This window comes from Myxocyprinus asiaticus, chromosome 49, assembly GCF_019703515.2.
Source record: "Myxocyprinus asiaticus isolate MX2 ecotype Aquarium Trade chromosome 49, UBuf_Myxa_2, whole genome shotgun sequence".
NCBI classification, from domain to species: domain Eukaryota; kingdom Metazoa; phylum Chordata; class Actinopteri; order Cypriniformes; family Catostomidae; genus Myxocyprinus; species Myxocyprinus asiaticus.
The window spans coordinates 13,752,057-13,881,611 of NC_059392.1; the positions used below are offsets into that span (position 1 = coordinate 13,752,057).

Sequence of the window (129,555 nt, forward strand, 5' to 3'; positions counted from 1 at the left end):
TATCTGCATTTTTAAAAACTTTCTACAGTAAACAAATACAGTTAGTCGTGACCCCACTCCACTGTGCTTAACACATGGATGAAATCAAAACAATAAATTAAGCTTAACCAGTGATGTACATTTAAACGTAGAATTAAAAGATACATAGAAAGAAGTCCACAGAAAAAGCCTGCACAATTAAAAAACAAAGGTTGAAACTCAGTATTAAGTGAGATTCCTCTCTGATTTAGTGTCTCATGACATAATTAAGTACTGGTCAAGAAATATGAAAACTGTACACACCAAACAAAGCAAACAAGAGGAATATATTCTTTTCTGAACATTTTTCTTGTTTGCTTGTTTTTATATGAAATCATTGCTTTGCAATTTAATGCATCACAGTTATCTCCCACATGACCACACGAATGTAAACACCTCTTATTTCTTTTCAACTGTATAACATTAATACTTTATATATATGTACTTTTTTATTTTACATATCGTAATTCACATCAGCATGGTTAGCTAGCTTGGAAATGAAATAAGGCAAGACTCACATGACTGTGACATCAAATTATTAATACTGATAGTTAAGGTTGGTTCTTTCTTTTTATTTTTTTTCTTCGTTTTTGTTCTCTGCAGGCTTTGGTCTTGTTTTGACCGAGGCACTATTCCTTCATTTTGCCTCTGAGAATGTATTTTGTTCTTGAAACCCATGTACTTTCTCCCATAAGACTGCAAAAATCTGCAAACATTTTACAATAAAATGAAAAGTAAAATTCTGCGCCTATGAATGAAAATGTAATGAGGAAACCGATCTTTTTCTTTTTTACTTTTGGAAGGAAGATGTTGGTGATACATAGCCTCAGAATGACAAAGAAGAAGAAATGGCTGCCAATTTTAACAACAGATGTACTTAATTTTTTGGTGAGGGGTTGGAATAAAGTCTTTGTGTGTGGCACAGAAGCGGGCACCGGCTGGTTGTCCTTTACGAATCTGGCTCTGGCCCAGTTTGTGTGCCTTAAAACAGAGGTGGGGGGGGGCTTATGGCGGGTTCACATGGCCAGGCCCTAATGGAAAGACTGGGTCAGTGCTGGCAAACCAGTATAAGTCTTGAAAGAGAGCCCTCCAATTTAAACCCTCCAATTTAAGTCTGAGTGTAAATTGGACCTGTCAATCACAAGGTCAGCTGCACACAGAACGAATAACGACTGATAGTCATGGTTCGACGATACTATGACAAATCAGTGGCCTAGAGGTCATTATAACACTATTGGTTTGGTTAATTTCTTAATCAGAAATGTATCTGCCCTTTGAGCCAAACCCTTACTTTTAGGTTTTACCATCCCCTCTCTTTTACATCCAAACCAAAGAGCCAGCACGAACTGTCCGACGCACCGCAAGCCCACGCAGTCAGCGTGCATCTCACGTATGCACGATTCATTGTTCAAAGGCTGTGTCTGGTGATGACGCTGGACTGAGGTGGTGCTAGGAGCAGTGTGTGCGATGTGTTGAGACGGAAGGGTTGCGGCCATGTCGCCGCTGGTCCTCAGGCACGTTTGGCGTGCAGCATCTCTATAAGTAGATTGTTACAGGGCACGTCACCATTCAGGTGTTTGTAGTACAGATACTCCTCCGCCTGCAGGCTGATGGCCCGGATCTCTGGCAACCGCAGCAACAGCTGGCCGAACTTGTCCATCTGCTGGGGGTAGTTGCACATGACGTAGTCCAGCAATGCGGCATTGACCTGTTCTTGGACGCTCTCCACCAGGTGGAAGTTCTCTAGGTTTTTCACATCTAAGATGAGATGAAGAACAAAAAAAAATATGGTTATTAAAGTGTGCAATTTCTGGGACCAGAGTGGAATCAAATGGAATTACATAAAATAATGACGGCTTTTTAACAGGTTTCCTAAACACTCCCGCCATCTTCAATTGCTCCATCAAACAGATAGTCCCGTTCCAAACTCATGCCATTGATTGAGCCAGTGGCTTTTTTGGTCCACTCAAACAAACAGAGAAATGATTCGAAAGCATCACAGAGCCAGTAGCTGGGTTTCCATCTAAATGTTTAGCATTTTTTAAGAGCATTTCTAAAAATTCAACTGAAGAAAATACAAATCGTAATGCATTTCCATCCATCTTGAGGAAGCCGCCTTGTCATGATGGAGCAGCTGAATGACCTCCTTGCTTTGGGGAGAGTTTTATTTGCAGGACTGGAGGAATTGTACCTTGTTTTATTTAATGATGCCTGGAGACGCCGCAGAACAAGTGTAATATCTGATATAATGAGGGCTGAAATGCCTTTGCATGTGACTTGGGAGTGCCCACACTCAAATCTGTTCTGGTGAATAGTGAGGACCCACTTTAAAGACCAGCTGTGGGTTAAACATTTACGCATATCAAGAGCTATGTTCGAAGAATTACCAAGGTCTGTCCTTTTGTTGGGCCAGTCACATCAAGCCATTGCACACTCATAAAACATGCACAAATGGTCAAAACAAGCCATCGTTTTGCGAATAAAGTGTTTCTATCACCTTAATGCACATTTTATCTAATGCGCATTTTAAGCGAATTAATCGAGAGTTTATTCACATATCATGTGTTTCCATTCAGGATTTCTTATGTGCAATTTCAAAATGCGTTTAAAAATAGTTGGATGGAAACCCAGCAAGTGTTTACACTTTTCGGCAGAGTTGGATAGTAATGGACGATTACGTAATCAGATAACAAAAATCAACTTGTAATTAGACTGCATTACATTTAAAAAAATATGTGTAGTCATATTACAGTTGGATTACTTTTATGGATTACATAAGGATTACATTAGTCTTGACAAATGGGGAGAATAACTGAACATATTTTAACATAGTTGACATGTACTACGGTGACAGGCTATACTACATCTAAAACAATGGAAAATCTGTTATCATTATTATGGATTTTATGACCTCAGATTAAAAGAGACATGACATTTTTTTTTTGTATTTTAACCCTAAAAAGGGTAAGCATGTACCTCTGAAAATTAACACATTAGGGCCCAAATAATACATTTCCATTCATTTTTTCTAGAATATTGCCTTTATTTTAAAATGTATAGCTTGTAGAAATCATGAAAATAACATTGAAAAGATCGGAGTGTTTGCCACGAGGTCAGCTGCCTTCTCAAAAAATGCTGCCTTTTTACTTTTAGATAAGTCGATGCCAGATTTAATATACAAAGTCACATGTCCTCAGTATTTGCAGGGACCCCCTTTTCAGTATTTTTCACAAAAATTTCAACAACTCTTTGCTCCTCTCCTCAGCCTCTTAAATGTTTATATCCCCCAGGATACAAAAACCTTTTTAGGGTTACAAAGGCAAAAAAATTGTCAAAAGACATGAAACACTCAAGCTACTATTTTTTAGTGCATGCTCAAAATCTCTGGAGATTTTGACCAAAAAATAATTAATTTGGGGAAAATGAATCTCCTGGGACGTAAAATAAGCAGAGACCTCAAATGCTTTTTCATTTCTCATCAGAGAGCAACAATTTGACCTGTAATTTTTCATGCTCCAAATTAGATTCTCACATTTTCCTTGTCATGTCTTCAATTTATGACACGCTAACAGAAATCTTGCAAGCTGAACATGTTCCTGAGTTCCAGATGAGGGTGTGGATGGTTGTATGGCTGCAGGAACTGATAATGATTCCCTGGCATGTGGCTCTATTTAATCAGGTTTGAGGGGCCACCTCATGTGATCTTTTATTTATCCGTTTGACCTGGGGTTGAACGGGAGCATGGTCATCCCACTCTAGTCCATGCTGGGGTCCATGTGCAACTCCAAACAATTGTGAAAAAGCACTTGGACCCACCAGCCATATCTAATGAGCCAGCTGACACTTTGCTGCCCACTCTCTTTTCCCTTAAAAATAATCGGTACTGCCTCAACCGACAGAAAGAGGCAAGAGGAAGGGGGAAGTGACACCTTCAGCATGTAATGAGGTCTATAGAACAAGCTGTGTGTCCTTCATGGTGCTAGTGAGGATGTTTGACCCCTTGGTGACACCAGCAGGCGCAATCAGGACAAGGAAAGGGGAGGGATTTAACAGAAGATGACCAAGTACAAATCTCTAGCTCCACTCCAGATATTTAAGCCCTTGTGAAAATAAGCAAACAAGAAATGCAGTCCTCAGACCTGTCAGTCAAGACCACTTGGTAAGGAAACTTAGACAGTGCATCCCATGTCACCTGTTAGGATTGTGGCATTCCTTTGTGTTCTGCCGTCTCGTAATGCAGTGCTTTGTTTTTGACTAGGTTAATATGATAAAATGTACACTCACTGAAACTTTATTTGGAACACTATGGTCCTAATAAAGTGCCCGACGTGGTCTTCTGCTGTTGTAGCCCATCCGCCTCAAGGTTCAACGTGTTGTGCATTCTGAGATGCTATTGTGCTCACTACAAATGTACAGAGTGGTTATCTGAGTTACTGTAGCCTTTTTGTCAGCTACTTTTTGTCGAACCAGTCTGGCCATTCTCCGTTGACCTCTCACATCAACAAGGAGTTTCCATCCACAGAACTGCCGCTCACTGGATATTTTTTTGTTTTTGCAAAAATTCTGAGTAAACTCTAGAGACTGTTGTAAGTAAAAATCCCATTAGATTAGCAGTTACAGAAATACTCAGCCCATCTGGCACCAACAGACATGCCACGGTCGAAATCACCGAGATCACATTTTTTCCCATTCTGATGATTGATGTGAACATTAACTGAAGCTCCTGACCCATATCTGGATGCTGCCACATGATTGGCTGATTAGATAATCGCATGAATAAGTAGGTGTACATGTTTTGCTAATAAGGTGTTCAGTTAATGTATGTTACCGTTAGTGATTTGTGAATGAATCGTTCTTTTGAACCCATTCTTTTGAATTATTTGGTCGAACCATTCGCAAAGTCTTTGTAGAAATTGGGAATAAATATTAAATATTGGAAAAAATTTATATGAATTATTAACTTTATTGTCAAAATTAGGATTACTATTGTTAATGTTCCCAAGAGTATATTTAGCAACAATGTTGGAACAACAAACAACATAGCTTTGAAACAGCCCTCTGAATTAACCAGTTCGCTAAAATAAATTGGACTTCCCACTGCTAATTACTATGGTTTCTTGCTCACAATTTCTACGAGAGAACTGAGATTTGTTGTAGCTCAGTCTTTCTCTGATTAATTATAGAAAGATTATTAAAAAAGTTTTAATTGCTAATTATTATGGGGCTGCTTTTGAACATAAAAAACTGAAGCATGGGGGGGTGTTAAAAGAGTCAGCTGATCGATGACAATGGCTTTATATCTTCCGCCCCAAGCAAGAGAGGCATGTTGCGAGGAGAGAATTAATGTGTCTGTTTAATTTAACCACAACAAGAAAAGCTTAATCATGCCCTGCTGACAGAGAGCGAAATAGCAAGAAAAAGAAAACATATATAAGCATCCAGTCAGGTTGAAGCATCGCATGGTAAGCACTCTTATCTTCTATCTCAACATTTAGCCACTGTGGGACTAATTATCAACTTTTTCTCTTTTTTCATGAAACATCCTTAGTGTGCACTAGGGTTGGGATGGAGCCTGCCTCTAAACCCTTAGGTCCTAAGGAATACATTGTTCATTTGACTAGCGCTCATGCTAGACGACCCAACATATCCACTCACAGACACCCCCACCATCCCTCGCATTCTGATATGCTGGGATGGTTTTTAATTAGAAAGGATTTTCTAAGTGAAAAAGATCATTCCATGAGAAATTTATGCCGGCAATCCCCCAAAGCCCTCGTGAGATGTAGATTCATTAGTATACTGACATATTTTCACAATGCACAAATATAATGCGTGTTGTGTCTGTATAGTGAAACCTTTATTCGAAAGATGTGTAGCCACCGTTACGATGTTAAACTGCTCGCTACAGTAATGGCATATTGATTTCAATTTGTTGTTATGCATACTGCAAATGAAGATACACGAGGGTATGGAATTTCACCTCTAATAGTTTAGTCAATGAGCAGTTAAATCATAACACAAAATTTGAAAGGCAAATTATGAATCCATTGACATTTCTAGCTGGCTAATGTCACTGGAATAAATGACTTCCTCTCAGAGTCTAATAAAAAACAAACATTGTTTAAAAGCAGGGCAATTAAACGTGCGACTGAGCAGCGCTGTCAGGTGACATTGTGTATGGGTTGCATGTTCATAAGAATTTATTACTCCTTTGGAGCAAAGTATGTACACAACTCCATGAGTACAGCCACAGCATTTCAAAGGGTAAAACATCTGCTATCCTGCCCTGAACACCCCCTCCCTATACATTTACTGCATGCTGTAATCATTAAGTCAATCAAGCATGTCAAAATTTAATCTTTATTCATCATTAACTTCACTTCTAACATCACACCAATCAGGAAATGGGGCGGTGCTGCGGCAGCCCATGAATTTCGATGACCTCAGACGGAGGGCATGTTGGCGGAGGCCTGTTTTCCCTTCTGATCCGGCCCCTGAAATGCCACTCATGGCCAAGGTCCGCTAGGTCACCATTGATAATATTTACCTACTGAATAAATGGTGACTTGAAAGTGTTTTTCTTTTGTTTAAGTGGGTTAGAATGTATTTTAGCATGTATTCAGATATTTTTTGTGATTTTGGTAGATTTCTGAATTTTTTTCAGTTTTGGAATTTTTGCCAAATCAATAAACTATAAGCATAAAAGGAATAGTTCACCCAAAAATTCTGTAGTCATTTTCTCATCCTCAGAAGAAGGCCATTTAAGCTTGGAACAACATGACCCGTCATTCAAGTTTGGAACAACATGACCCATACAATAAAATCTAGAGGAAAAAAATCACACTAGCCGCAAACTTGCCACAAATATGCCACTCATTATTTTCACATGCAAATGAGCTTGTAATTCGCCGCAAATGTTCTCTTCAACGGTAGTGGTAAACCAGCAGCAACTTTGGTAACAATGGACAATTTACTTTACTGTAGGTTTGCCGCAAAGCTCTGTTGCATGTGAAAATGAACAGTGCCGAATTTGTAGCAAGTTTGAACTCGATTTTTGTAAGGGGAGGGTGAGTAAATGGTGACAGAACAATCATTTGTGGGTGAACTATCCCTTTGAGATGAGATGTCGTCTGTCCGAGCAAACTTTGAACAATTTGTCTCATTCCCCCTTTTTTTCCTTCTGATTATGTTGCATATAAATGACTCATCACTTGTTTCTTCAAGGGTTGTTCTTCCTGTCTAAGCCACGAAAAACCTGAAGGGATGTTAGGGCTCAATCTTATTGTCAACTCCCTGGTCAACTCCAACCATTATGAAAGAGAATTAAGCAGGACTGGTACAGTTGGGGATATATTAAGTCAGATGTAAGCCCGTCGTTGTGGTGCTAAGCAGGTAGAAGAGACGTCCTGGTCACTCAAGGATAGTTTTGACACCGCGCACTCAACGTGGTGAGGGATGGCTTAAAACGCCTTAGGTGTGATGAAATAAACACGAGAAGCTTGGGCAAACATTTCTTGTTACAAATGCTAGCTGAAAGGCACTCTGTGTGCTCTTAAGGTGAGGGGAAATATATTTACATCTACTTATTTTTTGCCGCAATCACTGTCGAGAACTAGCAGGTTTGGGCTGAACTGACTATAATGATCGTGCTTAAATTCTTTCATTGTACGATATGCACAAGGCAGTTTTTGTAATCACTAAAATGGCTTTATCTACAGTGTGCAGTGTTTATGGTGTCAGTCATCAGTATAGTATCTGTTGTCCTTTACTACCTTGCAGGTTTAACTTTTTTTTGCTGTAAAATGTGATCTACTGTACCAGCAGCGTCCTCCATTTGACTGGATTCTCACCTGGACATTAGGGTTAGGCATTTGAACAAACTTTAAGTAATTGGCATGTTACTCGTCCCTAAACTCATCCTGCTAATTGAGAAGAGGTGCGTTATTACAGTAAAGCACTAAAAAATACCACAGCACTGTGGTGGCTTTTGCACAGGCAAGCATCACCCACGCTTTCTTTATAAAATGTAAACCTGCTATCTTATTAAACTCTTGCTAATATATTACATTTATTACATGTATCTACAAAATAACAAACCAAAGAAACAATTAGAAAGGCTTATTAAAAGAAAAAGTGGGGGGAAAGCACCTGGCCTGGATGACTTGTAATGGGAGCAGAGGGGAAATCCTGAACTTTGGTTTATTTATGACATATGCTAAGTGGAGATCTCATTAGTACTTTAAACATTAAAGCTAATATATTCTGCGTTTATATATTTGTTAAATGTTGGATAAATTCTGGAAAAAGAGCTTCTTGCTCATTTTCAGAAGCGTCCAGAAAATGTTGTTATTGCTAAACAGCCATAATGGTGTCCATCCTTTTCCTCTCACGATCTGCCTTCAAGAATCTTTTAAGAATCTTTATTTGTACTCAACATGCCCTTGTGTCAGTTGATTACATGCGCAGGAATGGGGTGGTGTGCTCTTCTTGTTTATAATAAAGTGACAGAAAATCATTCAGGGGTCAAGTATCCCCCCAAAACTCTACCTGTGGTCCAGATCCTGCCCATAGTGGAAAACCACACACCTAATGAGGTCATTAAAGCCAAGCTTCCATCAATATCTATCCCTTTTCACTCTACCCCCTTTTTGACAAATTTGAATTAATAATTCAGCACAGTGCCTGGGGATGTATATTTTCTGAGTGAAGGACAGTTAACCCATAGCATGATTTTTCCAGCTTATACTTGCCCCGGACACACACACTTTTCATTTGGACTTTTTAAATTTCTTGTATCCTTGGTTGATGTAAGCGTATTTTATGTTTTTTTGCATAAATGTAGAATTAGAGTAGAGTAGAACTGCATGTGCATCTTTTATCCCGTTATCTCCCTCTACTCTTTCATATCTTGCTGAAGCTGCTTCAATACGAGAGGCAGTGTAAATTCTCACTTAATTAATTCTGCCACATTAGAAGCTGTGGGCTCCTTTACCTCGAGGGTAAGGAGCCCACTGTCAAACTGTCAAAGTTAGGCTAATTTGTGGAGCTTTAGCTTAAATACTGGCAAGATGGATAAAAGTGAGAAAATAACATCATAACTAGGATGTGATACATTCAGAGGACTTTCTGTGCTTTACATTTTGCAAATATAGCTTTTGTGGAAAAATAACCACTAATAAGCACATGACTTGAGTTGTATAGCTGAACTGGATGCAATATAATGTTATTACATCCCATTAATTGAATAAGACCTTGAATAAACCATCATAAACCAACAGTCCAATAAAAAAAAGATCATTATGATATTCTCATTAACGCAATGTGGAAAAAAAGGTATATTATTTAAAGTGTAAACAATTCGTACATTACAGTAGTACTCCCTTGGTACTGCCTTTCATATTTGCTGATTTTAATAAAAAATATTATTGTACAACAGCATCTTGTTTTTAGATAATACAGTAAAAATAAATTACTGCGTTACGGTAATGGAAATCATCTTTGAAAACAATGGGAACAGTAAAAGTGAAATGACCGGACGCATTAAGGTAATGAGAATTGGAGGGTAAAATTGTCCTGAAAATAATGCTACAATATAACAAATCTTAATGGTCCTAAATGTAGGCTTCATTTTCTTTATGCAAAATATTATTTGGGGTTAAATATGATGTAAGGTTTCACCCAAAAAGGTTCGGTGTGCTTTCTTTCTCGAAGTTGCATTAGACCAGCCAATCAGAATAGTGCTTATTGCATCAAGAAAGCGTTTAATGGTGTGCCTTATGACTAAATGATTATGAACGAGTCATGAACCCCACACAGTTCAACATCAAGACAGTCTCCAAGCATGGCAATAACCAGGAATAGACAACACCTCACTCCACCACTCTTCCCAACATTCCCAGTGTTGACAGACAACACACGGCTCTTGCTGGGTCTCACACCATAAGTGTCTCTTAGTGACCTAACGCCTCTCCTCCCATTCTTTTTAAACCTTCTTTCCCCATTTGGGGTGAGCGAGACGATTGTTTAGATTAATTCTAATTTCTATATTTGTCCCTGAAGTGTGACCCTCCCACACCATCCCTTGTTCCTCACACTTGCCAGGACTGTGCAGGTTTACGTTACAGAAGACTGATGATGGGGTGTTTTTTCCAATGAGAAATCAGTGCAGGCATTCCTCGGCTTTGTTACAATGAAGGGGGGAGAAAGGAGATGTGGATGAAAAGGAGAACAAGAGACAGGCTGCAGCACCTGTTGAATCATTTGTGCCGTCACGTTTAACTGCTGGCTCTGGTTACAGTGGCCTGTTTTTAGTGCCAAAATGGCATAGCTGCTCTCTTATGGCCCGCAGATGAGCACTGGGCACACTCTTTGTGATACTGTTGCTTTGACAGATGTTTGATTTTTATTATATCCAACATAGAAAACTATAAAGGCTTTGTTTCTCAGAACATAAAATTTTTAGAACTTACAATATAGTCTATTTTAATATAAAAGTAAATTTGTAACAATTAACTTGAAGAAGGCTGCATGTATAATGCTTTCGTAATACCTTATAATACAGCTTATAATCAGTTGTATGTTCTCCTAAATAATCGTAACCAGGGTACGAAATTTACTTTTTTGCCCACTAGCCAAAGTGGCCTAATTTTCCCAGCCATTTTTATTTTTTCACCAGCCACTTTGATTTTTAATATATATATATATATATATATACACACTCACTGATCACTTTATAAGGAACACTATGGTCCTAATAAAGTGCCAGACATTGTCTTCTGCTGTTGTAGCCCATCCGCCTCAAGGTATATATATATGTGTATATACACACACACACACACAAATCTGAAAAAACAGAAGCAGAACTATTTGCAGGGGAAAGGTGCATGTCTGCTCAGCTGTGTAGTGTGTGTTTGACCTGCTGAGTGCCCATGGGGGCTGAAAAATGGTGCTGTGTTTTCCTTCTAGTATGACTGGGTCACTTTTATAGATGTCCATGGCACAGAACTCTTTTTATGGGATCGATTGAGAAATGACAGGCTGGGGCGAGGGGAGTTTATGTTATATCTTGTGTAATGCCCTTTTCTGTGTTTGTGTGCAATGTTTAAATAAGACCTGGTGGCTCCCTGATCAATAGACACATCCTACTGCGGCCGCAGCTCGTGTTTTCTCTGGCAGACCAGGCAATCACTCACCAGAGAAAGGTCCTGGGCTAGTCTGCAGACTTTATAAGATATTATTGTATGCCCTAAGAAGTTCTGGTTTTAATTGCCACTGAATAAAGTAGCATCTGCAGCTATGATGCACCCATGGTGCGATATTAGCACGGTTGCATGCTAGGATACGAGCTATGATAACATTAAGGGGATGCTAGAGAGACCTTTGGTCACGTAAGAGCTGAAGAAAAGAAGAAATTCTGAGATATGCACAAACAACAACAACAACAAGTCCCCTTTACAATGCGTAAAAATGCAAAGCACGGTTGTGGTGAGGGTGAATAATGATCTTCAGCCCATTGATTGGAAAAACAAAGCCTGTATATGTTTGTCCCGGATGGACTGCAAGTCTCATAAATCTTTAAGTGTGATCTGTTTTTGCCATGGCTCCTTTTTAGACCTTTCTTTTCAAATGCATCCCTTTCGATTCAAGTGATAGACCAAAACAGCAAGCTATTATTATTTAATAGTGTGTTAACTCATTATACTTTGAAATTAATTGGTATTGCATGTTAAAGCTGAAAGTATAGCTATACCTTTTGGATCAGTAGGTACCAACTACGAAGGAGCGAAATTAAATGCAAAATTCCTGAACATTAAGGGTATTGATAGCTCTTCTTAACAGTGAATCTTGTAGCATTGCTGGGCAGATTTGACAAAAATGGCACCCAAGTGCTCTGTTGTAGGGCAACTATCTGCAAAAACAGACAGAGAGAAGTCAGAACTCATATGATTGATATTTCCAGTGCAGATATCACTTAGGAAACACCTGACATGAGTAAGGCATGTTCTGGGCCCGGCCTGCCTCCTAAGTATTGTACCGTGTGCCAGCCAGCATGTTATGCAGCCAGTAATAAAAGTTGGTCATTGATTTTCTGTAGTTGCTTGTAACAGTTAATGTTAATGCATCAATAGCTAAAGGAAAGCACAAGGTTTAATAGGAGGCTGAGAATGTGGAAATATGGGAGGGTTGGGTGTTAAATCACAAAATCTATCCCCCAGATCGATAAGACAGTTACAGCAAGTGTCCCTCTGCTTTCCTAATGTTTTATAATAAACTGACAGCTTGTAATAAGGGTCTGGCAGAGGAAGAGAGGAACCCAAAGGGACGAAAGCAAGAGTTGTGAGATGGAGCGAGAGAAGGAGAACAAGCATAAAGCTCACTGTATTCTCAATCACTTCATTCAGGGCTTTTGTCAAAGGAAAACCAGCCGTTCTAGTTCCTACCAATTTAACAAAACAAAGAAAGTTTGAAAATGTTTTTCTGGAAGTGGGGAAATTTTCGACCAAACTTTTAAAAACACATTATGGTTAAAATTTTAGTGCCAGATTTAATAATATTCTGAAAACAGAATTTGAATGCCTGCCATTTAATTATGCTGAATTTCACTGATTTTACCCAAAATTTGTTCAGAAAATAACCACCCCCTTTAAGGGATAGGTCACCTAAAAAGAAAGTTTCTCATCATTTACTCACCATCATGTTGTTCCGAGCCCAAATTTTTTCTTTATTTTTTCTTTTTCTTTTGTGGAACACAAATGGAGATGTAAGGCAGCATGAAAGTCTCAGTCACTGTTCAGTTCCATTGCATTTTATTATTTTATTTTTTCTATCGACTGAAAGTTTTTTTAATGGCTGATGCGATATCTAGAGAGCAGGGTGGCCGATAAGCCGATATAATGCCTATGTATATATATATATAAAATATATTATGACACAATTTAATATGATAGTAAATGACTTTTACATTAAATTGCAAATAATTAAAACTTTTATTTAGCATATTTATAAAAAATTTTACAGAAAAACTTTTACCTCTATAAAATAGAAAATACATCTTAAAAAATAAGATTCTTGTGCATCCATGGTTTCCAAAACATATCGGTGAAATGGAAAAATTTATCGTTCGATGCCAATAATTTTAAAATACCAAATATACATCAGGCAGATATGTTGGCCTCAGCTATATATCATTCGAATATATGATATAGAAGCTTGACGCAGCGCTATGAAAACAACAGAACGTACAGTAGGTGTCTCGAGAAGTGTCTTCTTTTTTAACTTGACTCAGTGTCTAAAAAACATGGTGCTCCTGTGTGAGAAGATGAAAAAAAAAAAGTAGTGAGACACGATGGTCAAAGATGTCCGTCTAATGCATGTTTACATAAAATAACAACTGAAAAACAGTGAGGACGGATGCAAAAATGTGGTGTGAACAGCCCCTTACATGTTTGGAAGAACACAAGGGGTAAGTAAATAATGACATAATTTTTTATTTTTAAGTAAACTATCCCTTTAACGGTGATAGTCATACTTTTTGTGTTGTTTGCATTACATCAAACATATGAGAAGCAAATTTAAGCATCGCAGAGTTGAAAACATCACAGCGAAATTTCAATCCATCAATAATACACCCAAATAGTTTTAATCTCGCCTTTATCAAGAGTAAATCCACAGATGTAGATTCCAGTGCCTATAGAACACTTGTCCACATGACTTATCTGAAGTGTTTTTAGGCACACAAAAGCTAATGGCTAATGAGCACCAATCACACATAAAATTGTTTGGAATTTAAAGCTAATCATAAAGTAATGTGTAGTAACAGATAAAGAACAAAAAGAATGATAAACCGATGAGATAACAGCAGATTGCAGCAATGACACACAAGCAAAGTGTCGAAATCAGAGAGGAATGGCTGGAATTCCGCGAAATTGCTGAATGCATGACAAAACCTAGTAGTGCTTAAGGCAAAGTGCAGTTCATCCTTTCACTCCCCTTTAAATGCAAGAGCCCGCTGTGTTGCTCTGTGTAGACAGATGTGGCAGATATCAGCGGCTTTTAAAGCCTGATAAAGTCTGAAAGCCTCTTAAGGCCCCTAATGAGGGTGCCGTTTCAAAGAGAGCCTCTCTCCGATGTGGCAGGAGTGAAGCTTTTGATTTCTGTCACGTGGAATGAAAGGACAGTGGGCAAAAGAAATAACCCTTAAATATTAGGGTCATTGCACCGGCCCTCTGCCTCCTCTACTTCAGATTTGTAAAATATCGGAGCACTCAGGATTGATTAGAAGGTTTTTCACCTTTGAGTGAAATCTAAATTAACGTATTTGGTGACAACAAGGAATGTTTATGGGAAGGGAGCGTGTTAAATTTGATGCACTGAGTGGTCAGATCGGGAAAGGGCTGTCACAAATCATTGAAAATAAATATTTGATTTTTTTCTTCATCCACAAATTCTACATGTGCTTCTACAGCTTCGCCGTCAATCTTTTTTTCATATGACAACAATTGTCTCATTTTACAAGAATTATCTGAGACAAAGTGGATACTTAAACAAAGAGAACTGAGCTATGAAAGAGAAACCTCTGAGCAATAAAATCTTCATTTTGGCATGCTGGTTTTTCAAAGGGTGGCTGCACACACATGCACTTGCTTTATATGTGTATTGATCAGGCTCAGGCCTCACATCTTCCACATGACTTACAACCTGTCAGTGCCAAACTGCATAGCTCACAAGAAAAACCTGCCCCCATTATCTTGCATTTAATTAAGACATAGCTGCAGTTTTATGCACCATTATTTGGCCCCAGCCAGGGGTCTCCAAGGCATAAATATTGAACCGTCCCAGCCCTCGAATGTTAATCAATCCCAACCGACTTCCAAATTATTTGGTCTGTTTCAGGAAATGAATATTTGCACCTGTTATGAGACCTTTCCGCATGCATTACTGATCTCTCCTCTCTTTGCACAAGGGTAGACTTATTGATTTAGATCAAGAAAACAACACAGGCCATCTTAATTAGAGCCTATCTATGTGGGAACATCCTTTTTTGCTTCTTTAAAGGAAGGGAAAAGAGAAAAGGACTCTCTTTTTGAATGCATGCCATGACTTTATGATGTGTTGTTCAGAGGTGTTTGCCAGAGATCCCCAGAGCCCAGCCTTAGGCACCTGAGAGTCAAAAGAGCTTGTTGCTTGTGGGGTTTTTTTGGTTGTCTAGAGTGCTAAACATGTAGTGCTGCCGTTTGTTAGTCACTTACAGAACTGGACTGGTGCAGTTTTCCATTCAAAGCAAAAGTGGGTTCATGAAGGCAAGCTACTACACTATCCTCTTTTGTGCACAAAGCACACTCTGGACATATTTGACAATTTCATTGTTTACCCACCACTTCTAGGGAGATATTATTGCTTCTCAAATAGCCACGCCTTAAAGGGTTAGTTAACCCAAAAGTGAAAATTCTCTCATCATTTACTAACCCTCATGCCATCCCAGGTGTTTATGACTTTATTTCTTCAGCAGAACACATTTGAAGAAAAATAGAAAAAATATCTTTGCTCAGTAGGTCATTAAAATGCAAGTGGATGGTGATCCGACCTTTGAAGCTCCAAAGAGAGCAGACAGTCAGCATAAATGTCATCCACACGACTCGGCTGGTTAAATGAATGTCATCTAAAGCAAAACGATGGCTTTTGGTGTGAAAAAGATCAATATTTAAGTACTTTTTAACTATAAATCATCACTTCCAGTCGGCTGCAGTATGAGCGTGTGACGTAATCGTGTTGGCACGTTTGTGTGTGAACAGACACGTGCAACACACCCAGAAGAGCAGCACTGTTTACAACTGAGTACAGAAGCTTCTTTGGTTTTGGTTTAGATCTGTATTTGTATCTGTTTTGGGTATTTGTGTGCTTATCCTGGATGTCTAAACCGAGAGAAAAACAAGAGATTACGTCCACCCTATCGTGAATGCGCATAATGCTGTTAACCGGAAGCGATGATTTATAGTTAAATATTTATATTTTTCGCACCAAAAGCGATTGTTTTGCTTTAGAAGACATTCATTTAACCAGTGGAGTCGTATGGATGACATTTATGCTGACTGTCTGTGATTTGTAAAGCTTCAAAGGTCAGATCACCATCCAAGTGCATTTTAAGAACCTACTGAGCTAAGATATTTTTCTACTTTTCTTTAAATGTGTTCTGATCAAGAAAGAAAGTCATACACCCCTGGAATGGCATGAGGGTGAGTAAATGATGAAAGAATTTTCATTTTGAACCCCTGGTTTTTACCATTGCTGTGCATTTTGTTCATTTTCACTGCTTGAGTTCTTTATAGATAAATCGGTAGAGTACTATAAAATTATTATTTTTTTGACGGTAAGGTTTATGGTTGGGGTATGGGTTAGGGTGTAAAGTTAATAAAATATGAATTCCTGTAGACTGTTTAACATCAATTACAACTAAAAATACAACTCACTTTTAGCACCTCTCTCTGGACGTTTCAACCTGAAACTGAAGCTCACATGTGCCAATATGTTAAACAACACTTCCAGCTTCAGTCACTGGGTAGTGGGTGAAGTGCTCTGAATTTCGGTAAGCACAGACCAATTTCAGCAGCAAAACTTTTGACCTACTGTTGCTCAATTCACAGTGTGATCAGTCTGACTAGAGTGAGACGCAATTTCTTGACTAACTTAACTGCTCAGTTACTGCTCTACATTTCTTGCAGACGTCTCTGGCAGCAGAAATATGATTGCGTGACTCCTGAAATGTTTGCCAACGTTTCAGTCGTCTTCACCCTCCTCCCTCCAACAAGAACATTGTTCATCCTTCACCGCCTCTTATGCTGTTGAGGAAATCAATGCCCTGGCTGTAATTATTTAAACACTGATAAAGCCTTCAGCTCCAGCTAGAGCCCAAACATCTATTCAATACATGAAGACTGACAGCACGAAAGATAGAGACGCTTCGGCTGCGGAAAAGCATGAGAAGTGACTGGTTAACTGCAATCGGTCCTCTTGACAAGCCGGAGGAATCGAGGAGACAAGTGACTGCTCCTGGGTCAACTCATGTCTGTCCTCCTCTTTATTGACACTTAGCTTTACAAAGAGCCCCACTGGGCTCCCCGACAGTGACAAATAGCGATGGTTTGTGCATGCTGATAGAGAACGAACACTAACTTAGAGCAGTGGGGAGTGGAAAAACATGTCAGACTGGGTAAATGCGACTTTGATTTCCGTTAAATGGCTTCATTTGTAAATTCAATCCAGAAACTGTGCTTAAAGTGTTTAAGAGGGCTGGTCCAGTGGATTGGATGTTATGGAGGCCAGACAGGCACACAGTATATTGAGCTTGTTTGTGTGTGGCCTTGAGTTTACCAGCACATTTACCTGCTTATCTGTTTCTGTTTTGGGGTTTATTCAAATTGAGCTGCCTCTGCAAAAAACAGGCTCCATAAACAGTTGTTTGCAGTGGAATCGTATAGTGTAGAGACAGAAATATGTTGAGCAGGGGGCCTGGGCAGCTCAGCGAGTACTGACGCTGACTACCACCCCTGGAGTCGCGAGTTCGAAATGCGCGTATTGACGGTCTCAGACGTGGAGGCAACTGAGATTTGTCCTCCGCCACCCGGATTGAGGCGAGTCACTACATCACCACGAGGACTTAGAGCGCATTGGGAATTGGACATTCCATATTGGGGAGAAAAGGGGGAAAAAAATAAAGAAATATGTTCAGCATGAAAAAAAGGTTAACATCTTCAACATTGATGTGTTGTACAGTCATATTCTACTTATTATGTCTTTACGTAATACACCTGAGTTTCATCCCATTAAACAAACGTACCTGGTTGAGATATCTGTGAAAGCACTTATCGCCTGGTAAGCATTGTGTTCTTCTCTAAGAACATACAAACATCTGGTAAACATCTTAAAAGAGCTAATTAAAATGTAAAATACTAAGGCCCAAAACATACTCTACACAAGTATGTGACAGCAAGCGCATCTAGCAATGGAAGCTCGGTTGCACGTGTCATTGTATTTCAAAATGCATTAGAATGCAATTCATAAAGCAACACAAGTATTGCATTCTCATCATTGCCACAAGGGCAACATACATTGTGGCATTAGTTTAAACTGTTTTCTTCTACGATCAGCATTTGTTTTCAGGTAAGCTACAGATGGAAGAAAATCTTGATGAGCAAGTTAGAGCTTAAATTTATTTTTTAAAACTAGCTACCTGAATAATTAAATAGTTTAATGGCAAAAACATCTGAAGGTAATCCCCTTGAGCACAGAGGATTGTTACCGCCACAGTAATGCAGAAACACACATGTACAATGGGACTGTGTGCTTGCAAAACATTGGCTATAGAGCATGTTTACGGCTTTAATCGTTGCCAAAACACTGTAGCAATGTATTGCAGATGAGCAAAAGCTCTATGAATTACATCTAGATAAAAATGCACAAAATCACCTTGGTGACGTACGCATGTTATATCTTGTAAAAATGTCTTGTGGCTAAAACCTCATATTTGCCTTTGTGGAAAAATGCACTCTGTGAATGAAGGATTGAGATATTCCTGTAGTTTTTACAAGGCAATATGGGATTTTCATACTTCATTTAATTAAAATCTGACAGGCTCCTTAATACAGGAAAAGTGTATACATATCTCAAAGAGTATGCTCACTTATACATAGAACACCTTTCAACCACCACCCACAGGATACTATTAATCGTAGCTACCTTTGATCTTTAGGCTTAGTTCTCTTAGTGTCATGGTCTCTCTGGGTTGGCACACAACATGGGTGGGGTTAGCTGCTAGCACGGGGCAGTAACTGGGTCCATACACTCCCCTCAGGTGAGAGTTTTATTATGGATGATGTTTTTGCCAAATTATTTACACACACCCCCCCCCCCCAAACCTCTACCATGGCAAAACACCTCCGCCATGCAAACCCGATCAACATAAACATAAACTTCGCAAGGCTGAGTGATCTGGGTGGGAGTTTCATGTATTCTGAGCGCTGGTCTTTGGTGTAGGTAAGATGTGGAAAACCTTTTCAAGGTGTGGCTAGGGAACTGACATAGATGCTCACACCCGACTCTGTGTTTTCTAGTAGTTCAGGGACGTGGCAAATGGAAAAGTTGCCACTGAAAGCACACACGCCGTATACACATCAAATTCTGTCTCTTCTAATATCTGGATCCACAAGACAGAACAATCGCAACTGATATGATGATAATTTCGATGTGGACGGTGGAAATCAATATTCCAGAATGTTCTTGTGGGCCCAACAGACGCCCAGTGCTAGTCTTTCATGGTGGCAACCTGCGTCTTTTGTGAATTGGTTGCAAGAGCTTCCTTGACCTCAGAGGTTTTATCGGTTTATGATTTTGAGCGATGTAACGTGATCACTTCAATGTAAATATCGGGCTAGCAAGTAGAAGGTTATTGACAGTTGTAAAAGCAAAACAGGATCCATTCACCACATACATTTATTAAACCAATGGTGCAAGATTTTACATTTGTGTGAGCTTCGTTTCAATGAATCTTTGACCTTGATTGTGTACATGTGCAAGTTATAGCAGGAATATTTGTGGCTTAGTAACTCTCAAGTGCTATTTACATGTACCATGTAATGATTTAACCAACATAGTCTCATGACAACTCGCAAAATCGTAAGATATCGTACAACTTGGCTCATACTGAAAGATCTGATTTTTATTCCCATAGAGACCAACCAATCAACAAACAGAATTTCAAATCGATACAATACAGGCATCAAATTTTAGCTAGCCTCCCAACCAACACTTTATTTTTAGAAAGAAAACGTCTGTGAGAACATTTTGTTACTTATTCCATGTTTATTTATTCAAATGAAAATGACTGATGTATGTCATTAACCTGAAATACACTTCCCTTGTCTCATTCCAAACCCAAATGTTTTCTTTCTTCCATGGTACAAAAGTTTGGGGTTAGTCTTGATGTTTAGGTTTGGGTTAGGGATTAAATTTAGGAAAATCATAATAACATAATTCGTTGGTTTTTTATTTTCTCCATAGGAGTAAAATTTGTGTGTTTTTGTACGATCCAACTCGTCCGACTTCTTTTAATTTTTCCATCTTGTACTATTATTACGACTTGTCATGTGACCAGGTTGGATTTACCAGATACAGCATGACAAAAATCCACTAAGATGACCATTATAACATGCTACTGTTGCTTGTTAAATATCCATGCCAACTAATGAGATCTGTTTTAATATATTGCACTTTAATTTTGATTTAAAAGACTAGTTCTCTCAAAAATTTAAATTCTGATCATTTAAATATGCCGCGTCAAGACTATTGACGTCAAATGTCACTGGCTCTTGCGGAACTCTCGACTGATTGTCACTGACACCAAACATGGTGCAACAAATCCTGACATGCCATGTTTGATTGTACGCAAACGCAAATGAGATTTGAAAGCCATGGTAGAGGCGAGAATTTTTAGAGAATATCAAACTAATATAGCAAACAAGTCATATTCCTCAAAACTACTCTTTTTGCTTTCCACTGAAAAAGTCATATGGAAAGCAAGTTATACAGGTTAAAAATGATGTGAGGTCCATAATTTTTCACACATAATTTTTGGGTGAACAACTCCTTTAACAAACAACCACATTTGGGTTGGACTGAGTATGGTTGTAGAGATTTGGGTTGTTGGTTAAGGCTGCAGTTTAACGCTGTACTTAGAACAGTTTTGCTGTTTCCTACAGTGTTTAACAGTTGGTTTTGAAGAGAAAAGGCTGTTCTGATAGAGTCAGGCAAGACAAGGTATCCGGGTGAGACGGTGGCATTCATAATTATGGTCTTATCGTACAGGGAAAGTGAATAGCGTCTCCTGGCTTATCCCAAGGTCCCTCAAGAACCTTGGGAGCCTGCAAGTGAGATTTGGATAATGCATAGAGGCCATTGCCCACTTCTCTCTTCCCCTCCATCCCTTTCTCTAAACTCACCCAAGCTGAACAGCACCAGGAACTTGAGGCAGACAAACTCCCTCTGGTCCAGCTGGAGAGAACGCAGTTTGCTTACCAGCTCCTGCGCGTGACTCAGGAGGTTGTTGAGTGTGGCCCCGGCTTGGGAGGCAATTAGGGTATAATCCACCTGAAGAAAAGGGGGCGAGAGTACAGACACACATAGGTGATAAGACATTACAACAAGCAACATGGCACATCTATAAAAATTCGAAACAATCTCTGGTACATAAAGTGGCTTTTAAAATTCAAGAGTCCACTTATGAAAACATCAATTTTGCTAATTTCATATAGCTTTTTATTATATTGCCAGCATAACAGTTTGAGTGAAAAGTTGTAAAATTTTAAGAATCAGACATTGAAAAAACAATATTGATCATCCACTATCGATCTGAATATTGGGGGGATGCGCTTCCTCGATGTCTATAGGGGTTACGGCCCTGCTCAGTACTATTACATTTCAACATGTACACAAACATGAACTTCATATGGAGGAAACATTATTCAGTCTCATTTACATTTTACACATTTACATGATATTCACAAAGGGATTAATTATTTGTATTTATTTTTTACATTTTGGATATTTTATTAATTTTTCTATTCATTTCTTTGGGCATGGATCATCAACAGAAACACTATCAATTCCTGAATTTATTTTTGAGAAGATGTCAGACCGATGTGGTCCACTCCGATATGTTTGGAGCCGAAAATATTTCATTAAAAAAGAGTATTAGTTTTAGGGGATGTTTTAGAAAAAGTTTCAGCCTTCGTTGTTCATTGAAAAGTCTATTTCTTGAATCAGGTTCACTTCAGTTTAAAACTTCAGCCAAACTACAGTAGACTGCACTTAACACAACCTTTCTATCTACATCAAGCAAATAACCAGCTCTGGCAGCTCTCTTTCCCTAGCATAACTGAGCTGTTCTCTGCACAGCAGGGACAGTGCGCCGGGCTGAGGTCTGAATGATAATCAGAAACATACCGAACCGGGAAGAGCTGCATGTTTCTCCATCCCTGGTGCCCAGACCCTCGGACCCTAGCGCCCTGCACCAGACAAGGGAGGAGGAGGAGTGGAGAGAGGAGCGAGTGAGTGGAGGCCCCTGGAGGTCCCCCAGGCTAGCGGGCAGAACCCTGCGCGGGACCCCCGTGGCTCTCTCCTCCTCTTTCAGGTGCACTTAATATCTGCAGAAGCAGCAAATTTGTCTTGGAGGCAAGTCCTTAGCTGCCACTCACCGTAAGCAGTCCATATAAAATTTTTATATTTATTGACAATTCATTACCATAATTGACTGCGCCAGGGTTTCTGGAAGAAGGTAGACGACGGACCTCCTAAGCATAAGGAGAGCTCCCTTTGAGGTGGATTTGCAATTAAAAACGTGGGCGGATTGGAATTTATTTATTGTGTAAATATGATGAGTGGAATTTTTTTAAGTCCTGGCTGTAGATTTGCAAATTCTTCACCGCCGTAATTCATGGGTGGGATTTAACAAACTGCCCATGTGCCCCAAGTAGCAACCTGTTCTTAGTGCTATGGGCTCACATATTTGCACTTTATAAATGTTTCATTCATAATATAGGGGAAGAAATTAATATAAGCATACATATATTAATTTTGAGAAATATAAACATTTAAATATTTAAAAAATTATATAATTTATCATTACTAATATAAAACGATCATACTATTGTATTTATACAAATATAATAATAATATAAAATAATTCAAATATATTAATAATAATGTAAACTTTAATACATTTTATTATAATTTCAAATATATTGGCTCTTGATAATTCAGGGCAAAAGAATACCAAAATGTAGCATAAAAAAGAAAAATATTTGGTCAAAATATTTAAATTTGAAGTAAAATGTGTTCATCAGGATTTAAAAGATTTCAAAAAATTCTTTCTCTGCTTGAATATGCCTAATTTTTGCATACTGAGATAGAACCTACTAAATACAGTAACTGTCAGCAAACAGTCTGTAGGAATGTCATTCTGACATTGCAATGATCAGTGAACACTTGATCTTGACAAAAGACTAAGCACTGTATACATTTGATTTTGATTATGCTGATTCTTGAAGGCCTGGAACCTTCAGTGTGAGAGAGACAGATAGACATAGGGGGGAAAAGCTGTGATTTAAGGAGTGGGAGGGGGAAATGTGGGTCTGTGACATTGGAAATCCACCCATGCAGTGTCATGTGTCACAGTGCTTTGCTGCCATTCAAACTCAGATTGAGAAGCAATGATTCATGTCCTCAAACAAGACAACAGACGAGGCGAGCAGTTCAGTTGACTTTCACTGAGAGCCCTTAAAGTCATACTGGATTGGAACAGCATGAGGCTAAATAAACAATAACATAATTTTATTTTTTGGGGGGTGAGCTATACCTTTAAAGTACTTGCAAATCAAAAACACAGAAAACAAAATTATCTATCTGATTATATGTGCTATTAGACACTACATATTTAGACTCAGAGGCAATCTAAAGTTATATTCATCTGAATGATAATATTCTTTTATTAATTTTCATTTACATTTTGGAAATAATTGTGGAAATAAATACAGAGCATTCATTTGTTGGTGTGTTGTGTGGTCGGGCTGTCAGTGGTCTGCTCTGGAGTAATAGGGTGTAATGAACTGTGTGAGTCTTTGCCTTCTCTCTCCCCAAAGGCTTTTTCAGCACCAGCTGTTCATTAGGCAAAATATGCAAACAAGTTCTGGCCCACCTCCACCCCGCCCCCAACCCTCCTCCAGACGTCACTAATCAAACATAGTGCGCTATACAGAGCGGTTACAATCCAGTCTGCGATAATCAAAGATAGAGATTCAATGGCACAGTGAACCCTCAAAGATCTCCAGATGTGACACCTGAAATTATATTGCTCACAAGTTACTTTTTATGGAGTTTTCAGTTATGTATCAGCTGTTTCTCCTTAAATAACAAATTAGACAAGATGTGGTAAAAGTATATAGTTCTAAGATAAATATGGATAGCATAGTGCAAATAAATTGGTTTGGGGTGAATTTGATGAGAAATGTGTGATTTTGTATAAAATCTTTGAATTTTGACTGCAGACTTTGGTATCTTGACAAATGTGTGGATAGTTTGAGACATTGTTTATATCTCCTCTGAAACTGTAGAGGAAACTTGGGAGATTACTAGTGTACTTTTGTTTTCAGGAGAAACATCTGAGAAGTATGGATCCCCTTAGATGACAGGGAGGGGATTTATTTTTTGAAATAGTTTTGCATTCTCTCACAAAAAGTGTTGCATTCTCTTGCAATTATTTTTGGTTCCATCATGATTATTTTGGGTTCCTTAGCAATAGTTTTGCATTGTTGCAATTGCTTTATCCATTACTTACAGAAATGTTGCAAGCTGGATTCGAACTTGCATTGCTCACGTAAGCACTAAGGCTCACTATGTCAGATCATGTGGGCTAACCACTAGGCCATAGCTCTGAAAAGGCATATTTATGTCATATTCATCATAGAGTACGTTAATATGCACACCAATATGCAAATAACTACCAAAAATCAGTTTATTCTAAAAATTCGACAACGCAAGGAAACTGCCTTTACATGAGACTTTAAATTATCGGGTTATTCGCTGCTTTTCACATTAAAAATGTAAACAGTCATGTGCACAACAGTTCCACACACTGGATAAGCCGGGAAGAATGCCAGTAAAGGTGTTCACATGCAACACGAAATCGGCAATGAGCAATCTACCGGTGTCCATCGTTTTTTGCTTAACTGTTTATAATCTTACCCCAACAAAGGGAAAATGTTCAAGGCTTTTACATGATCACACACATTGTCGGCTTATCAAGCATTATTGTGTAAGAACGTGCATGTACTGTAAACACGCTAATATTTATCGCTTACTACCCATAATTTACTTTTGTTATATAGATCGAATAGAAAAATGTTTGAAAAGTTTTGAATGAGTACCTATGTTTGATCTGTTACTACTGTTGGAGATCACTTTGTTGTGAGCAGGAGAGGGTGGATGGAAAACACAGAATTAAAATTTAAACACATGTCTTACTGACAGGCGGACAGAAGCATATTTATTTATAAGCAGTTTAAACCTTTTCTCGAAGTGTGCATGTGTTTGTGCATGCGGTGGAGCCGAAGACAGAATTAAAGGTCCTCGTGTGCGGAGAGACTCAACAGAGCCTGAGGCGTCCATCCAGTGCTGGTCCTCCGAGACAAGAAAGGTAAATCATACATATCTTCTGCTTTCCCTCCCTGTCTGTCTCTCTCTGTCTCTCTCCCTTCTCATATCCCGTCTTCACCATGTTGACTCATGCATGCTTAACCAACCATTTTATTTATTCGTTCACCACACACTTGATAAGACGTGCACAATTGATTATTCTGGCCACATTAGTTTATACCTAAGCGTAATCTATTTTTAATGTAGTGGCCGGGGCAGTCGATAGCACTTTAAAGGATGTTGATCCACACTGGCAAAAAAGCCTGATGAGATCTATGGGGAGGGTCTGACGTAGCCAGACGGTTTACAGGAGCGGAGTTGTTGCGACCACTCACCTGTTGCCCTGTGACTAGGAGGATGGAGTTCTCTTTGGCATGCATCACCTGCCGGAAAACATGGTCCAGGATGAGGAGTTCACTCCAACAGTTCTGAAGAAGCTTCATTTGGTCGTCAACCTGCAAAGAGGCCAACGAATGCAAAGTTAGATGGATGAACAAAATATGTAAGATGATTGTTGTTGTTTTTTATTCAGCTAGAACGTTTTTTTTGTTGTTGTTGTTGTTATATTAAATAATTCAGACTAATTTCATCAGTTTCACTGAGTTTGCTCTGTGCACTGTGAGTTTGTAATCAGTAATACGTCATTTTAAAATGTTATGTTTTTTTTATTTATTTTTGTATTACACATTTTATTTCATTTATTTCAGCATTGGCATTTCCTTCACAATTGCATGGATGCCCTGCAGTTCCATCACAGACCCTTATGGTTTTGCAACCCCCTGATTGGGAAACATTGAGCTAGAAGTTAAAAAAGTTGTCAAATAGCTGGATATGTTCAAAACCTCAAACCACAAACAAGTGGACAGTCATTTGTGTTTATTACCAAAACAAATAATTTTGAATTGACTTTTCCTTAAAAAAAAAAAAAAAAGCAAAAATCTGGGTTACAGTGAGGCACTTACAATGGATGTGAACGGGGCCAATCCGTAAACATTAAAATGCTCACTGTTTCAAAAGAATAGCCACAAAACTTAAAAAATATGTGTGTTAACATGAATTAAGTATGATAAAATAACCTACTAACCTTTTCTGTGTAAATTTCTATGCAATTTTACAACTTCATTGCCAAGAAGACAACGCTGTAAACCCACAGCCTCGCCACTGGCAGGTCTGATAAGTCTTGACGAATGTAACTCATACAACCAGAATGAAACCTATATTGGTCTCTAGGTCACAAGAGGTCATTCTCATGTGAACTTTGCCAAACCCCAGCACATGTCACCATTTCTCACTGTTGCTAATGAATCTGTTTGTTTAGTGGCTTCATTTATCCCCTATGATTAAGTAGCATATTCAGCGTCGCAACTACCCCAGCTATTGCTGCTGAGAGCACGGACATTGATGTGCTTTTGCCCGGGGGCTGAACTGCTCCAACAACGTTTTCATTGTCACACACTTAGGTTCTCATGGCTCTCTCCGTCAATTATTAAACTGAGACGCAAAGGTACGTGAAAAGAGCTCTTTGAGTTAAATGCCGCAAAGAATGAGGAAAAGTAAAGAAAATGAGTCCCTGTCCAACTATTCTTTAAACCTGTGAAATGCTTCTTCAAACCTGTGAAATTTTTCAATGTGAACAATGTGAAAAACTACATATAAAACAGTTTTGACTCTCAGTTTACCCATGTGAAAAGTTTACGCAAGGGTTATGAAAATACAGAAATGTAATCATTATGATGAAAGAAAAATCCAAATCTTTGAAGAAACTCCTGTGAGAGAGTGAGGGGGTTAAGGACATGAAAATAAGACTTGCGGTTTCAAGGCAGAGATAACTTGAATGAAACGCCTCGTATTACCTTGGGAGGCTCCATCAATATCTTTTTCCAATTGTTTTGACTGCTCACAACTGATTGTTTTGACTGCTCACAACTCTAGATTTTGCTTCTTTCAGCTATAACAAATACAACAGAATCAGTTGAGTCAATGTATTTCCAGAAGTGGCAATCAAAAAGCCCAGAATATCTACAGACTTTGAAGTGTTTCTATTTTTTTTTTTCAAAATGCATGACTTATACCAACTGTATTACTGTACAATTTCCACTGTATACCCTGATTTCTAATACAAATTCTTGGAATACAAGAGGAAAGATTTTTAAGAAACAGCCCAAGAACCAGATTTATGCATTATGCATTTGGCATTGTTAAAACATCTTGGCATTTCTCCATATTTGTGCTTCATAAGGACAAATCTCTGCCAAGCAAGTCAAACATGCTTGCACTATAAAGGAACCTGTCATTTCGTCTGATTTCTGACAAGCGTTCTCATCAAAGGCTTTTTGCCCGCTGAGCCTCTGGTGCCTGACGTGTTTTGGTCATCAAACAGACGAGGGTGCCATGAGTCAAAGCAGGGGAAGACACAGCAGGCCAGGGCCGATGCCAGAGACACGTCCAATGGGCAGAGAAGGCATCTCTGACCTTTTAAAGTGTGTCATTACTTTTGTTTCCATGTCAGCTGGCTTCCCTTTACACTGTCACAGCTGTATGTAACTGGGCACTGATGTGCGCTTACAACAAGCAAGCTCAGTAATTTTAAACAACTGTGTGTAATGTCTTTACAGTGGTTATCAAATACGAATTTTTTTTTGCTTTTATTAGGCATCAGTCATGAATCACGAGCTGAATAATTGTCAGTGGAAATTACTTGTAAAATTTAATTCAACAATTTACATAAGAATGGTTTTACGAACAATTTACACAGAAAGTAGCATCTTTGTTTTTTAAATATACAATGGCTTTCGAATATGAACAAAGTTTGCATTTATTGGGCTTCATTCATGAAGCACGAACAGATTGTAAAAGTCAATTAAAAGTCGATTGTAAAATTAAATTAACAATTTATGCAAGAATGGCTTTACAAAAATGTACACAAAGTAAAATAGCATCTTCATTATTTCAATATACAATGGCTTTCAAATATCAATCAAGTTTACGTTTATTGGGCCTCATTCATGTAACGAGCAAAAAAAAAATATTTGTAAATCGTTCATAAAATTGAGCACCAGTTTACACGAGAATGACTTTACGAACAATTTACACAAAGTAGCATCTTCGTTGTTTCAATATACGGTGACTTTCAAATACAAATAAAGTTTGCATTTGTTGGGCTTAATTCATGTAACACGAACAGAACAAATTTCTTTGTAAATCGTTCATAAAATGTGAAATTAACAATTATACAAGTATGGCTTTACAAACAATTTACACAGAAAGTAGCATCTTCGTTACTTCAATATACAATGGCTTTCAAATACGAATAAAGTTTGTATTTATTGGGTCTCATTCATGTAACACGAGCAAAATGAATTTCTTTGTAAATTGTTCGTAAAATTTAAATCAACAATTTACGCAAGAATGGCTTTGCGAACAATTTACACAGAAAGTAGCATCTTCGATATTTCAATATACAGTGGCTTTCATTTAGGAATAAAGTCTGTGTTTATTGGGACTCATTCATGTAACACGAGTAGAACAAATTAATTTCTAAATAGTTTGTAAATGTGAAATTAGGCCTTATTTATTCAAATGCAAGCGGAATTAATTTCTGTGGAATCGTATGCAAAATTGAATTGAATGCGGGAATTTACATAAAAATGTTTTTTCTAACAATCTACACAAAGTAGTGTCTTTGTTATCTCACTATTAAGGCATTCAAATTCATCCTTAAATTTGCGTTCATTGGGCCTTATTTTATTCATGAAACGAGCGGTTTGAATGCCAACAATTTACGTATTGTAAGAATTGTTTTATGAACAACTTACTCAAAGGTGTGTATTTGTTGTTTCAGCATACAGTTAGGGCTGAAAAGATTAAAAATAGTTGACAAAAATGTTCCTTGTCGAATAGTCATTTGATGTCATTTAATGTAACATAAGATCATACAAAACTAATGATGGCGCAATAGGAGCACCGCAGCTCGCGCCTGACTGAGGAAAGAAAGAAAACGCATGTCCAGATGCACTCTAAACTTTCCAAACAGCTTCAGGTGATGTAGATCGCAAAGTATGAGGAAATTATAATGCAAAAATACAAAATAAGTAAGTACAGAAGCACTGTCATCGTGAAATAAAGCAGAGCCAGATCTGGAATTCCACTTAAGCAAAACATGCATGTCAGAACATCTAAAAAGCAAACAGCCTGCCATTATATCTTTAATGCATCCTTTAATAAAGTTCAAATTATAAGGAAAGGGGTCATAAATAAACTCCGAAAATGGCATTTCTCTGTGCAGTCAGCTCCACTTCTATGAGTCGTGTGAAGGGGGAGAGATTGAAACTGCACCTGGCTGAGGCACACTATAGCACGGGGACGCTCGTCCCTCGTACGCGTTTGCTGCAGCTAGGTTATAACGTGATGCTTGCGACATACTGAATCATAATATACTGTATGTGTCACAGTGTGTATCTTATTGTGAAGAAAATCGCTGATATGCAGCTCTGTTAAGAAGAGAGAGTTTGTTTTTGTGTGTTAAAGATAGATAGAAGTGAACAGAAAGGTGAGAGAGTGTAGTTTTTGCCCATTATACACTGCAACAAAATATGTTTTTGATTAGACTTTTTAGGCTTGTTTTTCAAAAATAATATCTGAAAATCCTTTAAAACAACGTACATTTAATTTAGGAGCTATGCTGCAGAAGAAAAAATTGTTATTGGAGAATGTTGAATACAATATTTAATATTTAAATATTTTAAAATATCTAAAATTAGCTTATTAAAACGATACATTTACCTGAGAAGCAACATTTATATTTAGACTTGCTTTTAGAGAATATATCTTGTATACGAGTATATTTTTTCTTTACTGCACTGGCAGAAATATGAACGAGTGAAAAATACACTTGTATACAAAATACACTTATATTCAAGTTACATTCTCTGAAAGCAAATCTAAATATCTAATATGTTGATTCACAAGTAAATGTATAGTATTTTAAGGATTTTTAGATAATTTAAATGGAAAACAAGAAAAAAACTCTTGATTACAACAGGATTTGTTTTTTGCTTTGAATTTTTTACTGAATTAAACTTTTAATTTCAGTGAATGTCATTTAGAGGTATTTTTAAAATATGATTTTGTCCTCTTTATTGTTAGTAAGCAAGTTTAATACAACCTTTTAAGTCGAGGCACAAGCTGAATAGTCGATCAAGAGCTAATGATTCATCGTTGCAATAATCGCCAAATAGTACAATAATCACTAAAATAATTATAATAATTAGATTAGTCGATTATGAAAATAATCATTAGTTGCAGCCCTACATACAGTGGCTATAAAATATGAACAAAAGTTTGTGTTCTTTGGGCCTTATTTACGAAACAAGGGCAGAACGATTTTCTGTGTTAATCGTTCGTTAAATTTAATTGAATGTGGCCATTTACGTAAGAATGGTTTTACGAACAATTTACATGGAAAATAACATATTTGTTGTTTCAGTGTACAGTGACTATTAAATATGAACTACATTTTAATTTATTGGGCCTTATGATGTTCTGAACAATCTGATATTATAAATATCGGTGTAAATCTTTCATAAAAGTAAATTGAATGCAACAATTTTCATAAGAATGTTTTTATGGACAATTTTCACAGAAAGTAACGTGTTTGTTGTCACTATATAGGCAAGATCAAAATCGTCTGAAAAATTGTGTTCACTGGGCCTTATTCATGAAATTCAAATATGAATTTCTGCGTAAATTGTACGTAAAATATACAACTGAGTGGATTAATGAATGATTTATTCAGAAAAATTATACCCTTCATGAAACCAATTCAATTCCTTTACGGTCATTCAGGCACTGCTAGATCAATGTACCGATCAATTGCTGAGCCCTCTGCACTGCTCCTAAAAAAGACCCAAAGACAAACCCCTGTCTGTGTCAACAGCACTTTGAACAGTATTAAGGAGATTGGCGAAAGAACATACCATGATAATTTGCAAAGAATTCCAGCCAATTTTTTTCATTAAATGTAAATGATGTGCAAATATGTCTCATTGCATATCCAAAAGTAATGTTTATTCATAATCGCCCAAAAGGATTGACCAGTGATAATAGAATATACTCCAAATTGCCAAATATAAGCTTTTTTTTTATCCCACATGGTTTTGGTAGAGTGCCACAAGCATTGTTAAGCCGCACAGTAACAAGCTTACTCAGCTGGAACTGCTTTTAATAAGTATTTTTTGTGTGTGTTTTTGAAGTGCCATAATGAACAGATTAATAGAATCTCCTTGAGTGCCCATTAATGAACAGAATAATTTATTTACATCTGAAGGCAGACTCCGAGTATGTGGTCCAGAATCACATTTGCATAAATACAAGGAAGGATAAAAAAAAAGAAATGAGGGGAAAAAAGGAAATAAATCCCATCCGAAATCTTTTGACCTTTTGGATGTGGATCAGTGTGGCTGGTTGGGAAACTGTAGGTGAGGTTTGAAGTACACATCAATGGTGCTGTCAGGCAGTGGGCTTTAAGATGTCTTCAGTGGACCATCTGTTCATGTGCTGGTATGCACAATTCCGCTGTCTTCCCTTCTGTTGGTCCATTTTGACCATGTTTTATTGGGAACTACATTAAGCTTACTAATTTTTATAAAAAATTATATGAGATAAAGGGGAGAAATACATTTGCATTTTACCACAAGGTTTTCATTAGAAATCCTATATTCACTGTGCAATTTTACATGGAAAATCAACAGCTTCATCCAAAAGCTGAAAAATGTAGCTTTCAGAGGCTTTATATGCAGTTATGATGTAAATAAGTTGCATTTCGAACTGTTCTGAGACCAGTACAGACAGACAGAACACTGGAGGTTAAGTCATTCACTAAACAGGGAGCAAGGGAGAATCCTATAACTCTCTATCCAGCTAAGAATATTCACACTCTAAAATCCAACCAAAAGTTCAGTTTCAGGCTGCAGATGATGTTTGGACCACTCAACATGTTTGGCAGACATGGGACAATTGTAATCAGTACTTAGATTCAGAATTTATAAGGTATAATTATATTTTAACATGGTTGGCAGTGATTCTGGCAATTACTTTGAATTAATTATGCTAATTTCTGATGTAATGTTTGTAACGTCTCAAAAACATTAACATGTCCCACCAAAGGACAGGTCAACTTTCCAGAACTATTTCAAGTCAAGTACCCATTCATAGAGTGATATTAATATGTAATTTTGATAATCCGACAATAGATTCCCTACACTAATACAGCCTATTTGGAAAGCTATAAATGTACAGTTAAACTCAAGGGAGAGCATCTAAGCGTCCCAGAATCCCCAGAGGAAGTGCTAACAATCTGTGCTGAGGTGTCACATTCTGCCTTCCTCTTCAGATGTCCCGTGGGAGCTGGTCTAATGTGCTCTGGATGCACGAGACTGGAAGGCCTGGCTTATTTGGCCTCGCTTTTCCCCAATCTTGTGGAAATCTCCTGGCTTGTTTGTCATGGCAGGGCCTCTGTTTGCTCTCCTGCTCTGTGCTGCCACATCTCTGATAAGCATGCTGGGACTTTGAGCAGGTGGCCAACAGCCGCTGCGGGCGCATTGCTTCATACCTGTGCTCCTCTGAGAGAGCTGCCTGTCATCTCTCTCTCTCTCTCTCTCTCTCGCTCTCTCTCTCTCTGGACTTATTTTTGAGTTAGATGTTGTTTCATATGGGTTATAGCTTAGAGAAAGACGTGGTATTGGGGAGAGTGTGTTGTGGGAGTTTAACAATGTACAGTGTTGTTATTAGCCTATATATTTAATACGTACACCAGTCTAAGGGAGGCTGAAGGTAGTTCAAATGAATTCACAGCAATGAAATCTATTCATGCCGTAATCTTGTCCCAGTGATTTTGTTACGCCCCTGTCCATGGGACACATAGATTATGTATGCTTTCACAGTATTCCTGACAGCAATGTAAATTGAGACATCATAAAATATCTTTGGGAAAACATTTGCATTCCTTGTACAAGCTATATCTGAGCAGACCTCACGGTATTCTCTCTTTGAGCTTCTGTGCGAGGGGGGGATAAACAGATGCCCATAATTCATGTGTTAGTGTGCAGGTGAGCAGGTTTGGGACTCGTCCAAGGCTAGCAAGCGGACACGGAGCAACTCGGCAGAGTGGCTGGCTGTTAAGACAGGGTTAGGGGAGGTGTATGATCGATTGAGAAGAGGAATGGAGATTGATCAGTTCCCACTGTGACCACATTAACACTCTCCCGAGTGTGAATCTTGACATGTGAAATACTCAGGGTTTGATTGCTCCAAATGAAGCGTGGTTACTCCAAAAGGGGGTTGCGCCAACTCCAAAAGGGGACGTCACTTCCACTCACTGTTAAGGTTAGGGAAAGAGTTAGGTTAGGGGCTCCCTATATCTTCAGTGGCAATTTGGAGCTCATGCCCCTTTTTGGAGCTATGCCTGCAGCTATACTTCTCCCATACAAACCCAAAAATTGAAATTGAAACATCCTCAAGTCTCTATTTGACTTTGTAATATTTGTATATATATTAGAATATTTCTAAGGAATATACAACGTGGCCAAATACTCAGCTAGGAAACTACTGTAATTAATAAAGCAATAAGCCATGAGAGGCCATGTGTTACATTGATTTTACCCCGGGTAAGGGGTGTTCTGAGGCATGACACGAAACGGAACCTCCTTAACATCAATGTTCAATAAATATATATTAAGAATAATAATAATCTTAAAGAAATTAATATTATTCAGTGGCCTAACCATAGATTGTATATGACTGCCAAACAACATAGCAATTTGTCGCTTTATTACAGAATGCACAGTCGTCGATGTGCATTACATTTTACAACAGCTTTGAATATGGCTCATCCAATCAGAATTTAAAAGTTAGACAGAATTCAAAAGTCAGAACTATCTGATTTACAATAAAGCAATAAGCCACTAGCTGCAGTGTGTTACAGTGATTTTACTATGGTTAAGAGGTGTTTTTGTTGTTGAAACTTAAAGTTTTTCTAAAACAGCAGCAACAACAATATGATAAAAGATACCAATGTTCAATAAATAATTATTTACAATCACAATAAACTAGAGCTGTCAAAGTTAAGTCATTAACTCATGCAATTAATTAATTAATTACAGTTATTAAAGCGTAAGGGCAGAAACTTTGCGATGCATATGCCCGGAGTCATTACACTGATGCACACACCACAAAACACACACACAACAGTCGTGTCAGTGAACAAATGATGGGGAAAGGACCTCTTAATGCTATCTGTTGTACAAAACAAGCCCAGATGGGACTTGAGATATAAATCAAGTACTTTACAACCTCTGTAATGCGCAATATAATTACCACAGAAGCACGTCAAGTCTTAACTATCATAAAAATGCAGAACAAGATGTTTTTTGCAAGCGCTTTTCATGTGGAGCTCAAAGCGGCGCTTGATGCTGGTGTTGACGCCCTGACGCGAACCGTGAATATGGCTTTACAATTGCTGTAGCAAAGCAGATAGCCACAGTCTGTTGAGAATAAGAGTTTAAGATTTAATGCCCATTGCAATGAAAATCCAACCTACGTGGGGACTAGTTCTTTTAATTAGTCAAACTCCCAATTAGACTTTGGGAAATGTTTAATGAAACTTGAATTGGTGCTTTTTTAGTGCGTTTCTATCTTTATACTGTGGAAGGCTTTATTTGGAAAATGTTTATAAAGCATTATATTGTTACATATTGTTTTGCAAAAGTGCATTCTGACAGGAAAATTTGTAAAATTTCAGCATTTTCAAAATCTGCGATTAATCACGATTAACTGTGAAAAATTATGATTAATCACGATTACAAATTTTAATCGGCTGACAGCAGTACAATAAACTAAATAAGCTGTTTTACCAACAGGAAATCGACTTGTTGCTACCGAAAGTTCATGTACCCTGAAATCAACCCCATTCATCTAAATTACAGAAAAGCGTAATCCCACATCAGACATTTCTGCATCAATTCAAGCATGAAACATTTCCCTCTAATGCTTCTGATAGCAGGTTGCGCGAGCAGTATCAGAGACACATGTTCTGGTCCTGTGGGAACCAGGAAGTAATCATGATAACAGAAACAATGGTGAACACGATTCAGAGGTTGCATTTTTGCTGAAAATTTTTACTTATACCCCACTGCTGGTTAGGTTTTGGGTTGAGGTTTGGGTTAGGGAGTAGTGTTAAAAAATATACATTCCTGTTCACTGCATTACATAATTTACAACTTAAAATACTACTCGCTTTTGGCACCCCTCTGTGGACATTTCAATCAGAAATTGGAGCTCATATGTGCCCATATATTCAACAACACTGAAGGGCAGTGGCTGAAATGTTGGCAAACACAGTCTGATTTCAGCAGCAAAACTTTCGACCTACTGATGCCGAATTCACAGAGTGATCTGTCTGGTTAAAGAACTTAGCACATTAATATATAATTCAATTGATGTGCTGTCACAGTTATATAAATATCAGATATTTTACAATGGCTTTGAGTGTGTCTCAGCTAATCAGAATTTAGAACTGGAACTGTTTGCTTAAACATTTTCTCACACTGTTCATGATTATCTTATGATGATTATGCTGCCTCTCCTACAAATCACACTCTTGACTGATTATATTAATACATTCATGAGCATTAAAGTGAGGGCCTATCATAAAGTCTAATTTAGCAGAGAATCAAATACAATAAAACTGTAAGACTATTTTTTTTTTTTGTCTGCATGCTTAGCAAAACTCTAATAAGCCTCTTGAGCAACACCAAAATCCAGAGAGAATGGAATGATGAAATTAGGTTATGAGAAAAAAAGAAAACAAAAAGCTTTCTTTTCTTTACTGAACCTTGGGACATTTATCAGTACACCTCAAGTCCATCTGAGCTCAAAACAACAGTTTCAAATAAAAAGGGGTGGAAAAAGAGAGTAAAAACAAGACTATTCCAGTGGATCAGAGGGCTTAAAGCTAAGAAGCTATCAACTAATTATAAAAAACACAGAGCAGACCTGATCAATTATTCAGCTGAACATTAGTCTCCTAATATACATGAAGTCATGGGAGGGAAAGCGCTCTGAAGTACCACACACTATGCTACTTTACCCCCAACCCCCTGTCTGCAGCTCAGTGAGAAAATAATGCTCTCCAAATCCACAATGAGTTCTATATGGCGTTTCAAGCCGGAATCAATTGACGTTCTCAATTTGCAAGGTACACACACACATTGTGTTTAGAATGATCGCTGCATTTTTATTTGATTTTACTCCCCCCATGCCGTATTTTCCTCTCAATTCTACAATTTAAGGCCGTCTTATTGGCGACAGCTGTCAATATTTATGGCTTTTGTGTGACACTCTGACAGACAACAGGAAATTAGTCTTGATTGGCTCTGTTGGGAAATGGTTTCAGGTAGACTCCTGTATTATTTAGCTGGAAGAAGCAGTCGCCTACCAGAGTGGCTTTATGCGTGCGAGTCTGTCTGTTCTTGTCCTTAATAGTACTAACGCATCCCCATTAGTAACAACATCATGCCTCGACATCATCTGTTCTTACTGAGGCAGAAAAGACCTGATCTCTCAAATAACATTTAGATTCAGGTGGTTCATTCATTTTAAGTACAGGACCCCATTTAAAGTAGCTTTTAGAGTATTTATGTACCAATGCGTTTCACGGCACTAAAGGAGTAACTCTGTATTCATTTAAATATCATAGGAGTAATGAAATAAATTAACAGTATAATATGTGAGGGATAATGCACAGTCTGTTGGTCATTATGGGTCATTGACATATAAGGTTGTCGGAGGCAATAAAAATTAGATTTTTTTAAAACACGTGTCAAGTTAGAAATGTTATATTTGCGTTCAATTTGGTTTCATACATTTTTGAAAAACATTTATAGTATTTTCTATAATACTATACATTTATAGTATAATAAATAAAAAATAAGAATGATTTAATGACTTTATACATTTAATGTGGTGTAACTATCAAGTAAAAGGTATTAAATACTTTTATTGCACCTTGAATACATAACTTTCTGAGTGTACAAAAATTCTAGGTTCAATACAAGGTAAGCTCAATCAACAGCATTTGTGGCATAATATTGATTACCACAAAAATTATTTCAACTCTTCCCTCCTTTTCTTTAAAAAAAAGCAAAAATCTGGGTTCCAGTGATGCATTCACAATGAAAAAGAATGAATTCTAGCCAATACGTAAATGTTAAAATACTCACTGTATTAAAAGAATAGCCACAAGACGTAATCAATATGCATGTTAACATGATTTTAGTGTGATAAAATCACTCACTATTCTTTTCTGTGTAAATTCATATCCAATTTTACAACTCTGTTGCCATGACAAGGTAACGGCGTAAACCCTGTAAAAATTATGATTAAAAAAACTTGTTCAAATAATACACAAGTTTAACAGAAGAATAAATGTGCGCATTTATAAAATTATAAACTTCACATTTCTGCCTTCAAACCCTCCAAAGACTGGCCCCATTAATTTCCATTGTAAGTGCATTTCCATCTGTAACCCTTGATTTTTTCTTTTCTTTTTTTTAAGAAAAGGAGAGACAAGTCAGAATTATTTTTTGCGTTTATCAAAATCATGCCACAAATGCTGCCGATTGAGCTTTACTTGTACTCAACCCGGAATATTCCTTTAATCATTAATTTCAAAAAAGTTTTCAAAAAATTTTCATGGGAATTTTTATTTTATTTTACAAATATATATATATATATATATATATAAATAATTAGGCAAAAATCTGTTTGTTTTTGTTTGTCAGAGGACAATGAAATGGCAACCTACACTTTGGTTACACCACATGACTTTGATTTGGTAGACAAAAGTTTATATATATTAAATAGTTTTACTTCTTTTTTATTTCTTTTTTTTTTATATACATAAAAATAAAAGATTATTCTGGGTACTCATGCCAAAAATAAATAAATAATAAAAAAAAAATCAATAATTTCCGCTGTTAATGAGACTTTTTTTTTTTACTGTCTCTGGACGGTTACACCACATGACATTTTTTACTTGAAGCCCCAGAAAAAATGGCAAAATGACTTTGAACTCAGTAACTGAAAACATGTTCATCATAGAAGAGGTGTATTAATGTAATTGTTTTGTGTAAATTGCACTTTTGATGTATTATTGAATAACAAACAAAAAATAAGCATCACATCATTGATCCTTATTGCAAAATAAGGTCAGGTCTTTTATTTTGTGAAAATGGATGGCTGACTGTACATTATCCTACTTAATTCATGGCTGCTAACAAAGTAAATAACTAAATGTACATGAAATATTGAAGTTGAAATTATTTTATTATGTGAAAAGAGAGCATGGAGTGATATTTGAAACACAAAACTAACACAGCTATGAAGGAAATTGGTTGTCTGGGACAATGGTAAATTATACAGTTTAAAGGGTCATTATAAAAAAATATTGGACTGCAGAATACGTGATTGACGAATCAGAATCAAGTATTCCAGAGTAAAAAAAAAAATTTATATAAAGTTGACTGTAGGACGTTTTTATTTTTATTTGCAAGCTTAATATGCAGAAGAATCAAACTAACATAGAACTGAAGAAAAAAAAATGCAATACAAAAAGAATACATTTCAATAAATAGATCATCATATAGTTCATTTTCGTTGAGATGACATTTTGCCATGGTAAAAGTCACCTTTTGTAATAATCAGAGACTGATTATGACTCTGAGTTTGAGCCAAAGACTTTGTAATGTGTCACATTGGTATTAAGTCTAACAAAAAGACAGTGTATAACACTGGATGGATCTCATGCCAAAATGTCTCACGCGTCCAGCTGCAGACCACCCTCCTTTATTAAGCCTTACAATATGAGTTTTTAACAGGTAAAGAAAGAATTCAAAGTCCACTGCCTGCTCACACAATTTCAGAGACGCATTACGTCCCTGCCGTCTAGCACGACCTGCCATTTTTGGCATTACACCACTGTAACACAATGCTCTCGAGTTTTAAAACCTCTGTCAACATGTCAGTTACTTGTCCTGCCTCGAGTGTTCGTCTGGTGTGAATTTGAAATATTTTCCTCTACTATAGTTCAGAAATCGTGAAAACTTTCTTTTCATCTTCGTCAGGAGGTCAAGATTAAGAAAGAATGTTATTACAAAAACTTTTCTAAAAGTTATGATCACTGTAACGTAATGTGTTTGGAAACGTTTAAAAGTGGCAGGTACTGCCAATGTCTGAGATTTAACCTACATTGAAGCAGAAATTTTAAATATAAGCAAGTTTAATGAACAGGTGGCTTTGTCTTCTTGACGCCTTGGCGAACATTTCTTCCTAACTGCGTATAATGTTATCCAGCTGAATTGCACATGCCATTCATCGGGAACAAATCCACTCACACAGTACAGTTAAATATAAGTGTAAGCCTAGCCTGCATGCTCCCTGTCTTTCTGACCACAGTCCTTATCTATTGTCTTCGGGACCTTTCAGCACATCCAGAATAGACAGCTGTAAATAAGAAGCAAAAATAGATGTCCAAGACAACTGTTGACAGAAAGTAAGGCTGCAAGGCATTAGAAACCTCAACCCTGTGCTGATTACTACAAGTTAATTAAACACTGAAGGACAGAACAACAGCAGATCTGAATGGGGGGAAAAAATATACAAGTTCAACGAGTTGAAAGTGAACATGCACATAAAAGTTTAACTTTTAGATGGCACTTGCATTTTATGGATTTGTTTCTAAGCCCATTAAGTAAAACAGGTGCAAAATTACAGCTGCTTTGCAAATGTAATTTACAAGGTGTACAGGGGTTGAAGAGAATATGTGTAGAGAGGAAAAGGCTAAAACCTGACTGATATTTGTGACGCTTGATGTCAATGATTTTAGTCAAATGTGGTAGCGTTACGCTGAATACCATTAAAGGAATATTCAGGGTTCAATACTAGTTACACTCAATCAACAAAAAGTACAAATGTACAACGTTTTAAATAATACACAAGATTTAACAGAAGTGATTTATAAAATTATAAGCTTCACATTGCTGTCCTCCAAAAATTGGCCCCATTCACTTCCATTGTAAGTGCCTCACTGTCACCTCGATTTTTGCTTTTTTGAAATTATTTTTGGTGGTAATCAACATTATGCCACAAATGCTGTCGATTAAACCCGGAATATTCCTTTAAACCCAAGAGAAAAACCTATATACATTACATTCAGTAAGCGCTTCCAAAGTGACTTTGCATTCAAGATAAACCTTTTTTTAATAGTTTGTGGGTTCCTTGGGAATACAACTCATGTTCTTGGTTTTATTAGTTCTGTGCTATAGAAAACACTTTTTTTCCTGTTTTAATGGCATTTACAGCAACTGTACAATCTGAGATAAACCACAAATTTAAAGAAACTGTTCATCTGAACAATTTTGGTATTGTTGCACTTAAAATACAAGGTTGATATTAAAGTTCTTGTACAAAATGCGGCTTCTGTTAAAAGTCACTATTTGCTCTTACTGTATGAGGGAATATGTGCAGGTGTTTTTTCTTTTCAACTAAAACGTAAGGGGTGAAATGCTGATTGAGTTGATTTGTGAGCTTGTTTGTCGTTAAATCAGCCTCTTCGGTGCAGTTTGTCTGCTGTCGGCTTGGGTCTTATTGGGGTGTTTTGGGCTGGTTCGTAGCGTCACTCTACATCCTGGTTTTAACAAGCAACCAGTGCAGCCAATAAAAAAGGCTTTTACCTTAATCACCACAAGATAATATCAAACATTTGTCCCCTTCTGGAGAGCAAAGTGCTTACAAATGCTCAAGCCACTGAAAAGATAAGAAAAAGAAAATACATTTCTATATTTCTCTTTCTTTTTTCCCATTTCAAAGTGCAGGATGGAGGAATGGAAGAAGCGGTATGAGTCCATCAGCTCTTGGGCAGGAACTAGAAGTTCATGACAGGCTTTTATCCCTCATCAAAGCAACAAGTGGATGAACAGACTCTTCTCCGACTGCTTCAACCCCTCCCTGGGGTCGCCCACAGGCCCTAAGGGGAGTTTGGACCCTAAATCTCTCCTTTTAACAAGTGTACGCACTTCCTTCCTCCGCCCGGTACAGTCTCAGGGGTACAGGATGCATTTTTTAGGGCGAAAAAAAGAGAGAGACTGTCTTAAGAGTACCACAATGTTGATTACCACAAAAAATATTTCAACTCGTCCCTCGTTTAACTAAAAGAAACAAAAACCGCAGTTACAGTAAGGCACTTACTGTGGAAGTGAATGGACCCAGTCCATAAACATAAACAAGATTTAAACATTATTTGTGTAAACATGATTTCATCAATCAATTATTTTTTGGTGGTAATTAACATTATGCCACGAATGCTGTCGACTGAGCTTAACTTGTATTGAACCCGGAAAATTCCTTTAAATGCAACTTCTTAAATGCAAAGTACTGTTTATTCTCTGTTTCTGATTTTTATGGGAAATGTTCAATACTTTTGGACGGAAGTTTTTCATACCTGTCTGTTATTGAGGTATCATCAATTTCAGATTTACCCATCCCTAAATGATATGTAAAACAAAACGAACTGGTTGGTTGCTTTACATGTCGATCAGACTAAGTAGGTGGTTCTTGACCACAATCAGCAACAAAGTGGACCAAACTAAACTCTAGACAAAAGTCTGGCAACATCAAATAATAAGCCTATAATTGCAAACAACCTTTATAATGATTTAACATCGGTCTTGACTGCATATAAATTAGTAACAACCATTTTCTCTCGGAAACCTACTCCCAATCTACCTTAAATATACAGTACATGTTATTGTTAATTTTTATAGTATCTTTGGAGAACTAAAAACTGGTCTTCGAAGCTGCAATATTTATGATATGCCAAAACACCACATTCTTTCAGAATTCATGACAAGATACAGCATTTTTTGTCCATTTGTGCATTATTTATGAGTGAAAAGAGGCCTTTGTGGATGTTCTCCTGCTGCCCATCTCTCCTGATCAAACAGATATTGTTACCACAGAAATAGCAGCCTTAAAAAAAAAAGTAGCCTGCCAAAAGACCTGCCCACAACCAAGTGTAGAGACAAGAGAATATGAGAGGTCAATGAGAGAGACAGAGAGAGAAAATATGTACAGGAGCAGGCCTAACAAAAACTCACACGCTATCTCCAATTGTGGCTGCCGCCCAGGCAGGGGATATCATCTATCAGTGGACAAATGCAGGGATGAGAATTCTGCGTCTCAAATGAAATAATATATCTTTGAAAGCCTATGCCTGCACCAGGCCCAAAGCCCATATATCAAGTCTGAGCGGCTGGTGGATCCGGTCCAGGGGCCATTAACCTCCCACCTGTTTCCCCCCCTGTCCTTCACCACGCACCCCTGCCCTTGGTGCCACTTCTGGGGCTTGTCTGGCCCCCCTTACCCCACCCCCCATATCCACCCTCCCCTCTGTGACAATAACCCCTCTCCACCCCCCCCAACGCCAAACGGCAATGTAAAACGACGCACAGTCCAGGCTGAATAATTCAAATTCAGTGGACCAGGGACACAGTTACAAATCTCTGCCCGAGTGCCACGGCCCTGCTCCTGCCGAGGCTGTTTGTCAGGAAGTCTACAGGCTTGACCTCAGGCAGTCGGTGAGTCGCAGGGAGGGCGGAAGGAGATGCTGTGATCGGTCTGGTAGTATATGTGGAGATTTAATATATTGGGGAGGGGGGGGCGGGGGTATAAATCGTGCACAAGTTCACAGATCACAACCGCAATGCCAGAAACCTGGGCCGCTGGAAATTACAGTCTCTGACTTGCACTTCTAAAATTGGACAAACAAAAAAAAAAAAAAAATGTTGCATGGGACAAAATATATTAATGGAGGGTGAAATTATTCACGTGAAAGCCAATAGAAAATTATTTTACATAATTTATATACATATACATTAGAGCTGTCGAAATTAACGATTAATTGTTTCTGTCTCTTCATGTAATCCCAGACTGACTCGATGTTCAGTGGGGGGGGGGGGGGGGTGTCTTTGGGGGCAATGCCATCTGTTGCAGGGCTCCCTGTTCTTCTATTCTATTTGCAAATGGAATGTTTGTGAGTCTAAAATTTAGTGTCTTTAATTATTTCCTAATGACACAATAAAGCTGAAGATATAAAAAACCATCTTAAGACAAATGTTTGTGTGAAACATCTTATGTGCCTAAGCCTTTTGCACAGTACTGTATACATAATGCAGGCTATGTTTGGAATGGAGTAAAAACATAATGCTTACTGAATACTGTGCAGTAAACACTTCATACTGCATACCATTTAAAAAAAATAATATATGAAAAAGTATGCATGATGCAACGATAGTCGTTTTGAACAGTAGTACACTACATTGTTTCATGTTCAGTTCAGTAAGTGCCATCCACTTATAATCTGGGCATTTTTAATCCATTTCTGGATAAAATGTATTGACTTTTGGCTGTCCAATCAAATACTGGGCCATGTTGAAAATCACGGTTTATTTTGCTTCATTCATTCCACTGAAAATGGAAGGTCAAGTCGAGCAGTATCTGACACAGTGCGCTCTACTGTATACTGATTTCGGCAAGTGTAGTAGATCATACAGGTATTTTAAGTACTGTATACCTACTGTGTAGTATGCATACTATATACTACAGAAAGAGTAGTAGTAAGAGTAGTATGGTACTTTGTTATTCCAAAGAATTTTGTAATTGTGCCTTATTTTGTAATTGCAAGCAGCATATGACCAGTGCAAAAAAAGAAAAGGAAACAAAATTAATGTTTAAACTAAGGCTGTCAGTTGATTAAATGTTGTAATCTAAATAATTACATGACATGCCAATTAATTAATCTAATTGATCATAATTATTCACTGAAAATGGCCCCCAAATAAATATAATTCAATATAATTAATTCATAATAACTCAAATAATTATACATATAATATATTGTATATACTGTAATATTACAATTCAGATTAAAATATATTGCATTATTGCGGCAGATGAGTAAAGCATTGATTAGACAATACAAAAAGGGGCATTTGAAATCAATATACTTGTTTCTTTTATTCCCATATCATTGAACAAGCCTACAGTCCACAGCAATCCATTTCAAAATTTAGTTCGGCAATCTGTCCTGTTCTCTCAGGTGATGTGAGTTGACTGTTCCCTGTGATGTGGCTTGTAAAAACACAAAGATGCAAGTAATTTGTTTGTATTTCTTTTATAATTAATTGCATTAAATTAAGGTGTTAAATTGACAGCCCTAGTTTAAATACTTTTTATCATTATTATAAAGTCACCACGGTTTTAACCAAGGTTAAATAAAAATAATAATTCAAATACAGAAAATGCCCAGTCCAGTCAGACATCCTGTAGTCTCAATGAATGGTCACCATCTAGCTCTTCTCTATACTCCATTCATTGTAACATTGAAAGTGACATAGGGAGTCAGAGTTCAATGGGCAGCCACAGCAACCCAGCACTTCCCCTATATCCTCTCCTCGCTCCTCATACAGCTGCTTTTTCAATAAGCATAAGACTCACGGCTGGGTGCTGGTTGGAGAACAAGGCCCAAATACAGTGGTGCTTTACTTAATGGCAGGCCTGGTATTGTCATTCAATTCACTGTAGAGAGAAAGAGAAAAAAGAGGGGGAACAAACGTGCTTAACAGTCCCCGAGCAGCCGTGAAAGAATAAAAATAAATATTGGCGCCACATGTCAGGGTATTGTAAGTTTTGCACTGTTGACTTTTATCAGCTCAGAGGACTAAATTTTAGGCAGTACATTTGGGTTTGGTTTGTGGCACAATATCAGCAGTGATTAAGTTTTCCCAAGTACATTGTGATAGGGATAGAAAAGACATGCAATCCTCACAAGAACTGTAAATGCTGCGGTGAATCTGTGCAGTTTAATGCCATTGTGTGTTGAGGAAAGCTAAATGCACGCATCCTATCCGTTAAACAATGGCTTGTAGTTCACAATGAAATGGTGAGCTCTCTATGGACGTGAATCACCCTCCATGTTATGGGCCGGGCAGCTAGCAACAGAGCCAGGGGAAGAGAAGCACGCACACCAGGTCCATACCAGCTAATATTGTCCATACAAACACTGGGAAGCTTGCATCTGTTTCCGCACCCCCCCCCACCCATACATGACAAACCAGCTGTACAGGGATGCTACTGGCACGCACCTTTACACACACAAACGCAAAGACAAACACGCGATGATGCACATGGCTAGATGAAATATATAGCATTTTAAAACACATACGCTAACACACTTTTGACAAAACATGTCGAAAAAGACATACAAAAACAAACCTAGGCCACGCATGTAAATAAATAGCTTTAAATTGCCTTCTATATATTATGCAATCTCTATTTAATAAAGGAAATATGTATGAATGTAAGGGGAGTCTATTCACTGCATGCATTTACTGCATTTCAATTCCATTAAATCTGAATATATAGCTCTTGTCTTGATATTCCTCCTTTATCTGAGCACTTGATTGATGAAGCTTGTTTAAACCACAACATTATACGGGATAAACCTCCATCAACACCACAAAGCTCAGTATGTAACAATAACTATACAAGTGTTCGCTAATTAGTGTCAGGAGTGGGTTCAGAGTTTCTAGTGCTATGTTTTTTTTGTTTGTGTTTTTTGCGTTAGTGCTCCACTGCGCGATTTACGGAGAGCACATGAGAGTTTAGCTAATTACAACTTCACTGCCGCGCTTTGTCCGCTAATGTCAAATTCGACAGCTACGCCCTTGTCTCTAACAACTATTGTGTAAAACAATTAGCCAGGGCGAGAAATAGTCATAACATCAAGGGGAAGCTACTCCACTATGGCAAAAGGTGAAGTGCAAACACAATTAGAGGTAATACAGACAGCAATTAGCCATACACAACTGCTAATCCATGCTAAAGTGGGAATAGAATGCTTGAGCTAAAGAGCGCGAGAATGAATAATAAAGCTCTATAGGTAGGAGCACAGGGAAGAGTGTAACCATTCGGCTTTATAACAAAAGCATTCAAACTAAATTAAAACCACAAAAATGAAGCACCTTGCAGCTGCATATGTGTCGTACAAAGCTACCCACATGCATACAAAACTGCCCCCGGTTTATGTCTGAATCTCTTCTTTTTAAAAACAATACTGTTTAAATGAAAAAACACGTCCTGTGAAAAGGCAAAGACACCTGGAGATAAGGTTTATGAAAACAAATGCATCTGTCTGAAAACAGTTGACAGCAAAAACACTTCGGCCTATTGTTCTCTGGAAGCTATGACAGCATTTTTTTTTTTCATATGATCAACTATTCGATCTGTATTTTTATTTCTTCTTTTTTACTTAGCTGTCACCGATTGTTGTAAAATCACAATAGGTGTGAATGAAGTCATAGACGTCACTGACTCTTTACTTTGGCTTCAAACGCATCCCAGTATCAAAACTTTCAAAGCAGATGTCGACAGAAACATGGACATCTATCACAAGAATCAAAGCTTAGAACAAGTAGTGCCATAGTATTAGTATTATAAGTAAAAAATTTAGAGGCACTGTTTGCCTTGATTCACAATATATATTTCACATTCAAAACTGTACATTGCTCAAAATAAATGCAGTACTAGTACTTCCCATGAGCTATTGAATGCAATGAGAGGAAAACAATAAGGTGCCAGTGGTTCTGAGAGCACAAAATGAATGATTTGAATCTAGTGCTGTCGGATTTCCCAGTGGCATATCAAAACATGTCATGTGGAGGTAAAATACAGCATGCTCATGACCAAAATCTTTCACGAATGCAGACATGCACGAGTTACTAAAACCTTAGTCTTCTCAATCCCATCAATATTTCTGTCAGGTAGATATGTATTGTGAAAAAACGGTTACAACAACTGAAAATAAAAAATTGAAGAATCCAGACAGGCCTCTTCAGCTAGTGTAGTAAACTGTCAATTATAGATCACTGCGTATCAATAAATCATCTGAAATACATAACATACACAATGTATTTTTCAGGCCATCCCAAAAGTCTTCACAAATAGCCTTGATATTGAGACTCTGCCATTATTTATGGAAACCTATGAAGTAATTAGCTGTCCAGTCAAAAGGCAACATTTGTTTCATTCATATTAATAGTCCAACTAGTGTAATGTTATGTTGCGCATTCCTACTTACACTGATGGTTCCAAGTGAGTTGCGCTAGACATAAGCTAAACTACGTTTTCAAAACTTCACCAACATATTCTCATTTTAAGCAGACTTGATAAGTATGAACCATATACTCACTGAACTCCTGTATTGTTTTAGTTAAAAACTTTTGTTAAGGTAAAATAAGTTGAGGTTATTCTGAATCTTGGGATAACAGGCATCTGTTCTATGATGCACAAAGTTATGCTGATTCAACTCCTTTCAACAAAATGTTCATAAGCTGTTTTCACACTTCATTCAATTGCTTGATCTGAACCCAAGTTCGGAAAACAGCTTTCACACCAACAAAACGAAAACCAACTCTGACATCAAAAAGACTCTGATCCGGACCAAATTCATTTTTTAAATCAGTATTTTTGTCTTATTTTCCAATAAAAATATCTAAACATCCTTAAAACCAGATTAATTTAAAAACAATAAATACAAAATATTAATATTTATAAGTTGTAACAAAAATATATTATATTCCCTCACTCCCCTAATGTAGCCTATGACAAATTTAATTGAGCTTAAGTAGTGGTATGATAATATTTATTATCAGTCTATTTCTGCCTAAAGTACAGTTAGTTACTATAGTAAATTCATGGGTGGTGATGTTGAATTCTGTGCCGAATTCAAATGGTTTCCGCTTCTCATGCCGTGCTTCTCGCTGATTCTCGCAGAGCTGCACATTTAAGAGCTTGAGACCAGTCTGCGAGTAAAAACGCACACCTTCTTTGCCTCACGATGCTTTGTCCATTGAGCCGTATTCATCTACAGAGCCATACAGGTGCATTAGCGGAGGTTGTGCTTCTGCCTGTGTATTTGACGCTGCTAAACCAGATACTTCAGATGCGCCGCTAGACTTCAAAATCAGATGAACCGTGGTACAAATGCAGACCAACCCGTATAATTGAGAACCAACTGATATACTCCAAGTCTAGATAAACGTTTTAATGCAAAGAGGAACTTGATAAATGCCCCCCATTTATAACTTAACGCCCCCCCCTCTCTACTAATTGTCACTCAATGCCCCCTGGTATACTTTGAACTCCCCCTGCTCTAATATTTAGTTGGACCGCCTTTAGCTTTGATTATGGCATGCATTCGTCGTGGCATTGTTTCGACAACTTTATGCAACGTCACAACATTTATTTCCGTCCAGAGTTGCATTAATATTTGGCCGAGATCTTGTATTGATGACAGGAGAGTCGAACCACTCCGTAAAATCTTCTCCAGCACATCCCAAAGACTTTCAGTGGAGGTTAAGGTCAGGACTCTGTGGTGGCCAATTCATGTGTGAAAATGATTCCTCATGCTCCCTGAATTATTCGTTACAATTTGAGCCCGATGAATAGGCCTGTCACAATAATTACGTTATCAACTTATCATACGATACATGGACATGAACTCGATAATTTTTTGCTGACCTCGATATTGCCCATTGTGTTTGTTTACATAAGAATGAATGTCACCAACATTTTAGCCAGTTGCGCTGCGTCTGTGCTCTCGTCCGCTCTCTGAGCCGGAGGCGGGGCTCAGGCAGCTCCACACACACAGAGCAGACAGTGGCAGGTGAAGATTACATGTTACTTGAGGCTAATAGGTGTTTTAATAGGTGTTTTTCCTGACGACTGCATAATTCCAGCCGGAAAGTTTGGAAGAATAAGTCCAAATGGACTTGGTTTCAAAGCCACATTCCAGAGCTCCGGTGTGGGAACATTTTGGCTTTAAGCCGAGTGAGAGGGTAGAGCACATTAAAATGAACGAGCCAGTATGTCGAATTTGTTTAAAAACCGGGTCAACGAAAAGGGGCAATACAACTAACTAGGGCTGGGCGACACATCGAATTCCCACTATATCATCACGATGATTTTGCTGAAGATATAAAATTCAACAATATCGTGTATAACGGGATGATTTTAATGAGCCATTTATTTGGCCGTTAAGTTTCATAGAGTGCATCAGTAGATTAATTTCACGATCCTTCCGGGCTGTATAATTAATCAAAATAACATCAAAACGGAGATATGATCATTTGTGATTATTTAACTGTCAAAGGCTGCAATTAAAGACAGATAAACATGGTATGTGTGCGCTTCATAATGTACCAGTGACGCGCTGATCAGTACGCAGGCGCGGGGGCTTGTGTTTGTGCGCAGTTCATCTGCATTGTAAAGTACTGCAGGTTCAAGCATTCGCGCAATTCCAAACATTAGTAAAGTTATTATACAAATCTACACACAGTAAAGGAGAGTTTGACAGTGGTCACAAAATGCGAAACTCATAACTGTCAAACAAACATTGCCATTTCTGTTTCATAATAAAAGCTCCTGGTGAAGGTGAAATAAACACGACTGCACTTGCAGTTTCAAAATAAAAAACCCAGTTTAGCGTGAATTAAATAGGACAGAAATATATTAATTTATCTTTAACAAATCTTACCCTGAATATAATAATGATTCAGTATTATATTATAATAATAAACTTGAACGTGTCACACAGTAATAATTTAGTATGATGCAATATTCATCTGGTTTCGAAAAAATAAGTGAAGTGGTTTTTGCACACCTTGTTCATTCACAAATATTTTTTTTTTAGTAAAACTATATGAAGGTAAATAAGATTTGTATTAAGCTTCCATGTATGATTGTTTGTTAAACATAAGTATAAACATGCAAATCAATGAAAATTATTACATTTTACTCTCCCTTGGGTTAATTTAGTAAAAAACTGTGGGAAACATTCCTTCATCATTTTTAAATAGATTTTTATTTAATGCCTTTGAAATATGAATTCTACTTGGCTACAGTTGCTTTTTAGATAAAATGATGTTTCCTCTGATTGAAACAAAAAAAAAACCCACTTACGCTATTTCAGAGCAAAAACATAATTATCGAGATAGATATCGAATATCACCAATTTGCTGAAGAATATCAAGATCTTCTGAAGCCATATCGCCCAGCCCTACAACTAAACCTAAAAGCTCATCTAAAACATAACCATCCCATCCAGTTTTCCGAGCTGGGAACAAAAACCGCAGTTGGAGGTGGAGCAGGGCCTTCCCCTTTTTTTTTTTTTGACATTCTGATTCCAATGTCTGAATATTATTAAGAATTAAAAGTTCAGTGCTCATTGAAAGGGTATACTTGTATTATTATGCTATTATTTTATCATTATATCAGCACCATAAAATGGTTTTAAAATGACAATAATATCGTTTATCGCAATTATTTCTGGGACAATATATCGTCCAACAAATGTAGTTATCGTGACAGGCCTATCGATGAATCTTGGCATTGTCGTTCTTTTCCATGAACACGGGATACGTCTTCCAACATGGTTGTTTAAGAAATGAGAAGCTACACACTGCATCAGTTAGGGTTAAAAGAATTGTTGCCAGCTGAAACATATTAATCACTGCAATAATTATCCAATCATAGGCTCTTAAGTATCAGCTTATTTAAATCCAAACGGCAACTTTTTTATTTGGCCAGGCAGTGTAATAAGACTTGTTTTCAGAGAATACTGTATATATTGAACTAACTATTCTTGTTTCTTTCAAAACAAGAAAAAAAATTGCTAATCGAATAAGAAAACCAAACTTAATTCCAGATTTATTCTTTGAAAACAAGTCATTGTATCTTGTGCAATTTTGCTTATCTCGTAAATTTATCTTGTTTTAAGAATGTTTGGATATTTTTCCCAGAAAACAAGACAAAAATAATGAGTAAGAAAACAATTTTTGCAGTGTAGCCTGAAAATGTCCTTAATATGAGAATAGAGACCATGGTGTGTATTTTAGGCTATCTAACCACCTTAAGTTTCACATACCTTCAGTTCTCGGAAGAAGATGCTGCTCCTTGCCCATTCTACAATAGAGAACAGTGTCTGGTCTGCCATCTTGCACATTAGGCCAAAGGTGTTGAGTTTTTCATGCTTGCCTCGACTGGCCTGTTCCTGCTGCAGGTATGCTAGGATCTTAGCTTGCACTTGTGGTTCGTCTGGCTCACACTTGAGCAGCTCCACCACCAGGTGGGGGAAAGTTGGCGGTGATCCACCAGCATAGGCCTCTACATACGGGTAGCCCATGAGGGACTCTGGAGAGCTTGTGTAGGGGTCGGGGTACTCTGACTTGATGGTGCGGCTCTGGAAATGACCATATGCCTGGTAGCCCTGCAAGCCTCCGGCATGTGGTGGCATGGCCATGCTGACTGGGGAGGTTACGAAGGGGCTACGATCAAAGTCTGCAGGTGGCAGCCCTGCGCTGGAGGAGCTGTGGTGGTGGTGGTGATGGTGGTGGTGATGGTGGCTCAGTGGAAGCCCCTTGGAGGCCGAATGGATGTTCTGAATGGCAGAGGTAATGGTGAGGTCGGCTGGGACTGTCTGCATGACTTGTGTCATGGCTTCTAGCTTGAGTCCGTTGGCCCGGATCAAGGCTTTCTTCTGTTGTTTGAGCACCCGGTCTCGTTTGTACATGGGGCCAAACTTGTTCCGGCCTCCTCTCATTCGATCGGCCCTCACAGCTTTTAAAAGCCAAAACACAAGGGACAGTTAAATGTTAATGCATGTGGAAAGCATAAAATTGTCTTTCTTATAAACCAAATGATTAAAGGTGCTGTAAAAGATTTTCTTAGAACCACACATAAAATGTCCCTACAACCTTAGAGATATCACTGAAATAGTTGTCATGAGAAATCGCATCCAACCTCAGGGGGCAAAATCAAAAACGTTCTCTGGCTCTAAATTGTTTTGCACATTTGTGTGTGCTGACATATCTTTGGAGGGTGGGGTTTTTGGAGAGAGGTTGGTCGTTGAAGTTAGCAGAATGGTGGAAGATAGCAAAGCGTATGATATAATAATGTAAACGTATTTTAAAATTAGGGTAAGATCTATCTGAACCACAGCAGAGAAGAGATTCTGTATTACTGCAACATGATCACACAGGAAATCGACATGTTGCTACCGAATGTTCCGGTACTCTGACATTGACCCTATTGTACCGAAGCAGCATTTCCCGTCATTATCAGACAGTTTACCAAATCTTGTGGCGCGACTGATGACTTGGCCCTCAGAGATTCCCTTGGAAACCAGGAATCAATTGCATTCACATAAACCATGATGAACATGATTTGAGGATTCATTATCCCTCTCAACTCTACTGATGATTTAAGTTTAGGATTAGGGTTAGGGCATATTGTTAGTAAAATATGCATTCCCATTTAGTGTATTAGATCATTTACAACTAAAAACTAAGTACTCACTTTTGGCGCCACTCTGTGGACATCTGACCCAGAAACTGAGAAGGATATAGCTGCAGACAGAGCTTCAAAAAGGGTTGGGAGCCCCTAACATAACCCTTTTCCTAACCATGAGAGGAAACAACACCCCCTTTTGGAGTTGGCACAGCCCCCTTTTAGAGTAACCCCACCCACTTCTGGAGATTCTACCCCCATTTAGAGATCTCCGGTCTGCAGCTAAACCTCCTTGTGGAAACTGGAGCTCACACGTGCCCATACGTTTAACAAAAATTCCAGCTTTGGCCACTGGAGGCAGTGCTTCAAATTTTGGGAAGCACAGAACGATTTTCGCTAAAAACTTTCGCTGAATGCACAGTGAGATCTGTCTGATTACAGAGCTTTAGTCATACACATTTATAGGGTGGTTACTTATTTGCCACAAGCAATCAGTGTCATTTTCATGTGTGAATTTTACAAACCATGGTGCTAGTTTGTGTCGCTACACACGCGACCCATCTTTTCAAAGTTTAGACCTAGAGCAAGCTCAGCATAATCGAGCCAGAGGACACAATTTGGAGAGAAAGGCCGCTAATGATTCAATATTAAACTGAAATGAGACAAAGTCAAGTGGACGGCATAATCATTATGGCAAATAAATGAAGAGCACGCCATTGTCTGTGTGGATCAGCAGCTCTGATCCACGCCACAGGGCAGTAGACTCTACTTTATTCTGCTGGGTCCATGTTAATTATTTATGCTTAATTATTTTTTTATGCCCCACGTTGTCAGCAGGTGGATGGCTGGAGGTTTCATCAGCATGTTAAACACACACTAACATATGTGAACACACATTTAAAGGTGCATATACACTCTCAGATAGGGACTTGACTGGTGTGAGCACGCTCATTAGGCCCTTTAATATCTCAAGAATAAAACAATTAAAAGAAAAGGCCGGGTCCAACAGCTGCCTTGGGAGTGATTTTAATGGTCTTCATCACAGCGGTCTGGTTGTCACGTGTGTGTGATCTGATTGATCCAACGAGAACGGGAGGCAAGTGTTACCACGACGATCGTGCTGACAGCTATCGTAACATCCCAGCAAAGGATGTTCCCAAATCAACTTTGGGATGAGATTTTTTTTCTTTTTTTCTGGTATTTCTTGGGCTTAATGTGGTTGTTTAAAAAAAAAAAAACAGTGGTAAGTTTAACTATTAATGATTCCTGAGAAACAGGGTAATTAATGAGCTTGAAACTAATAGTTGGCCCTTTTGGGAAATCACAATTAGATGTAGACCCGAGACTCATCATGAATGCATGCCCTTATCCCCCTTACCCCCATCCATGTACATACACGCTTACTTACACTGTCTGACACCATCCCCCACTTTTTTTCTTCTGATAATTTTTTTCTCACAGCATCTAATTAAACAAGGCTATTTACATGCATCTCATACTTTTTTTGGTATAAGACAGAAGGGGTTTAGTGGAGAGAATTGGTGCTTTGTGTATGTTATTCTTTTGTTCGTGTAGGTCTTAAGCATCTCTATATGAGTTATTGAAATATAACGCACAATGTCCATTAACTTATTTTAAATCAGCATTAGGGTTGTAGGTACAAATTTACATACTGTATGTAAGCAATGGAAAGTGTCAACATTTCTTTGAGCCTGATCTCATGAAAATTACGTTACTGTGGTGACATTTTTGCAAAATTATATTACAAGGTTTCTTATTGCACCAGTTCCCGAGTAAAATGTCCACTGTGTGGCGCTAAAAGCGAGTTACATTTTCTCCCAAACAGATGAGGTTTTTAAGGTTAAAACGTAACCCTAACCCAAACCTAAGGATAATAACCCTAACCTAAACCTAATCTTAACCCGAGTTTTAAATCAACAAAATCTACCTCCCTACCCTAAACCTTAAAACCTAAACCGAACCAATAATTTCATAACAAACAAATGTGACATAAAAAACTATTGCTGAAGCAAGTGCTCTTCAGGACTCGTACCCCTGTCCTTTGCATCACAAGTGCAACGCTCTAACAGTTGAGCTACTGCACAATTTTATCGCACTTGAACAAGCTTAAAAATGTTGTTGGCTATGTAGTGCAAGCATTAAAATATATCTCCTCACAAGTCACGCGCAATAGTAAAAGCTAACGCTATGGGAGGAGCAGGGTGAAAATAATTGTTTATAAACAGACAATCTGACATTTCACTCGTGATTTATGCAAAAAATACTAAAAGTCATTGTTGTTTTAGTGCCTCTAGTTCTTATATCACCAGGAAACTGACGAAACATGTACAGCAAGCCACATAAATATCCTTTTGCAAAAATGTAGGTATTCTATGTATTTCTATGTAGTTCTATTCTATGAATATCTATGTAGTAGGTATTCTATGTAGTTCTACCAGGTGGACTTCTTCCCTGCAAGTTTTTCACTATTTTTAAATCATCTTTTTACCTTCAATAGTAAATTTTAAATGGTCCTGCAGTATTAATGGATTTTTAAAATAAAAATATTCCATGCCATAAACACTGTATTTAAGAAGGAATTGGGGAAAATTTAGATGAATCAAACTGCTTGAAATTCCTTGTCATCTGAAATGCTTCCATTTCTCTGTTGGTCTGTTTGTTTGTTTGTTTGTTTAAGTCTATTCCTTTGCAGTCTGCATTCAGTGTGCTTATGTGTGTGTGAGTTCTCTATAAAACAAATTTGTGTTATTCAAACGGCTCGCGGAAAGCAATTGCCTTGGTAATAAAAGCAGTTGCCTGATTTAATTTACTTGAACTGGGAGTCTATTGGTGTTGTGTTTGTTTGTGCATGCTCTCTACAGACGAGGACCGCCCAAGTAGTGTAGCGCACGTTCAAGCGCTGCTTAATGTCTGATTTATGTGTGTTTAATATACAGGAATATTAAGCTTTGCTTAGGCAAGAATCCCTGTCCTATCACTGGCATATGAATGCCTCCCCTGGCCGGCTCTTGACACACAGTTTTTCATGTCCGCTGGAGCCCTACTCTGAAGGCACACCGTGCCATGCGCACACATGAATAGCTATGATACCTATGCATAAGTAATGGCAACGCTAGCTGCTGCCACTGCTAGTGGCTGGGAGCCTAGACTGCGATTGCGTATTCGCCCCCAAAAATGACAAATTGCACGATGCAAAGTGTGGTGCACGTTTTAATGTCCATTGTAAAGCCTTGCCAGATCCTTTGATTCATCAAGGTCTTTAATATGGATAACAGACACTTGATGAAATCAAAACTATTTTATGCTCCACTGTGCACAACATTGCACTCATATGGGATGAATAAAACCATAAGCGAGTCTATTTCACTTCCTCAGCTTCATCTGCAATGATACTGATTGCATGAAGGTTGAAAGAAAATGAGTTTATCTTTCTTAATCCGTAACTGTCTGTAAAGTCCTTCCTCAGAAGACACAACATGTAAGATAGCCCGCCCATGCTTTTTCGGAAACTTTAAAACAGCAGCCTTTTCTTATCTGTATTGATAATGGAGCTTCTATGGACACATGGAAGGGCACTTGTCTTTGTCATGCTGATATGGACGTGTTGTTTTGCTACTCATTCAGTAATGTCAGATCTATGTGCTGAAAGCTTCTGATAATGCATAAAGAAAGATTTGACGTGAGACATCTACAGTTTATTAGGAAGCAATCCAAACTTCTTATTTGCATAAAACAATTGGTAAGAGCCTGAATAATAAAATGTTTGTTCAGGTAACCTAAAAATTTTATTTTAAGTGGTAATATCTAACTAAAGATTTTATTTGTAAAAAAATCATATGACATAGTTGACCTTGACGAAAGTAGTTTTTAAGTCAGATCAGGTAGAAATAGCTGCTTAAGGAAGCAACTTGACATTTTCAATTTTACAGTGTGTTTACAGGCATTTTTAGTGCAATCTTATAGAACTAAGGACATAAATAGATGTAGTCAACACAACGTAAATATATGCCACTAAAAGGGAGTGACAATGTAACATACTGTATAATAAAATACACTGTACCTGCAATTGTTACTTTAAAGGAACATTCCGGGTTCAATACAAGTTCAGCTCAGTCGACAGCATTTGTGGTGTAATGCTGATCACCACAAAAAATAATTTGTACTTGCCCCTCCTTTTCTTTAAAAACAAAAATCTAGGTTCCAGTGAGGCACTTAAAATGGAAGTGAATGAGGCCAATCTGTAAATGTTAAAATACTCATTGTTTCAAAAGTATAGCTACAAGGCATACACAATATGTGTGTTAATGTATGATTTGAGCATGATAAAATCACTTATTAACCTTTACTGTGTAATGTTATAGCCAATTTTACAACTTCATTGCCATGATGAAGAAATGTCAACAAACACTTAAACCCTAAAACGACTGTAAAAATGACAATTTAAACAACTTTACAGCTCTTTACATGAGTTTTAACAGATGAATTAATGTAAGCGATTTTTAAAACATTTTAAAATTATTTTTTGGGTATTTTTGGGTAATCAACATTATGCCACAAACACTGTCGATTGAGCTCAACTTGTATTGAACTCGGAATATTCCTTTACGAATTATTTTTACCTGATCTAACCCTTAAAATGAGTGTTGTTGGTGCATTGAATGTGTTCAGGTTGATTTAGTGAAGTTAAATTATATTTATGACCTGAATCAAATCAGTTCATTTAATTGTTACTACATGAAGCAAATTTTTCAGGTTAACATTAACATTTTTTGCTAACGATAGGCATGAATCTTATACATTCCTACTCAGTTTCTGATTTTGAAAATGACCAGCAATATTATAGAATTGCACACTTATATTCTGGTAAAAAAACAAACAGTTTTTTTTATATTTTATATCTGTAATTCAGATTTGAGCAGTACAAATAAAACTTACAAGTATGGTTTGTATTCAAAACACCATTTTGGCTAACATTTTCTATTTCTAAACAAGCCTGTGGGGAGCATCAGCGAGCGCTCATTTCTTTGGACGGGTCTGACAGGGCGCTGGAGGGCCTTGTATCCTGTTGGTAGCATGTGCCAGCAAATCAAAGCCAGCTAGCTATAAAACGACAGTGCTCAAAATTTTACCCTGCAGCAATTAAACAATTAATAGTCATTGGAGCTATCTACATACTGAGAGGAAAGAACTCCAAAGAACCATGTAGAATTGTTAGATAGTTAAAGAGCTCAAGCTGTGGTTTTTAAGTTAGAAATTCAAGGAAGCTGAGATCTTAAAAGGACAGTTTACCCAAAAATGAAAATTCTCATTTTTTGGGTGAGCTATCCCTTCAACAGAGTAACAGAGATTTCTTACCCTCCAGTTTCATGCCGACAGTCAGGCACTTCTGAAAGCGGCAGTAGGGACAGCGTTTCCTCTGGGTCTTGTCTATTTGACAGCTCTGGTTCTCTATACATGTGTAGCGCTTGTTGTTTTGCACCGTACGCTTGAAGAAGCCCTGCAGAGTAAGGTGAATGAAGATGTCAAACTTTTGACCCCCGCTGTTTGTTAATGTGCTATTCAACCACAGACACACACATACAGGAACGCTCATATCCATTCACACTGAAAAAAAGAGGTGTTACACACGGCCACACAAGTAGACACATATAAACGTAGAGCCACGGGCAGAGAAATGCTCCCTCAGCAGTCAACGCTCACTTGTAGAAACACAAACGCACGCACGCACAAACACTCACCCACACAGAAACTGACATGTGCACCCACACGCACACTGACATGAACAAACAGAAATACAGGCCGAGGCTGGAAAGGAATCACAAACAGATTCCGAAATCCCATGTATCAACTAACCAGAGAGTTGATGTGCACAGCAGGCTAAGACAAAATGCTGATTTTGAGCCACTGTCACTTTCAGTGACCCGCTTGATATCCTCTTTAATATTAAGATGCGTTTCAGGCACATTTAGCTTTATGACACATTAATGCAACATATTTTATATGTTTCCATGAGCTCCGCTTGGAGTAATTATAACCAGAGGCTGTGATTTCCATCAAAGCTATTTGATTTCAGCGCTGACTATTTAATAACTTTCCCCACAAGATCTTTCAGCGCAAACGTTACTTGGGAATTGGTATCATTTCCACTGAACAGTTAACGTCAGTTTGCATTTGCAGCAACTGCTTTATCACAATACAGACAAATAGATTTATTATTTACTTTTAGTGTTAGTGGAACCGCCAAACAAAGTATCTACTATCAAAATTCTCCGATCCCATTATTCATACCGCAGCACCAAAAACAGTGACTGAAAAAAATCCAATAAATTATATCCATAATTTACAGCAGCAGGATTACACGATTCCACTTGCAACAGTTCTGAATTCATTTTCAGGGCAGGAGAGAATCAAACGAGGAAAGGTTTTAACTTATTCTTGATCAACACTGCGGGGAGACTGCCCCATTTATAAAGGATCAATATTGCCCAGAACTCAACTAAAACACACACTTATACATACACACATACCCATAACATGGTGCAGGGAGTTCATACAGTGCATAACCTTGAAAGCAGCCTATATCATTAAGACAAGTAAAATTTGAAATGAAATATGTAAGGAGCAACCAATATTCATTACAATAAGGGGAAAAAAATGCAAAAGGAATTCTAACTACAATTTAAATACTTTTAGTGAAAATTAACAAGTCAATGATTGTTTCAAAATCGGTCACAACATATCCTGTGTCAAAATATGATCATATGGGCATAACGGACAGGTACATTGCAAATAACTTTGCGAATATGGTTTAAATTTGGCATATTTCCAATGCACTATCAAAACTCAAAGACACGGTTTTACACGGCAAGTAATTTCCTTATGATGTTTGCTGTGGGGATCTGTATGTTATCAAAGAAAGCTTATCCATAAATCACCTTTGGGGGAAAAAACAATGAGAGTCAGTGTGTATGTGTGCGTGCATACATGTGTGTGAGACAAAGAATCTAAATTTGTGAAACTGGCCATGCAGTTTCCGACCTCTCAGAGTTCATGTGTGGCTGTTCTCCAAATTGCACAATAACAAAAACAAACTAGTTCCACCCAATAGTGATATTTCTCCTACTAAATATGCAGACAGTCAACTTAATTAGTATCCCGCAATACACTCTGACAAGCCCGAATTAAATGGACTTTAATAAACAAACAGTGGATTCAAAAAAAAAAAAAAAAAAAAAAAAAAAATGCTGTAGGTTCGATGTTGAAGACAGCTCATTTTTTACGCACCTTGCAGCTCTCACAGGTCAGTAACCCGTAGTGATATCCGGACACCTTGTCTCCGCACACTGGACACATTTCATCCAAGTCTTCATCGTAGGAGTAGTCCATCATTTTAAACTGGGGGGCTGAAAATGCAATCAAATTTTGAGTTTTACAGTGTCTTTTACATATTTGATGTGTTATTATAATTAATTACTATGTTATAACAACACAGATATGTAATTACAAATTAATTACATATTAACAACATACCTTGTTTTATATTTCTCATTACTTACTAAAGTTAATTACTTGCACTATAATATAAACACAATAAAGTGTGACTTAGTGCACACATTGTTATTTTAACCGTCTCTCCAACACTTTCTAGGTGTAGCCAGCAGTTTTGCAAACAAAATACAGGAATCAGGACGCAACATTTGTGAGCTTTTTTAAATCTTAGCCTTAAGAGTGAATTTTCTGAAAGTGTATGCAGTTTGGAGAAAAACGAGGGTCACTGGGAAATAGCCGAAGCTTGGTGTTGGGTGTGGAGGATGGTCGCAGTCTGGCAGAAAGAGCAAAACTTCAGTTTCGATCTGGTTAATATTCATGATGGCTCGTAAATTGGTGTGGGAGCGCGAGAGACTCTGCTGTCTCGCGCTGGATTGGAATGTTTAGCCACGAGGCGAATAAAAGCAAAACAACATTTAAATATACGAGCATTATACGCTATTAAAATAAAACAAATACCGTGTCTTTTGGGCATCTTTGAGACTATGTTCTTCTCTCCAAAGGATATAAATAGGCTATATCTATTAATTTCAATTATTCAGTTTTAATCTTATTCATTAACAGAATAATGTGATGCAGTTTGGGTGAGTTTGAAATAGAACCGTCCATTTCCACAGCATACGAGAAGTTATATTTGAAGTACACCAAATGTGAAGGAAAAATACCTTCGACATGGATTTTCTTTCCACAGGAAAAAGAAACATTTCGCTTGAAATGCATATTTTTAGGAAAGGCCTAAAACAGAATACATTCATATTTTCGTTTTATTATTTTACCTTATTTATCTAATGTAGTCCATGCTTTATTTGTGCCATTCTGAAAAAAAAAAATTTAACCGAGTGTCTTTAACGGAATGCAACAAGTGCTTAAATTAATTTTGCGCCATTGGCCTTAAACACACACACACACACACACACACACACACACACACACACACACACACACACACACACACAAATCCACAAGCATTCGGGCATTTTTGTTGTTTTAATTCCCTATTCAGTTTTATTTATTCATTATTTTATTTACATTTAAAATGTGACTTTAATACATGCTAAGCGGGAACGTCCTTGGATTTAGAACAACAAAAATAAAATCATTATTTATAACGGTTCTTTCTTTTGCGACATGTGATCAAGCCTCATAAAAATAAACGTAGAATTTTATCATTTCAATTCTGATTTAAAAAAATACTCATTTGCCAATACAGAGCGACTTCTTGAGCTGATGTTCTCTTACCTGGAATTTCTCTCAGCACTTCGACAAATCCCTGGAATCTCTTTCTCTCTTTCATTTTAATATAGCCTATTCCCTGTTCATAATAATAGAGCATTATTGGAGCATATGAGCAACTGTTCCAGTCACTTATTTGCACGATGCGCATGGAAATAAAATGCAGTTGTTATTTTTGTGTGTATAAATGCTGGTCAATATATGTCGGGGTTTTGCCGCTTAACTATTTGTGATATTTTGTTTTGTAAACCTGCTCTGTCATATTCATTTTTTATGGTTTCGTTTTGTCCATGTCTCGTTTTTCCTCTGTTTAGGACAGAATTCATTGGCATGTGATTGAGATCATATTAAAAGAGTTCACCCAATCATTTGAAGCTCAAAATAATACGTTGTTTCTTAATTTAGCTTGAGTCAGCTCTCCATTACAATGTAAAATAATATAAATTGCACTGGAATGCTAGACTTTTGTTTTGTGCGTTCAAATTATGTTTTGGTACTCGGTTCTGATTTAAAGGTGAACAAGTTTAGGGGCTATTTCCTATCCCGAATTTCAATGAGTGCAAGTTATATTTGTTGCATGCAAAGTTATGCGAGCAACTGTTTCATCCAGCGAAACTGTGGCTTATTTTGGGCTCGTGCAATTATATGCATAAATGATTGCCCCTGATATGCATGGCGCAGATTTAGTGTGACATGGTATAACCCTTACCTTGCATGTTTCCAGGCATATGCCCCTGTTCCCCATGCGATCGAGCGAGTCCCAGAGATTCTGACTCGACTTTAGGCAGCATGACAGCTCTGCTGAGCCGATGATGAGCACGCGCCGCTCCGTCCGGTGATCCGCCTGCGCGCGAGAGGAACACCAGAGATTCTCAAAAAACACCGTCCAAACGTCCGAAAGAAATCCTGCGTGCACTAGACGGGTTAAGTTCGACTGCGCTTCTAATATTAGTTGTGTTTACAAGCGCACCGGACAGCTGTGTAAGTTCATTTTTAAGGACGCGTCACGCGCAGCCGCTAATATAACAACTTGATTTAACATTTAAAACGCTACTCGTTTACTGGGAAACGCAGAAAGATATTTAACACACACACAAAAAAACCTCTCACTTCTATCCGGACCGGCTATAGCGGAGTCTATCAGTGCGCGGACTGTCAGGAACTTTACGCGAGCCCCTCCTCCTCCGCGCGCGCTCTGTGATAATGTCAGAGATGTGAAGTTCAAACCGCTCCTCGCTGCTTTGTTTACGCCGCACTGACACCGCTTCCACCAATCAGTGCCACGTTCGGTGCGCTCGCGTCACACGTTTGTCCAATCAGAACCGCGCTCGAGGATCAGCGCCTATTACAGATAACAGCTGTTTAATAAAATTTACCGTGGAGCTCAAAGCGCTGGGAAACAGAGACAAACAAAACTAATATAGTTGAACATTACGAGACACGCAGCGCCGTTAACGGGAGCAACGGGAGGTATGTGGTCATAGGAGGGTCAGGTGTTTGTCTGTGTGTAGGCTACACTGTAATTCGTTTACTGGTGTAAACAAGTAGGATATATGTGCATATAGGATATTAATACAACGCATGAATAAAATTGCAGGTAATTTGCGCTGAAATGTGTTTTAGACGATTTTTTCACGATACAATTTTACTTGCTCTTAAAATCCCATATGGCATATTTAAGGCTGAATTTACGGCAAAAATAAAAAAATTAAATAATAAAATAATAATAAAAAAAACCCCGAATAAAATTCTGACTTAACTGTATCATTATAATAACATTTTATGCGCATATTTTGTGAGAATAATGTAATAATGTTTTTATTTTTTTATTTTTTTAGTACACTGTCAAAAATAATAATAAATCTGTCTGTGAGGTATTAGGAAATGTCATGTAATAAAACCATAAAATAGGTTAGAAAGAACATAATGGCATGAAAGCATTGTCGGTCAGACATAACGAAAATTATTATCATACAAAAAACAATATTTACTTAATATAACTACACCCAACACAACACAAACTTACACATTGTTACAATGTTTCGGGATTTTTGGTTTCCTTCCGTTTGACGTCAAGCTCACACACTTTATTGGCTACATATTTCAAACATTTGAAAAAACATTCACGAAATCTTTTTATTATATATATATATATATATATATATATATATATATATATATATATATATATATATATATATATATATTATTATTTTAAAGGGTTTCTTTGTTTAGACTATGTCCTGAAATTTGTGTAGAAAGATAGGCTACACATAGCCGCAATAATAATAATAATAATAATAATAATAATAATAATAATAATATTATTATTATTATTATTATTATTATTATTATTATTATTATTATTATTATACTAATGTTCTAATTGTTACTCTAAAATTATTATTAATTTATCCCGCTTGATATTTCGCTAGACAGCCGTCTTATAAGTAACAAAATAGCTCCATAAAATACAATGGTTAAAATTCCTTTTGCATGCAAAAACAAACTGCATCCTATTAAAAACTCCTCACAGCCTTAAGACGGTAATTAAAAGTAATAATAAAATAATACAAAAATAAATAAAAAAATAACAAAATCGTCAGCAGGCCAATGCTCAACATTTTCCAAAGCCAGAAAAAACAGCAAGTCTGGTTCAAATGTGTCATATGAACACTAGTAAAAGGTAGGATTGAAAAAGTCTCAACTTTAACATAGAGAGGTACTGACTGGTCAAATTCTTTGAGAGACTCTTAAATGTTATAATTAAGACCAATTAATAATATAATTAATAGCTATAGCCAGCTAACTCTACTCCTTTGGAAGCAGGTGTATCACAGTCATAGGGTCCTACAGCTTTCATCAGAGCAAATAGGCAACAAATATACCTCTTACCCAAGTCTTTACGTTGTCCTAACATGCTCTCAAAACAAGTGGACATTGTAGAAGAAAAATACTTAGAGCAACAGCGGGTCATCCACCTGAGCAATCCTCTCAAACTGTATCCCATAAAAATCTTCCATTCTATCCCAAGATCAGACTTTTTAAGGTTTACCACTTAACGTCCACTTTCCATTAAGAAAAGTGTGATCTTTTTAGACGAAACCACCACCCTGGCATCTCTCCCTTTACTTTCACACACGCCACTCACCCCTGGTACCCCCCTCACCATGACCTGCGCTAAACCTGCAGTCATATCTCACCTAATCAACAATATTCAAAACTTCTGGGGCTGATAGGTTTGCCTAGATCACGTGGAGTTAGACAGATTGATAACAGCCAGTTATAAAGTGACACACAGATAGATAAGCCAGAGCGGACAGATAGTACTGAAGGAATGATTAACCGGTGGAGAAGAGAGTTAAAACTGCCGTCCATGCCATTGACTGAATGGAATAAGAGAGGTGGTAAAATGCAAGATCAAAAGAACACATCAACAGGTTGATATAGGGCTGCAAACTTTGAACTACTACAAAACACTAGCACACACAGTTTGCATGTTTTATAAGGTATCAGGATAGGCATGTGTGCTCAGCGGGATTTTGTTTACTCTGAAACGTTTAATGTGTGAGAGACTTTTATTACCATAATCTAAAATAATGCTTTCTAATTCATGTTGGAGATGTTCCAGGCCTTTCCTACCTCTCTGAGGGAAATAAATGGAAATGCAAACAAACTCACAGGATATCTTAATTTTGGCTGGAAGCAATTATGTTAAAGGAATTTTCCGGGTTAAGCTCAGTCGACAGCATTTGTGGCATAATGTTGATTACCACAAAAATGAATTTCCACTCATCCCTCCTTTTCTTTAAAAAAAAAGAAAAAATCTGTGTTACAGTGAGGCACTTACAGTGGAAGTGAATGGGGCCAATTTTTGGAGGGTTTAAAGGCAGAAATGTGAAGCTTATAATTTAATCAAAGCACATTAATTATTCTAAAAATTGTTGTTTTTGTGGTCATTTTAGGGCTTTAGGGTTTACGGTGTTACGTCATCATGGCAACGAAGTTTTATAATTGAAAATATCTTTAAACAGAAAAGGTTAATAAGAGATTTTATCACACTAAAGTCAAGTTAACACGCATATTGTTTATGTTTTGTGGCTATACTTTTGAAATAGTGACTATTTTAACGTTTACTGATTGGCCCCATTCACTTCTATTGTAAGTGTCTCACTTCGATTTCTGAGTCGAAATTATTTTTTGTGGTAATCAACATTATGCCACAAATGCTGTCGACTGAGCTTAACTTGTATTGAACCCGGAATATTCCTTTTTTCTTGCGTAGTTTAGTTCATGGTTTGAGGATAAGGGCAAGCATATGACAAGCAGCCTGTCCATGATGGCATACTTAATTTGGCTAGCTACAACCAAGTGACTTATACATTTGAGTTTGATTGGGCACTAAGCCTTTGATGTCAACAACAAAAAATATACATTTTCTACTCTAAGTTGATAACCCCATTTACTGAGTTATCCTACCATACGGAATTATATGGTTAGTTGCATTTTATTATTTATATTCAGAACAGTCCCATTTTCGCCCATCGCGAACCACCAGTTGAGAACCACTGCTCTATGATTTTTCCCCCCTAATTAATTATATAAACCCAATAAAATCTATTACACTCTCTTAAAAAGTTTTTAAAATTCAAAGTTGTAATTTTTATTTTATTTTCCTTTCGGTCTCTTTTTCAATTGATGTACAACACTCAACACAAAAGAGCAATTTCGTGCAAGTTGAGGGGCAACAAAGCCATCAAAATTTGGCGTCAAAAGATAAAGTGTCTCGGGACAAGTGGCCCGGCAAACACAGTGAGGGGACCTAATGAACCTAATGTCACTGCTCCACAGCAGCTACAAGGGAGAAGACAACAGAGTGAGGCTGCCTTGACTACCATAAGTGGACGTGCGCTGATAACAGAAGGGGTACCTGAGAGCTCTTTGCTTACCACAGAGATTACTGGCCCGCTGAGGCTCAAAGCTGGGGGATTTGTCAACTTAACCCCTGTTCTCGCTCTCTTTTTCCCCCCTCAGCCACGTTTTATGATGCTGGATGAACCCCTGCACAAAACACAGAGCTCTTTACTGCAGAATAAAACATGGTTAAGTGTAACACGGCTGGGGTCAAGGTTTCAGTCGTGTAAGAAAATGGTTTAGGAGCTAATGAAAGCGGGATCTTGTGCTCTGAATGCCAGGCATGCTCAATAATGTATTCGGGTTGTGTACTGTACGTGGCATGAGACATGTTTATATCTGCTCAAATTATGTGAGGCGTTCTGCAAAGTTTCTATACTGTAAAAAGTGAAAATGTTCAGATAAGGAGCTATTTTTACCGGACCTGTTCATCTGATCGTAAAATATGACTTTCGTTGGTGTTATCCAATATAGTTAGTTTGGTTTGGTTGTAATATTGTTGATTTGAAATTGATCTTTCTGCTTTCAAAATGATAGATAGATAGATAGATAGATAGATACATGCATAGATACATAGATACATAGATAGATACATAAATTGATACTGTAATATAGTTGCATAAGTAGATACTATAGAGATAGACACATCGATAGATACTGTAGATATAGATACATCGATAGATACTGTAGATATCGATACATCGATAGATACTGTAGATATAGATGCATAGATAGATACATTAGAAATAGATGCATAGATAGATACAGTAGATATAGATGCATAGATATATACTGTAATATAGATGCATAGATAGATACTGTAGGTAGATACATAGATAGATACTGTAGAAAGAGGTACATAGATGAATATTGTATATATAGATACACAGATATAGTAATAGATGCATAATAAAGTAAACAAAATTAAATAAAGAATATAAAAATACCGTCGCATTGGCATCTAGATGTAGCTGATTTTTATGACTGTGGTCTGAATTTTATTTTATGAAAAAAAGAAGAAGATTTTTTTATCATTCCTTTATAAAAATGCGTGGCACTCAAATATATCTGATCTGAAGGTAGTACAGCTATCAATAAGAGAGCCACCATTCAACACATTTTACTATATTTAAATATTAAGTATGTATAAATATATTAAATATATTTATTTTACCATATTTAAATCCAAAATCAACACAGAATATGCAAGAAAAAAAATCTGCAGATTGCGTCAGGACCTGGTCAATGGATTTAATTAACCTATTCTTCATGAATAAAACTTATATTCAATGATTGGCAGTTAAAACTAATTCCTTTGGCTACCTCCCCCTTGTATTTCTATGCAATAAAAAATATGTTAAAATGACAGCACAGCTCGGCCACTTATCAGTCATTATTTGATGAGCTTTAAGATCATTTCTTCAGCTGTGTGCTTCCATATCCAAACCCCTGTCAATGCGTAATTCTCAAAATAATCTGTTTGTGATTATCCAAAAACTCTGTGTATGATATAATGTTGACATGGCAAAGCTACAAAGAAGCATAAAATGTCATGAACTGAATTTTCACACATTTCAAAGCTGTTGAAAATCAGCTACATGGGGAAATTGGAAAAAATAAAAGCCAAAGGGCGTGGGATGCTCAAATTCAGTAGATATTTCCTGGCCATGACAGCACTATGCTTTGTTTTGGGTAGTATTAGACGAGTGAGAAGTGCGTGTGTGTGTGTTAGGGTGGAGGGACCTATCATGATCCACACTGGCTTGTGCGAAAACCATGTTTTGTTGACCTTCCCTGGCTATCATCAATGAACAGTAAAATCCAATGGGATGAGCGAGAGGGAGTCGAGACAGAGAGAGTGAGTGTTGTCGTGTATTGTCAGGAGAATAAACAGCGCCTAGAGCCTGGGAAAGGGCTGGGATGTGTGCCACGGCATTTCTGAGTCATACGGTCCGCTTATCATGTTTGTTTCGTGTTTCTACCTGTGATGTGTTTACATTAGCATTCCTCCCCTGTACTCCTGCAGCATGACGCCCCCAGCACGCATGTTCCCAGCGAAAGGAATGTCTGCTCCCCTCCTATCGGATTTGTCCTGTCCGTGTTTAATTAAACCCCATATGTTTTCTTCAGTTTCTCTTGTGTCGTCTCTGGCAGAGGAAAAGAAAAAAGAGAAAACATTGTGCCGCTGCTAGATCCATTAGCGGGTCAAGCAACAGTCATTGTGCATTGCTTCCTATATGCTTCTATTTTCAAGAGCTTACTGGAACAATAGTGCTTGTGGTTCTGTCAGGTGTTTGCAGTCGCTACAAAAACCAAAACAAAACAAGTGTGAGGCTGGAGTCAAAACAAGAGAGAGTTTGACAAGCAGAATTACAGTAAGGGCCAACCAGTCACTGTCTGAACCTTGACTTGAAATTGTGTTTGACCATGATCCTGGGATTGAATTGTTACTGACAGATGTATGGCATATGTACATAAGACATATGAGGTTACACCAACAATTTTTTAAGGTTAATTTCTGTATGTGTGTGGGAGTGAAAATTCCAATTTCAAGATGTATAGTTTGCATAGTTTAATGCTGAAAAATAGATTTTGACCATTTTTGGTACAGGTTGTCCTAAGAATGAAACATTTATGAGACAAATACAGTCAAGGGCTAGTGGTTAGTCTGTGCTAAAACCCACTGAGCTCAGCTGTGGTGCTCATGTGGGCAATGCAATTTCGAATCTGGCACTTGACAATTTGCGACACTTCCCAATGCCCCTTCCCCGTCATTTTATGTCCTCTTTCCTCTTAAGTAATGTGCGAAAGGCCACTAATAGAATAGATGAATGTAAAAGCAGAACCATTTTGGCTAAAATAGCCACAATTTTAGATCGCAAACACATAAATGTTGAAAGACTTCAGAAATATTGAACAGGCACTTTAGACTGTTGGTTCGATTGCTTGGTCCAAACACGTGTTCAATTCCAGCCACTCTTTTCCAAGAAAAGCTTCACTTTGTACCTTTACATGCACTTTAAAGGTTTGATTTCAGTCAGACTAAAACAATAATGTGTCTTTTTTTAATTTCATTTAAATGCTTTAGTCCAACTGAAATTGAACCAGTCCGATTTTTGCAAAGTCTGACTAACAGACCTAGATGTGAATTCGGCAACAGGAGGTCAAAAGTTCTTCAGCTGAAATTGATCTGTGCTTGCTAAAATTTGAACCATTGCCCCCAGTGGCCGAAACTGGAAGTGTTGTTGAACGTATGGGCACATGTGAGCTCCAGTTTCCATGTAAAATGTCCACAGAGTGGCAACAAAAGCGGGTTGTAAAGCATGTAAATATAATCGTAAAAAAAATGTACCTCGTAACCATCCTAATCACTGATTAGGTGAACGCAAAGACTTTCTAGTTTCAGTGGGCCCAAACTTGTGTCTCTGAGGCTGCTCGCACAACGTGCTATCAGTAGCTCCACAGAAAAAGATAAACGCATCTGAATGAATTAAAAAAAGTCTGATGGGGGATGGAATTTGTCAGTAATTCAGCAGAATGGGGTCGATGTCAGGGTACCGAAACATTCGCTAGCAACATGTCGACTTCCTGTGTGATCATATTGGACCCCAAACTCTGACATCAAATAGATTTGGGTCCATACCAAAAGCTGTAGTATGAAAGCACCCTTAAACACTTTACATATTCAATTATAAGCCTTCACACGCAAACACACACACAACTCAACAGGACAAATCCTTTTCAATTTGCTGAACACCACTTTGTTTGTTTTAAATCATAGCTGAATGAGCTTCTCTGACAGGCCGCCCAGTCGCCTCTACCTGACCCCTGAGCAGGGCAATAGCTCCCCGTAAACACACCCCATCTCCCCCCTCGCTGAACCAGCCTAGCAGAGCGGAACGGAAAACCCAAACCGACGATGCACAAAAGCCTCATCTCACACCCTCACAATAGCCCAATCCAGCACTCCGCTAATGACACAGAACTGATAGGAAGCTGCTAGAAGCCTCTTAAGTCTCCTCCGCTCACATCAGGGAAACATTAAGATATTCCTTTTTTGTTGCCTCCCAAGGACTCGAATTGCACAGCCCTAGAAGGGCAATTATCACCCTGCCAATATTGTAAATCCATTATGTCATTTTCAATGATATCTGCTTGTGTCAACTGTAAGGTCTAATAAAAACTAATTGCACATAACAGCACAGGATCAATATATCAGGCAAGGAAGGTGGCAAGACGTGCCCTCTTATGAGGCTTTTGCCATGTGATAGCAACACGCATTTGTGTATTATGTGGCTCCTTGTTAGCACTTCATGTTGATTGTATTGAGAATCTATAAAAACATTTATAAACTGCTTTTAAAAAAGAATTTATAAAACGGATAGTTCCGGTCTTGCATTGTTAAGATGTCAGGTAACCAAAAAAAAAAAAAAAATGCACATTTTCACTTTTTGCAGTGTGGATGCTGATTGGTCAATATGCTGTTTTCACTTATCAACGTAGTTACCATAATTGATTTTAGTGCTGTTTATATACTTTATTAATGATTTGATTTGATTTGAGAGTGAATAACAACTTAAATTACATAAATAATATTATTTTAGAAATATGTGTGACCCAAGTAATGTACTTAAAACGAATTACCTAACTTGAATGTCATTTACTGTAATCTGATTACAAGAATTTAAAATGCTTTTGACTTAAAGTAATTAGATTACAGTTACTAACTACTTAGTAATTGTATTATACCCCACACTGGTAAGCAAATAATGATTTAATAAAAATTGTACTACATTTACATTTACTACATATATACTACATGTCTATGCGCTAAGAAAGATAACTCTTTCAATCAGACATATTTTTGCATCTCAAGTAAATTTATCTTGATTTAAGGATGTTTCGATATTTTACAGAAAAAACAAAAGAAAAATACAGATTAAGAAAACTATTTTTTTGCTGAGTTTTTAGTCTGCTGTGTGCTTTCTGTCCTTTTGCCATGACTATATAGAACTGCTTCTAGTATTGCTTAATTAAAGCACAGATGAACTTTTTGCTCTCACAACCATCTTACTTTCACCATCAAGGAATGATCTGTGTCTAACCTAATGAAACTTTCTGTTTGCTGACCTCTTCCTGAGGGACAGTGCCGACAAGACTTTCTGTAGCACTCAGACCCCATTTAGTCATCCTCTCTTTGTCTGCTTCCTCTATCATCAAGGGTCACTATTGTGCCGGCTCAGGTACAGACTAATGTAGAGCAAATACTTCTACCTAACCATTAACGCAGGACCACTGTTTGAACAGTGTGACACACTGGAATGGCATTTATGGTGGTGGGCTGTTTTGATAGGGAAGAATCTTCATCAATTAGCAGAATAGAGCGAGAGTGTGTGAGAGAGACAGAGAGAGATACAGTTTGCCCTGCGTTTAATGGCACTCTAACTTGAGAGCCGATCATTAACCCATTAGAATAACATGTGTCTCTCTCTCTCTTGGAGGTTCTCTGAGACAGGAAAACCCTGGGAGATTTGCGTCTCATAGCGCTTACTGTAAACCTCTGAGACACATGGGAGATGTTGAGAGACATCATAATGTCTTCTGTTTGTCTCAGTGCTCAGCCTTGCTCATTATGAGAGGTGTTAACAGTTGTGGTGGAAGTTATGAGCTTATGCGTTTGTGGGGAGGTAATGCATAATGTGTCTGTGGACTTTTGTTTCCCAGTCAAAATCAAGATTTTAGATTAAAATTTGAATAAATGTTCATATAAAAATTTGGCCCCACTTTATATTAAGTGTCTTTCACTACTATGTACCAACATTAAAATACAATACAGTGTATTTATTGTGTAACTACATATTGTTCTGCAAAATTCTCACATAATTTACATTTGCTGCTATCGAGGTTGAGATACCGGTAGTTTTAGGAATAAGGTTAGGTGTAGGGGTTAGGGTAATGGTTAGGTTAGGGTTAGGGGGTTAGGGTTTGGTTAACAGTGTAACTACAGATGTAATTAAATGCAGGTACTTTAGATGTAAGTACAATGCAAAAACACATATGTACATAATAAGTACATTTTATCAAATGCTCAAGTACATAGTAGTTAAAGAAACCTAATATAAAGTGGGTCCCAAAATTCAATTCACTATTTCATTTTAAAATGACCCTGCAGTATGACAAATTATTTTGACTTAGCAAAAAACAAATAACTTTCTTACACAGTATTTTGTTTAATTTTACAGTAAAAGTATAAAACATTCTTAAAAACAAGAAAAATTTACTTGAGAAGCAAAATTATGAGATAATTTGTCTTTTTTTCCAGAGAAATCTAACAAAATAGTCATGTTTATGTTTTAAAAAATTGCCAATGGGGTAAGAAAAAAACATGATACTAAGAGAAAACCACTTTGTTTCAAGCATAAACCCCACCAAATTTTGTTAGTTGAAGACTTACATCAAGTAAATTTTTTTATTGTTTTAAGGGATGTTTAGATATTTTACCAGATAATTAGACAAAAAATAGTCAGTAAGAAAATGATTTTTTGCAGTGTTGGAGAACACATTTTTTGTAGTCTTCAATTAATATAAGGAGAATTAAAAACAAATAGCAAAATGCTGTGTAAAATAGTTTTAGATGGAGGATATCATGTTACACCGTAGGACAGGTCAACTTACCAAAACTCAACTACTATTCACTGTGAGAAAAGTTTCCAAAATTCATAAAACATTTTAATAGACCACTTTAATTGAGTATAACATTTAATAACATACATTACGGGGAGATTAAATGATTTGAATCACTTTTTACCCATTACATGCTGTGGAATATGTACATTTTGATATGTAAATTAAAATAGTCTTTTTCCAATTGGCTCTGACAGAAGCCTCATGTGCTTATATAAAATACAAAGTATCATGTTCTCTCGTCTTTGTGAAGGCTTATTCTGAAGAGCCGCACTATTGACATCATGTCATTAAGGCTCATGGGGTTGTATTTGGTTTGGCCCAAGTGGGCAAGCATTGCATTGAGGATCACTCTTATTTCTTCCTTCTCTCCATAGCCTCTTCTTCCTGTTTGGCAGCAGAGCCGTTCTCCTAGAGCTGGAAACCTTCCCGAATTAAACATGCGTCTTCAATTTGGCCTTCCGAAGAAAACAATCAAATTTTTCCCTCCCTCAGATTCAAATCCCTGGCATGACAAGTTCTTGACAGTAGATTGAGATGTGGTCACCCAACGAAGTCTGGGTTTGACGGAAGTTTGGACTACAAATTTCAAGGGATCTCAAAGTAAATTGGGCTTAAAAAGGGAGATGCTTGGCAGAGTTGGGTAACTTGGCCTAAAAGGCTGGGGAGGGTTTTGTATATTTTCAGAGCACCGCGGCTGTAGGGAACAGATTGAGGTGGCGTGAGGAGGACCACCCATGTCCTTTCTCTCCAGGAGTGCTCCACCACCATTAATTAGAGCCATTCTCAGAGGTGGATTCTGTGGCTGGGACACCTGTGAACTCAAAAGTGGGCCATCACGCATGAAAAAAAGGATCCTGAATCATTTGAGCTCCAGTGCCCAATAAAAATCACTTCCAGCTCCAGCAGACACCCAAAAATCCTCCACATATGTTTTTCATGTTTCTCTACACTAGGAAAATTCAAATGTATGCTGCGCCTTGTGCTGTTAAGATGCTACTACAACCAGGGTCAGAAATTGTCCACTTGGGGCAAAAGTGCCACCGAAAGTGACAAAAATGCCTAAGATGTGCAAGAATTCCATGCCCCTTTAATCAAACTGAATCTATAATCTAAAATGTATTATATTTCAAATTATTAGTTCTAATTAGTCTATTTTGGGTTTAGTGCCTCTAGAGACACTGTAGTGACTGTCAGATATTTGTATTAAAATTGTCTTAATTGTCTTAAAGTGAGTGGTGCTGAAAGTGTTCACAATAAGAAGTGGTTTTTGATTTACAGCATTTACAGCCATAATAGTTCAGATTGGAAATATATTTAAATTCACTGATTCAGTAGAAGTGTTTTTATATGGTTATAAAATATGAACACAAAAAGGTAAAAAAATGCCCCTGAAAATCATTTTGCAGGAAATCAGTGTTTTGGTTCCGAATTTTATGCCACCAAATTCGGCCTCACTGTGCTGAATTTTTGACAAGCGGCACCATGTGGCAAAAGTATGTGCCTGGAAAATCGGATCTGCTTTACCTTTGACGGCACATCCCTTTTGATCTCCGGCTATTGAGCTACTACATTTGCAAAGAAATATGTGAAATAACACAGTTTTGGTCTCTGTAGTGTTATAGTTATTTCCAAAGTATACTTCGGTTTTGATGCTTAACATGTCCATACAGTCGAACACTTAGCGTTTAAAAGTATACTCCATTTGACCAGGCAGCGCTACTACCGCTATGAGATACTGGACTATTTCTCTTCAGGAGTTTAGACCCATAAAGGTTTCTTTAGAGTCTTTCAGACTATCCACAAAATTCTCAGCAAGTCCACTGTATTTCGCAAGGTGGGTGGAATTTCCGGTTGGCTAGCTGAAGTGCGACTTGTTGGTGTTATGTGTGTAGCCGGTCTCTGCTTGCTTGCATGTCATGCAATTAGATTCTTGCTTTTTAAATGTTGTAAGATGTCTTAAAAATTCCCCAGACAATGTGTGCAGTTAATGGTTATCCTAATAATCAATCGAAACGAAAGTTTTATCTAAAACAGCAATGTTATGATCAGAAACCACTCGCAAAGCAAAGCGCTCCTGTCCAAGATGCTGCTTCTTCCATCAGTTACCTACAGAAGGATTGACTTAGGAACATCTGTTTGAAAAAGCTTTGGAATAATTTGTTTGTGTGCTCTTTTCACTTTATTGGCAAGAAGAGTGGGGATTGCTTATATTATCCACCGTTATGGTCCGGCTACGATAAACCTCCAGTAAACCACAGAGTGCTATGAATAACAAACAAACAATAGCATTATTGTGCTAACAGGTGTGTGTACATGTGCTGAAAGTTCATTAGACATTTTGAGAGTTTGTTCATTTCTATTTTTTTGTGAATGCTGCACATGTTTTGAAATGGCATTATTACTGAGTATAAAAAGGAACTGTGTTTTTCCTGAACTGTCTGTGAGTAGTGATGATGTTTTCATCTGCTTTCATGCTGTGATGCTAAATGGACAAATTCTACAGTGAAAGACCATAATTATTAGATGAGACATGTACAGTAGTGAGATGTTTTATGATGTTTGAAATTAACTGTATTCTGACTTTCCTCTTTCCTGCATTTTTCCTGCCTGCAATTCACTTTCTTTTGAGTGTCTTTGCAGAATGTGCATGTCTTCCCTTAAGGGGAAAATGTGATTTGGAAAACAGTGTGGACAATAATTCAGTATCAATTACATTTATTTGTACAGCTAGTGCTTTTAATAATACATACTGTTCTATAGTTGCTTTACAGAGAACATTGAACTTTTGTGTACAATGTTTATAATGTATGTCCAAATAAATATGTTTATTTGTATTGCATGTAGTTCTTTTTGTACGGTACAGTTTATTGTGTGGCTGCTAATACATCATTGTTTCCTGCACAAGAACAATAAATTAAATCTCTCAACAGGATCAGTCGTTCAGTCAACACTAAAAACATTTCATGTAGGTTATAGCATTTAGATACAGATATTATTCATGTAAACTAACAATTATAAAGCTAGATTGAGCTTACTACACAGTCATCTCCCAGAAAATAAATGTATTTTATCAGAAGAATGGCAGCATGACAGTGTCATTGTCTGAGTCTTGTAATACACGAGCATGTTCTCAAGTTTCTGTCATTTTTAATGCTGCGTTAATATATAACATAATGATTGTTTACGCTTAACCGGAAGTTCCACCAACATCACCCACAAAGCATCATGGGACTATTGTGGATACAAATGCAGGTATTTGCGTTCTTGATGTGCACATCCACTGTTGTTATTTCCACTTTTATCTCCAGTTGTTCACCCGGTGATTACATCGCTATGCACTTCTTTGTGAAAGCAGCAGCCCAACATTGAGTGTTGCCACCTTGTGAACCCACTAATTAGTGCAAATAATTACAGGCGTATACGCAGACTATGCATTCAGAGTATGCGCAGTTCAGGCACGTGCCGTGGGCTTTGAGACTGGGCAAGCATCAATGATTTTTAATACACATTATTAAGCGCTGAGCCCAAAAAACTTTATACGGGTGAGTGTAATGTCGTGAAAATTTTATAGACATAAATTGTTGCCTTAGAACCCACCAGTCAATTGAAACAATTATCACAGTGGCGAACTTCATGACCAAACTGTTTTTAATTCAGGACAGTAATATTGCTCATTTCACACAAATTAAAGATTGTCATATATTGAGCCGAGCATGTTTATGTCCATTAAATCATACAATGAACCATAGTGCCAGAAGAGCTTGTTTTGACATACAACAAAAAGAAAAAAAAATATTGCCAGTTACTAGCAGGCTATATGTTTCAACATCATAGTCCTCACACGTCACTCTTCTCACAGTTCAGAACCACTGGAATGGACAGCTGCAGTTAACTAATCTGACCACCAAAGACAACAATATTAACCTGAATGAACAAGGCAAATGTAACGTAGACACGGCAGTCTACATTCCTTAATATTTATATTTTTTTAAACAGACACTGCGCCCTAATATAAGATTTATAAAACAGACAGAGCATAACACAAGAAGGACATGATTGCCAGATCAGTACTTCATAGCCTCAGACTAACCAGAAACAATGACCTTGTCTCTATGACCTAGTATCAATAACACAGATTTTTAATAAATATATTAACTTACCTTTACTTGAACACAAAAACCATTCGTCCCACTTGCTGAAGTTTCGATTACCTCTCTTTCTCAATTTTTAATCGAAATGAACTTTGCCAAATCCACGTAGGTTCCACGTAGGTTCTTTGATGCTTACACTGCAGATATCCAATTTAGCATTTAATAACGCATTAGGTGAATGTATTTATTTATTTATTTTTTTATTTTTTTATTTTCTCCCCTTTTTTTCTCCCTAATTTGGAATGCCCAATTCCCAATGTGCTCTAGGTCCTCGTGGTGGCATAGTGACTCAATCCGGGTGGCAGAGGACGAATCTCAGTTGCTGCCGCGTTTGAGACGTCAATCTGCGCATCTTATCACGTGGCTTGTTGAGCACGTTACACGGAGACATAGCACGTGTGGAGGCATCACACGATTCTCCGCGGCATCCACGCACAACTCACTACATGCCCCACCGAGAGCGAACCAAATTATAGTGACCACGAGGAGGTTACCTCATGTGACTCTACCCTCCCTAGAAACCGGGCCAATTTGGTTGCTTAGGAGACCTGGCTGGAGTCACTCACACACCCTGGATTCGAATTTGCGACTCCAGGGGTGGTAGTCAGCGTCTTTACTCGCTAAGCTACCCAGGCACCCCTGCATTAGGTGAACTTGAACATGCTGACACAAAACTATAATCTAGCCTATCACATAGTGTGACTGAAGGTAGGAGCTTCTGATTGGCTAACTCATTTTGGTAAGCATGCTTACCATGGCCATTTGTAGCGGGCGTGGTTCAATTTGAATGAACGTACAGTGTTGAATAAAAGGGCAGTAAACAATGCTTTGAATCAGAGGAAGCATAACATAAAGTGCTTATACCTGAGGGTGGTGCGAAAGTGAATAAATGAGTAACTGTCTGTGCTGCTCTTTGAGATGAAAGATGACGAATGTGAATAAAAACTGTAGTTTATATAAAAAATTATATTTAAATATTTCATAGTGTCATTTTTCTTTTCACCCTTCTGGTAGGTAAGCACTATGGACGGCACGTCCCTGGTGCAGTTAGAAATACGGCCACCTGGCATTCACGCAAAACGTCTTGGTTACTGCTGTAACCTCCGTTCCCTGATGGAGGGAATGAGACATTGTGTCGATGTAGTGACACTAGGGGTCATACTTGGGAGCCCCAAACACCTCTGATATTTGAGAAAAGGCCAATGAGAATTGGAGAGTGGAATTTGCATGCCACTCCCCTGGACATATGGGTATAAAAGGAGCCGGCTTGAAACCACTCATTCAGGTTTGTACTGAGGAGCCGAGACAGAGTCCCGGCCATTTCAGAGGGTTGTTCAGTGTTGTGGCAGGAGGGACTCAACGTCTTGTTCCCTCCATCAGGGAACGGAGGTTACAACAGTAACCAAGACGTTCCCTATCTGTCACTCACTCGACATTGTGTCGATGTAGTGACACTTGGGGTCCCTATACAAAATGCCACAACCAGCTGAACTGTGTTACGTGGATCGGCGGTGCAGGTGCAGGCAGGCCACCGCGTGCCTAGTAACAAGTGCATCCGGCCCCATCGTAACCTCCCCAACGCCCCAAATAAGTCGCATAGTCCCTCGTACCACAAGGGGGGGACAAGACGTACTTATAATGGGAACAGGCCGCATTAGCTGCTTCGACCTTTTCTCTTCTTTTTCTCCCAAAAAAAGATAATTCACTTAGCTGGGGCCATATGTATTCGCATTGGGGAAGGTGTTCTTTTTCCCATGGGAAAAGACACCATGGAGACCACATCCTTCCCGAGGGGGAGGTTAACATGTGGAGAATACATCACATGGACTTACCAACTGGGAAGTACCAAACATGGAAAGAAGCCCCTTGCGGTAGGTCCTACCTGGAGGGGAGGAACTCTACAAGTGCAGCGACTGGTGGCAGTGCAGGGCTCTGCCCAAGGGAAGACAGGGGTTTACCATCAGGGAAACTGTACCGTGGAAAAAATTTGCATACGGGGTCACCGACAGGGAACCACCACATATGGAGCACCTATCCCAGTACAGAGGCTTACCTGACAGGGCATACTTACACAAGTACTGGGCCTGGCATCGAATTCCTCTGCCGAATTCGCCTGCCGCAGGGTGCTGGGGGAGGAAAGACATCCAGGGTTCACCGATCCCGGGAACTCACAAGGATGAAAAAAATTGCACGTTATCCCCTCGGGGAGGGGAAAGGCACTGTGTGCAACTGGTACACCCGGCCAGCTGCCCGCATACTTACCTGTTTGTACCTGCTAACATATGGGACAAAACTGGCTCAACCCGGAGATTGTAAAATCTCGTAAAGGTATTGGGTGTCGCCCAGCCGGCTGCTCTACAGATGTCTATTAGAGAGGTGCCGTTCGCCAGGGCCCAGGAGGATGCCACACTCCTAGTGGAGTGTGCTCGTACTCCTAGGGGGGAACGGCGTGCCCTGGGCCTGGTATGCCAAAGCGATGACATCCACGATCCAGTGGGCAATCCTCTGTTTGGAGACAGCCTTCCCCTTTTGCTGTTCCCCAAAACAGACAAAGAGCTGCTCAGAGTATCTAAAGCTGTCTGTGCGGTCCAAGTAAACACGCAAAGTGCATACCGGACACAGCAATGACAAGGCTGGGTCTGCCTCCTCCCGGGGCAGCGCTTGCAGTTTCACCACCTGTTCCCTAAAAGGGGTACTGGGAACCTTGGGCACATAGCCTGGCCAGGGTCAAAGGATCACGTGAGAGTATGCAAGACCAAACTCTAGGCACATATCGCTGACAGAGAACGCCTGCAGGTCCCCAACCCTCTTGATGGAAGTGAGTGCAGTCAGGAGGGTCATCTTCAATGAGAGGGCCTTTAGGTTGACTGACTCCATGGGCTCAAATGGGGCTCTCTGTAGGCCCAGCAGGACCACAATGAGATCCCACGAGGGAATGAGGTGTGGCCTAGGAGGATTCAACCTCCTGGTGCCTCTAAGGAACCTGACGATCAGGTCATGCTTCCCCAAGGACTTACTGTCCACCGCATTGTGGTGTGCCACTATAGCGGCCACATACACTTTCAAGGTGGAGGGGGACAGCCGCCCCTCCAACCTCTCCTGCAGTAAGGAAAGCACTGACCTGACTGCGCATCTCTGTGGGTCTTCACCTCGGGAAGAACACCAATTCACAAACAGACACCAATTCAATGCATACAGCTGCCTCGTAGAGGGAGCCCTGGCCTGAGTATTAGTGTCTACCACCGCCGGTGGTAGCCCACTTAGGTCTTCTGCATCCCGTCCAGAGGCCAGACATGGAAGTTCCAGAGGTCTGGGCATGGGTGCCAAATCGTGCCCTGTCCCTGAGAAAGGAAGACCTTCCTCAGGGTAATTCACCATGCAGGGGCTTTTGCGAGGAGCGTGAGCTCCGAGAACCAAGTCTGGGTGGGCCAGTACGGCGCTACCAACACGACTTGTTCTTCGTCCTCCCTGACCTTGCACAAAGTCTGTGCAAGCAGGCTCACTGGGGGAAATACATACTTGCGCAAACCCAGGGGCCAGCTGTGTGCCAACGTGTCCATGCCGAGTGGGGCCTCGGCCAGGGAGTACCATAACGGGAAATGGGAGGATTCCTGGGAAGCAAACAAGTCTACCTGCGCTTTGCTGAATTGACCCCAAATCAGCTGGACCACCTGGGGTGGAGTCTCCACTCTCCCCTGAGCATCACTTGTCGTGACAGCATGTCTGCTGCGCGATTGAGTTCACCCGGGATGTGAGTGGCCCGCAACGACTTCAGTCGCTGCTGACTCCAAAAGAGGAGATGGTGGGCGAGTTGTGACATGCAACTTGAGCGTAAACCGCCTTGGCGATTTATATATGCTACCGTCGCCGTGTTGTCCATCCAGACTAACACATACTTGCCCTGGATCAATGGCTGAAACCTCTGCAAAGCCAGCAATACTGCCAGCAACTTGAGGCAGTTGATATGCCAACGCAGTTGAGGTCCTGTCCAGGAGCCCGAGGCTGTGTGCCCATTGCAAACGGTGCCCCAATCTGACTTGGACACGTCTGTCGTGACAACGACACTCCTGGACACTTGTTCTAGGGGAACCCCTGCCCGTAGAAATGCAAGGTCCATCCAAGGGCTGAACGTGTGGCGATTGATCGGTGTGATAGCCACGTGATGCGTACCGCGGCGCCATGCCCATCTCGGGACTCGAGTCTGAAGCCAGTGCTGAAGCGGTCTCATATACATCAACCCGAGTGGCGTAACCACTGCTGAGGATGCCATATGCCCCAGGAGCCTCTGAAATTGTTTCAGTGGGACCGCTGTTCTTCCCCTGATTTTCAGAATGATTTCAGGCAATTCAGCACCGACTGAGCATGCTCACTCATGAGGCACGCTGTCATAGTGACTGAGTCCAACTCCATCCCGAGAAAAGAGATGCTCTGCACCGGGGAGAGTTGCTCTTTTCCCAGTTGACCTGAAGCCCCAATCGGCTGAGGTGTCTGAGCACCAGGTCCCTGTGTGCACACAATAGATCTCGAGAGTGAGCTAGAATCAGCCAGTCGTCGAGATAATTGAGGATGCAGATGCCCACTTCCCTTAGCGGGGCAAGGGCTGCCTCTGCGACTTTCGTAAAGACGCGAGGCGACAGGGACAGACCTTGTACTGATATGCCCGGCCCTCGAAGGAACAGTTTGTGTCAAGGCAAAATCGAGACATGAAAGTACGCGTCCTTCAGGTCTACCGCCGCGAACCAATCTTGATGCCGGATGCATGACAAAATGCGTTTCTGCGTCAGCATTTTGAACGGGAGCCTATGCAGGGCCTGATTCAAAGCTCGCAGGTCCATGATTGGCCGCAACCCACCGCCTTTCTTTGGTATGATGAAGTAGGGGATGTAGAACCCCTTCTTCATCTCGGCTGGAGGGACATGCTCTATCGTGTCCTTCTGTAGAAGAACAGTGGCATCCTCGCCTCCTACCGAGGTGAAACGGACGCCATTGAACCTGGGTGGGTGCCTGGGCAAACTGAATTGCATAGCCGAGTCAGATCGTTCTGGCCAGCCAACACGACGGGTTGGAGAGTGCTAACCACGCCTCAAAGCTCTGAGCAAGGGGCACCAAGGGGACAATCGCCTTTGATGTACCTGCGGATGGGGCCTCATGGCAGGGTGGAGCAGGAGCTGCCATGTCGAGAGGCCTCGCATCCCGAACTTGCTCCGTATACCCACCATAGGACCGGTAAGTGACGGGAGAGGAGGCTGAGCATCCTCGTGGCGCATCACAACTGCCTGAGCGTGGGTGTGTGTGTGCCGCAGTTGGGTGCATGAAGGCGGAGAACCCACGCCCGCAGCGCCCCTGCTGCGAGTGTTCAATGCACCGAGTGTGTGACCCAGAGAATGAGGAAACCGCTCTTTTTTTTAAAATGGGGGTGCCGCAGTCCCTTGGGCGTGCGGCAAAATAAAAAAAAAGGGAACAAAAGATTCTCCTCCTGGCCTTCCACTGGGGGATGGAATGCCGGGGCCGAATGGTTGGCTCGGACTGAGGCAGAGTCGGTGTTGCTGCCGCAGGAGGACACCCTCAGCGACGAGCAGATGGGGTGCGGGATCTCGGCGGCCCGAAGGATGAATCACGCCAAGGCAAGATGTGCTGGATGGCCTCCATCTGCTTCATGACCGTCGAGAACTGCTAGGAAAAGTCCTTGACAGTGTCGCTGAACAGGCCACCCTGGGAGATGGGGGCGTCAAGAAAGTGAACCTTGTCAGCGTCCCTCATCTCCACAAGGTTAAGCCACAGGTGGCATTCCTGGACCACCATGGTGGACATCGCCTGCCCGAGAGCCCGCGCCATGACCTTCATCGCCCGTAGGGTGAGGTCGGTCACCGAGCACAGCTCCTGCATCACTCCTGGGTCAGGACTACCCTCATGCAGCTCTTTCAGTGCCTTGGCCTGGTGGACTTGCAGGAGGGCCATGGCATGCAGGGTGGAGGCGGACTGTCCAGCGGCACTGTAAGCCTTGGCCGTCAGGGATGACGTGAACTTACAGGCCTTGGACGGGAGCCTAGGACAGTTCCTCCAGGTGGCAGCGTTTTGCGGGCAGAGGTGCACCGCAATCGCCTGCTCCACCTGAGGAACCTCTGTATACCCCCTGGCCGCCCCACCATCGAGGGTAGTGAGAGCGGAGAAACTCAGAATCTGGGTCTGGGCAGTAAAAGGTGCCCGCCACGACTTCGTGAGTTCTTCATGCACCTCAGGGAAGAACGGAACTGGGGCAGATTACAGCTGTGAGTGGCACTCTGAGCCCAGGAACCAGTCATCCAGCCACGAGGGCTCAGGGCAGGGTGGAGGGTTCCACTCAAGCCCGATGCTTGCGGCAGCCTGGGCAAGCATGGCCGCGAGCTCCGCATCGGTCTCAGACTGGATGACCACACCCAATGGTGGGAGCCCAGCTGAGTCCTCCGTGTCCGACTGTAACAGCCTGCTCTCCGATGATGCGATCGAGACCTCATCCTCCTCCCGAGGATGCCGCCCGACTCATCCATGAACTTGACCAGGGCAAACGAGCGTACTGGGGAATGGGAGGTCCGTGGGGATTCACCCGGCAGAACCACTCCCATTGAGGTCCCCAAATCACCCCCAGCGCTAACCGTCGCGGCCTTGTGACCGTAGGCAGAAAGACCAGGGCGGGGAGCAGCTGGAGTGGCTTTCCCTCTGAGGAAAGAAAGCCACGACCGCAACATTACCATGGTCATGCTCTTGCAATGAGAACATGAACCATCCACGAACGCTGCCTCAGCGTGCCTACGGCCCATACACGTGAGACAGCGATCGTGGCTGTCAGAGGTGGAGAGATAACAACTGCATCCAGAAACTGCACATAAGCGGAAAGTCACCTTTAAAAAGATGCTCTCAGTCAGTGCTACACTTTTAGAGAAAATGTACTCTTTTAATACGCTCAAGTGTGGCTGCTGAAGCACCCAGGGGTGTTCTCTGCACTTATTTGTGCAAGAGGGGGAGAACCCGCTGTAATGCGGCATATATCCAACAGCTGTCTTAACACTCTCGCTTTTGCTCTCATAATCAGAGGTGAATGGAACGGCAGTGGATTCTTCAACATCGCTCGGCTCCGAAAAAAAAAATCTGAAAGAGTGGTTGCAAGCCGGCTCCTTTTATACCTGTATATCCAGGGAGTGGCATGCAAATTCCACTCGCCAATTCTCATTGGCCTTTTCTCAAATATCAGAGGTGTTTGGGGCTCCCAAGTACGACCCCTAGTGTCACTACATCGACACAATTTCGAGTAAGTGAAAGATAGGGAACCAAAGTATACTTTGGGCTTGAGGGTTAGGGTTGAGATTATATTACAGCCTGATCTCATAAAAATTATGTGACTGGCGAAATTTTTGCAAAATTATTTTACATGGTTTCTTACAATTGTCGTGGCAGTTCCAGGGTGAAATGTCCACTGAGTTAAATGTTCTCCCAAACAGGTTTTTAAGGTTAATGCTGTATTGAGTTTTAAATAAAAAAAAATCTACCTTAAGCCTAAACCTAAGCTATAGTGTCATAAAAAGCAATTGTGAGAGGAAAAATGGAATTGCTGAAGCAACCATTTCATTTTGTGGTGCTGCTATGACACTTTTGGCTAATGTGTCGACTCATCGCAAGTGCAATGTTCTGTCAGTTGAGCTAACACACAATTTGATTGCGTTCCAACAAACTTGTGCTGTAAATGTAGTTGGTTATGTAATGCAAACTTTAAAATGTATTACCTCATGTGCTTTAGTAAATGTGTTATAGTGTTATAAGATATCGTAAGATAGCACTGTGTGAGGAACAGTGCAAAAAGCAAGTGCTTATGAACTGCTTATCTGCCGTTTTACTCGTGATTTGTGAAAGTGAATAAAAGTTGTTGTTGTAGCACCTCTAGTGTTTATTTCACTAGGAAACTTCCACGATACAGACCATGAGCCATCTAAAAATCATTTTACAAAAATTTAGATATAGAAATGTGATTCTGTGATACCAGGTTGATACTGTATATTAATGAAATTACTATTCAAATGGTTCATTTGGATAATGATTGCTAATGTCTCTCGCATACGTTCGATTCTTGTTCCAGTTTCGTCAACTGTGGGGGCAGTTCGAAAATTCTTAAAATAGAAACAAATTTTAGCAGACAAAAATTTGACCTCTGGTTTAATATCACCCCTTAATAAAAAAGGTAATTACTGCCACTGACTTTAAAGTGAATATATTGTAAAAAATAAAATAAATACTTCAAAGGCACTTATTGCCCTAACATGTGAAAAAGAATGTTCTTCTTCACAAAATCCAGACTTCCAGGTCTTCGGTCCGACCTGCTGATGAAACTAATAATATATTTTACTGGAATGCAAGTGGATATAAATGGGGGTTCATTCTCTCCTCCAGGTCCGGGGCCTTTACAGGGACTTTGAGGTGTTTTGCCTGTGGATACCAATAAATCTGTCACCTGCAGAGATTCGTCTCCCACCCTCAAATTGTGGCATTCGGGGGGGGGGGGGGGTGACCTGTCACAGCGCTCCATTTATCACAGGGACAAAATGCTTCTGATTTTTTCTGCTGACCACCAGGAACCTTTCTGCTAAGCATATTCAGGAGATGCAGGCTTCTGAATTTTCATCTAATCAATACACCTATTTGCAAGTGATCGAGTCGAGACCTCTGAGCAGAATGAAGTGAGGGAATAGCAATAATATATTTCAGACTTAATTATCAGATTTAAGTAATTGTAATAAAAACATGTATGGCTTAATTTTTTCCTTAAAATGTAAAAATTATGCATTTTATTAAAAAATAATTTTGTAATACAAAAATGAAGCAGTTTATCAGATGTAATGCTCAATTATACAAAATTATTCTTAATAATAAAACCATACATTATTCATAATACTGTGAAATTTGTTGAAGCTTGCCAACCACAAATGTATAGTGTGTAGGAAGTCCCAAAAGGAATTAAGGATATTTGTTAACTCTTGACTCTCATTCAAATCAGCAGTTCTGCCACATAAGTATTGACCAGTCAGTTTAGGTCAGCATATTATACTTGATTAAATATTCAAATCACATTTTTCACTGCTGTGTCAATGCCTGTCAGTCTTATCAACCTTTTATTAGGCACTGACTATTCCAATTCATCTCAGTCTCAGTAACAAATAAAACTAGATAGGTGTTTTAGTATTGTCTACAAGTTTAAAGTAGTTTTAAAAGTTTGACATTTTATGGTTATACATCCATTACAACACATCCAAACAGCCAGCTATCTAGTTAGATAGATAGTCAAACAAACTGTCACATAGACAGTCAGATAAACCATCAGATAGATAGATAGATAGATAGATAGATAGATAGATAGATAGATAAAGAACAGCTAGAAAAAGAGAAAGAGCAACATAAAACAGATTAAAGGCCTTGGGTATTTTTCTTTACATTTAAAATTTTGACAGTTGGATTTTGAATTAACAAGCATTCTGTTGACCTGTTTGAACATTCCATCAATGTAATGGGATTTTTTGAAGATTTGATCATCTGCTGTGCAAAAACCATAAGTCCAGTTAGTTAGAACAGACATAGCACACCAAGTCAGAACAGTCTAAAGGTCTGTGCCGAGTTTGGTCGATGTAATTTTAAAGCTCAAAGAAAAGTTACAATTGAAAATTTTGATCTTGGTTCAGGGATTTTGGAAAAACCCTAAACAATGTCTGCAGAATAACAGTATGTTGGCTTTGTCAAGCCAAACTTTATATTTTTACTCAACTGATGGTTAGGTTTAGGTTTGGTGTTGTGGGGTACAGTTTATAAAATATGCATTCCTCTTCACTGTATTACAGCCTGTACAGGTAAAACACAACTCGCTTTTGGCGCTCCTCCGTGGAACATTTCACCTGGAAAATGGAGCTCACATGTGCCCATACGCCCAACAACACTTCCCACTTTGGCCACTGGGGGCAGTTTTCAAACTTTGGTAAGCACAGATCGAGTTTAGCTAAAGAAAAGTCAACCTACTATTTCCGATTTCACTGTGAGATCAGTCTGATTTTTTCATTGCAGATTTAAAACTCATGGTCAAAACCAAAAGCCGCTCTCATTGGTTGATGAGGGTGTGGTGATTCTCGTCACACTGGTAAATTGCATATCTTGCAGAGTATGATTGATTGGCCACCCACCAATGGCAATCAATAAAGGGTGTATAAAGGAAATAAACAAAACTCATTCTCAATGGCAGGTATCTGGGAAGATAGATCATGGTAACAGCCAATAATAAATGGATCATGCTTCTATGTTTTTAAAACCTCTGGCAGATGTATTGAATGGGAAACCTTGTGTGGGAGAAAATAGACCTTTATTGATCAGAAACAAGTGGGGCTTGCAAAAAAAGACATGAAAGGAAAGGAATTGGATGAAAGCTACTTGCATTGAGGAACCAAGGCTTTCTTGCTCAAAATATATGCAGCGTCTATATTCTTTTTGTCTGACTGGATTGATGCTTTAATTTGAATGACTATTTCCTTTGCATTAATATGAAAAAGACGATCATCTGCAGTACACTTTACACTAAAATTTCACATTTCAGAGTGATATCAATATTGAGATATTGTGGGAAATGGAATCATTGCCTGTTTCACTTGTATTTTAGTTAGATCAGTTGCAGACAAGTAAAGAACAAGCCTGTCTCATTGCATTCCAGACATTTCAAATGACATCCAAGCACGTCTTCCGCCGAATGTTTAATTTGTTGTTCTCAGTCGCCAGCACGGATTCCCAAATAATCCCATTTCCTTTCCCTCCTTCTGAGAATGGCTGCACGCAACTCAACCGATCTCAACCAAAACTCTGGTTCTGGCCCAAATCAAACATCCAGGTCCTGGCTGCAATGGTGTGGTCTCAAAATACTTTGTCTGTGGCCATACAATTAAGGACTTAGGTGTGGCAGAAGAGAAGAATGTGGAAATCGGATCTTTGCAGAGAGCATGGCCCCACACCCTGTAGTCTTGGCTTCCTGCGAATGCCACATGCAGCCGTATATACTAGCGAGACACACCGAGGGTTCTCCTCCATTGTTCGGCTCCATTCAACCCTCTGCTGAGACATCAGAGGAGACCGGGGCCAGACTCTTCCCCCATTGCCTTCCCCTCTGTAACCCATGGGACACCAATGGGAACCTATCCATCAAAGCAGATGACATTTGAACCTTGTTTTGGGAAGAGTTGCTTTTGGTGTCTCTGAATCTACATAGTAAACCCTGATGTGCTATGTATGACAACAATGTAGTTATATTTACCTAAATATTCACTATTCACTGTCCCCACAACTTACAGTTCACAAGCAGCGTATACTGTGTGGTTTAAAAATACAAAGATACTATTTTTTTAATGTGTCAAATAAACTCTACAAGGGAAGTTTTCCGTGGTTGTTATTGGTTAATTGGCCTAACTTGTTAGAGCTGAGAACACATTCTGATTTAATTTGACCCAACCCTGCTCACTGGGTGGTAAATGTGTTCTTTGATCATAATCTTGACCAGCTATTATGAAAATTTCAGTCTTTCCTCATTCAAGTAGATAGGAGCTACATTTTACGCTGCTTCTATCCATAGAAAATAGCTGCCTGGGAGCATTCCCAAGACAGCCGCCGAGTGGACTGACTTGCTTTCAAAGGGACTTTGTCACCATCCACTTTCATTGTATAAAAAAGATCCAGTGAAAGTGATTGGTGACTGTGGCTAATATTCTGCCTAACTCTCCTTTTGTGTTTCCTCAGAAGAAAGAGAGTCATATGGGTTTGTTCCAACATAAGGAAGAGTAAATGATGACCACATTTTCATTCTTGGGTGAACTAGCCAATTAATTACTTTTTTCATTGAGGCAATGCATTTACTCAAATGCTCTTAGTGCATTGAACTTGTTTGGGTTGACAGTGTGCATAGAAAGTTATAATTCAGTCTAGGTGTGAAATTAAAAAAAAAGGTCTCAAGTTCTCAATTGTCAGAAGTTAGCAAAATGGACGCAGACACAGTAGATGACCTGATAACACTGGACAAGATAAATGGATCCAAACAGGAAAAGGTACACAGCCTGTTCAGATGTACATGGCCCCTAGGGTCACACAGATATCCTCCCTTTTAAAATATTTGACACACTCAAACCTCTTTAGAAAAGAGCTGTGATTACAAAATACAGCACAAATATGGATGGTTGGTGCTCACATCTCACATTAATATGTGGGTAGTTGATGCATAACATGTTCATTGACTTTTACCAACATCAAGATTTTAGGTTAAAATGTATATTTGTATGAAGTTGTTTACTTTTTAAAAACACCTTTATGCTGTGAGTAGTTCATTTTAAATGATCCTGTAGTGAGACAATTTAATATTTCGAAGTACAAATATGCCAAGTGATTAGGTTCAGTGCTTGGGCCCCTTCTCTTGTCCAATACATGAGATCACTGAGATCTGTCATTCAGGCATTTGACTTTTCTTATCATTGCTATGCAGATGATACACAGTTCTACCTCTCATTCCAGCCTGACGATCCTATGGTTGCTGCACAGATCTCTGCCTGATTGATAGACATCTCGTGATTGATGAAAAACCAACTCAACCTAGCGAAGACGGAACTTCTTGTTGTCCCACCGAGCCCAGCTATACAACAAAACTTCACCATTCATCTAGACTTGTCAATGATCACACAATCCAAGAACTAGAAATCTTGGGGTTGAGTTTGACAATCAGTTGATCTTCACAGACCACATCGCAAAGACAGCCTGATCATGCAAATTTGCACTGTACAACATTAGGAATATCTGACCTTTCCTATCTGAGCATGCTACACAACATCTTGTCCAAGCTTTTGTCATATCTAGACTGGACTACTGCAATGCTCTTCTGGCAGAACTTCCTGCATGTACAGTCAAACCTCTGCAATTAATCCAGAACTCGGCAATGCGTGTGGTTTTCAACGAGCCCAAGAGAGTGCATGTCATGCCTCTCTTCATCAAACTGCACTGGCTGCCATTGGTTGCTCGTATCAAATTCAAGGCATTGATGCTTGCTAACAGAACAGCCCCCTCTCTCCACTCAGTACTCAAAGTCTATGTGCCCTCCAGAAGCTTGGAGTCAGCACGTGAATGGTGCCTCGTGGTGCCATCTCACAGAGGATAAACATCGCTTTCTCTGACTTTAATTTTCTACATTCCTCATTGGTGGAATGACCTTCCAAACTTCACCCGAGCAGCTGATTCTCTAGCTATCTAAAGATGCATCTCTTTTATGAGCACCTGACCCAATCCTACTAATGTCTTTTTTCTCCATAAAAAAAATCTCACTCCATTCTTTCACCACTCTCTCCCGTTTTTCCTTAGTTGTACTTCTCTGAGTAATTTGAAACTCAGTATTACAGCACTTTTCATGTTATTGCCTCCTTATGACAAATCGCTTTTGCTTTATTTGTTATTTGTAAGTCACTTTGGATAAAAATGTCTGCTAAATGAATAAATGTAGACTACATGTAAATGAATATGAGCTCATATAAGCAGAATGCTAAATAATTACAAAAGGAAAATGATGCTTAAAAAGTTTTAGATGTTGTATAGCATGTCTCATTGCAGGACATGTCAACTTCCCAAAAGTGTTTCATGCAAACTATCTCAGAAAAGTACCTTTGCGTGAATATATCTAAATCTCATACAAAGCGTGGCTACAATGGAAAAACAGAGATTTGGTGAAAGGAAGAATGGAAAACAAATTGAGTCATCACTCAAAAGGTATGATATCCACTGACATCCATGAAATAGGCTGTGAAGTAATAGGGCACTTTACCTTGACTCTTGAAGACTCCAGAACTACACAGGTATTCTCAACTCTCAAAGTTGTTTTTTTTTTTTTTTTTTTTTTTTTCTCAGGTTCTCCCCTTCTAATCAAGGGTCTGTTGTCTCCAGTCCAAGCTCTTTTGATTGATAAAGACTTGTGAGAATAGCATCCTGTTCTGGAGACTTGGCACCTGTGGATCTAACATTCAAAGGTGTAACAAAACTAAAATTTCCTTGATTTAATAAAAAACGCAGTTCATTTGTACATAATTGACTTTAAAGAACCACAATTAATTTAACTGAAGTAGACCTACTTTTTATTTCCATGCTTTAAATTACTTTCTAGCTAAATAATAACACTGTTTTATTTTTTACGTCTTCATACAAATCGCGTTTTTGTGTTAAAAAGGCAAGACGCAACGTAACTTATGGAACTGAACCATTTTTCATTTTCATCCAGACAAAGTTTCTCAAGACACGCTTTTAAAAGTCAGAGTTCTTTTAACTTGATATGGTGCATGAGACAAAAAAAAAAAAAGAAAAACAAAGCGATGCTGTACAATGGTAAAACATGTCCGTCCATCGCATGTTTACATAGAAAAACTATTTAAAAACAGTGCAGATGGACGGACGGAAAAACAGCGTATAGTTTGTAAAGGCCTCTATTTTCTGTCGCATGTCGATGACTCAACTGAAATACACTAGGCCTACTTTTTCCAGCTTAAGCAAAACCACAGCATAATGGCTTTAGTTAATGGAAACTAAGTCGGAAACTAGGGACCAGCTCCAGGGGGGATTTCCTGACATGACTGTATCAATACGTTTAACATGTTCCTCTTCCATGTTTTACAATCAGACCGCAGGCCCCCACTGGCCAACCAAGCTCTTCCCACATAAAACAAGTCAGCATGTCCATTCTCTGGAGCTTGGGAAGACATTGATAAATCTTCTTAGAGCAAGATGCCATCACTGGTCTCCACCCCTTGAAGAAGTCCTCCCCTGTCCTAATTTGTGTTGTACATTTTTAGCATGTTAAAAGCATGAGATCCTTTAAAGGAATAGTTCAGCCCAAAATAAAAATTCTATCATCATTTACTTACCCTCATGTTGTTCCAAAGAATATGGAAAGTATATGAAACATATATTAATGTTGTAAATTAATACATCCTCTTTAAAAAAAAAAAAAGGAAAAAAAGAAAAACTTTTCATACTTTTAAGCTGCCATAATATTTTTGTAACCTTCTCTGTCATACCACCTACCATTTAATATCTAACACTTGCCCTGTAGCATTAGTTTTATAAAAAAAAAATTATTATAAATTTTTTTGTCGGCTCCAGCTGAGTTTTATGGGAAAAGGTGTCTGGATCTAAGGGCTACTGCTTGGACAGAGTGAATTTTAACCAGTTTGTTTTACTCAGGAAATATCTGAGGAGTTAACCAACAGGGCAAACAACCATGTTCACTGGAGATATTTCAGATGAGACAGTTATAGTTTCCATAGAGGAGCTACTCTGAGGTATACTTCAGACATGTGCACTCACTGAGCACTTTATTAGGAACACCTGTACACCTACTTATATATGTGATTATCTAATCAGCCAATCATGTGTCAGCAGTGCAGTGCATAAAATCAAGCAGATACAGGTCAGGAGCTTCAGTTAATGTTCACATCAACCATCAGAATAGAGGTAAAAATTTGATCTCAGTGATTTGGACCATGGCATGATTGTTGGTGCCAGATGATCTGGTTTGAGTATTTCTGTAACTGCTGATCTCCAGGGATTTTCACATACAACAGTCTCTAGAGTTTACTCAGAATGGTGCCAAAAACAAAAAAACATCCAGTGAGCAGAAGTTCTGAGGCCTTGTTGATGAGAGAGGTCAACGGAGAATGGCCAGACTGGTTCAAGCTGACAGAAAGGCTATGATAACTCAGATAACCACTCTGTACAATTGTAGTGAGCAGAATAGCATCTCAGAATGCACAACATGTTGCACCTTGAGGTGGATGGGAGGCGGACACCCAGTCTTTTTTCAAGATCATGAATTTGGGGGCTTTTTCGAATTCAAGGTCTGGTGATATAAAAATGACGCCATACACACGCAATTTGCTTAGAACTTCAATTCAGTCATTACAAAAATAATGAAATTAATTAATAATTTAAGTTGTAACACTCTTTTGACATCCGTAATGACATTTAGTGGCAGCTCTTGTGTGTGTTCATTAATATAAAAAGTGGTTTCGAATTTGAGGATGCTGTATTTCATCCGCCTGACGCATCTGGTGTCTTAACATGGTGCTTAACAATTTCAAGTTTGACCCTGTTGCCTCTGACCTTTTGAAGTAAATGGAACAGAATGCAGTTGGACGCATTTTCAAAAGTTGACGTCCTTACGTCCTTTTTTACTTTACACGGCGTATAAAAAACCTGCACGAGATGCTGAAAAAAACGGCGAGATATGTTGTAACAGTAAAAGATGTCAGTCTAGTGAATGTTTACATAGAAAACAATTTAACAAACAGCGCGGATGGCCACAAAATTTTTTGTGTGAATGTAACGCATCCGTTGTACAACCTCCTTAAAGTCGCACTCAAATTTAAAAGAATTTCAACTTTGACCTCGTGACCTTTCAAAGTGGCAGCCACTAACACTGTGTAACAAATTGTTTTGTTTTTCGTTCCTGGGCAGTAAGTGTTATTTCCTAATTGCTTATACCTCAAAAGTATAGAAAATGGCTATTATTCCCCAAAAACTTTGCTTTTGTGACCAGGACAGTGATATTTTGAAATTTACCTACTGTATTTCCAATGAGAAAACGGGCGAATTTGTGTCTTTTCGTTCACATAAAGTCAACAAAACAACATATGAATCCAAATTAACATGTATTTATACTAAAATAACATTCAAAGCTGTGCTGGTCCATAATGGTAACAAGAACCCGTTTCTTCCCCTGGCTCACTCGGTTTACCTCAAATAGGATAACAACAGCATCCAGACCTTGCTGGACGCCTTGAAGTATGATGAGTATGGCTGGGAGGTCATAGGAGACTTCAGAATGGTGGCATTCCTGATGGGTCTCCAAGGTGGTTTTACCATGTTTCCCTGCTATCTTTACCTTTGGGACAGCAGGGACACCAAGGCACACTACCACAGGTGGGACTGGCCACAGCGGACCGAGTTCTCTGTGGGGAGGAACAACGTCAAGTGGGAGCCATTGGTTGACCCCTGGAAGGTGCTAATGCCACCACTGCATATCAAATTGGGCCTTATGAAACAATTTTCAGAGCTCTAGATAAGGAGTCGGCAGCTTTCAGGTACCTTCAAGACTTCTTCCCTAAGCTGTTTTAGGCAAAGGTCAAAGCCAGTGTCTTCATCAGACCACAGATAAAGAAGGATTTTGGATTCATATGTTGTTTTTTTTCTGACTTTAGGTGAACGAAAAGACACAAATTCGCCTGTTTTCTCATTGGAAATAGGTACATTTCAAAATATCACTGTACTGTTCATAAAAGTAAAGTTTGTGGGGAATAATAGCAATTTTCTATACTTTTGAGGCATAAGCAATTAGGAAATAACACTTGCTACCCAGGAACAAAAATTGTGTTACATAGTGTAATCACTGTGCAATTTGCATATATGCAAAATGATAGGTCCAGCTGTACACCGTAGTGGTTTTCACTCATGTTTTACCGCACTAATTATGTCTTTTATACAAAGAAACAAGAATTGTTTTAAAACCATCCATAAAAACTTGGGGCAACTTAAACCATAAAACCTTTATGAAGAGATATAAATTTTTTTCTCTTCGCAAAATGCACGTTTTCAGTGTTTACTGTGCAGTCCTCCCTCATGACGCTTTTTGCCAGGCTTGATGCTGGTGTTGAGCAATGCATTGACACACCGATGCAAGTCATGTGGAAGCTGTTTACAATAATAAAGAAAGAGTATATTTTGCATGGCTTTGTACATATGTGTTGAAACTGGTTAGGGGGCAGGAAGCACTGTAGTATATCAACTTCTCCTGCAAAAATATAGAAGTGGAAATTAATCCACAGTGGCCGAGCTGTGGCTTGGGAAAAAGTGCACATGCCACAGTTTGCAGAACCTGGCATGGCCCTGCTCCATGCCTCCCTTCTTTTCCAACCATCCAGGAGGAGAAAGACAGGGTTGATGAAATAAAAAAAACACACAAATGAGGGCCGATGACAAAGTCCAGATTCAGTTGTGTTGACCACACATGGATTTGGGGATTACGTGTCGATTATCATGTTTCAAACATCATCTTGTGGTAGAGAGCTACATTAATCAGAAGAGAAAAATAACACATTTAGAGGGGGAAACAGACAACAAGACAGACTTGGCAGGAATCGATTTGAAAATAAAGGTCCCACATGGACCTATTTAATGTAAAGGAGTGCTGAGGCAGATATTCTTATACTGTATATTTAGGGTGTCATGTAACCCTAGCACAATGTTGAGGAAAAATTACTTTGTGCATATACCAGAGAAAATACACTGAGTACAGTCTCCTAATACTGTAGGTAAAATTGCCTCAAGAGGTGAATATGGGATCAGTGCATATTTCCCCCCTGCAACAGTTCAGGAACTTTGTCAATAGGAAACAGCAGGTAAATCAAATGGGGTCAAAAAAATAAACAAATAAAATAAAATAAAATCACGCCTCCCATTTTTTCTTTTTTCATTTCTGTCAGCCACAGGAAGAGATAGGAAGCCCAGGAACAGGCTTGATCGATGTCGTAGAGTGCAGAGAGGAAGAAACAACATGGAGGGGTGAAGAGGGCTTGGCTATTTTTGCACCGTCACACGGAAATGAGCCATAGTCCAAAGAGGAAGCAGATAGGCCTGAAAGTGTTGCATAGCAACGATAAGCAGGAAAGAAGCTTGTGTTTGTAGACATCTGTTGGCAATACACTTGCATGCACAAACTTTGAGAATTCAGACTGATCTCACTGTGAATTCTGTGACAGTTGGTCGACAGTTCTTCAGCTGAAATCACTCCGTGCTTACCAAAATTCAAATCACTGCCCCCAGTAGCCAAAGCTGGAAGTGTTGTTGAACATATGGCCACATGTGAGCTCCAGTTTCTGGGTGAAATGTCCACAGGGTGGCGCCAGAGGTGAGTTGTATTTTTCTTGTAAATGATGTAAAACAGTCAACAGGAATGCATATTTTACTAAATTTAAACCCTAACCTAAACCCCAACCCTAAACCTAACCGTCCCCCCTTAGAGGGAAAATGCAATGTCCTGGAAAACCTGGAATTTTGCAGTGCAGTTTTCCAGTCATGGATAATTCGAAAAAAATTCCTAAATGTCCTGGAAAATAATTATTTTTCCTGGAAATTTTTTTTTTTTTTTTGACTGTGTCGCTAACAAGGTTTTTGTTACATGTACAAAAACATGGTAACAATCGGGACTCGGGATGGGTGTCAAATACACAAATTTATATTGTTTTGTCACTGCTGGCCGCTGCGCATTGTGAAACTGTGCGATGCGGAAAACACGGACGGAATCACTGAATGCAGTCATTAAAATGGCATTAGCTCTAAAACGTGAAATGTCACAGAATTTGATGAATTTGGGTTGAAAATGTTTGAATGAACAAATAATCTAATTAAAATTGCAATATGTCCTAGTGTGATTATTAAACTGCAAAAGGCTGTGATATAATTTAATAAATACTGTATATAGTCTGTATATGCTGCATGCTTTAAAATGACTGTTTGAAGCCGACAGGTTATACACTGAAAAAAAAAACATCACGATCATCACGTGCACTCTGTGTGTGTGTGTAGTAGATGACAGAGAGCAGAGCACTCTGAACTGCGCAGTACATACAGACTATACATTTATTTAGTTAAATCACAGCTTTTGGGGGTTTAATAATAACACTGGGCCATGCAGCAAACTGCTTATCTGGAGGTAATAATCCAAATTTCAATGGACACATGGAGGAAAAAAATACAAAAATATATTACTGCTGTATGGTAATGTAATATTTACTATAATTAAATAATAATACAAATGTATTAAAGCAATATCTCACAACTGTAATGTTCTGCTGTGCAGCACTTCATTTGACAAAAAATATCTCCAGTGTTGTCTCAGATTTTGGTCTGGGAATTTTGTATAAAAGCACTTGTTATGATGAGAAATAAAATTAATTGAAATAATTCTATTTTCAATTGATTAAAGTTTTAATTAATTAATTTGATAAGACACCATCATAAAGATTAATTAAAGTACTGAATATGAAAAAAAAAAAAAGATCCAATAACTACAATATACTGTACATCATGACCTCTCATGTGTTTTTGCCTAAATATTACATCCATTTGGCTCATAAAATGTTCTGGAAATATGCCTTGAAAAATGTGCCTTGAAAAGAGTGGGAACCCTGAACCTCCGGATCGTGCTCATCGTTTATGTGAATGCAATTACTTCCTGGTTTCCACGAGACCAGAACATGTGTCTCAAAGATTGTTTACGCAGTGTGCTATCAGTTGCGGCACACACTTGAATTGATTAAAAAATGTCTGATGGGAGATGATGCTTGTCAGTAACTCGGCAGAATGAGGTCGATGCCAATGTATCGGAACATTCGGTAGCAAAATGTTGATTTCCTGCATGATCTTGTTGAATGATTGCCACAGATAAATAAACAGAGAAATGGATCAAACCACTGATCTCTCATAAAATATTTGAGAACATGAGTAACATTTTAAGCTGGCTTTATAACTAATTGTCAAATCTGTTCAACGTGCACGGGAGTCATGATTAATATGGCGTCTCCAAAAACTCTCCCTTTCCATAATTGGATACAAATGATATATATCAAAATAATTTTCTACATAGGTGGCACTTAAATGTGCTTTACAACACTGAAGTAAATCTTTCATCTGACATCCACTGCAGGGATCGTCTAAAAATACTGCCCGTTTCATCCCTGCATTGCAAAGTCTAGTTCGAGGGCAGCCCGTGTGGTCCCACCTTATTCGTTTTCAGTTAATATAACAGCTGGACGGTGGTGGTGGGCTGTAATGCTTGACGATGGAAGAGAAAAACCCCTATACCCACGTCAATAAAAGAGAGAAAGTGATTGCCTTCAACAGGCCAAATTTTAGTGTCAGACTTGGTATCGTTTCAACAACAACACCTCTGCACGTTACTCTGCTACTTTCAGTAACTTATCGAAAGGCTTTATTTAAAGCCAGGCTTCCACCTCGAGCATTCCCCGTGGCCTCCTTTATTTTCTGCCTGCAGCATAAGTGGTGGCTGACCACAGTGTTTTGATGGGGCGGTCGGCTGCCCATCCTGTTCCCACATTTCCTCGACCACGGCGAGGAAGGCGCTTGTTCAACATGTTTCCCGCCTCAATACCTCCCACGTGTTGAGCGCTTTCAACGCAAGATGACATCACATGATTTAAGTAACTTGCGTTGCTGATTGCAAACAGACGTTGAAAATGTCTCTTCATAAGAAACCTATCCTCAGAGTTGGTTTTAAAGCTATTTTAAATGCACGATAGACAGTTGTCTGTATTATAAGTTAGTGGGAGTTCATAATTGGGGAAGCCTGTTGTAAAGGTACATGAAACCTACTACTTGTTTCAAGTGGATAACTATGTTTGTCGATTAGATCATCTAATCTTGGATAATTATGTTTGTCAAAAGGAGGTGCACACCCTAAATATCTGTTCAGAATTAATGACGTCATAGAATTACAAACTAGTGTAAGGGAAAACATGGGGCAACTTGAATCAGTAACTATAAAGTCAAATGTCAAATTACAGAAAGTATGGTTTTCTCTGGTAGTGGTTCTTAAACACCTTGTTTAAAACTTAAATTAGGATATTTTTGTGAATTATATCCTCCAAACTTAAATTCCAGTATCATCATATTTTTGTAATAGCTGTTGGGTAAACAAGTGAACACAATAAAACCACTCTGGCATCCTTTAAAATCAACTATGTGATGAAGGTAGATTTTAACCAATAGGTTGAACTGTGGACAAGGGAATTTTTCAAACTGTAAAATGTCAGGTTGCGGCAAGTAGTCACATATTTTACTGGGGCAAGTTGTCACATGGGTTAAAACATTTTTAAGTGTACTATTAAATAAATATTCTGGGTTCAATACAAGTTAAGCTCAATTGACAACATTTGTGGCATAATCTGGGTTACAGTGAGTCAGTGGGAGTGAATGGGGGCCAATCCGTAAACATTAAAATACTGACTGTTTCAAAGCCAGAACACAATATGTGTGTTAACATGATTTTAGTGTGATAAAATCACTTACTAACCTTTTTTTGTATAAAATTATATCAAATTTGATAACTTATTTACCATGATGATGTAACCCTGTAAACCCAAAACCCTAGTACGACTGTAAAAATAATGATTTGAAAAACAAAAATAAAATTATGATTTGAACGTGGAATATTCTTTTAACCTAAAAATGTGATCTAAATTAACAGGCATTATTGAAATCAAAATTATTATTGAACATCATTGCACCAACCTGAATACATCAGGTTAAAAATAAAAAACTTTAACATTTTGGTGTTTTATGATTTTTTTGGTTTACTGTTTCTAAAAAGTCTATAATAAGCTGGCAGGTTCCCACTGTGACAACTTGCCCCATATATTGACAAAAGGTGTTAAATAAACTGTAGCCTACCCCCCCCCCCCCCCGTGCAATAACAATGGAAATGTTTAATAGCTTTTTATAGCCAAGACTGCAAGACATGTGCCTAGGCCTAGACAGAAATTGACTTTCAAAAACAAACCCACAATGAGAAATATTCTACTGGAGTAAAAAGTGTAATAGCTAGCCCTGGACTCTACTACAATATCGTAAATGCTGTTAAATGTTATAATAGTTACACCCCGTGTGGTGTCACAGTTTCATTTCGGTGTCCCCTCTAAAGGGCGCAATTATAGTCATTTGTCGTGATAAATGACTGACGTGTAGTGAGGGGTTGATTGGATTGTTGCTGGAGAGCCACAGAGATTAAATAGACACGAGCTCCCCGCTCTGTCTGTCACTGTCATTATTACAAGAGTGTTGCACAATGAGCGCCGACCTTCACCACATCACATGTATCTGTCTAAGAGGGCCTCTCCACCTGAGCATCCGCACGGACGCACGCGCGCCTCGCTGGACCTCTGCATGGCAACAGAGTCGTTAAGTGCGTTTCTGCGCGTGATAATGCAGTCGAATTGATTCGCTCGGGCCATTTATACTTTTCTTCTTTGGCAAGCATTATATCAATTGATTTCAATAAAGCTATTCATTACGCTCGGTGCGAGCACTGACCTCTAGGATGCGATTCAGACGTGTTTGTTTTATTTGGAGCGGTGAATCAAATAATTCATAAATACTTTAGCATGTTTACTGTAAGAGAAATATGGTTATCGATTAGGTGCCATTATTACAGTCTAAAACCCCCAGATGAGGCCGTAACAAACAGAAGCTGCTCTGCGGAAGAGATCATCTCACACAAATTGGTGTGAATTGAACATATTTTCAGAAAAGATTTTAATCTTAAAAAATTGTTCATGGTTTAAAATAATTTAGAGAATTTTCTGTGAGTCAGCATCATACCCGCATTTTGTGCTTCTAGAGGAGTCTTGAATAGTCCTATGTGGGTCTGTTAGGCTATTTAAATGTAGAATAGAATAGAATAGATTAGAATAGAATAGAATATAATCTTGTATTGTCATACAGATGGTGGAAACTGGTGGAAATTATTGTGGGTAACTATTGTATGACTATGCAAAATGTACAAAGCAATACAATATAGCCTATATTAAATAATAACATGTACAATAGACCTACAATATATAAAATGCATAACAACTCAACATTAAGTATTACTGTACAGTGTAAAATACAATAAAATACAATTCTGCTATGTAGTACAGACAGATTATGTAGATGGATTAGGGCATGGGAGGTTTCCAGTAAAGTCAGATAGAATAGAATAATTTTTGGCAGACATGGCGCTCCGGAGGCGGCCTCCGGCCCCCGTGCCCCAGCTGTGGCACAATTGCACCCACACCAGGACGGTTGTGACAGGCCGTGAGAACGATTTCCCTCCTCCCCCATTCTGGACCTGTCCTGTGGTGGGTATACGGAGCCAGGTAAGTGCTTCAATATCCCCAGACTCAGCACGGCCATGAGTTTGGGGCTCGAGCCCCCCCAACGTGGCGTCTCAGGCTCCGACCCACCACGAGGCCCCAGCCGCCGGTACGTCCGACGCGATTGTTCCCTTGGTCCCCCTTGCCCGGAGCTTGGGGCCGTGGCTTGCGCTCCCCAACCCATTGCGGTGGCTGACCAGGACCGTCTGACTCGGCTACGTGATTCAGTTCGCCAGGCATCTGCCCAGGTTCAATGGCAGTCTGCTTCACCTCGGTGATGGGCGAGAACGCTGCTGCCTTGCGTGCGGAGATCGCGTCCCTTCTACGGAAGGACGCGATTGAGCCTGTCCCTCCTGCCGAGATGAAGAAGAGGTTTTACAGCCCCTACAACCCGGTGGGTTGTGGCCAATCTTGGACCTGCGAGTACTGAACCGGGCCTTGCACAGACTCCCATTCAAGATGGTGATGCAAAAACGCATTTTAGCGAGCGTCCAGCATCAAGATTGGTGCCACATCTTGGTTTTACCTCTACACAGGCCCTATTGAGGGCCGGGCGTACTAGTACAAGATCCTCCCCTTCAGTCAGTCCCTGTCACCTCGCGCCTTCACAAAATTCACAGAGGCAGCCCTTGCCCCGCTATGGGAAGTGGGCATCCGCATCCTCAACTATCTCGATGACTGGCTGAATCTAGCTCACAGGGACTTGGTGCTCAGCCACCTCAGCTGGCTGGGGCTTTGGGTCATCTGGGAAAAGAGCAAGCTCTCCCCGGTTCAGAGCATCTCTTTTCTTGGCATGGAGTTATACTCAGTCTCTATGATGGCGTGCCTCACAAGCGAGTGTGTGCAGTCGGTGCTGAACTGTCTGAAGGCATTCAGGCAGAGATCGGCGATCCCAGTGAAACAATTCAGAGGCTCCTGGGGAATCTGGGGTCCTCGGCGGTGGTCACGCTGCTTGGGTTGATGCATATGAGACCACTTCAGCACTGGCTTCAGACTCGAGTCCCAAGATGGGCATGGCACCGCGGGGCACATCGCGTGGCCATCACGCCAATCTGCCGCCGCCTGTTCAGCCCTAGGGCAGACCTTGCATTTCTGTGGGCAGGGGTCCCCTTAGTGCAGGTGTCCAGGTGCGTCGTGGTTACGACAGACACCTCCAAGCGTGGCTGGGGCACTGTGTGCAACGGATGCACAGTTGATGGCTCCTGGACGGGGCCACAACTGCGTTGGCATATCAACTGCCTCGAGTTGCTGGCAATATTGCTCACCCTGCGGAGGCTTTGGCCGTTGATCCAGGACAAGCACGTGTTGGTCCGGACAGACAACATGGCGATGGTAGCGTACATCAACCGCCAAGGTGGCGTGCGCTCTCGTCGCATGTCGCAACTCGCCCGCCGTCTCCTTCTCTGGAGTCAGCAGCGGGTCAAGTCATTACGAGCCACTCACATCCTGGACAGACGCTATATGGCCCCTAGCTGAACGATTTTTCCTTTTGGGGAGAAGAAAGAGATGAGGCTGCGGCTGGGGCAGCCTGTCCCCATTTTTTGGGCAGTCGACTTGTCCCCGAGGTGCAGGGGACCGTACGATGCTCATAAGGGGGAGGTTACGTGACGGCTGGGTGCACTGGCTATGAGGCACACAATGGTCTGCCGGTCTCGCACCACCAGTTCACGTAACACAGTTCAGCTAGTTGTGGCGTTTTGTATAGGGACCCCTAGTGTCACTACATTGACTACAACGTCAAGTGAGTGACAGATAGGGAACATCCTGGTTACTTTCTTAACCTCTGTTCCATGATGGAGGGAACGAGACGTTGTGTCCCTCCTGCCACAACACTGAACTACCCGCTGAAATGGCCAGGACCTTGTCTCGGCTCCTCAGCACAAAACCTGAATGAGTGGTTGCAAGCCAGCTCCTTTTATACCCGTATGTCCGGGGGAGTGGCATGCAAATTCCACTCGATAATTCCCATTGGCCTTTTCTCAAAGATCAGAGGTGTTTGGGGCTCCCAAGGGTGACCCCCAGTGTCACTACATCGACACAACGTCTCGTTCCCTCCATCAGGGAACGGAGGTTACAAAAGTAACCAGGACGTTATGTCAACAAACCCAAAAATGACTGTAAAAATTATGATTTAATCAGCTTTACAGCTCAAATAATACATGTGTTTTAACAGAAGAATTAATGGAAGTGCTTTTATAAAATGACAAACTTCATATTTCTGCCTTTAAACCCTCCAAAAATGTATCCCATTCACTTCCATTGTAAGTGTCTCACTGTAACCTAGATTTTTGCTGCTGTTTAAAGAAAAGGACGGACGAGTTGAAATAAATGTTTGTGGTAATCAACATTATGCCACAAATGCTGTCGATTGATCTAAACTTGTATTGAACCCAGAATATTCCTTCAAAGAGCTTTTTAAACCTGATCTAACCCATACAATAAGTTTTGTTAATGTGACCTAATGTATTCAGGTTGAATCAGTGATATTAAATTTTTTGTTTTTTTTACCTGAATACATTTTTTTGGAGCCCCTTAGAGGCAGCGCAGGTTTTTTTTTTTTTTTTTCTGAAATAGTTTTGTGTACCTTCGCAATAAATTTACAATGGTTGTACTACAGTATCCATATTTTAACCTTGATAAATGTAGTGAAACCATAAATAATAATACAGGAAAACAAAAACTATGGTAATAAAAATCATAATATTGTGGTTATTATGGTTTTACCATACAAATACCATAGTTTAACTATGGTTTTACAGACTGTAGTAACCATAGTTTTTGGCAGGAATCATGATTTTACTATAGTAATATTGTAATAACTATGAAAAGTAAGTAAAGTAACCATGTTTTGTTTTCTTTTTTGTTTTCTTTATTTTTTTGGTGGAAACCATGGTTTTAATTAAGTATACTGTATGCATATAGTAACCATGGTTTAACTATAGATTAACCATGGTTGATCTTGTGGTTACTATAGTTTTATTACAAATACCAAAGTTTAACTGGTTTACTATAGTAGCCTAATATTGCAGTCTGTAGTAACCATAGTTTTTTGTGGAAACCATTGTTTTAATACAGTATACTGTAGTAACCATGGTTTTACTATAGATTAACCATAGTTTACCTTGTGGTTACTATGGTTTAACTACAAATACCATAATTTTAGTAGTAAAGCCATAATAATCACAAAATTATGATTTTAATTACCATAGTTTTGGTTTTCCTGTATTATTATTATGGTTTTACTACAAATACCATGGTTAAAATATGGTTACTGTAGTAAAACCATGGCAAATTTATTGAGACAGAATGCAAAATGTATTGCGAGGGCACGCAAAACTATTTCAGAAAAAAAAAATCCCAACCCTTTTCTCTAATGTGCTCCATATAATTTAGATGTTACAACATGCAGCACATTTTTTAGGTTAAAGGTTTTTCAGTGTATGCAATATAGAGAGAAACTTTTATGTGAATACACTAATCATCATGTACAGTAGGCCTTTGAATGTCCTGTACAAGACGTACATAAAGAATCACTAATCATTTTAATTTAATAAAAAAAAAAAAAAACTTTTATTTTTCCTTCTTGCAACAAATGTGTCCCTGAAACAGAAGCAGGTTTAGATCTTTGGATCCCCATGTCTTTGACTCGACCCAGGATGGATTTTGGCGAAACAGCAGAAAAGAGTGACCTCATTTTTGCACTGCTTAGATGGGCAGTCCTACGATGACCTAGACAGCCCTCTCCTATCCTCTCTGGAGAAGTCAGCACTTCAGATGAAAAAGTAATTGTGGATTAACCATCAAAAAAAGGATTTTTCCCATCTTGTGCGGATACCTGCAATACTGTGTCTGCTGTGTGTCGATATGCTTGAGCAACCAAGCAATATCATAATAAAATAGTCTATTAAAAAAATATCAAAATCACAAGAGAACACCGTGTGGATTTCAGTTTTACTTTACAACTGAAAATTAACAGAAAATGTCTTGAAAATCTCTTTCCAACACTCCCCAGGGTGGTCACTTTTAACTTCACTAAGTATTTTCCAACCAAAGTTTATGAGTCATGTCTCGCAGTAGATCTTGCCCAGAGAAAGTCAGGCTGTGGCAAACTACCCATCTTAGATGTGGCGAGACTTTTTGATTTCTGACAGCAATAACACTTATCTCTGCAGGCGACCAAAAATAACCTTAAAAGGTTTAGATGATGAGGGTATGTTGGATGAGGATGATATTTATACTTGATTATCTGTGTAAGTTAGCTCTCTTGTCCTGTAGGCAGTAGGTTGAGGTTTATGTGTTTTTGTGTGAACACATTTGTCCTATTCAGGGCCCCCAGAGCAATCAGTCTGTCAACAGGGAAGGGGCAGGCTAATTTGCCTCCTCCCTCTCCCTTGCCATTCATCTCCTGAGACGAATGCTTTGGGTAATAAGGATAATCAATACACTTTCTTGGTCTCTGCAGCCTCCTGGCATTATTAGCAATTTGTCATTAGACATCAGCTTTTCCTATCAGGCATTACCATCTTGTTTACAAGGCATGCCAGACCTCCCCTGCGTCCACGCCCCTGTCAAGATTACCCACGGGTCCCACTTCAGACACGCACACACACTCCCCAAAGTGATGAATAGATACATCTACACCCTGACAGCTTACACATGCACACTCTTGACATGATTTACCCTGAGAAAATTAATGAAGCAGTGACAAGAAGAACAACATGACGGTAAGAGAGAGAAAAAAAAACAGTTTTCTTGCCATTGATTTCTCAAGAGTCTTGTACAAATAACACCTTTTCCTAATTAATTAATTGATGGCAGGGGGAAAAGTTTTATTGTTATACTCCTTTTCTTCAGGCAACTTCTGTTTTGGCACAGAGTCTAAAAGTGTTGATAACTTTCTTTTGTGAACTAAAGATGTCAAGCCGTTGCACATCTGAATGAAGCTGTTTGTTGGATCGTTTACTGACTTTGCCTCATTAGATAGCACATGTCTGAACAAAGACTGACCTCATGACCTACAAAGTTGTGAAACTAGACTAAAAGTAGCAACACTACTAACTTGACTAAAATTTTCAGTAGAATGTCAGGAGCTCAGCTGTTTTCATAAAAGAACACACTGCAAAAAGTGAATACGTTCAGTTGTTACCTTAACCTAGTGCGACCTCACGTTCACATGCATGGACGTTGTATTTTGGCTTCACTATATGCATCACATAATTTAAATGAATAAAACTGACTGAATGCTGTTCACAAGAATCTAGACTATCATTTAAGGGTTAAACTTCTGCCGCACCGAGTCACGTGACACAACAGCATGCCGTTAATTTCCCTGAAGCGCTCCTACGGACACAACGCCAACAAAAGTGCCTCTGGTAAGAAATCTCTACGTTTTTTCATTGAAACCTGTTTGGTTGTAAAGAGGAGAGTCTCTAGTTTTGTTTGATATGCAGCTTTAAAAAATCTGTTCATTTTTCGCACATCAGCACGCTTATAAACATGATGTCCACATATGTGGAAACTGGCACTGCATTTCCTCAAAAGTAGAAAAAAACATGTTAGTTAGTATGAATAACTTTCAACTCTAACACGTCTGTCGCTTCATTTTAATATACATTTTATTTTGTTATCACTGTGCAATACAATACAAGTAGTAAATAATAAAGATAAAAATAATTTTAAAAAACAATATAACAATTGCAACCACACACTTACTAGTAAATATTAATTTGTGCTAATTAATTTTTTAGTTGTTTTTAGTTTTAGTTCAACCACTCTGTACAATTGTAGTGAGCAGAATAGCATCTCATGATGCATAACACGTCGAACCTTGAGGTGGATGGGCTACAACAGTAGAAGACCACGTCAGTCACACTATAGGGCCATAGTGTTGCTAACAAAGTGCTCAGTGAGTATAGTCTGCTCCATCTTTCAATAAAAGTTTCTTTGCAAAGTCTGAATCATAATAGTTCTCAAAAGAATCTTTAGAGAAATGTGCCAAACAAAACACATAATCCCACATTTTAGGAACTTTGTTTAAATACATCACTCAATCCCAACATTGGGATCCTTTAGAAGGCTATGCAGAGAAGCATTTTTTCCACAACCAGGACCACAACAACTTTTGAGGACCTTACTTGCAAACTACAGTAACAATAGTACCACCTTCAGAGTTAAAGTAACTCAGCCGCTCTGTCAGTTCACCGTGACGATTATGTGTGTTGTGAAGCCGGGGCTATTCAAATGACACTGCACTGTGACATCACAATATAGCCAATTTAAAAACGAGTAGTTTTTGCAGAGTAGAAACAATAAATGCTCTTTTCGAACTGGAGAGGAAGTTTTGAGTTCTGAAACTTACAGAATGTTTTTATAGTACAATGACTTCTAAAATCTCAAAATATCAAGGAATATTTGATTCCTCATTACATGACCACTTTAAGGCTCTGGCATGCACACTACAACTTTGTGATACTCTTTTGCTACAGTCAACAGCAGGCACAGGCGCCGACCATGCGCACAGACAAGGACTTTCTGCGTGTTGAGAAAATCTGGGCAGCACACAGACAGTCCACGTAGACTGTGCTGATGACAAAATTTGCATGATTCTCGGTCAGCAACGAGGGCTACCAAAGTATAATTTGGCCTTTAGTTTGTCACTATTTAGCTGTTTGTTTGTTTGTTTGTTTGTTTGTATGTTTGTTTTGGTTTTTACTAGTTTGTGCAAATTTATCTTTTCATGTTTTATGCTGTCACCCTAATCGAGATCCTCATTGTTTTTGTACCAGATAAATACTGCTCTGATTATAAAAGATAATTATATTAAAAAGCATCTTGTAGCTTGGGAAACTACAGTTTCAAAGTAGCCTCCCCAACGCTGAACTGTACGAAGATTCAATGATCCTTTCTGAGCTCACAAATGGTCTCAAATACTTCATACAATATTAACTGCTTCTCTGAAGAGTAGAAGTCACCACCTGTCTCCTTCCTTATATTAGCCATTTATTTTGACCTCATTTCCTCTTATAAAATGAGCTACATGGTTTAATTATAAACTCCTACTCATCAGTCTTAGCAGGACAACAAAGAATGGCATCAGTGACTTGAAGCACAGTAACTTATCAGGGTTCTGACATGGCATCTTTCGGCACTTTATTTAACTGACAGGTATGGTAACAGGTGAACGCCCTCTCTCTTTGATTTTCCTCACCCTCTCAGGCGGTTAGGTCCAGGGGGACTGCGACTCCTTCACAGGGGGCAATGGTCACTTGACACTACTGTTTGTCAGCAATAATACAGTCTTAAATGATGTGGCTCCTTGTGATAGACAGCTACTTTATCTTTTAGCCGTCTTATATACTAATGACAGATGGGCTGTTTGGAGATCTGTGACAGGGGTTTCTAGAGCTAATCAGTGTTCACTGTTCACTGAAGGCCTGAGGGTATGAGTGTGTGAATGAATGAGTGTGCGCACTCATGAACAACACAAGTCTCAGAATCAGATTCACATATCACATTTTTTACTGTAATAAAATAACAACAAAATAACACGGAAAGTCGACATGTTGGTACTGAATGTCCCATGGAAATTAGGAAGTAATTGTGTTCACATAATCAATGATGAGGTGAAGGATTGTGGATTGTGTTAGGGTACATATTTAAAACAATATCTATTTCTGTTGAGTGTACTACATCATTTACAGCTAAAAACAATTTGCTTTACAAATTGCTTTTGGCACCACTCTGAGGACATTTCACTCAGAAACCGGAGCTCACATGTGCCCATAGCTTCAGCCACTGGGGGCAGTGGTTCGAATTTGGTAAGCACCGAGCGATTTCAGCTGAAAAACTTTCAATCTATTGTCACCAAATTCACAGTAAGATCAGTCTGAAAATAATATTGTTGTCCAATAGTGCATTGCTGAAAATATGTGATTTGGTGTAGGGTTGGCATTATACCTAAATAACTCCGTAAGGTAGTATCACGGTACCACTCATGTTGAATGGCTGAATGGTAGATATTCTGTTATTGTATTAGTTCTTTACAGTTTCATTGATACTATTGTTATTATTATTGTATGAAATATTAGAATATTATTGTGGCGAGCAGGGCCGAGCGACGATGGTGTGGAGAGAGGCCGGGATGGACACTTGGGGCGAATTATCTCGCCGCAATTAAAGCTGCAACCAGAGCTGCAGTCGAGAGAGACACACATAGAGAGAGAGATGCAACTAAGCTGTGTGTGTGGTTGAGAGCTGCTGCTGAAAAGCAGAGCGGCTGCGTGGTCAGTGAGCTGAAATGCCACTAGGGTGTGTAATGCTGAAAAGCAATGTGTGAATGGGAAGACACTGAAAAATGTGAAAATAAATGTCATAAATTTGGATATGCATCCGGCTCCTGCTTCCTTCCTCCCAAACGAGCAGAGGTCTTTCACAGTTATATTACTATATATAATATTATACAAATAAATATACAGTTTATATACTGCTGACACACAATTGGCTGATTAGCTAATCGCATGAATAAGTAGGTATACTTTATTAGGAACACCTGTACACCTACTTATTCATGCTATTACCTAATCAGCCAATTGTGTGTCAGCAGTGCAATGCATAAAATCATGCAGATATGGGTCAGGAGCTTCAGTTAATGTTCACATCAACCATCAGAATGGGGGAAAAAATGCGATCTCAGTGATTTGGACCGTGGCATGATTGTTGGTGCCAGACGGGCTGGTTTGAGTATTTCTGTAACTGCTGATCTCCTGGGATTTTCACGCACAACAGTCTCTAGAGTTTACTCCGAATGGTGCCAAAAACAAATAAACGTCCAGTGAGTGGCAGTTCTGCATACAGAAACGCCTTGTTGATGAGAGAGTTCAACGGAGCTAGCCAGACTAGTTCGAGCTGACAGAAAGGCTACAGTAACTCAGATAACCACTCTGTAAAATTGTAGAGAGCAGAACAGCATCTCAGAAAGCACAACACGTCGAACCTTGAGGCGGACGGGCTACAACAGCAGAAGACCACGTTGGACACTTTATTAGGACCATAGTGTTCCTAATAAAGTGCTCAGTGAGTGTACATTTCTGAACTACTGTTTTAATTTCTTCACTTTCACACAGTGTTGTTCAGCAAGTTTCACACAGCGAGAATATTACTGCAGTACCGTACATACAATGGCAATTACACTAAATAGTGTACTACTTTTTTAAAACACTGTGGTTTTAAAGCTTGGTTACTGCAGCAGTACCGTAGCGCTGGCATACCTTGCAACACTACACGGTGGACGAATTTAAAGAAAGAAGGGTCACTTCTCTAGTTGCAAACATACAGTTGGAGATAAAACGCAGATGCAGGGAATAGGGAAAAAAGCCTGTCCCTTTGAAAGACCCCTGCGATGAAATATGTAATATAAATAAAGCCAGAGCCTTTGAAAAGAAAACCCTTCCTTCCTGAAGCTTTCATCCAAAGGGAAAAGCACACTCCTAGTTACTCTTAAATTTCCAAAGACCGTTCTGTCATCAAACTCCCAACTGCTCCCTCCCAACACGCGATGGCCAGCCTCCGTATCCGCTGATGCAGCCTGATGCCCCACAGGCCTTTCATCTGTTAACCAAGGACTAAAGTCCAAGTCACCTAACCCCCAAAACAGTACAGATCAACTGCTGGAATAATCATAACACGCTAATAAGCGCAGAAAGAAATGACTGAATGAGGATTTAATATGTTAATTGATGACGAGTGATTGGATTTGGGGGTTTGTACTTAAAGAATAAATGTTTTTGCATTCAACGAACATAATGGTATTGCATCTTTTTATAAAATATTTATAATATAATATAATATACAGTTTAGTCATAAATATATAATATATGATTAAATATACATGTGCAACTGTAGCAAACCCAAGCATCTCAGGTTTGGACATGCTTCAGAAATTTTTTATTTTGTATATTCTGTGTATGTTTTGCACTGCAAATTTATTTTTCTTAATCAGTATTTTTGTACTGTTTTACAGTAAAAATATCTTCAACATCCTTTAAACAAGATTTACTTTGAAGCAAAATATGTATGATTATAAGACTTGTTTTCAGAGAATAAATCTTGAATTAAGCTTATTTTTCTTACCTCACTGGCAATTTTTTTTTCTTGTTTAAAGCATAAACCGTACTAAATATTTTTAGATTTATGTTTAAAACAATTGGTAACACTTTACAATAAGGTTCCATGTATTAACATTAGTTAACAACTTTACTTATCATGAATTAACTATGAACAATACTTTTACAGCATTTCTTAATCTTGGTTAATGTTAGTAACAACATTTACTAATACATTTTTAAAATTAAATGTTTAAATGCACTATGAACTAACAATGAACAATTGATTTTTATTTAACTAACATTAACAAAGATTAATAAATGCTGTAAGAAATATATTGTTCATTGTTTGTTCATGATATCTAATGATTTAACTAATGTTAAGGAAGGGAATCTTTTTGGTAAGTGTTACCAAACAATTTGCCAATCAAAAATAATACAACATTAAATAAAATAAAAATAAATAAATACTGTAAAAACAAGACGAAAATATTAAGTAAAAAATTTGTTTTGCAGTGTAATGAAACAGAATGGGCCACTGTCAGTTTTGGGTGTAATCCAATTACATAGTAATTAATTCGTGTAATCCAATTACTTTTTTAGTCAAAAAAGTAGTGTAATGCATTACATTTTAAATTCTTGTAATCAGATTACAGTTACTGACTTTCAATTAATTTATTTACTTTTAAGTACATTATAGGGTTATCCTTGTTTCTAATATATTATTTATGTAGATAAAATTAATTATGGGCCCATAACAAGTCATTGTGAAGGAGAAATGTGAGGTGCTGGGTGTATGACTTGAGTGTAACAATGAACAAAGAAGAAATATAGACATTATTTTGAATTTGTTGAGTGGAAAACTGTTTTAGAACAGTAATTAGTAATGTGATTACATTTCAATGAAGTAATTAGTAAAGTAATCTGATTACAATTTTAGAGAAACAATTAGTCATTTATAGTTGATTACTATTGTTAAGTAACTTACTAAAATTGGCCACTGTGCCTAACATTTAAGCTTAGATCCTACACCTAGAATAATTGGTCAATATAAAGGCACAATCCATAACTGTTTAGTCCAGAACCAACACAAATCAGACTAACTAGACCTGTTTGTCTGGAAGCAATCATCGCTAAACCTTTCAGTGAAGAACGTTTTTAAAGTCTAAAGAACCTTTTGTGGAATGGAAAGTTTCAATGGATGTTAGAGGTTCTTCGTGGAACCATTTATGCTGATAAAGAACCTTTATTTTTAAGACAAATGTTCATTTGGCAGATACTTTTATCTAAATTGACTTACAGTGCATTCAAGGTATGCATTTTATAAGTACTTTCCCTGGGAATCGAACCCAAGACCCATTGCTTTAGCGGCAGGTTCAGCCAGCCAGGAAACAAAAATATAATTGATGGAATTCAAAAATAATCATAATTTACATACAAGAGTATATGCAGAAACACCTACTCGTTCCTGTCAGCAGTATCCAGAAAACGCGCATCAAACCAAGTTCAGCATTGGCCAGCGACTAAAAGAAAGTTAAGGAGTGACCCTCAGCAGTGGGGGTCTTAAATTACATCCTTTTGCTTTGCTCCGGCAACACAGGCCAGAATCATTCCTGTTTTTCTTTAAAATTGCCATTTTACCACCTGCCTTTTCAGCAGTTTACTGCACTGTGCGGGTCAAGGGAACGGGACTGTGGTCACGGTGGTCAGGCTACTGGTGAGACTAGAGGCCTCAGATTAATGACCCCTTTCTGGAGGTCCTGCTACCGATTGCCCTGCCCCTTTATCATTCTTTTCATACCCCCTGATGGGCTTTCAGCAAAGTTCAGCAAAAAGCACTCACTGCCGAAGGCTAGCATAGTGCAGTTTTGAATAAGCAGTGTATCTCGGATGCTAATGTGAGCATATGTTTGACTGAATATGGCAATTGTTTTTGTGTTGACATGATAGTTTGGAAGTCTGACAGCATATACCGTTTTAAAACATTTCAATTCTAATTATACGTTTTAAATGCTCTGAACGTGACAATACAACGAGTACTCAGAATTCCTTTTATTGTTCAGTAACAAATTATAATGTATTATTATATTGTGGGTTATCTAAAATTAAAGGCGCAATATACATATGGGAGCTGCTTCATATTTTAAACAAATAACACTGAGGTGTTTTTATAGTTTCCTGACAGAAACCTTTAAAGCGAAAATGTATTGTGTTCGAGGGCGGAAAGTAAGGGAAGTGAGCAGCAATCAAGTGCAAGAGAACGAAAAGAAGATTCGTGAGAAACAGACGTAAATAATTGGCAGGAAATGAACATCAAAGCATCCGAGCAGGTCCGTTTGTTTTCAGTCTCAAACCTCCCTGCCATCCTGCTCTTTAAAAACACGCAAAATGACTTCTGTGGCCAAAAGCTGGAGGAAGTGTTGAAAATGGTTACGTCCTATCCTGAGGGTCCTGCGCTGCCATCCCTGCATTGTGAGGGAATGTTACGATGGAAAGGAAAGGTGTTACGTAGCACACTGTTTGCCAGGAAGAAGCTTCAGAGGACTGTTGTGAGTTCTGAGAGAAAGACTGTGCCATCTTGTCTGACAGATAAAAATGGCATGTTTATGAGGACAATTCTACTGTTGTTGTTACAAAATTCCAAAGGGATCTAAAGGGACACTGTTACATAATTGAAGGATGGGCTTAATGTGTCCATAAAAATAACTTTATTAAGGAATAACTTTAGCTTTTATTTGATTTAGTTTGGGTAATTATTTGTATAATTTTATTTATTTATTTTGTGATTTGTACCAATTTACCCCAAGGGCTGTAAATTGCCCTTACATGCCCTTTTGCAAAACACTTCCATTGCATTGCATATTTTCAGTACAGTGTGTTTAATCAACTGCAGCAGGGGTCGGCAACCATTTTGACACGGAGTGCCATTTTTTAAAATGTAATCATTCCTCATGATCACGCAGCATGTTTTCATCAGCTGAATGGGAGACTAAACACTATTAAGCGTGACTAGATTTGCGCTACGCTTGCAAGCCATTCGCGCATCAGAATCCGATCAACTATTTAGCCCTTTGCTATGAATCGCACCTGCAAAACCCTAAAACTTTATTTCCAGGTTTAATTTATATTTTGAATATATTTTTGAACCACACGATGTAGGTTTATGTTTTCTCTTTTAATCGTTTAATGTTATTATGAGTGTGACCATGGTTTAAGGAGGGTGTACCTGTATGCTGGGTTAGAAATCTGAAGGATTAATAGTGGTGTTTTCCTTATTACATGACGTGTTGTTCTGAAAGCAAAAGAAACAAATTAAACACAGAATGTAGTCTGTCAGCCGCGCAGACTGACTGAAGCAAAGCGAGCGCGTTTACTCGTGCGATTAACCGAAACTGAAGCGCTGCCGGCTCGTGATGCGCAAATGGCTTGCACGTGCTGCATGAGTCTGTTGGTTATAGGCCTACTGCAGTCTCGTCACATTTTACTTTTTGTTTAGCCTCCCATTCAGCTCATGAAAACACGCTGCATGATCATGAGGAAGAATTACATCACGATGTAGATTAGAATGCTGGTGTGGAATTTATATAAATACAATAGTCTACTTCTATCTCGCCCTTGCTGGCGTGGCAGTGATAACCCCTCTGCGTGCCAATGCTGGCACGCAAGCCATAGGTTGCCAACCCCTGAACTACAGTATCACATTTGGGTTCCTTAAAGCAGATAAACACATGATAATTGCTATTAGATGTAACCATTATGGACACATTCTGGGGGGAAATAAATTAGTTCCACCTCTTTATTCAGATGACAGTACCTGGAGACTACCTGGCTCCATTAGTTTTCGTTCATCACTGCAGTAATGGCCAGCATTGAATTTCCAATGCTTAAATAGACTTTCCCGCTCATTAAATATGTCTCTTTTTTAATAGGGAAGTCAAAGCTTGCCTTTCTGTCCCTTATTACCATTATAGGAGTTAACGTACATCTCTGGATGTTTCCTGTCATGCTTGCATTTAAATTATTCAGTTTAATTATCAAGTTATGTAAACAGCTATGAGCATGTTTCACATAAAATGTGACTTAAATAACTTATATAAAGCGTTTAGCTGATGGTGTTTTTTTTTTTAAATTTATAAATGTCTTTATATTCACATATATATTTACAATGAAAAACTCCATTATAACTATGGATGTCACTCTAAAGGCCTGTTCACACCAAATCCGGGACGATTTTGCGAGACGAACTTCTGACGAAAGGTCTATTCACAGCGAGTCCGTAAAAAATTAAATGAAAAACTGTTTCACCCCCATACAGTAGGCCCTGATGCTGTTCTACAAACAGTTTCCTGCCCGGACCCTTCAGCATTCAGCTGTTAATCCTAGAGATTAATATATTGAATGCTGTTAAAACATTCATTTACCTAATTTAGCAGAGCTGTTTCATTATGTTCTTCCCATGGTGTTGATGCATTTTGAGGAGTATATAATCTGTGTTTTTTTATGCGAGTAAGATGAGTAAAGAGCACAGTTGTATAAAAATACCTCCTATTTATATTTGCACATGTATTTTGCTACGAGTATCTTCCAAATGGACTCCCGAAGCCAACTTGTCTTTTTATAATGCCTGGATTAACGCCTGGATAATATAACACAAGGAACAATGATATAAATACACATGGAATAATGTACATTAGGAATAACAGTATAGTATAAAATAGGATGCAGAGTATTTAAAAATAGTATAAAAGAAAGCACTGGCTCGCAGTCTTTTTTATATCAATTATTGCAGTACTTTGTTATATTATCCTTGCAATTAAAATAGCAGCGTGGTTCTGCAATTCGTTTGTCTGAAGTAAAATATTGCAAGTCATTTTATGGGATATTTTGCTACGAGCTTAGTGCAAACGAATTGTCGAACCTCGCTGCTATTTTTAATGCCATGAGCATATAACAGGCACAGTGATATACATATTAAATTATGTACATTAAGACAAAACACCATAAGCAAACTTTCAAAAACAGACCGGGTTTATGTTTGCAGTATAAAGGGTTCATGAACTTCAACTGTTTATGTTTAAGTATATAATTTCAGTATATAATATCAGCTGCACATCCAGTGCCGGTGTTTGCCAGTTGATTAGCCACCAACATGCTGGATTGAGCAAAAGCTCTTTTCTCATTGGTCAGTTTTCATTGTAGTCCGAAGACAAAAAAACAACAACAACAAAAACACAAATCGGACCGTTCTCAGTAAAAAAAAAAAATCCCGCCATGGGAGTCCATTGTTCCCATTCAAAGGATTGTTCAGAACAAACAATCGCACTGAAAAAACTGACTTGGTGTGAATATACCTTAAAACACTCTAAAAGAACTTGCTTTTTTAGATAAAACTTGCTTTTAGAATTTTTTTTCTTATTGTGATTAATCATGTAAACAAAAACAATTTGTTACAATTTCTTCTTGAAAAATACAGTATGATATCTATGCCAATTACATGACAGTGGCGAAATTTTTCAAAATAATATTGCACAGTTCATTACACTATCGGGGGCAGTTCTGAGCTGAAATGTCCACTGTGAGTGCTAAAAGTGAGTTAAATGTTCTCAAATGAGGTTTTTAAGATTAATGGTCTATCAAGATTTTAATCAACAAAACCTACCATCCTACACTAAACCTTAAACCTAAACCTAAACCTAACCATCCACTACACCACAGTGGTGGTGGCGTAGTGGACTAAAGCACATAACTGGTGATCAGAAGGCTGCCGGTTCAATCCCCACAGCCACCACCATTGTGTCCTTGAGCAAGGCACTTAACTCCAGGTTGCTCCAGGGGGATTGTCCCTGTAATAAGTGCACTGTAAGTTGCTTTGGATAAAAGCGTCTGCCAAATGTGTAAATGTCATAAAAAACACAAATGTGAGATGAAAAATGCAATTGCTAAGGCAACCACATAATTTTGTGGTGCTTTTATGACACTTCCAGCTAACGTGTTGACTCACGTGATCTTCTAGACTTGCATCCTCATCCTTTGCATTGCAAGTGCAATGCTCTAGCAGTCTTGTAACTATGCAGTTTGATTGCACTGGAACACGCTTGTAAATGTACAACCACAATTCCGAAAAATTTGGGATAGTATGAAAAATGCTAATAAAAACAAAAATGAGTGATTTGTAAATTATAATCACCCTTCGCTATATTGAAAGCTCTACAACTAGACATTAGATGATGTTTTACCCTGTGATTTTTTTATTTTTATGTACAGTAATTTCAAATCAGATGATTGCAACACATTCCAAAAAAGTTGGGACAGTCGAGTGTTTACCACTGTGAAACATTACCATTTCTTCTAATAACACTTATTAGGCATTTGGGCACTGAAGACACAAGTTTATTACTTTTAGAAAGTTGAATTTCCCCCATTTATCCATTATGTAGGTCTTTAGTTGTACAATTGTACGGGGTCTTTGTTGCCGTATGGTGAGCTTCATAATGCGCCAAATATTCTCAGTTGGAGACAGGACAATCTAGCACCCACACTCTCTGCTTACACAGCCATGCACTTGAAATCCGGGCAGTATGTAGTCCGAAGTTGTCCTGCAGGAAAATGCAGGGACGTCCCTGGAAAAGAAGGTGCTGGATGGCAGTATATGTTGCTCCAAAATTTTTACATATCTGTCTGCATTCATGGTGTTCTCACAGATGTGCGAGTTACCCATCCCATATGTCCTGGCACACCCCTGGCCCATACAGACACTGGCTTTTGGATCTGATGCTAATAACAGGTTGGAAAAGGTTCCTCTTTGGCCCGGAGAACACGACAATAACGTTTTGAAATGTGGACTCTTCGGACCAAAAAACAAGGTTCCACTGTTCTACTTTCCATCTAAGATGAGACCGAGCCAGGAGAAGTCGGCAATGTTTCTGGACAGTGTTGATGTAGGGTTTCTGCTTTGCATAGTAAAGTCTTAACTTGCATCTGTGGATGCGGCGGCAAATGGTGTTGACTAACAAAGGTTTACTAAAGTTATCCCACGCCCATGTTCATGATATCCATTACAGATGAATGATGTTTTTTAAGACAGTGATGTCTGAGGGATCAAAGATCAAATGCATTCAGAAGTGGTTTTCGTCTTGCCCTTTACGCACCGAGATTTGACCAGATTCCTTGAGTCTTTTAACTATATTGTGCACAATAGCGGGTGAAATGCCCGAAATGCTTCCAATTTGTCTTTGGGGAACATGAGTTCTCAAAGTGCTGGATTATTTGCTGAAGCATCTGTTGGCAAATTGACAAGTCTTGAATGATCCTTGCTCTTGAAGGTCTAGGCTGTTTTTGGAGGCTCCTTATATACTATGACCAGGGCCACATTAAGGTTGTCCTGGGCCCCGGAGCTTATCGTTTCGCTACGGGGTAGTAGAACGTTTTCACTCGATAATCATGCGCAACACGGACGGGTTTAGCCATTGCACACGCTCTATATGTTTACATAAGTGTCTCTGCAGAATGTGTTTACATATGCCCTCCTGAGAACGTCAACGGGAAAATACCTCGACTGCGGGAGTTCGGGGCCCATCTGCTGCCACCTGCTTAAGCCCAGGTAAGCCTGTGCTGACAATGACACAATTGCCTCACCTGTTTAAGATCTCCTGTTTCATTCTTGTAATTTCAACTCGTCAAATTGTTATTAGTCTCAGCTTTTTTGGAGTGTGTTGCAATCATCTGATTTGAAATTACTGTATTTAACAAAAAATATATATATTTAATTCACAAGGTAAAACATCATATAATGTTTAGTTGTGGTGCTTTCAAAAGGGTGAATATAATTTACAAATCACTGCTTTTTGTTTTTATTAGCATTTTTCATACTGTCCTAACTTTTTCGGAATTGGAGTTCTAGATGGTTAATGCAGATATTTAACTGTATCATATTTAGGCCTGGACTGGCCGTCGGGAGCGGCGGGGGAAGTCCCGGTGGCCTGGCGACTGATTTGGCCCGCTGCCCCTCTTGTTTTTATTTATTTATTTACTTTTTCATTATTATTTTATATTATTGCCACTCAAGTGATTTCTGAATATGGCATTCATTAATAAATCGATAATAAATCACGAATCCGCTAGTTTGGACTACTCTGGGGCACCCCTAAAATGGGTCATACCATTGCAGAAGCGGTTCAAGTAAAAGCGCGGAAAACTCCGCTCATTCAAATTCTAAATGCTTGTGCATTGTTCAGTTGAATGATAAAGTTGACCTTCTTTAACTTAATACTGTTGATCCCAGTCAACCTGATCTCATGAAAATTCGTACATAATTTACGAGTTGGTTATTTCGTGAGTTGGCTATTTTGTATATTCTCGCATGACGTTGTTCACATAAACTCGTACAAATTCATCACGTGCAAATTCCCGGATGTGTAATGTGGAAGCGTGAGTTCCGTCCACGAGGCGTTAAAGTCATACTTATTAATATTATGCCCTTACCCAAACCCCTTATCTAAACTTAACCAATCAGTAGAGTATGTAAACATGATAGGAAGCTGTTGTGTGTGACAGAAGCAAGAAATTGTCACATATTAATGGAAACGATGTACAGCGACGTCATTGGCGGTAGTGAAAGTCATAGGAATTCAAACGAGTGCAGTCGCATGATATCATATGAATTTACCCAATTTAGATTTCGCTGTGAGATTGTGTTGGTTTTCTCTCAGAATCATCACTGACGGTAGAAAGAAAAAGAAAGAAACAAAACTGTAGTGTTTTATTTGAAATGAAAATCAGATAAATGCTCTCACATCATACGATAATGAATAAATGAATTTGATTACTTTTCATTAAATGTATTGGTAACACTTTGAAATAAGGTTGGGTATCCATTGCACAATAAATTAACATGAAAAATGAACAATACTTTATGTTAATCTCTACACATACTAATACAGTTTAATATTAAAAATTGGTAATGTAACATCCTTAAGAACCACCATGAACTAACAATGAACATATGTATAAATTAAGATTATCTAAGATGAACAAATGCATTAAAAATATTCTTTAAACCTAATTTGGAATGTTACTTGTTCATGTGTTAATGCATGCAACCTTAGCGTAAAGTGTATTTTTAAATCATTTACCTCAACATCAGCTGTGGTTTTAAAATTTGTTGTGGGTTTATTGGGTGGCCTGGATGAGTGTGAGACTCCTGGCCTGAAATTATGTCCCAGTCCGGCCCTGATTGTATTACAAGTCATGCGCTATAATAAAAGTGTTTTGATGTCTTAAGATATCATTGTGTGACGAACAGGGCCATTTTACTTCTGATTTGTGTTAAAGTGAATAAAAGTCATTATTGTTTTAGCGCTTCTAGTGTTTATTTCACCAGGAAACTGCTGCGATACATACAACGAGCCACATAAAAAAATTTCTATGAGACCAGGTTGATCAGTTCCTATCAATTGGAAAAAGATGTGATGACTTGTAATTGGTCCCTCACTATTGTATCATATTGCTTGTGCTTCTCAATCTATTTGGTTGTAGACCATATTTTCAGCTCTGTTATAATAATGTATGAATGAACCAGAATTGAATGAATAAACCAGAACTGTTCAAGGATCCTGGCACTTGACATTTAATGTAGAGCAAGACTTGACCTCTGTTCAATAAATGTGGCCCCATTTTAAACCGAAGCCCATTGCATTAACAGCGTTTTTATAGTCAACAGATTAATTTTCCTAAATAGGCATTGGGTCAGTGGACCTTGAGCCCATTGAAAGGATGAAGAGGAACAACCTATTTCGCCATATAGGTGTTTGATGTTCAGAACATGCTTTTCAATGGCGGTGGATGCCAATCAACTCTCCATCGTCCTCCAGGGGTCAATCGATATGAGCTAATCGTTATACTACATGTCTCAGATTAATTATTTTGCCATTGACCCCAAATCTCAGTGAGCGGAATTCATTTCTTGGTCTTAAAACCCACGACTAATAGTCTCAGATGGCTGATAGGGATGCCTTTCAAATCTATATTTCCACTCAGTTTTAATGTTTGCATGTGTTTCATTTTAATTTGTGTTCAAAATATCTGCAAATTATTTTCGGTCATTGATTCAATGTAGGTCTCGCTGATGATAGTGAAAAACTGAAAAACCTCTTAAAGAACTAACTACAACATTCAAAGTATTTCTATTGAAGCTTCAGCCTTGAAACTTTCAACATACAGAAGGGAAAATATATAAACATACTTTTTGTTCTTTTATTTAACAATGTTTTAAATGTTTAAATGTTTTTACATTTTTTTTTTTATTGAAGTTTCAGTGCACTCTCATGTCTTAGTCGTACTTAAAGTAAAACTATCATTGAAGCGATTGTAGCGATTTTCTTTGAGTGAGACCATGTTCTCCTGTCTTTATATGTACTGTATATTTATAAGAAAACATACTGCCCTCTGGCATCAGTTTTTTACAGTACAGTATATTTATACAAAACATGATTTATTTATTTTTTTAATACATGGATGCGAATAAAGTTTAGAAATTTTTCCAAAATGTTCCATTAATACCTTTAATTGAAATTGAAATCTTTTCAATCCCATGTTTTTTCTTTCTTTCATATTTTGGGTTGTCTGATAATCATTGTATTTTCTTGTTCTTTTGACATTCTGGGCCACGTTTTTATTGAAGTTATTTCAGAAACATTGACATTCCTTGTCAGAAATGCAGTGCATTCTACAAACGCAGATTCTTTTACAAAATTGTACAAGTAGAACATTATTTTCTCTCCTATTTAATAATTTTTTTGGAATATGAACAGTGTTGTATTATTTCAAGGCAAAGTTAAAGTTCACAACTTCTTACTGTTTTTTATTATTATTATTTTAATTTAGTATTACTTGCTTATTGTCACCAAGTGATTGATAATGGAATGGTTGTATGTTAATTGGATCTTTAGGAATGGTCTTACTCACTTCACAATAAAAAGATTGAAATAGGAAGCACTTTCACTTGCTGCACTAAGTTCAAAGAATTCAGATGTTGGTTGATGGGTCAGCAGTTAGTGGACAGCAGTTTGTTGTTAGTAGCATCCTTAACTAAAGATTTATCAAGATTCATGGCCCCACCCACTCTCTTACAGGAAAAAGTAGCCAAAAAAAAAAAAAAAGAAGAAAAAAAGAGAGAGCGAGAGAGATAGAGAGGAACAGCCGGCTGAGTACACTTCCTCTGATGAAAGGGTCAGTGGCACCTGTAAATCTATGGTCTCACGGTGCAGCTGTGAGGACTTCAGCGGCTTAGCACTGAGGGACCCTAAAGTACCTTCCCCCCACATCCCCCCAAAACACACGAATAGAAGAATTATGGGGGTGGACGAACAGAAAAATCTCAGTGAATGACTTTAGAAACACCCACACAGTCAAGCCAAAATGACCATGTATGTGTATGTGCACTGTAAGGGTATGAGTGTGTTCATCTGTGGCTGTAAGTGTATGCTTGTTTGTGATGTGTGTTTGTCAGTACCACCAGTTGTGGGAGTGTAGCTGTGTGCCAAAGAAATTGGACCGACACAGCACGACCACATTCACATCAGTCTACAGTTACGGTTGTGTAATTAACATACAAAAAGTGTCTTACCCAAGAGAATTCAACAACTGTTGGACTGAGCTCAAAACAGGAGCCAATAAAGGCAGTGTCATGTGCCAGTTAATGAATAACATTCTCCTAAATAGGTTTTAGAGAAACTGTACCATGTTGATTCGTATATCCCACTTCAACAGAAAATAACAGATTTTTCTCATTTAAATAATGTTACACCACAATTCTTGTGTCATTAGTTGTGTTTGCTAAGATAATTATCACTATTATTGTTGTGCAAACTTGGGGTTAGGGATTTAAAGAGACCCCTAACCCTTAAGCCCAATGTGTACTTCAGTCAGACGTGAATGCTGAGTGTCCGCATGACGCAAATTTAGTTATCAGCAGAGCGCACTGAATGCGTGCAACCCAATTTTTCTAACCGTGCATCTTTGAACGCACAGAATGCGCATGTGCCTGGAGTTATTTGCACTAATTAGTGGGTCCACAGGGTGGCAACAGTCACATTTAAGCCGTTGCAGTCTCGTAGAAGTGCAAGAATAATTTTTTAATTGCCGCTGAACGACAAGAGACGAATGTGGAAACCACAACAGTGGATGAGCGCGTGTGTGAGGAGGTCAGGAGATATCTGCATTTATATAACTCAAGTCTGAAGGAATATAAAGACAACATTATGGGTCTAAACTCCTGAAGAGAAATAGTCCGGTGTCTCATAGCAGTCGTAGCGTGCATGTGCCAACCGCCTGTGTATGCACGCACAGTCAAAAGAAGTATAATTTGACAGGCTCGCGTAGACGCTAAATGTTTGCGTCAAAACCGTATATTTTGGGCTTTAGTATTAAACTTTGGTGCGTAATTTATTATGACTTAAAAACACATTTACTATTGTGCATGACTACATTTTACATTTGCATTACTTAACCAACTACATTAACAAGCTTGTTCCAATTTAAGTGATTAAACTGTGTGGCAGCTTAACTTACAGGGTGTTGCACTTGCGATGTACAGGGGTACAAGTTGACATATGAGCCGAAAGTTTGAAAGAAATACCACAAAATGACATAGTTGCTTTAGCAATCGCGTGTTTTTTTTAAAAAAACACTATCGGTTATGTTTAGGTTTTAGGTTTAGGGAAGTGAGGTAGGTTTAGTTTTATGTTTTGATTTAAAACTCAATAGAGCATTAACCTTAAAACCCCCATTTGTTTGGGAAGAAATTTAACTCCTTTTTAGCGCCACATAGTGGACAAAAATTTCACCACAGTCACATAATTTTCATGAGATCAGGCTGCATGATTTTGGTGGTGAGTTTTGCACAAATAAGCTCCACTCAGGTTTCTTCAGAAAATGTAAAATTTTATCTAAAATTAATACTGCTTCAAATGATTCATAGTGTGAATGAGCTGTCCGAATGAATTTAATGATTAGCTTGCGCTGTAGCTCACTTGACTGAGTGTTGGACTTTGGACCAAAAAAATAATTAAATAGTACAACCAAGAAATAGTAGGTCATCTGCATTTTTCTCGCTTACTGTTTTATGAGTACTAATGATTTGGACATACTAATGCATTGGAAAGTATGGATATTTATATGTAGCGACTGTGTACTTTCCAATGTGCAATGGATTGAAATCAGTTAACATTTGAGTATTTACGTTACCTTTTTGTCAGTAAAGCTAAAAAGGAGCATTGCAATGATGTTTGAAATACTCAGTGCCCCGTCATCTAATCTGACACATATAGACAATGACCACTTGCATTATCCATATATGTCAGTGTAGAGCCGAGGAGGGTGAGGCCGGGCTGGAATGACGCACGCCCGGTCACCAATCAGCCTGATGGGGCGTGCGAGGGATAAAGGCGGCTGGGGACGACGGTTCGAGAGAGAGAGAATTACAGGCAGCTGCCCTGTGTGTGTTTATGGTTAAGTTGTTCATTAAATTATTATTTAAGTTGTCAAGCCGGTTCTCGCCTCCTCCTTTCCACTAAACCCCTTACAGTTAGTTATCTAAGTTGCTCTGTATCGCAAACTGTTGCCTAAAAAAACTAAAGGATCATCTCCTAAATTTGTCACTTGCGATTATCTTTAGCATGTGTTTCTTCATATACAGTAAACAGCCCGGTCTGTTCTTACTGTGGGTCTGGTAACACTACACTCTCAATATAACAATGTCAGGTGTCGTGAGCCTGTAGCTCTGACAGCAGGCAGCATGTGTCACAGGATCCCATTGTTATTTTGGAGAGAGCATGTGTTTGTCTTGTAGTGGCTCAGGTTTCTCTCCCTGTGCCAAGCTTGTCCACCACACCGGGCCCAAGTCGCTGTGATGGATGGCGACCCCGGCTACCATTGTTCACCCCCGGATACCCTTCTCCCAGTGCATTCCCCAGGATCTTATTTACATTATATCCAAAGACCAGCGAGTCTTGAGGTGTGTTTTTATGGGTCACAATGGCTCCTCCATGTCAACTCACACCATGTCAGATTTCAGGATAGAGAAGGCAACCGTACTGAACAATGTCTCATCTGTCCTGGTTTGTCTGTTTGTTTTCTCCAATTTCTGTCGTCGCTCCATGGTGCTGTGATGAACACATTAAAGTGAACTAGATAGACAAGTGAAACAGTTCTTAGCTTTCAACCTATTTTAAAATAATTTAAATAAATAAGAGTCTATAGCATTGTAAAACTGTATAGATGAAGTTACTGTTTACAAACAAGCGATCTGCCCTGCCACTTCCGGGTTCTTTTGGGAGCCCAGAAAAGAACTGCTGTCTATGGGTGCTTTGCTCAGATTGTGCTGAAACTGCCCAAAAATTGCTGTTTGTGGGGTTGAAACACCCTGTTTTCCACAGATTATTGGAGATTAGGCCTTCTTCAAATTTCCACCAGATCGCTGCATCAGGAAAACCTCAGGATTTTACACAAATGATGATATTTCACAGGTGTGCAGCAGCTGTTGGTGAATATTTACTTTTTTAACGAAGAAAACATACAAACTCCGATCGCAGACGGCTGTTTTATGACCTCATATCTGATAATGTCTATCTCAAATATGATAGACATTATTACATTCTATAAAGCTTAAAATATTATTAAAACTTCAGCACTGCCTATTTCCACCATTAAAATCTGCAGCTCGAAAGAACCCGGAAGTGTGGTTTCCTGCGGTGTGACGCCAGAGTAATTGCAGAGCACAACAGACATGAAATTGTCTGGGGTATTTTTTTTTTCATTTTAATCATTTTTATATTTATTTTAGTACTTTTTGTTCTTATTTCTTGCTCTTAATTGGTTTTAAAATAGATTTATATGCACCTTGTTTTTTTCTTGTACTCTGAATTACCACTGTGTGTAAAATGTGCTATATAAATAAACTTTCCTTGATCCAAAAGTTGAATTATCATATGTTGAAGAATGAAATATTACATGCTTTGACCTTTGACAACAATTTGGTATAAAAGTGTGTTACCTAACCCACCTTTCTGTAACTGAAGTGACCGCTTCTTATGGAAAAGTATTCCTCGTTTAAAAGTCACTAAGTATAAAAGATGCCTGCGAAGTGAACAAATGTAAATGTATTGCATAAAAACATGCATAAAAGAAAGTACATAAAATGTACTTAAACATTTGTAATATTAATTTACATTAAACTAAATTTGATTAAGAACGCACGGGGGGCTGGACCCCTGGAGTCACGAGTTCGAATCCAGGGTGTGCTGAGTGACTCCAGCCAGATCTCCTAAGCAACCAAATTGGCCTGGTGGGTAGAGTCACTTGGGGTAACCTCCTCGTGGTCGCCATAATATGGTTCTCACTCTCGGTGGGGCACGTGTGATTTGTGTGTAGATGCCGCGGAGAATAGCGTGAAGCCTCTATGCTCAACAAGCCACGTGATAAGATGCGCGGACTGACGGTCTCAGACGCGGAGGTAACTGAGATTTGTCCTCCGCCACCTGGATTGAGGTGAGTCACTACGCCACCACGAGGACTTGGAGCGCATTGGGAACTGGGCATTCCAAATTGGGGAGAAAAAGGGGAGAAAAAAAAAAAGAATGCATGGGGGGAATGATTTCCAACATGATTGAAATCTCAATTTACATGTATGAACACATGGTTTAATCTGACAAAAACATGTCCGGGTCACGTTTCACCCTGAAATCAAAAGAATAAAATGAGAAACCCTACAGAGGAAATAGGTATTTGATAAATGAATATGTATTAACTATAAGCACGAAGAATATCAATTGAGTTGAGATGCTTCCCCTGACACAAATCCTTACCTCAAAATGAATATTTTCTTCAGTGTCCCATTGATGTGCGTTTAATATTTAACTCATGTGACTTAATGCTGACCATAATGGACAAAACAATCAGGAAAAAAAAAAAAAAAAAAATACAAATATAGGGAGAAAGAGAGAAAAAATGCACCACCTCAGCCGTATCTCGCCTGAGGTCCCGCCACAATTACCCCGAGGAGAACTTCACCTGTGAGTTTCCCGCGCTTTTCCATTCTTAGCCATGCACTGCGCTCTTCTGCTCACGAGGGAGGAATCCAGCGCGTTTCTCCCGGCCCTCATTGTGAAGGTGTTAATTGGCCTCCTGAGCTGGCAGAATTGTCAGGGTAAAAGGTGGTATCCTTGATGTATCAGCACACTTGCCACCGGTGACTGATCCTGTCAAGTCCAACATGCTTCGTGCATATCCTACGTCTCATTAATTAAGCAGACCATCGATTAAAAAAGGGGGAAAAAAGAAAGTAACATTCATAAACAAAAGCTTTGCCCTCCGCTTCAGAGAAATGTTTGTTTATAAGTAATTAATGTTGTTGCAGTACGACAACACCAACTTTTTAAAAGAAAGTCAGACAAGAAAATACAAATGTGGTCACATTTGACATTAAGTGTTTGATAGACCACAAACATCAGATGTCTACTTGATCTTTGTGTTTACATCTGGAAGATATATTTCTATAAGACGTTTCCTCTCAGATATCAATAAGACATTCAGCAGATGTCTTTGAGACATTTATGATTTAAAATGTTTGTAAATCTGATCTTTTTAAGATGTTTAGCAGATGTTAATTAGATTGTGATGCTTTCAAGATTAATCGTTTTTAAACAGACATCTCGGAGATGTACTTGTGCTTTCTGGGAAGCCTAAGTTGTTGTTTTTCACTTACAATTATTATTATTATTTATATCTCTTCTAATGCATGTGTACTGCCAATTATGTCCCCAGTTCCCAGGCTTAGCCAGCATGTATTGTTCCTCAACAGGGAAGAAAAGGTCAGTCTTTAGATTGCGTGTCAGGCTAAGATCAAATGAAAAGTTTAGGCTGCCTAAGGAAGACCCTTTCTTTCATAACTAGCAGAAAGTTCAATGTTATGCCTTGTCTTGACTGTCAAACTTAGTAATGAAACAATTGTCTAATATGTGACTGGTTTTATGAATTAGCAATGTGTTAAATGGATCTTTTAGGCCTTGACTATTTTTTTTTAATGTTATCTTTATTTATTTTTTAGAGTATTAAGAGTTTGGAAACAAAAACTGACAAGTAACCGTCTTTGAAAATGATAACGACTAAGGCTTGCAAAACATAACAAATGTTTGCCGAATTTGTTTCCCAGGACGCAAGTCAAATATTAACCTCCTTTTCACCTGCATCCCTGTTGGCAGTTTCCAGTACTGTCAGATATTTCTCATCTGAATGTAGCTTTTTTTTTAGGCATGGGAATTTATTTGGAGCTGATGCTTTTCATTTTTAATTCTGTTCATGCATTTTAAACGCTTCCTCCGTATATGTCTTGGTCCATCAAACCTGTATGAGTAAACAACCGGAAAATTATGATTTAATTGTGAATACACCTGTCAGATGGAAATAGAATCTATAAGAAAAGTAGTTTAGCAGCAGAACGTTCTGTTCAGGAAGACGGCAGACTGTGTTGAACCACTGTGTGTTTGTATGTAAATCAATGGGTCAAGATTTACGAGTCATAGCAGCACAGAATTCATCCAAACCAAATACTCTTGGTTGCTGCATGTGTGAGACGTTATGGTCATGTATTATTTACTCACTGCTCTCTGCTTGTCTTTTCAAATTTAACATTATTAATTTAGCTTTGCAATGAGTAGCTGACATGAAACACTTTTGGAAAGTTAACATCCTGCGATCTTTTATAACCTCATATTAATTGAGAGACTACATGGGATATTGGTACTTTTAAGAATGTATTTGTCATACTGCATTCCCCATCATAGCAATTAGCACCACTTGAAGAATGATCCATTTTAAACTAATGGATTCATCAGGCCTGAGTTAATAAGCTTTAATTAGCGCTCTGATCATTTACCATAATAGATCTCAGACTGGAGACTTCCACAATGCCAGGTGGATGAGTATTTCTCCTCTGGTCATCCCATAGCCATTTATACCTCTGCACTATAAAAAGACTTCGGGTCAAAGTGCAGCTGTAGATGCTCAGGCAGACATGCTTCCACCACTTGAGGTCCATCTCCATCACAATCCACAGCATAGCAAGGGTTAAAAAGGGCACACAAAGACATTCCGTGACCTTGCAATCTATTGAGTATTGAGACTTTGCTGGGCCTTTTC

The 129,555-nt window shown here is 38.8% G+C and overlaps 1 protein-coding gene across 2 annotated transcripts; it reads right to left on the reverse strand.

Moving 5' to 3' along the window:
* Positions 1–445: 445 nt before the first annotated feature.
* Positions 446–64,659, reverse strand: nr5a2 (nuclear receptor subfamily 5, group A, member 2). 2 transcript variants are annotated; one of them, XM_051694028.1, is made up of 7 exons: positions 64,408–64,659; positions 60,016–60,134; positions 58,087–58,228; positions 51,350–52,041; positions 25,593–25,712; positions 21,009–21,156; positions 446–1,776 (listed from the first exon to the last, which is right to left on the reverse strand). In XM_051694028.1, the coding sequence occupies exons 1-7, from the start codon at positions 64,520–64,522 to the stop codon at positions 1,529–1,531; spliced, it is 1,584 nt and encodes a 527-aa protein (XP_051549988.1). In that variant the 5' UTR covers positions 64,523–64,659; the 3' UTR covers positions 446–1,528. The 2 variants fall into 2 exon arrangements, with proteins under 2 accessions (XP_051549988.1, XP_051549989.1); XM_051694029.1 differs by lacking the exon at positions 64,408–64,659 and adding an exon at positions 62,222–62,700.
* Between the last annotated feature and the right edge of the window lie 64,896 nt (positions 64,660–129,555).

Excerpts from the sequence above, each read along its gene's own strand:
- nr5a2 (XM_051694028.1), bottom strand. The coding sequence starts at position 64,522 with ATGGGATACAGTTTGAGAGGATTGCTCAGGTGGATGACCCGCTGTTGC. Across the intron at positions 25,713-51,349 it reads TCTTCTTCCGAGAACTGAAG|GTTGACGACCAAATGAAGCT; the intron begins GTATGTGAAACT and ends GCCTCTTTGCAG. Across the intron at positions 1,777-21,008 it reads CCTGGTGCTGTTCAGCTTGG|ATGTGAAAAACCTAGAGAAC; the intron begins GTGAGTTTAGAG and ends ATCTCATCTTAG.